The sequence below is a fragment of the Lepus europaeus genome, chromosome 1 (assembly GCF_033115175.1).
Source record: "Lepus europaeus isolate LE1 chromosome 1, mLepTim1.pri, whole genome shotgun sequence".
In the NCBI taxonomy this organism is placed as follows: domain Eukaryota; kingdom Metazoa; phylum Chordata; class Mammalia; order Lagomorpha; family Leporidae; genus Lepus; species Lepus europaeus.
In genome coordinates, this window is record NC_084827.1 from 10950195 (window position 1) to 11052500 (window position 102306).

Below are 102306 nucleotides of genomic sequence, written 5' to 3' on the forward strand. Positions count from 1 at the left end.
GTCCTGTTAACTGCTGAAGAACTAAGTCCTGATGGCAGTATTCAGATTTATGAGTTATTGTCTTTGTATGTTGCTTTTGAAATCTTTTTTAAAGCATGATGTTTTTTAGTCTGTGACTTAGAGGACATTGATCAATAAAATATTACCTGATAATATCCAAAGAATTATTTAATCTGATTTGAACATATTTTCTTCAATCTAGCTAAATCAAAGTCACTTATATCAGGGAAAAGTGTGATTCGATTAACACTTGGTCTGAGGATTATACAGCCCACCTCTGTGGGAACCACTCATCCCAGGGTCTGGGCACTAAGGGGAAAGAACAATCTGTGCAGACATTCCCTGAAGTCAGTATTCGTCATGGAATGGGTATTCCGGATGGTCACGCCACCTGCCAAAACAACCCCAGAAGGAAAAATTCATTCCAAAAGTCACACAGCTGTGCGGGTTACCCAAGTCACTGACAATTTCATGGATCATTCTCCAGTCCCACTCAGTCCCTCCGTTGCCCATACTCTTCTCCCCACATGTACATATCCCACCCAGGCGTGTTTAATATTCAGAACATGCAACCCACTATCCTTGAGCCAGTGTTTTCTGTGAACACCTGGGTCAGGGTGTGTAGCAGCCCACTGGGAAATTTCTGATTAACAGTCCCCCAAAACTTACATGAACAATTCCACATATCGAACATTTTTATTCAAAGCTTCAATGTCCTTCATTTCTTCTTCAGTGAGAGAAAAGTCAAAGATCTGAAACAATCAGAACAAAAGAACATTTTTGAAGGGGAAAGGTTAAGCTTGGGTGAGAGAGTATGGCCAGCAGAGGGCGCCCTCCTCAGGTATAGGAGCATCTCTGCAGGTGCCTGAGAAGGCTGGGGCTGCTGTTGGAGCCCCCAGGGGAAGTAGGGCTGGACATCCTGTTCATCCCTTCATCTCTGAGGTTATCCTGCTGAGAACATTTTGTAAGACATCCCAAATGCTCTGTCGAACAGCAGATGTTCAGGAACTCTCTTGAGATTCCAATGTGAAGAATTCTTATTTCTGTGTAAGATGCTGAGTTTTTGAATCTTGACCACTGCCTTCTTATACTTTAAAAGAAATATTTCCCAGTTTCTAAATTTGCTTAGTTTTAACTTTTAATTTTCTTTGCTTCATCTTGAAATCCTTTCTCTCATCATTTTCAGTGTCTTGGCTGCCTTTTTAACTCCATTTTCTTTTTAAAAAATATACTCAAATACTTTGTACATACTCTACTTTAAAAAAAAAAAAGATTTTATTTATTTGACAGGTAGAGTTACAGACAGTGAGAGAGAGAGACAGAGAGAAAGGTCTTCCTTCCATTGGTTCACCCCCCAAATGGCCGCCATGGCCGGCACTGCGCCAATCCGAAGCCAGGAGCCAGGTGCTTTTTCCTGGTCTCCCATGCGGGTACAGGCGCCCAAGCACTTGGGCCATCCTCCACTGCCTTCATGGGCCACAGCAGAGAGCTGGACTGGAAGAGGAGCAGCCAGGACTAGAACCCAGCACCCATATGGAATGCCAGCGCCGCATGCAGAGGATTAACCTAGTGAGCCACGGTGCTGGGCCCCATACTCTACTTTTATAATTGTCCTTTTTAAACATTTTAAGATTATATTTCCACTTATTTATATTTTTAGCATTTGCCTTATCTGCTGATAATTTGCCTTCTCTTACTGTATACTTTTATCTTTCTAACCTTTAACTTTTAATATATTTGATGATGTGTAAAGTTTAATTATCTGAGTAGTGCATAGCCATGTGGTCTGTGTAAAGAAACAGACCCAACAGAAGCACGCAGACACGCATGGAATGAATGGTGAGAACCCTGAGCTTCCAGCTGGGCGTGCATGAGGGTCCCATCCCAACTTCACAGGGACGAAACCTCCTGCAGCTCGGGACCCTTCGAGACCTCGCCCTGTGTATTGTTTCATCTGGGTCTTCCTCTGTATGTTTTAAAATATCCTGTGTACCAAAGGAGTACACTTTTTTTTAAAAAAGGAAGTTCCCAGGCTTACTTCCCTTCACAGGTATCCCCCCCCCCATATTAAACACATTAAGAGGAAGAGGTAGTACTTTTAACTCATCCTCATTAATCCATAGTGTTTACCTACTAACTCATGATGTTTTCCATGAAATACATGAGCTTACTTTATCCATTTGACCATGGTATTCACAATGAGGTGTAACATGATTTGTTCAATCACTTCTCCATGGATTGCTTTCAAGTGCTATTTTCAGGGAATCCTTTTATTTGTTTTATTGTCCAAGTACTTGCATTTATGATATTATGTATAGAACAAAAATTCATAACATAAGCATAGTCATGAATGAGCCAATCACTCACAAAATGAATCTTTAAACTTTCCTTTTGCTTAACATGCATGCTACCCTTTGAATCCAGCCAGATGGGCAGTGGAACCAAATGGCAACGTGAAGCTGCAAATCCTACGAGGATGCAGGACTTCATGGAGTCAGTGACAATGATGCTGGAAACTTGTTTTAATTACAGGCACAATAGTTTTCAAGTAAGAATCAAGCATAGTTAAAATCTACTTTGTTAGACACAGCTAAATGATATGATTTGAAAAAAAAAATCAGAGGATTAGAAATCTCTTTTAGATGACACTTTCCAACTTTAATGAGAATTATTCTGTTCATTATCCTTCTGCAAAACTCCTTGTGAGGGGCCTGTGCTGTGGAACAGTGGGTAAAGCTGCTGCCTGCAGTGCTGGCATCCTAAATGGGTGCCGATTCAGATCCTGGCTGCTCCACTTCCGATCCAGCTCTCTGCTATAGCCTGGGAAAGCAGGGGAAGATGGCCCTAGTGCTTGTCCTTGCACTCTTGTGGGAGATCCGGAAGAAGCTCCTGGCTCCTGGCTTCGGATAGGCGCAGCTCTGGCCATTGAGGCCAATTGGGGAGTGAGCTAGTGGATGGAAGACCCCCCCCCGCCTCTCCTTCTCTTTGTGTAGCTCTAACATTCAAATAAATAAATAAATCTTTTAAAAAATTAAAGAAAATCTAGAGGCAAAATATTTTTAAAAAAGCTGTGAAACGAAGGACATGTTGTATAATTTTTCAAATAATTTTAGAAAATCAACACTGATTCACTTTGTTTTTTCTGTTAATGCTCATATGCAAATGTAACAAGTTTTGTTGAGAATAAAGGAAATATAATTCTTTTCATAAGTTTTGGTTTCAATTTTCAGATAATTTACTAATTCCTCTCTCTACATTATTTCTATACATTGTTTTTCCTTGGGGTTTTTAAATGATTATTTATTTGAAAGGCAGAGGAACCAAGAAAGAGGCAGAGACAGAGACAAACAGCTCTTCAGTCTTCTGGTTGGGCTAAGGCAAGGCCAGGATCCTGGACTCTCACACTGGTTGCAGAGACTCAAGTACTTGGGTCATCTTCTACTGCCTTCCTGGGTGCATTGGCAAGAAACTGAGCCATAAGTGGAGGTGCTGGGATTTAACCTGGTGCTGCAATATTAACTGTAAGAATAGCAAGTGGTGTTTGTCCTTGTTTTATGTGGACCAGTTTTCAATGTTTTTATCTTATATTCATGGCACAAATTATCATGAGTGAATGAGAACCTCATATTACTAAGCTGAACTGCTGATCTTCCTCTCAAAGCCTAACTCTCTTACAGTTTCCCCTCCCAGTAAATATTTCAAGAAGAGGGGAACGTTGCTAGAACAGAAAGCAAAAATCCGATGTGGTTCAGGAGTTGCTCAAATGTTCATCAGACAGAGCTTATGGGAAAAAAGTTTTGACATGGGATGGGGAAGTGCCTGCGGTCAGCAGGGATGCTGCTGAAGACAGCAGGCTGGCCCTGACCCAGAGCACGGCTGATGCCTGGGATGAAGAATTTGATGGAGGGAAGGAAAAGAAGGTTAAAAAAAATTCAAGATGGAGAAGAGAAACTTCAACACCTTCCAGCGACCTCAGAGCAGATGGAACTTTTGGTCTGTGACTCATCCAGCCAAGGCTACCAGGCTCGGCTATCACTGACTACCCTGCTGCCAGAGTGGGAGGCGAGCTGGTGTGAGCTGTCAATGACCGGCCTGGGCCTGCAGGGATTCTTCCTCCCTGAAAGTGCCCGCCCAAAGCAGCTGTTCCCCCGATGTCGGACCCTTGCCAGCAAGGGTCCAACGTAGTCACGACACGGTCACTGTTCATTGGTTCTCAAGGAACTTTTACTTGTGGGGGCAGAAGGAAAGCGGGGAGAGGAGAAAAGAAGAGAAGGGGCCACGCCGGCCCGCCCAGATCCCAATGTCCCTTTATGCTGATATTGTCCAATCAGATGAAAGGGCGCGTATAGTCTCAGGTTGAAAGTTCATCTGTTTCTTGCTACTTAATGCTATAATTAGTAATCCAATGGTAGTTTTTTCACTTTATGTTGCTATATGGGCAAAATGTTGAAATCTTTACCTAATGTAATCTAAACAGATCTTCTGTATACAAAGAGAATTGAAAATGAATCTTTACATGAATGGAAGGGGAAAGGGAGCGGGAAAGGGGAGGGTTGCGGGCAGGAGGGAAGTTATGGGAGGGGGGAAGCCATTGTAACCCATAAGCTGTACTTTGGAAATTTATATTCATTAAATAAAAGTTTAATTAAAAAAAAAGAAAGTTCATCTGTTTCACCTGGTTCTTCCTAGTTGTTTATGCAGAGTCCATTCTGTTTCATCTGTTTCACCTGATTGTTTTCGTAGGCCTTGTAGTCGACCGATTGCTGCAAACTATGCAGGTGGCCAGCCTGCGGTTCCCCACAGCTCCCCCTTTTTTGTTATTTATGGCGCGTAGTTGTGCCTGTCTTAGGTTCCCAGAGACGCGCCACCTGCTTCTTAGGTTGCTAGGGGCACTTGCCAGTGATTACCCGTCTCTGGCTACCGCTTCATCATGCTAAGCCATATCTGTTGCTGAGGGTCAGAGCGATACATAGCAAGCATAGCCTGTCGGACCTCTACAGATGTTTATGATTTTTGTATGAAAAGTGTAAGGAAATTTGAAATTCAAGTCCTCAGGACAACAAGAGTGATTAAGCAAGACCTCAAGTAACAATGTTAATGCCATTTACAAAGGAAAAAACTGATACAAAAACATTCTTATTTACATTACACAAAGCTTAGGTGTTAGCCTTGAACATAACTTTCAAAATACCTTCAAATATATCCAACTCAGGTCACTTTGCTGATTTGCTGCAGTACAGATCACGTGCAACATCTTTTTTCCTTAAGACAAAACAATTCTTCAAACAATACTGCAAGTACATCACTAAACACCATGAACTCAGGAGTTTTGCCACACTTTTCCTATTCAAAAAACGTAGTATATAGTAGTATATAGAGCCAATGCATTGCAATTAGTTACCGCATATTCTCCTATTCCCCCTTTTGTTTATTAGTTTTTAAGTACAGGTGAGTCTGTTCAATTATTGCCTGCCCTTGGGGATTGTAGAGCACACCTGTAACGTGCTTTATGCCGAGTTCTTTTAAGAATGTAGCAAAACAGGCCGAAGTGTACGCTAGCCCGTTAGCTGTTTCGATAATTTTGGGCACCCCCAAGCGGCAAAGGACTGTAGACAGTGTTGAATAACCTGTTGAGTTCCTTCTTTGTTTTTAGAGCCGTGGTTGACACAATTCCAGAGAATGTGTCCACCTACACGTGCAAACTGCTCTGGCGTCTTTGCATCTGCGTGATTTTAAGGCGTTCTTCAACCTTCTGTAAGACTGCAGCTGTACGAGGCGAGGCGAGCTGTGAATCGCCTTCCAAAATGTTGAACAATGGTCGCATTTCATCAGTGGTTAGTTTACAACAAGGCCGTATCCAGTTTAAGTTACCACATAATTTTTGGAAGTCATTCACCATCCTAAGTCCTGCAGTGGCTATGACAAAATCTAAAGGAGCCACAGTAGTTGGTGTTAACCTTAGTCCTAGGTACTGGACCACGGTGCCCTTTTGAATCTTTTCTGGTGCAATTTGTAACCCCGCCGTCTGCAAGCATGAAGTTAGCATGGTAAACGCTCTTTCTAGGATGTCTTCTCTCACAGCTGCCAACAGGCCTGCAAATGAAGTTGTTCTAAGACATCCCCCTCCCATAAAGTTACAGGGATAGCACACACGTAAGGTTGTACTTTGCCTGTGGTACCTTCTTGATCTTTTCAGTCTAGCACTTGTGAGCTTCGGGATGGGGCAACATCGGTGCCTAATCCTACCAAGGTGTTATCTCCTTCCTGGAGGGGCCATGAAGGAGGCCAGTCTTGTTTGGAGAGAATACTAACATTTGCGCCTGTATCTAACAGCCCCTTGATTGCCTTTCCTTTGATAATAAGAGTCCATAGTGGGCACTCTCCAAGAGTCATAGTGAGCTGCAAAATGCTCCCTTTTCCACACTTGAAACATTTTCATCCTCGCCCGTTATTGCGTATAATTTTGGCCCTGGCAACTGTTGCATGCTCTCCCGAGGCTACTTCATCCATGACATCCCTACAGATTTTTAGAAAGGTGGGAATGTCCTTGTGCTGCCAGGGTCTTAGAGCCTCATGGCAGGTTTTGTTTGCTTGTTCATAGGCTAACCTTCGGACTAAAGGCATAGCCTCATCCATGGTCTCAAAGATATTGCCAGCAGCCTCCATTAATCTGTTCACAAAATCAGCATGGGGCTCTGTCGGGCCTTGTGTAATCTTGAATAAGCTGTGTCTGATTTCCCCGTTCCTTGGAATGACCTTCCATGCCCTCCGTGCTATTCTCTCACTTGCATCAAAACCTCATTAGGGCAACTAGCCTGGGCCTGTTCGTCATTAAAAGCTCCTTCCCCATTTAGCATATCCTCGTTCCAGGCTGGCTGACCGTTCCTAGCGTTAGCATGGGCCTGAGCCCTTGCGAGCTCTCTGTAAGCCGCGGACCAGAGGAGGAAGTCTCTCCCACCAAGCACTGCCTTAGCTAGGTTCCTCCAATCCTCTGAGACTAGTCATTGGTGCCTATGTTATCTAGGACTGCTTTAGTAAAGTTAGCATGCGGTCCATATAGTTGTACTGATTGTTATAACCATTTATGGTCCGGGGGGGGGGGTCCATCCCTGGTTGCCCTGCACGTCCACTATCACCGGGAAAGCCTGATTTATATGATGATATTCTTCCCACTTAGGGGGAGTGCCTCCTCCTGCCCGTTTTTCTCAAGGAGGTTCCGGGGAGAAGCCCCCGCCTTTTATCTCTCTCGTGGAGGAGTCCTCCTGAGGGGGGAGGAGTCTTGGTTCGAATAGGGGGGTGCAGAAAGAAGGGGTCTCTCATCCTCCCTATCTCTCTGTCCCGACCCATGCTGGTCCTCTCGGTCTCCGTCCTCTGTCTCCGTCCAGGCTCCCAGATTGAGATTCTCTCTGCGTTTCCTCTAGTAAGTCAGCCCCTTCATCTAAGAGGGTTGCTATTTCCAAGTCATTACAGAGAGCTTGGTTGATCAGTTGCCATAGCCTAAGGACTTCAGGCGATTTCTCTGCTGCCCTCAATTGTCTTCCGACCCTACGCCATTGTTCCTGTTCTAACTCATCACTTTACAGCGGCCGCTTTCAAGGGCGTCCCCACTTTTTTTTTTAAAAGACAACTTGGTTGTTGAGGAATTCCTTTTTTCCATGGTACCAACCCTAGACTTTACTGCCTAGATTCCCGTGTTTTCCACACGTTCTAATTTTTTTTCCCGGTACCAACCCTAGACTTTTTACCGCCTAGATTCCCATGCTTTCCCACACATTCTAATTTTTTCCTTCCTGCTTCCAGTGACCGGTCAGACTATCTGAGTCACGGCACCATTTGTCGGACCCTCGCCAGCAAGGGTCCAACGTAGTCACGACACGGTCACTGTTCATCGGTTCTCAAGGAACTTTCACCCTTTCTCGGTTCTCAAGGAACTTTTACTTGTGGGGGCAGAAGGAAAGCGGGGAGAGGAGAAAAGGAGAGGATGGGCCCCGGCGGCGGCTACCAGCAGTGGCGGCCACGCCAGCCCGCCCAGATCCCAATGTCCCTTTATGCTGATATCGTCCAATCAGATGAAAGGGCGCGTATAGTCTCAGGTTGAAAGTTCATCTGTTTCACCTGGTTCTTCCTAGTTGTTTACGCACAGTCCATTCTGTTTCATCTGTTTCACCTGGTTGTTTTCGTAGGCCTTGTGGTCGACCGATTGCTGCAAACTATGCAGATGAGGAGGTTCTCACAGGTGGCCAGCCTGCGGTTCCCCACACCCCGACAGGTGTAGAATTGGTCTTGCTTCCCTCCACCTCCGTCCCCTACTCCAGCCCTTCCTTCTCCACTAGGTTATCACTGTGAAACCTTCTCCTGAGCAACATGTATCCCTTGTTTCACTGGGGGTGAGGCACACCCCTTCCTTCCACAGAACTGCACCAGATCGCCAAGGGCAAGGCAAAGACCCAGAGAGCGAGTACAAATTCTAGGTGACACATAGAGGTCATGGAGGAATTATTAGGTGTTAGTGATTGCAATTTCCATGGGATAATCATGGGAATTAGTGGATGAAATATATAGTACTAGATCAATATGTGAGCAAGGAATTGTCAGGCAAAGAGAACTAACTATCTGTGTGGATACTGAGTTCACTAGGAATTATCAGAAGATCAATGGTGAAGAAAGGCAGAGTGAGCCAAGAGATAAACTCTTCCACAAACAGAGGTCTATGAGAGAACATAGATGGACAGGGGTGGTATAATTTGATGCTTTTGCTTTGTTGTTTTAACTTTTGAAATATTCTAGCTCTTTCTTAATAGTTTTCTTCATTTTTAGTTTCTATTTTTCTAAGCTTACAGTTTAGCTTAACTTTTTATTATATAATTTTTACTGTTTTTATAGTCAAAATATTTAATTTTATCCTTGCCCTTTATGTTTTGTTAATATTTACTATTGCTTTAACACATTTCCAAAAGCTCTAAGAGAGCATAATCTTCTATTGTGTTGCTGTTTGTTTTCATATTCAAGAAAACTGATGGTTACAGATAGCCTATAGCCTGATGAGTGAGAACTGGCTGTGATTTGCACTACCATTTTCCTTTTAAATCTGTATGTCTTTTTTTTTTTTTTTGATAGGCAGAGTGGACAGTGAGAGAGAGATAGACAGAGAGAAAGGTCTTCCTTTTTCCGTTGGTTCACCCCCCAATGGCTGCTGCGGCTGGCGCGCTGCGGCCAGCACACCACGCTGATCCGAAGGCAGGAGCCAGGTGCTTCCTCCTGGTCTCCCACATGGGTGCAGGGCCCAAGGACTTGGGCCATCCTCCACTGCACTCCCTGGCCACAGCAGAGAGCTGGCCTGGAAGAGGGGCAACCGGGACAGAATCCGGCGCCCCGACCAGGACTAGAACCCGGGGTGCCAGTGCTGCAGGCGGAGGATTAGCCAAGTGAGCCGTGGCGCCGCCCTACAGATAGACTTCTATCAGTGATAGATCAATGCTCTGTCTCTGGTAATCCCCAGTAGACCCCTTGTGGGTCACTCTGTCTAGTGAGTAGAATACCCTGATATGTTCCCTGTCCTTCTACCCCTATTCCTGTGCTGAGGAGGATCGGTATGTGACAAACAGATCCACTAGGTGCAGAAAAAAAAAAAAAAAGTCTATCTGTGATCATTTACAGAGTGTGAGCACCTGACCAGCATGGAGCTATTAGGGATGTTTTTGTCCAGAAGACAGAAAGAGACAGGGAGAGGGAAGGAGGGAGTGAATAAAGTCCCTTTATAAAGCATCTGAGTACCTATATCCAGCTATGTCCAATCTACCCATGGACTGTACGTTTCTGTGAGCCAAGGATTTATGTCACTTTTTCATTGCTTGAGTTTGATTTGCATTCTGTCATGGGATATCAGACAATCTCTGAAAATACAGTTACCTAAATTTCATGTATATCTTCCCATGTCATGTTTTTAATTATCTATACAGCATTTCCATGTACAAATATCTCAGATTTTCTATTACAAAATCCTATTGAAGTCTGCTTCCAGTTTGTAAAGAATTATGAAGCTGAAACAAACAAACCTGTATGTATGCATATGTGTGCAAATACATTTACAGATTAAAACTGCTGGGCCAATGGGTAAGTGCATTTGAATATTGAAGGGACTGGAAAAATGATCCCCTACTACTCTAAACTTATACCAATTAATGTGTCCAACAATAGTATAGGAAAGTGCCTGTTTTCTCAAATATTATCAAACATTTTCATTGTTTTTCTATATGAGGGAACAAACACAATTTCATATTTATTTCTCTTTAATTATGAGTGGGGTGAACAAATAACATACTTTGAAATTTAAATTTTTAACTAATGAATAACTGGCTAATTTTGCATGGTACTTTTTTTCTTTTCTGTGCCAGGGGTAGCTTTTTCTTAGGAGCCAGCCAAGTGACTTAGCTGTCTGTAGCTTTTTCTTATTTTTAATTCTTATTTGTTTATTGCCTTTGTGGCTCTTTTTCACCAGAAACACTTTATTTAAGGCATCTGAACTTCATGCATTTCATAAATACAACTTTAGGAACACAGTGGTAGTGATTCTTCCCACTGTTCCCACTCTCCCACCCCCTACTCCCAAACTACTTCTTCTATCCTCTCCTATTCCCAATTCTTTTTTTTTTTTAACTGAGAACTAAAGTCCCCCATTACTATTGTATGGGAGTCTATGTCTCCCTTTAGATCCATTATCATTTCTTTTAAATAGCCAGTTGTCCTGTAATTAGGTGTGCATACATTTATTATAGTCACACCTTCCTGTTGATTGATCCCTTAGTCATTGCATAGTGCCTTTCCTTGTCTCTCTCTCTCTCTCTCTCTTTTTTTTTTTTTGACAGGCAGAGTGGATAGTGAGGGAGAGAGATAGAAAGAAAGGTCTTCCTTTTTGCCCGTTGGTTCACCCTCCAATGGCCGCTGCAGCCGGTGCATCGTGCTGATCTGAAGCCAGGAGCCAGGTGCTTCTCCTGGTCTCCCATGCAGGTGCAGGGCCCAAGGACTTGAGCCATCCTCCACTGCCTTCCTGGGCCATAGCAGAGAGCTGGCCTGGAAGAGAGGCAACTGGGATAGAATCCGGCACCCTGACCGGGACTGGAACCCGGTGTGCAGGCGCTGCAAGGTGGAGGATTAGCCTGTTAAGCCATGGCGCAGGCCTCCTTGTCTCTTTTAACAGTTTATGTCTATTTTGTCTGATATTAAGATGGCTACACCAGCTCTTTTTTGGTTCCTGTTAGCATGGAATATCTTTTTCCATCCTTTCATTTTTAGTCTGCATGTATCTTTGTTGGTGAGATGTGTTTTTTGTGGGCAGCAAATAGATGGGTCTTGTTTTTTAATCCATCCAATCAGTCTGTATCTTTTAATTGGAGAATTGAGGCCATTTACATTCAAGATGACTATTGAAAAGTAACGACTTGGCCCAGCCATTTTTCCATAAATATTCCTATTGTATACTTTGGATTTCCTTTGGACTTTTATTGGGAGATTTTCTGCTGTCACCTTCTTTCACAGTGATAACCATGTTTCTGTGTGTAGCACCATCCTTAAGCATATTTTGTAAGGCTGGATGAGTGGTGACAACTTCTTTCAATTTCTGTTTCTTATGGAAGGTCTTTATTTCAGCTTCATTCATAAATGAGAGTTCTGCAGGATACAGTATTCTAGGCTGACAGTTTCTTTTCTCTTAAGCTTTGGAATATATCATGCCATTCTCTTCTAGCCTGTAGGGTTTCTGATGAGAAGTCATCTGTGAGTCTAATTGGAGATCCTCTGAGAGTAATCTGATGTTTCTCTCATGCATATTTTAGAATCTTTTCTTTATGTTTTACTGTAGAGAGTTTAACTACAATGTGTTGTGGTGAAGAGATTTTCTGGTCATGTCTATTAGGAATTCTATGTGTTTCTTTTCTTCTTCTTCTTCTTCTTTTTTTTTTTTTTTTTTGACAGGCAGAGTGGATAGTGAGAGAGAGAGACAGAGAGAAAGGTCTTCCTTCCGTTGGTTCACCCCTCAATGGCCGCTGCAGCCAGTGCACCACGCTGATCCGAAGCCAGGAGCCAGGTGCTTCTCCTGGTCTCCCATGCAAGTGCAGGGCCCAAGCACTTGGGCCATCCTCCACTGCCTTCCCGGGCCACAGCAGAGAGCTGGACTGGAAGAGGGGCAACCAGGACAGAATCTGGCACCCCAACCGGGACTAGAACCCAGGGTACCGGCGCCGCAGGCGGAGGATTAGCCTAGTGAGCTGTGGTGCTGGCCTCTATGTGTTTCTTGTACTTGGGCATCCCTTTGTTTTTCCAAATTAGGGAAGTTTACTGTAATTATTTCACCAAAAAAAAGCCTTCTAATCCATTCTCTCTTTCTATGCATTCAGGAACTGCGAAGACCTGTATGTTGAGTGTTTGATAGTATCGCATAGATTTCTGACACTGTTTTTTAGTTTTCTAATTTATTCTTTTTTTTTTTTTTTTTTTTTTGGTCTGACTGTAAAATTTCCAGAGATTCTTTCTTCTGCCTCACAAATTCTGTTGTTAAGGCTTTCTACCACATTTTTTAATTTGCTCTATTGAATTCTTCATTTCCAAAATGCCATTTTGATTTCTCTTTTAAATCTCAATTTCATGAGAAAAATTTTCTTTCATGTTGGTTGAATTTTTTTTGTTCATGGATTTGCTTATGATTACTTCTAAGAAATCTTAAAATCAATTTTTTGAATTCTGTTTCTGACATTTCTTTAATCTCTTCATCTTCACATTCTAGTATTGAAGTGCTGTTGTGTTCCTTTGGAGGTGTCATGTTGTCTTCCTTATTGTTTCTTGAGTTGTTGCATTTATTTTCAGGCATTTGTGGAGATACTTGCTAGTTTATTATTTTTCCATTGTGATGGCTTTTATCTTTGGACTATGCCTCTGTGGATTAGTGGATTGTCTGCTCTTTTAGTGAACACCCTGAGTCATGTGCTGGGTGTGGCCAGAGAGCTCTGTTCAGTACTCCGGAGTGAGGGGGTATCCAAGGTGTCTCCCAAATTGGGTGCAGTACATTTTCTTTTTTCAGAGTGGAGGTTTAGCTCTGTTGGCATGGTCTCACGCTTACCTCCACTCCTCCAAGGAGAACAATGCCTGTGTGCTGGTCCCAGTAAGTACAATATTCATCTGTGCTGCCACAAGAACCACACAAAAGCTCCGTGCAGTCCTTGGTGTGAGCATGGATCCTACAGCAATGACCTGCATCAGGAATCAAGGAGCCTCCGGTGTGTGGAGCCACCCACAGTGACTGTCCAAAGACCCAGCCACACCCTGTGCCTTCACAAGCAGCCACAGGGTTTTCACAGTCCCAGAACACAGGCTGCCACAGTCCCGAGCACCCAGCCCTCTCTCAAGTCTTCCAGCCTGACTCAGGTGTCTCCTTTCAGCTGCTTGCTGGGTGTGATAAGTCAGCTGTGAATCTAATTGGAGATCTCTGAAAGTAATCTGGTGTTTCTCTCATGCATATTTTAGGATTTTTCTTTAACTTTTACTGTGGAGAGTTTTACTACAACATTCATATGTATGTAACAGCTGGCACAGCTGTTACGTATGTCCAAAGTGGCGCCTGCCCTCTCTTGGCTAGTTACAGGAAACCAGTACCAGGCAGTCAGGGAGAGAGAGAAATGTGCCCCCCCTTTTTCCTCTAGATTGACAGGTATACTGTCCTCCACAGGGCTCCAAGCCAGACTCATGCCATTTTCTTCCTTTGGCTTTATCACCAGTGGTTTGGGCTGCTGCAGTCTGGTCTCACCTCATTCTCCAAAGCTGGTGCTAAGGTTCTTAGCTGCTGTGGTCCTGAGTTGTGTCCATCCATATCCTCCACATTAGGTACACAGCGTTCCTCTAACTTGCAAGGAGTTTCCTCTGCTGTTTTCTCTCCAACTCTTCCCTGAAATTGCACTCTCTCCACTAATTTTTATTTTATTTTATTATTTTAATTTTAATTTTTTTTTTTTACAGGCAGAGTGGACAGTGAGAGAGAGAGACAGAGAGAAAGGTCTTCCTTTTTGCCATTGGTTCACCCTCCAATGGCCGCCAAGGCCGGCGTGCTGTGGCCAGCGCACTGCGCTGATCCAAAGGCAGGAGCCAGGTGCTTCTCCTGGTCTCCCATGGGGTGCAGGGACCAAGCACTTGGGCCATCCTCCACTGCACTCCTGGGCCACAGCAGAGAGCTAGCCTGGAAGAGGTGCAACTGGGACAGAATCCGGCACCCCAACTGGGACTAGAACCCGGTGTGCAAGGCGGAGGATTAGCCTATTGAGCCACGGCACTGGCTTCCACTAATTTTTAACTATATTCCCCTAGACTAGAGCAGTAAGCTCCCTCTCTATTCCACCATCTTTGTGCCTCCCTCCACGAACCGTTACTTTTTTATTTGTAAAATATCTAGAATTTACTCTAGTGGTAACAGAATAAGCTAATTACTCTGTAGTCTATTTGCTTCTTTTCTCACCTGGAAGAAACAATGCTGGTCACAAATTACATGTAGTAGAAATAAAGACAATTAACATTCATAAAGTCTACGTGATCTTTTGTAATAATTTTCAAATTTGTTTCCAAATTTTACTAGAGTCATTGAGAAAGGATATAGTTTATAATGAATGTCAAACCTTACACATTTTTGTTGTGCAGAAATGAGTAGGGAGTGTCCAGAGTCAACAGAGAGGGGGGAAGAAGATTGAAGGGAGATGAATAACAAGCAGCAAAGCAATCCGCGGGGAGGAGCCAAGATGGCGGAATAGTGAGGGTGTGCACCGATAGTCTGGGAAAAGATAGTTTAATAACAGTGGAGTTACTGTAGCCTCAGGAAAAGGCTCAGGGAAAAATTGCAGAGGAAACTCTCCCGGATCTAGTGGATGTGACACGGAGGACCTACGGGGAGAGCGAGGTCGCCCACCGCGGGGAAGCCCAGCCCCACCGAGCCGCTGCTTGTCGGGAGCTGCCACTCCTCAGGCACCGCTGCACCAGCTGCTGCCACCCTACCCCGGCCCACCGTGGGACGGACACTGAGACACGCATGACCAAGTGGGGGAGGAAATAGAAAATGGAACAGAGTGAGTAGCACCTGCGGAAAGAGTGCGCGATTCAGGGGGACTAACTGAGGGACTAAACAATCCAGGATCCCCCCCCCACCCCAAATCGGAGCTGCAGCGGGCGGGAAGCAGCCATCCTGTTTGTTTACATTCGGGCTTAAAGGAGAGCTGTTTCCCCACCACACTAACCTTCGGGGGCGGAGCCCAAAGGTGGAGTGGAGCAACACGACACCTTGCACAGGGGCGAGCAGGCAGTAAGGGAGGGCAGCTCAAAGCCCTGACACCAGTCAACTCAAGTTACCAGAAAAAAAAAAATCGGAAACCCCCCGCGGGAAGAGAGCAGGACCCAAGGGGCAAACTGAGGGATCAAAAACGCCAAGATCCTTAGGAGCCGCCCAACCCACAATCAGAGCTGCAGCAGGCAGAGTGCAGCCATCCTGTTTGTTTACATTCAGGCTTAAAGGAGGCTGGCCTCTGCTCCAAAGGGGGAAGCAGCAGGGGCGGAGTCCAAAGGTGGTCTGGAGCTACTTGACACTCCTCCCGCCTGAGGTGCAGTGAGAGAGAGTGGCTGACCAACGAACCCCAGGCACAGACACGTAAGGGCGAACATAGGAACAAGGAAACCGGCCCCTAAGGGCTGGAGATTGGCATCTTAAGGCCCTGACACCAACCCACGCAAGCTACAAAATAAATAATAAATAATTAAATAAAACACAAAAAACAAATAAACAAACTCTAGAAGGCAGAGTAGCCTGCTTACACTGGATATTGGTACAGACTCACAGCAGTCTATAGCAGAGGGATATCAACCCGAAAAACCACCCAGACAGAATGCCAAAAAACAAAACAAAAACCCACAATAAGAATATAGAAGAACATATAAACTCGCCAATGGAGCAGACTAAACCAACCATAACAGAGGCTGAAGAAGAATTTGAAACCATGCCAGAAAAAGAATTCAGAAAATTAATAATCAGATTACTTAGAAATAATGAGAAACAGTGTCGATAGCTGAACGAAAAACAAGCCCAAGGATTAGAGATCCTAAAGAGAAGCCAGAATGAAATACTGGAAATGAAAAACTCAATTGACCACATAAAAAACACGTGGAATCCCTTGGAAATCGAACAGATGAAATAGAAGACCAAATATCAGAATTCAAAGACAAACTTCCAGAAATAATACAGTCAGTTCAAACGCAGGAAGAAGAAATTAAAAAATTAAAAAATACGGTTGGAGACCTACAAGATTCAATCAAACGGTGTAATGTTTGGATAATAGAGAGTCCCTGAAGGGGCGGAAAGAGAGAATGGATTGGAAGGTGTTTTCAATGAAATAATATCAGAAAACTTCAAACAGAGGCAGCTGGATAACAACACCCAAATACAGCAGATAACCAGGACTACGTATAGGGTAGACCAGAAGAGAAGTTCACCGCGACACATTGTGGCAACACTCAGCTCAGTGACACACAAAGAACAAATCCTAAAATGTGCCAGAGAAAAATGACAAATCACATTCAGGGGTAAGTTAATCCGACTCACCCCAGATTTCTCATCACAAACACTACAGGCAAGGAGACAATGGCATGATATATTTCAAGTTTTAAAAGACAAACAATGCCAACCTAGAATACTATACCCTGCAAAGCTATCATTTATGAATGAAGGGGAAATAAAGATCTTCCAAGACAAACAGAAACTGAAAGAATTTCTATCCACGCGTCCAACCCTACAACATTTGCTCAAGGACGTGCTGCACACAGAAATACAAAAACAAGAACTTCACTACAAAAAAAAAGCGAATATAGAGTAACCTACAAACAAAGTTCAAAATACACGAACAGCTCATTTCGGGAAACATGAAAGGGAAAAGACAGTACTTAACAGTAATCACACTGAATGTGAATGGTCTTAATTCTACCACCAAAAGACATAGACTAGCTGATTGGATCAAAAAAGAGAATCCATCTATATGCTGCCTTCAGGAGACACACCTTATCAACAAAGATGCACGGAAACTGAAAGTGAAAGGATGGAAAAAGATACTTCAAGCTAACGGAAATCAAAAAAGAGCTGGTGTGGCCATCCTGATATCAGACAAAATAGACTTTAACATAAAAACTATTAAAAGAGACAGAGAAGGGCACTATATAATGATTAAAGGATCTATCCAACAGGAAGACATTACTATTACAAATGTATACGCACCTAATTACAGGGCACCTGGCTACTTGAAAGAATTACTAAAGGACTTAGAGGGAGATATAGATTCAAATACAATAGTAACAGGGAACTTCAACACCCCACTCTCACCAATGGACAGATCAACTAGACAGAAATTCAACAAAGAAACAACAGAGTTAATTGACGCTATAGACCAAATAGACCTAATAGATATCTTCAGAAACTTCCACCCCACTGCCACAGAGTTCATGTATTTCTCCCCAGTACATGGAATGTTCTCTAGGATTGACCATATGCTAGGCCATAAAGGGAGCCTCAACAAATTCAAAAAAATTGAAACTATACCATGTAGCTTCTCAGACCATAGCGCAGTGAAACTCGAAATCAACAACCCAAGAATCTCTACACCATATGCAAACATATGGAGAATGGACAACATGATCCTAAACGAACAGTGGGTCATCGAAGAAATTAAAAGAGAAATCAAAAGATTTCTAGAAACAAATGAAAATGATAACACAACCTATCAAAACCTGTGGAACACAGCAAAAGCAGTACTAAGAGGAAAGTTTATAGCAATTGGTGCCTACATCAAGAATCTGGAAAGGAACCAAACAAATGAACTGTCCGTGCACCTCAAGGATTTAGAAAAACAGCAATAAGTCAATCCCAAATCCAGCAGGAGGAAAGAAATACTAAAGATTAGAGAAGAAATAAACAGAATTGAAACCAAAAAAAACAATACTAAAGATCAACAAAACCAGGAGCTGGTTCTTTGTAAAAATAAATGAAATCGACACACCATTGGCCCAACTAACCAAAAAAAAAAAAAAAAAGAGAGAAGACCCAAATCTGTAAAATCAAAGATAGTAATGGAAATGTAACAACAGACACAACAGAAATAAAAAGAATCATTAGAAACAACTACAAAGAGATGTATGCTAACAAATTGGGGAACCTGGAAGAAATGGATAGATTCCTGGACACATACAACCTTCCTAAACTGAGCCATGAAGATATAAAAAATCTAAACAGACCCATAACCATGGAAGAAATTGAATCAGTAATAAACGCACTACCAAAAAAGAAGAGCCCAGGACCGGATGGCTTCACTGCCGAATTCTACCAGACATTTAGAGAACAACTAACCCCAGTTCTTCTCAAATTATTCAAAACAATTGAAAGGGAGGGAACCCTCCCAAATTCTTTCCATGAAGCCAATATCACCTTAATTCCTAAGCCTGGAAAAGACACAACAGAGAAAGAAAACTACAGACCTATCTCCCTGATGAACATAGATGCAAAACTACTCAACAAAATTCTGGCAAACCGAATCCAACTGCACATCAGAAAGATCATTCACCCGGACCAAGTGGGATTTATCCCTGGTATGCAAGGATGGTTCAATATTCGAAAGTCAATCAATGTAATAGATCACATTAATAAATTGAGAAACAAAAATCATATGATTATCTCAATAGATGCAGAGAAAGCATTAGACAAAATACAACACTCTGTCATGATGAAAACCCTAAGCAAATTGGGGTTCGAAGGAACATTCCTCAACACAATTAAGGCAGTCTATGATAAACCAATGGCCAGCATCATATTGAATGGGGAAAAGTTGGAGGCGTTTCCATTGAAAACTGGCACCAGACAGGGATGCCCACTCTCACCATTGCTATTCAATATAGTCCTAGAAGTGTTAGCCAGGGCCATCAGGCAAGAAAAAGAAATTAAGGGATACAAATGGGAAAGGAGGAAGTTAAACTATCCCTATTTGCAGATGACATGATACTATACATAGGGGACCCGATAAACTCCTATAAGAGACTATTGGAACTCATAGAAGAGTTTGGAAAAGTAGCAGGATACAAAGTCAACACTCAGAAATCAACAGCCTTGTATACACAGATAATGCCAGGGCTGAGGAAGAACTTCTAAGATCAATCCCATTCACAATAGCCACAAAAACAATAAAATACGTTGGAATAAATTTAACCAAGGATGTCAAAGACATCTATGATGAAAATTACAAAACACTAAAGAAAGAAATAGAAGATGACACAAAAAAATGGAAAAACCTGCCATGCTCATGGATTGGAAGGATCAATATCATCATAATGTCCATTCTCCCAAAAGCAATTTACAAGTCAATGCAATACCAATCAAAATACCAAAGTCATTCTTCAAAGACCTAGAAAAAACGATGCTGAAATTCATATGGAGCAACAGGAGACCGAGAATAGCTAAAGCAATCCTTTACAATAAAAACAAAGCCAGAGGCATCACAATTCCAGATTTCAAGACATACTACAGGGCAGTTATAATCAAAACAGCCTGGTACTGGTACAAAAACAGATGGATAGACCAATGGAACAGAATAGAAACACCGGAGATCAATCCAAACATCTATAACCAACTCATATTCGACAAAGGACCTAAAACCAACCCCTGGAACAAGGACAGCCTCTTCAACAAATGGTGCTGGGAAAACTGGATGTGCACATGTCGAAGTATGAAGCAAGACCCCTATCTTACACCTTATACAAAAATCCACTCAACATGGATCAAAGAACTAGAGATGCACCGCAACACCATGAAACTAATCGAGAGCATAGGGGAAACCCTTCAATATATTGGAACAGGTGAAGAATTCCTGTAGAAGACCCAAGAGGCACGGGTAATCAGAGATAAAATAAACAAATGGGATTACCTCAAATTGAAGAGTTTCTTTACAGCAAAGAAAACAGTCAGGAAAGTAAAGAGACAACCAACAGAATGGGAGATGTTATTCGCAAACTACACAACAGATAAAGGATTAACAACTAGAATCGATAAAATGATCAAGAAACACCACAGAATCAAAACAAACAAAACCCAATAAAATGATGGGCCAAGGACCTTAACAGACATTTTTCAAAAGAGGAAATCCAAATGGCCAACAGACACATGAAAAAATGTTCAGGATCCCTAGCCATCAGGGAAATGCAAATCAAAACCACAATGAGGTTTCAGCTCATTCCAGTAAGATTGGCTTACATACAGAAATCAACCAACAACAGATGCTGGCGAGGATGCGGGAAAAAAGGGACACTAACCCACTGTTGGTGGGAATGCAAAATGGTAAAGCCACTATGGAAGAGAGTTTGGAGAGTCCTCAGAAACCTGAATATAGCACTACCACAGGACCCAGCCATCCCACTCCTTGGAATTTACCCAAATGGAATTAAAGGGGAGAAAAAAAGAGCCATTTGCACCTCAATATTTGTTTCAGCTCTATTCACAATAGCTAAGACATGGAATCAACCTAAATGTCCATCAATGGATGACTGGACAAAGAAACTATGGTATATGTACTCTATGGAACACTATACAGCAGTAAAAAACAATGAAATCTGGGCATTTACAACAAAATGGAGGAAGCTGGAAAACATCATGCTGAGTGAAATAAGCCAGTCCAAAAGCGACAAATATCATACGTTCTCCCTGATCGATGGCAACTAAAAGAGCATCTAAAAGGAAACCCACTGAAGTGAAATGGACACTATGAGAGACAATGACATGATCAGCCCTTGTCTGGACTGTTGAGGAACAACTTACTATTTTATTCCTTTTAGTATTCTTGTTGTTGTTGTTGTTGCTCTGTTTGTTCTACATAAGACCACTGGTTGAACTCTGTAATCAATGCACAATCATTCTTAGGCATTTAAAATTAACAGAAAAGTGATCTCTGTTAAACATAGGAGTGGGAATAAGAGAGGGAGGAGATATATAAGTCGGCACATGCTCACTCAGACTTACCTCCAATGCTACAGCTAGAAATGTGCCAGGAGATTTCAACTCAATCATACCAAGGAGGCAGGTACTAATGCCAGCGCACTTGGTAAAATGATAAGTATAAATACACAACTGATCAAAAAGATAGGGTATGTGTCGAAGAGATTTCAAATTAAGACCAGTGTAAGCAAATAATGAAGGATAGAATTAAAAGGGAGAGTATGATCCTGTATGGGAAGCAGGACACACAGCAGACTCGTAGAATGGCAAACGCCCAAAACAGCACTCCTGCCTCAGAATCAACCCTTGGGACATTCGGATCTGGCTAAAAGGTCCACGAGAGTCTCACAGGCATGGAAAGCCATGACATGGTGGCAAAAAACAATCTACATGAAAGATCCTGGTGAACAAGAACCCAGCAGAAGGAACAGGCCATCAAGGAGAGAGGCGCCTTTCTCTGAAGGGAGGAAGGAACCTCCACTGTGACACGGCCTTGGCTAAACAAGTTCAGAGCCAGTGAACTCAAGGGGCTTCCATAGCCTAGACAGCTCACAGCAAGAGTCTCGGGTGATTGCTGACGTCATAAATAAGAGTGCCAATTGTTAGATCAACAACGAGAGTCACTGGGTACATGCTCCCCACGTAGGATCTCTGTCCTTAATGTGTTTTACTATGAAACTTAAAAACACTACTAATTGAACAGTACCCTATACCTTGTGCGGTTGTGTGAGTGCAGCCTGCTGAAATCCTTGCTTAGTATATACTAAGTTGATCTTCAGTATATGAAGGTAATTGAAAATGAATATAAAGGGCGGGATGGGAGAGGGAGAGGGAGAGGGGAGGGCCACGGGAGGGAGGGAGGTTGGTGGGGGAAGCCACAACAATACAAAAGTTGCACTTTGTAAATTCACATTTATGAAATAAAAAAGGTATGGGTAGTGGTATGAAATAAAGCAACACAGCATTACAAATTGCTTAGTGAGCCAAACAGAACATGCTCTGAAAGCAAAGGCAACCAGTGTACCCATATTTTCACATTTCCAAAAGCAGTTCTCTTACCTGGAAGTTCTCTTTGATCCTTTCAGGATTAAAGCTTTTAGGAATGACAACCACCCCTCGCTGAACGTTGAAACGCAAAACAATTTGGGCTGCAGTCTTCTTGTACTTTTTCCCCAGTGAGTTCAGCAGTGTGTCCTTTAACAAAGGCGGGGAAGATATATTCACCCTTTCAAAAAATCAAGACATAAATCACATGTAGGCAGAGAGATGACAACCAAGTGTTAACCAAACCCCCTCCTCCTCTGTCTCCTGTCTCTGCTTTATCTGGTGACCCACCAGGACACTGCAGGTCACTTGTAATCAGTTTCTCTAAGTGTACAGAATCCCTTGAATGAAGAGTTACTCTTTGTATGCGAAGATCAAGGAATAAAGTTTATGAAGATGCCCCTTTCAGAGGGGAAGTAATAATAGTGTTCTGAGGAGTCTTAGAGAGACAGCTAAAGACACATAGGGAAAGGCAAAAAGACTGAAGTGTGAACAGTCACAATCAGAATTGTCTTGGAATGCATACATTTCTACTTAAGTTAGTGGAACACATCACAGTAGAAGTGTCAACATTGGGGAGCAACACTGTGGTGTAGTAGGCTAAGCCTCTGCCTGTGGCACTGGCATCCCAAGTGGACACCAGTTAGTGTCTTGGCTGCTCCTCTTCCCATACAGCTCATGCAGTATATGGCTTGGGAAAGCAGTGGAAGATGGCTCAAGTGCTTGGGCCACTGTACCCACTTGGGAGACCCAGAAGAAGCTCTTGGGTCCTGGTTCGGATCAGCACAGCTCCGGCTGTTTTGTCCATTTGGGAAGTGAACCAGCAGATGGAGACCTCTCTTTGTCTCTCCCTCTGTCTGTTACTTTATCTCTCAAATAAACAAATAAATCTTTAAAAAGTGTCAACATTCAATACAAAGAACAGAAAAATTCAAGTATTTCATAATGTGACTATAAAAACTCTGCCAAATAACAACTGAATGAATATTTATTGGGCCTTTTCAATATACCAGGCACTTATAATACCATAGATGTTAGATAATCAATTTTTTTTTTTTTTGACAGGCAGAGTTAGTGAGAGAGAGACAGAGAGAAAGGTCTTCCTTCTGTTCGTTCACCCCCCAAATGGCTATTACGGCCAGCGTGCTGCGTCGATCCGAAGCCAGGAGCCAGGGGCTTATCCTGGTCTCCCATAGGGTGCAGGGCCCAAGCACTTGGGCCATCCTCCACTGCACTCCCGGGCCACAGCAGAGAGCTGGCCTGGAAGAGGGGCAACCGGGATAGAATCTGGTGCCCCAACCAGGACTAGAACCCGGTGTGCCGGCGCCGCAAGGCAGAGGATTAGCCTGTTAAGCCACGGCGCCGGCCGCTCAATCAATAACTCTTTACAGGTAGACTGTTTAGGACAATGGGACATAATAGATTAAGATCACATGGCCAAATGGAATTATTCCAATAAAATAATTGACATTAGTTTCATTCTCTACACTTAAGGACATACTTCCTGAAGAGACATGCAGCATTACTTACCAGTCTGGATTCCTAGCGGTCCCCAAGGGGCTATATGCGACAATAACAATGTCATGTTGTTGGCAAAATTTCAGGAGTTTTGGCTGGGTGAAATACGGATGGCATTCAACCTACATGGTTGCAATGGAAAACAGAGGCAGCACAAAATTAGCTTCTTGTAATCAAATGCATTTTACATAATGTTTTTAAAAGTTCGTCAGTAAAATCTACTTTTTAAAAAAATCCATTATTTAAAAAATATTAATTTTATTATTTCTTTAAAAGGCAGAGTTACAGAGAGAGAGAGTGAGAAAAAAAAGAGAGGGCTGGTGCTGTAGCATAGCAGGTTAAGCTGCTGCCTGCAGCACTGGCATCCCATATGGGTGCAGGTTTGAGTGCTGGCTGCTCCACTTCCTATCCAGTTCCTGCTAATGCACCTGGGAAAGCAGCATAGGATGGCCCAAGTGCTGTGGTCCCTGCACCCACGTGGGAGTCCCAGAAGAATCTCCTGGCTTCTACCTTCAGCAGGATGGAAGACCTCTCTCTCTGTCCCTTTCTAACTCTGATTTTTAAAATAAATCTTTTTTTTTTTTTCTTTACAGGCAGAGTTAGACAGTGAGAGGGAGACAGAGAAAAAAGTCTTCCTTCCGTTGGTTCACCCCCCAAATGGCTACTATGGCCGGTGTGCTGCGCTGATCCGAAGCCAGGAGCCAGGTGCTTCCTCCTGGTCTCCCATGCGGGTGCAGGGTCCAAGCACTTGGGCCATCCTCCACTGCACTTCCGGGCCACAGCAGAGAGCTGGACTGGAAGAGGAGCAACTGGGACAGAATCCAGTGCCCCAACTGGGACTAGAACCCAAGGTGCAAGCGCCACAGGCGGAGGATTAGCCTAGTGAGCCGCGGCGCTGTCTGTAAAATAAATCTTAAAAAAAAAAAAGAGAAAGAAAAATAAAGAGAGAGATCTTTCATCTGCTGGTTCACTGCCCCAAATGGCCACAACAGCTAGTTCTGAACTGGGATGAAGTCAGGAGCCTGGAGCTTCATTTGGGTCTCCCACATGGGTGCAGGGGCCCAAGTACTTGGGCCATCTTTTGCTGCTTTCCCAGGTGTATTAGCAGGGAGCTGGATTGAAATGGCACCTATAGGGAATGCCAGCATCACAGGTGGTGGCTTAATCCACTTAACCACAACACCATCTTCCAAATCTACTTTAATAATAACATATTCACCCCATACTATATTTTACATTTTGGATCTAGGTCTTTCTCCTTAATAGCATGTTCGTTTTTCTTTTTTTCCAAAATGATTCAGGAATATCTGCTGTTTTTATATGTTTAACATTCCTGTAATTTTTCAAATATTTCTGTTTTTCCCCTTTATAAACAATGCTGTGATAAACACACACCTAAATCCATGTGGGTGACCTGAGATAATTTCATTACAATAGATTCCTAAAAACGAAAGCCTGTGAGCTTTGTTAAGACTGTTGATAGGTATCGCCACATTGCTTTCCAGTCAGACTGAGTCAATTTGCATTCACTGGCACAACATCACTTGCTTATAGGCAGCATTATAAGAAATATAAAACAAAAACTTTGCTAATTTAATATGTAATGCAGAATCACACTTAAATTTACATTTCTCTAATAAACAGTGGGCTGAGTATTTTTCATATATGAAGGCCCTTCAAAAATTAGGTGGAAAAATAGGATTAAAGATAGGTTTATTTTTCTGCAAAAAAAATCATGAAATCCATGCATGCTTTTTTCATAATGGGCGTTTTCCATGAACTTCTGAAGTACCCTCACATTGGACAGTTTTGTGAGTTCTGTCTTTCATGAATTTCTCTTCATTTCCTTTGTACATTGTTTTGTTGAGTATTAATGTTTTTTATTGATTATTTCCACTGATTTTAATTAGGCTTTTAATTCATAAGAATGTGAAACCCCTTTTCTATTAAATTTCTGAAAATGTTATTATTTACTTTTCTTTGCTCTTTAATTCTTTCTAGATGTTTATACTATTAAACTATACTATTGTTTTTGTGATTTTTCTATGGTTTTTATCACTCCAGAAGCTAACACTCGTTTTTTCTATTCTGAGTGATTTTCTCTGTCTTCTTTAACTACTGATCAGAAGGGACATAAACTTCCAAGTGTGATATGAGGCAACTATCTACATTTGTTTCTAAATATACTCATTTTTCTCATACTAGTTACTAAAAAAAATCTCTTTGCCATCAGTTTGTGTTACTTTATTTTATATTAAGTTTTTATTACATTGGAGTCTGTTTCTAAGGTGCTTGTTGATCTCCATTTACTTGTATATCATTTCCTAGACCAGCTTTGCACTATTTTAAACATTCTATGTTATATTGCAATATTTGGCAGGTCTCATTTCCTCTCATTAAGTTTTCTTCTCCAAAAAAATTTTTGTTTTGTTTTTTGTGTGTGTGTGTGATTTGAACTTTCAAAACTTTTTTGTTAGGTGACATAAATTGAGAGAAGTCAAAAGGTGTTCCCAGGGTCCTGTGATGAGGTTGCTATGGAGCCACAAGACCTCCCGACTCCTGGTCCAGGCCTCGCTCTCTTAGTAAACGCTGTCCTGGGTCCCCTCCACCGCGGTGGAAACTGAAGCTGTACCTGGTTGCAGACGGGCTTGTGCTTCAGTCCTGGTTTGTTCAGGAGGAGCTCCAGCTGCCTGCGGTTAAAGTTGGACACCCCGAGGGATTTCACCAGGCCAGCATCTTTGCAAGCTTCCAAAGCCTGAAAGAGACAACAGGTCAAGAAAGAGGCCTCACAGGAAGCCAAATTAAATATTTAGTGGTGGGCATTTGGCACAGCGATCAAGCTGCTCTTTGTGATGCACTTTCAAATAAAGTGAAAAACAGAAAAGAATAAACGTTTATAAGGGCAATTGAATTCAACAAAAAGGAAAGATCTCATGTCGCAATAGCATTCTGTTAAGAAAATGGGGGGCAGGTGGGAGAGGCAGCATTTCATGATGGAATGAATTTGTGAAATACTGCATCTCATATTGTCCCCTTATATTTTTGCAATATATTTCAGTACATCAATAAAATCCTATTTCTTGAAATTTGTTAAGCTTTATTTATAGCACAGTAATTGATCAGCTTTTATAAATGTTTCGGTGTGTGTGAAAAACATATACTGTTCTATTTGGATACAAAACTGTCTTTTTCTGTCTGTTCTCTCTTAACACAAGTATGTTTGTATATACAATATGCACAGATATACATAATATACAACATTAACTCTAGCTTTGCTTGACTTCTTTATAAGTGAGAAAATGTCAGATATCTATCTTTATAATGCTGGGTTTATCAATGTTTTCCTTTATTTCAAAGGGAAAATATATAGTCATATAGTTATATAAACATGAATAATAAAAATAAGTTGTCTTACTTGAATGGCAGAGAGACGGACAAATTATGAGTGAGTTCTGCCACTGGTTTACTCCCTAGATGCCTGAAAGAACCAGGGCTAGGCTGTGACCAGAGTCAGGACCCAGGAATGCTACCCAGGTTTCCTACTTGGGTGGTAAGAACCCAATTACCTGAGCCATTACCAGGGGCTCCTATGTTCAGCATTGGTGGAAACTGAAACTGGAAGCTAGAGCTGGCAGTTGAGCCCAGGTAATACGATGTGAGCCACGGGCATCTTAACCGCTCGGCTAAATACTTATAGCCCTGTTTCGATCATCTTCATTTCCATTTCAGTTTATTCCAATTTTTCTAAAAAGATTTATTTATTTGAAAGGCAGAGTTAGAGAGAGGCTGAGGCAGAGACAGAGAGAGAGATCTTCCATTCACTGATTCAATCCCCAAATGGCTGCAATGGCTAGAGCTGTATCCTAGTTTTTTAATGTTCTTTTTAAACTTTTTTGTTATTTTCAAAAGGTTTGTGTGTGAATATAGAATAATATATATATATATATACATTTACATACACTATATATACTTCAGTATATATTGATTAATATGGGTAGGAATTTAGCATGTTCACACAACCTTGATCTACCCCTAAAATCTGTGATGTTAATGCTACATAGAATCTAAGTATACTTTATTATGGGTAACTTTCCTCTTGTTATTTGACATTAAATATTTTTATAGATAATAAAGACTTTATTAGTTCAATTTGATCACTTTTACTTTACACATATTTTGGAGCAACTCTTAGAAATTTGCTCTTCTTTTCTTTCTTTCTTTCTTTCTTTTTTTTTTTTTTTTTGGACAGGCAGAGTTAGACAGTGAGAGAGACAGACAGAAAGGTCTTCCTTCCATTGGTTCACCCCCTAACGGCTGCTACGGCCAGCACGCTGTGCTGATCTGAAGCCAGAAGCCAGGGCGCTCCTTCCTGGTCTTCCATGCGGGTGCCGGGCCCAAGCATTTGGGCCATCTTCCACTGCCTTCCCGGGCCACAGCAGAGAGCTGGACTGGAAGAGGAGCAACCAGGACAGAATCCGGTGCTGCAACCAGGACTAGAACCCGGGGTGCTGGCACCGCAGGCGGAGGATTAGCCAAGTGAGCCACAGCGCAGGCCAGATTTTTGCTCTTCTAACTTAGCTTATCATTACTAGGGATTTCAGTGTGGGTCTTTCTGTGCCAAAATGTCTATAGTACAACCACTCACACTCAGCTAATAATATGATATCACTGAGTGTGAATTATAAAGAAAACTGTACAATCAGTTCTTACAACCTGGTGTGAGCTTGGAAAGATTCTCCCTCCCCTCTACATTACCTTGGCACTTCTGCTAAAATTCAACTGACCACAAATATTTATGACCACATATTTGACCTCTCTGTTCTATTCCATTGATCTAGATGTCCATCTATATACTGCCATGGCATATCATGATTGCTATAGTTGTGCAACAGTTCTCAAAACTAGTATAGGTGTTCCAAGCTTTCTCTTTTTCAAATTTGCTTTGACCATTATAAGCCATGTGCATTTCTGTATTTAGAATTAGATTTTCCATTTTCATTGGGATTTTGACTAGGATTACATTCATTCTATAGAGAAATTTATCAGGACTGAATTTGTTAACCAGATTAAGGGACATGGTATATCTATCCATTCATTTGGATCTTTGGCTTATCTCAGTAATATGCTTTTACTGTATAGCTCATACAGATTTTATCAACCTCTAAATATTTAATATTTTTCTGCTAAAATTGACCTTCAAAGTGTGTTGACAATATATAGATTACATATAAAATACATTTCTTTTTTATCTTATGAGTTACATGTATACTTCTTGGTATTTAAATATTTGGTGATTTTTAAAACATCTTTTTATTACTGATTTCAAATTATATTCCAATTGTATCAGACAGAATACTTTGCATAATTAGAAAAATTTAAAATTCCTTGAGATTTGCTCTATATGCCCTGATATCTTTGTTGATATTAAAATAGTCACCCTAGCTTTGTTTAGATCACTGTTAGGTTAATACATTTTTCCCTCCTTTTAGGAAAACATTTTCCTTTTATGTTGTTTGATTCTTTTTATTTAAGATGAGCTAATAATATATAATATGTAGTGAAATATGGTTTTTATCGATTCTGACAACCTCTGCCTTTTATTTGGGGTACTTAGACAAATTTACATTTTCTGTGATTGTTAGTAACACTGAGTTCAAATCTGCAGTCCTAAAGCTGCCCTGTCATGTTTGACTGTGGACTATCTTCTCCTGGGGATACTGCCACCTTATGAGGCAGTTCCTCCCAGGCAAACCTATCAGCAACGCTGAGGTCAGAAGTGAGCACTTGGTCTCCTGGGTGTAGAGCCCAGCACCTGAAAATCCACCCGAAGCTTCTTTACACAGATGGGTCAAGTTCCCAACCATTACCCACAGGGGGAGGTAGATGGATATGCTCATCACAGTGTGACTGCCCAGGCTCTGGAGTGTGGAATGGGAGTGACTGGGAAACAAATGACTAAGGCCAGTTAGTGACTTGTGTTTTTCTTAGCTTCCCGAGTTGCTGGGCCACTGCTGCTCTGATCTGATTTCTGAAGACTTCTCACCATGAGGCCTCAGTTTGTACCTGTGTTTGGAGCAGGCAGTACTTGCCCCTGGGCTATGGCAGGGGAGAAGAAAGTGGAGAAAGAGCTTCGGTAGCTCCTCTCCCATACTTATGACAAATGTCCTTTACTGCTCCTCGGGTTGCCTCCTATTCCAGGTCAAAGCTGTAAAACTACCTCACAAACTTCCAAAATTCCTTCCCCACTGTGAATCCATAAGTTTCTCCTGTTTTCCCACAGTTTCCACTCTGTGATCTTGGAGAGGAGTCAGCAGTTGGCTCAAAATTGGATCCAGAATTATCCCAAGTCATTCATACATCCTCTTGTTTTAAAGGTTTTCTTTTAGAAATCTGGTTATTGGCTCTTTAAAATTCAATTTAAAAATTGATCTTAAAACATATTTCTACATTTTCTTTTGCATTTCACACCCTCCTCCTCCTCTTCCTTGTAATTCTTGTCTTCCAGTAAAACAAAAGAATTATTCAGCTCCAAGAAGGAGAGATTTCATGCATCTGTACATATTGTTTGAAACACATGCTCTGTTAGTATAAATTTGACAACATCAACCAGATCACTGTTTAAAATAAATTGTTCTAAGCCAGCGCCGTGGCTCAACAGGCTAATCCTCCACCTAGCGGCGCCAGCACACCGGGTTCTAGTCCCGGTCGGGGCGACGGATTCTGTCCCGGTTGCCCCTCTTTCAGGCCAGCTCTCTGCTATGGCGCGGGAGTGCAGTGGAGGATGGCCCAAGTGCTTGGGCCCTGCACCCCATGGGAGACCAGGAGAAGCACCTGGCTCCTGCCTTCGGATCAGCGCGGTGCGCCGGCCACAGCGTGCCGGCCGCGGTGGCCATTAGAGGGTGAACCAATGGCAAAGGAAGACCTTTCTCTCTGTCTCTCTTTCTCTCTCACTGTCCACTCTGCCTGTCAAAAGTTAAAAAAAAAATTGTTCTAAAATAAAAGCCCACTTGAACTTACCTCCCATGTGGCACATAGATTTGTCTCGTGGTATAACCACTTGCCATTCTCATCTCTGGGATAGATTTCATCTCCAGGCTGCAAAACAGAACAGTGTAATTATTTTATTTATATCTTTGCCGGGGACCATGTGGGTGTCATCTTGGCAATCTCTTCAGAAGAGAGACAGGAACACCATGGCTGCATCCCTTGGAAGGCCGAGGATGATGGGAACTGTTCTCTTGTACCTTAGATTGTGGGAAGGCCCACATCATGAAGGCCTTGGAAGTCTTGTTCCAGGATAATGGACAAGGGTCTGTTTATCACACAAGATGTTCTCCTCTTCCTTGGGAGATGTAGCCTGGTGTATACTGCCAGTAAGCAAAATTGTGCTGATGTGAACAAATAGACTTTTGTTGATGCAGCAAGACTGAATGTTCTGGAGGGAATAAAAGCTGCCAGGAGAGAAAAGAGATGTTCCTCTCTGCTCAGGGAGAAGCTTCCTCTGGCCCCTCATTTTTCCATAATCTCTTGTCTTTTTTCTTTATTCACTGCATTCCATCCCCTCTTCACCCTGGAAGAGTTGTTGCAGCACATCTGGGAACTAAATAATGGAAATCGAGGGGGCTGCTGTTAAAGTTTGGAGGGCTGAGCCACTAATTGTGATGCTGGCATCCATATTGGAGTTGTGGCTACTCTGATTCCAACCCAGCAAACCTGCTAATACAAATGAGAAGGCATCAGAGGATGGCCAAGTACTTGGGTAGCTGCTACACTGTGGGAGACCAGAGCAGAGTTCTTGGCTCCTGGCTTTGGCCTGGCCCTGACCTGTATGTTCTCCCTTTCTGTGAATTCTCATTTGTACTAAGAATGTAAGCTTGGTGTGTTGACAGTCATTTTGCAATCCACAAACAAGAAGTTCTGAGAAGCCAACCAGAAGATTGAAACAGAGAAAGGGCCAGAAATACAGACATTGTTTGCACTTTGGGATCAAGCTGTACCTGAATTAGACACTCCTCAGATTTCTTCATGCCCCTGTTTAATTAAAGTCAATTTCAGTTTGACCTCTGTCATTTATGAGTTATGACTAATTCATATGTCTTCAAGTATTGCAAATAATGTACCTAAAAATGCAGAAGTAGCTAAGGATTGTGATCAGTGAGGATGCTCCTGTCTCGAGCCGAGATGTGGCTATTTCTGCTATGCAATAACATGACATAAATTATTTCCCTGTTGTGTCCTAAGACTCAGACAATGGGCTTGCTAAGGCTGTGGCTTTAGCATATTAGTAGAAAAACACTGGGTTAGTTGACCAATTTTGTAGCCTTTAGTCAGATATTGTAAGAAAGATAAATGTATTTATTGCTACTGGACTTAGATGAGAGATCAGATGATGCTTTGCTAAAATGGGTTCTGTCTGCTTTGGGATGCACTGTAAGAAAGTAAAAAGTGAGATCTGAGCTTTGTAGAGTTAGAAAAATCAGTGTCATCCAAGGCAGGATGGTAAACAGCCTGGAGGGAAATGAAAGATTGGTGCTGGACAAGTCCCTGGGTGGCTCTTCTTCCTTTCTTACCTAAAGTTTTCAAGAGTGATTGCAGAGTGTACTGGGGATGCAACATTTTAAGATAAACAGAAATATTTGGAATAGCCCCACGTCTTTTCTTGTCCCTCCCCAAAGAGGATGTTCTATCTATACCCTAGGGATATACCCTCTATACCCTGTATACCCTAGGGATAAACAAACCAACAAACTAAAATCCATAATGGGTTTCCTTGGAATCCTCATCTTCACCCAATGTATATGCACAGATGAGACTCCATTCACCTTGGGCAGCTTTCCTGAGCCTACGAAGTTGCTTGCATGAATCCTGGGCTTCTGTTGTCCCTTGCTGCCTGCCTGTACTTATTAAGTTGCTTCACTTAACTTAAGTGAGCATCTATCTCTCTGAATTCAAGCAAGTGGTAGAAATTACAGCCCAAGATGAAGTAGGATATTTAAATAACCATTGCACAGTGAACCTGCCTAAGTAGTCAGTACACACTGAAGTTGATTTGTGATTGCATATTAGGTGAATAATAGTTCTCAAGTTCCAGCTGAAGGCAAGATTATAGGCCACAGATGCTCTGCCTGACATAGGTACACCATCCAAGGGGATGCAACATAGGTGCAAGGAGAACATTACCTGTGCCTGCTTGTTTTGTATTATTTCAAATCAGAGACCAAAAGGGATGCCACTAAGCTGAGGCCTGTGTAGATGGGCAAACCCAGCAGGTACAAGAGACAAAAATCCATAGGCCAAGGAATAGATGTAAAAATGGGACCATGTAAGATTTTTAGTTTTTATCATTCATGAAGCAGACTGAATGTGAATTTACTGAAAGCATGTCAAGATTTTAAGGGATGTTGTCTTATCTGTGAAACCACTATCTAACAAAAGCCTGTGGTTATTAAGGCCATTGTGAAGTCTTCAAACCTATATTTCTATGAAATAGGATACAAAAGAAACATCTTCCCCAAAGTCTGTCTTGGATGTGGCTACAGAGGAGAGCCAGCCTTCTGTTGACTCCTAGAGGATAGAATTGAGCAGCCAGATTGGTTAATTGGAAGAATTTTGGCCTCTGCAATGACAGAGGGTTCTTGTTTGTCCTGACAAGAAAATTTGATTGAACTCATAGACAAGGGACCAATTTTGTTTATCAATCTCTCCTTCCCTCAATGAAATTTTAAAGCAGGTACTGCTCTTTAGCTGTGTATATTGGGTGTGTCTTTGGGTTCTAAATTAATGCTGTGTTATAGATTGAGAAAATTCAAGGAAGGATTGCATTTGAACTAGAACAGAGATCACTTAGACACACTAGCTTTGCAGCTGGATCCAAAAACTGGCAAATCTGTCTCCTTTGGGAGATGGTACAAGGTGGATATATTGTTAGTCATCTATATTACTTTCCCTTATGTTATGCAGGATGATTTTCATGACTGAGTGGGGAGAAAGTTGTGTCTGCCTATCAGACAACTATGATGTGGAGTACAGTTAGGGACAACTTGCTGGTTTGATAAAAGTAATTTCAGTTATAGTGGTAGAAACATGCTGTAATAGAAACTGCACTGAGGGAGGAGCTTCAAAGATTGTGGATTAGGGAATGACATGCTGCACTAAAGTAGGGATACCAGTTTAAAAAAATGTATGAAGTGCACTCTCAAGGGGAAATCAGAGAGAAAACTGCCGTGGAAATCCTACAAGAGGAACAGGAGTGCCGTGGACCTGTGTGGAGGATGCTGCCGTCGAGCAGGAACGTGAACAACTGCAGCAGCTAAGAGCCAGGGCAGGTGGCAGCTTGGAGATGGAGGTACGACCAGACTGCAGCAACCCAAGACAATACAGCCAGAGGGAGAGCGTGCCATGGGACCGGACTGCAGCCTGGGGACTAGCGGTTGCTTGCAGTTGCCCACGGACCCAGTGGAAGCAGAGGGAGCACATTTATCTCGTCCCAACTTCCCCACAACTGCACCCGTTGCCTGGCTGAGAAAGGCCGGGCACCATTCTGGGTTTGGGCAGGAGCTGCAGAAGACTCTGTGTGTGCAAAGCAACTGGCTGAGACAGGATGTCCTCTTCTCCACAGTACTGGCAGCAATGGTGGGGAGAGAGTGATGTTTGGCCAGTGGCTCTTGTGCACGTGTGTGTTCCAGAGATTCTAGTGGAGGGAACGATCTGCAGTCCCCGCTGACTTTGAGCCTGGCTGGGAGGTGGCTGGACAACCACATAGGATAATGATGCACCTGCAGCTTCCCAGGATCAAGCACGCCTAGGTGGAGTTGTCTCGGGGAGCATCTGCCTCTCTGTTGACTGGACAGGTTGGCAGGGCAGAGAGAAATCTCTGTACCCAGCAACTGTAGGAGCCTTATGTGCTGAAACTATGGGGAAGAGGTGCAGGGTGTAGTTGGGTCTCAGAGCAATCACTGGGTGCGGCTCCACATGCTTGGAGTTCCTGGTTGCTCAGAGCAGGTCATTGCAGCAGGAACTGCTCACAGTGAGTACCATGCTGGTAATCTGTGCGGTTCATATGGTGGCACGTAACACACTGGGGTTTAACACCCAGGCACTGCGATCTACCACACCCAACTTGGGTGTTACCCTGGATGCTCGCCCTACCCTGCAGCACTGACCAGAGCTCCCTGGCCACACCCTTCACACAACTCTTGGTATTCACTGAAAGTGTAGACATTCCAGTAAGCCACAGAGGTATAGCTGAAAGATAAAAGCCATCAGAGGAAAAAAACAGAAATCAACCCCACAAATGCCTAAAAACAAACACAGAAATTCAAGAAACAAGAATAAGGAAGACAACATGACTCCCACAAAGGATCACAACAACAATTCAATATTAGAATGTTAAGATGGAGAGAGGAAATGCTGGAAACAGAATTTAAAAAAATCAATCAGGATACTCAAATGCAATCAGAAGCAAATCCATGAACTAAAGAAAAACACACATGACATGATCAAAAATTTTTCCCATGAAATTGAGGTTTTAAAAAGAAACCAAAATGAAATATTAGAAATGATGAATTCAGTACATAAAAAAAAAATGTGGTGGAAAACCTTAATAGCAGACTTGGTTAGGCAGAATAAAGAATATCCGAACTAAAAGACAAATCTTTGAATATTTTACAGTCAGAACAAAAACAAAAACCCAAGAAAATAGAAAACTTGAATAGTGTTGGAGGGGCTGGCGCCATGGCTCACTTGGTTAATCTACCGCCTGTGGCACTGGCAACCCATATGAGTGCCGGATTCTGTCCTGGCTGCTCCTCTTCCAGTCCAGCTCTCTGCTGTGGCCCGGGAAGGCAGTGGAGGATGGCCCAAATGCTTGGGCCTCTGCAGCCGCATGGGAGACTGGGAGGAAGCACCTGATTCCTGGCTACGGATCGGTGCAGCACCAGCCGTGGTGGCCATTTTAGGGGTGAACCAACGGAAGGAAGACCTTTCTCTCTGTCTCTCTCTCACTGTCTATAACTCTACCTGTCAAATAAATAAATAAATAAATAATATTTAAAAGAAAATAGTGTTGGAGATATGTAGGATACTATCAAACGATTCAACATACAGGTCTTCGAAGTTCCTGAAGGCATAGAAAAAGAAAATGGACTGGAAGGCCTGTTGAGTGAAATAATTAAAGAAGACTTCCCCCAATATGGAGACAGAAAGGAAAGTCCAAGTGGAGGAAGCAGATAGAACTCCCAATTGATGTGATCAGAAAAGATCGTCGCCAAAGCACACTCTTGTCAAACTTTCGAAAGTAGAATATAAAGAAAAGACTCTAAAATGTACACTAGAGAAATGCCAGATTACTTCAGAGGGTATCCAATTTACTCACAGCTGACTTATCAGAAGCCCTACAGACTAGAAGGGAATGGCAAGGTATAGTACAAGTCTTAAAAAAATTTGTCAAACCAGAATACTGTTCCTTGCAAAATTCTCATGTATTTTTATTTATTTTTAATTTTTAAACATTTTATTTATTTACTTGAAAGTCAGAGTTACATAGAGGCAGAGGCAAAGAGAGAGAGGAGATGGAGAGAGAGAGAGAGAGAGAGAGAATCTTCCATCTGCTGGTTCACTTCTCAAATGGCTGCAATGGCCATTATTGGGTCAGACTGAGGCTAGGAGTCTGGAACTCCACCTGGGTCTTCCACGTGGGTGCTGGGGCCCAAACACTTGGGCCATCTTCCACTGCTGTCCCAGGCCATAGCAGAGAGCTGGATTGGAAGTGGAGCAGCCAGGACCTGAACTGGCGCCCATATGGGATGCTGGCACTGCAGGCAGTGGTCCCAAAGCTCTCAGTTATGAATAAAGGTGAAATAAAAAACTTCCATAACAAACAGAAATTGAAAGAATTCGTTGCCACTTATCCAGCCTTACAAAAGAAGTTTAAGGAGGTGGTATACACAGAAACACAGAAAGATAGCCATCATTATGAAACAATGTGAAGGCAGAAAATCCCCCAGTAAACTACAAAAGAAATCCAAAGTAAACAATAGGAATATTTATGGAAAAATGGTAGGGTCAAGTCGTTACTTATCAATAGTCACCTTGAATATAAATGGCCTCAACTCTCCAGTTAAAAAATACAGATTGGCTGAGTGGATTAAAAAACAAAACCCATCTATTTGCAGCCTACAAGAAACACATCTCACCAACAAAGAAATATGCAGACTGAAAGTGAAAGGATTGAAAAAGATATTCCATGCCACAGAAAGCAAAAAAGAGCTGGTCTTGCCATCCTAATATCAGACAAAATAGATTTTAACATAAAAACTGTTAAAAGAGATGAAGAAGGGCACTATGTAATGATTAAGGGATCATATCAGGAAGATGTGACTTTAATAAATGCCTATACATCCAATTAGAGGGTACCTGGCTATTTAAAAGAAATGTTAGGGGATCTAAAGGGAGACATAGACTTTAATACAACAGTAACAGGAGACTTTAATTCCCCACTTTTATCAGTGGACAGATCAACTAGACAGAAAATCAACAAAGAAGCCACAGATCTAATCAACACCAGGGACCAAATGGACCTAACTGATATCTATAGAACTTTTCAACCCACAGTGGCAGAATACACATTCTTCTCATCAGTGCATGGAACTTCCTCTAGTATAGACCACATGCTAAGCCATAAAGTAAGTCTCAGAAAATTTAAAAAAATAAAAATCATAGCACGCATCTTCTCAGGCCACAATGGAATGAAGCTGGAAATGAATAACTCAATAACCTCTAGATAACATGCAAACACATGGAGACTGAACGACAAGTTTCTTAACAAACAGTGGGTCACAGAATAAATCAAAAAGAGAAATCAAAAAATTTCTAGAAACAAATGAAGATGACAATATAACATATCAGAACATATGAGGTACAGCAAAAGCAGTCTTAAGAGGGAAGTTTGTAGAAATTGGTGACTACATGAAGAAATTGGAGATGTATCAAATAAATGAGTTAACAAGGCATCTAAAGGACATAGAAAAATAACAACAAAACCTAAAATCAGTAGGAAGCAATGAAGAATTAAAATTAGAAAAGAAATAAATAAAATTGCAACAAAAAAGTACAAAAGATTAGTGAGTTGAGCTTATTCTTGAAAAAATGAAGAAATTTGATGCACCATTGGTCCAATAATCAAAAAAAAAGGGAGAAGACCCAAATCAATAAAAGAAGAGATGAAAAAGGAAAGGTAACAACAGATACCACTGAAATAAAAAGAATCATCATGAATCACTACAAAGAGCTGTATGCCAAGAAATTGGGAAATGTAGAAGACATGGATAGATTCCTGGACACATACAACCTTCCAAAATTAACTCATGAAGACTTAGAAAACCTAAATAGACCAATAACTGGGGTGGAAATTGAATCACCCTCCCAACAAGGATAAACCTAGGACAGGATTGCTTCACAGCTGAACTCTACCAGACATTTAAAGAAGAAATAATCCCAATTCTCTCAAGATATTGAAAACAATTACAAGGGACGGAACCCTCCAAAAATCCTTTTATGAAGCCTGTATCACTGTAATTCCTAAGCCAGAAAAAGCTACAACACAGAAAGAGAACTATAGATGAATAAAGCTGATGAACATAGATGCAAAAATCCTCAACAAAATATTAGTTAATCAAATCCAACAACACATCAGAAAGATCATCCACCTGGACCAAATAGGATTTGTCTCTGTCATGCAGGGATGGTTTAACATTTGCAAATCAATCAATGTGATACATCAGATTAACAAATTGAAGAACAAAAACAAAAAACCATGTGGTTATCTCAATAGATGCAGGGAAAGCATTCAATAAAATACAAACCCTTTCATGATGAAAACTCTAGGCAAATTGGGTATAGAAGGAACATTCCTCAATACAATCAAGGAACATTGCTCAACACAATCAAGGCAACTTAAGAGAAACCCACCAGCAGCAACCTACTGGATGCAGAAAAGCTGGAAGAATTCCCCCTAAGATTCATAACCTGACAAGGATTTACACTGTCACCACTGCTATTTAATACAGTCCTGGGAATTTTAGCCAGAACCATTAGGCAAGAAAAAGAAATCAAAGGGATACAAACTGGAAAGGAGGAAATCAAAGGAGCTAAAATCAATGGCTGGATCAAGGCCAGTCTCTTCAACAAATGGTCCTGGGGAAACTGGATCTTCACATGCAGATGTAGAAACTAGACCCTATTTTACACCATACACAAAAATACACTCAAAATGGATCAAAGACCTAAATCTATGACCTGTTACCATCAAATTACCTTAAAACTTTGGGGAAACTGCAAGACATTGGCACAGGCAAAGACTTCTTGGAAAAGATCCCAAAACCACAGGCAATCAAAGCCAAAATTGACAAACAGTATTACATCAAGCTGAGAAGCTTCTGCACTGCAAAAGCAACATTCAACAAAGAGGCAGCTGATAGAATGGGAGAAAATATTTGCAAACTACACAATTGATAAAGGGTTAACATCCAGAATCTATAAAGAGCTCAAGAAAGTTAACAAAAGAAAACAGTCTAGGTAAGAAATGGGCAAAGAACTTCAAAAGACATTTTTCAAGAGGGGAAATTCAGATGGCCAACAGCCACTTGAGAAAATGGATGCTAAGGAGCACTAGCCATCAGGGGAAGGCAAATCAAAACAACAATGTGGTTTCACCTCACTCCAGTTAGAATGACTGTCATATAGAAATCAACAAATGACAAATGGTGGCAAGGATGTGGGGGAAAATGTACCCTGGTCCACTGTGGATGGGAATGTAAACTTTTCTAGCCACTGTAGAAGACAGTATGGATACATCTCAGAAATCTGAATGTAGACCTACCATATGATCCAGCAATCCCTCTCCTGGGAATTTACTAAAACCAAAAGAAATCATCATAGGAAAGTTATCTGTACCCCCATGCTCATTGCAGCAAAATTCACAATAGCTAAGATATGGAATCAACCCAGATTTCTAGCAATTGTTGATTGGATAAAGAAATTATGTTATGGATACACTACGGAGTACTACTCAGCTGTAAAAAAATTAAATACTATCTTTTGCAACAAGATGAACACAACTGGAAACCATTTTACTTAGTGAAATAAGCCAGTCCCAAAAAGACAGATATCACATATTTTCCTTGATCTAAGGTAATACAGCACCTGAAATGTAATATGTTGGAGTGAAATAGACATTTTGAGATTCAATGATTGTTTACAGTTCTTGTCTCTTCCTTTGAGGAACAGTACGTCTTTTTTTCATATATTTGTTGAACTCTTTTACTTAGTGTAGGGTTAACTGTACAATGATTAAGTAAACTGAAAATAGATCTTTGTAAAAATTAAGAGTGGGAATATGTGAGGATTGAGGAGGAAGGGTTGGAACATGAGCGGGAGTGATGGTTGGGTGGGGAGTGTCACTTTATTCCCAAATCTGTGTATATGAATTACATGAAACTTGCATAACTTAATTAAAATTTTTTAGAAAAGAAACAACACTGAATGTAGAATCAAGAAACTTGGGGTCCAGACCTAAGTCTGCTAACATAATCTTTTGTGGCATTTTTCAGGCTCTGAACTATACTAACAAAACTGAGTCACATTCAGGGATGCTAACAAGCCTCTTGCCTGCAGCTGTTGGCTCAGGGTCACTGGATTACAGAGACCTATTTGTAAGCATCTGAACTTACTTTGAAGGCCATGGGTATTTCAATGATGTAAAGGTCCACATAATCCAGCTTGAGGATATTCAGTGTCCTCTCCAGGGTTGGCTGCACCATCACTGGGTCTTGGTGTGTAGCCCACAGCTGAAAGAATCAAAGGGAGAGAATTAGCTTATTTATATACACTATTGCAGCTCTTTTTCTTTGTAAAGCATTCATCTACATCTTATTCACTCATTTCACAAAAGTATGCTTATGCTGCAGCATCACTTGAATATCAAAGGAGTTAATAAAGATTCTTGGTATCCTAGTAAAACTACCCGAATATAGTACAAGAGATCTCAAGATCTACTTGACCACAGAATGCACAACTCAAGGACAAAGTCTTCCCCTGACCCATGATAATTTCCTGGTTGGCCCTTAGCATGTTCATTTTTCCTCCTATGAAGCTAGGGAACATGAATCTAGCAGATATCCTGACCTAGCCTGTCACCTCATTTTCCTGCCACTATGACAAAATACATGTTACAAATTTGCAAAGAATATGGTTATGTGTAGTTTCGAGGAATCCTTCACCTTGGAACAGGGGTACAGAAGCATGGTGAAATGTTAAATTATTGCATACATTTAAGTTCCTTTTCCTGCTCTTTTGTTTTCATTCACTTCTTCTCAGACTCCAGGCAATTCTGTCAGTTTCTATATGGAATCTGCTTTATTACCATAGTGTGACATAATGAAGATTAAGGCTTGGTTTTCATCCTGAAATAGGTGAGCCTTAGATGTGTAAAATGTATGGTGCCACGGGATACCCAGACTAATCCTGTAAAAGCACAGTGAAGAGAAACTCAATGTGGAGAGAGCAGTGGAAAATAGTTTTTGTTATCAATGTGGCCCTTTTGATGTTGCTGTTACCATTCTAAGTGAAAACTGTTGTTTTCCATAAGATACATTTATTAGTTTTCTGACCAAAGTGCAATGATTTTCATTGTTTCTTAAACGAATAGCCAAGGAAAAAATACTCAAGAAAATAAACTAGAAGTAAGAACTTCAACCATTAGATTCGTTCTTCTAATTTACCCTAAACATGCACTTAGTCTAATAACGTAACAAAAACTTTGCAACGTTAAGCGAAATGTGAACAGAATAATTTTCATTGTTACACTGTTGGAACTTTGTTAATGTTAGTTTCATGATGAATAACACACAATGAAGAACACACAAAATTCCTGTCATGAGATCTGATCCTTGTCCCTTACATTCAGATGATGTCCAAATAAAGTTGAAAGTTCTGTCAGCCTTTGAACCTCCAATTCTCCCAACAGAAATCTTGGAAGTAAGGAATATACCCTGTCCTACTACTATGTACAAGTTGTAGTAAAAGAAACCTAAGCTTCTGGGGTCAGCATTGTGGCATAGCAGCTTAAGCCACTGCCTGCAGCGCCGGCATCCTATATGGATGCCTGTACAAGACCCAGCTGCTCCACTTTTGATCCAGCTCCCTGTTGATGTGCCTGAGAAAGCAATGAAAGATGACTCAAATGGTTGGGCACCTGCACTCAATTGGGAGACCAGGAGGAATCTCCTGGCTCCTGGTTTCTGGCTTTGGTCTGGCTCAGCCCTGGCTGTTTCAGCCATTTGGGGAGTGAACCAGTGGATGGATGTCTCTCTCTCTCTGTTTTTCTCTCTCTCTCTCCATGTATAACTCTGCCTTTCAAATAAAATAAATCTTAAAAAAAAAATGATGGATCCAAGATGGCTGCTCTGGGATATATAAGCTGCTCTGGGATATAAAAAGAATAAAGGAAGGACTATGTTTACAGGGATCTGACTGATGAAAATTTTGGTGAAGCAAAAAAAAAAAAAGAAGACTCCGGGACAAGAAGAGAGAAGACAGACACTGCTGCTGCCAGCCATGTGGTACAGCCGGCTGCCAGCTGTGAGCCACCACCTTCCCAAGCCAAGGTAGGAAGTCATTGCCACATGCCCTGCGGCTTGCAGTTTTAGGTAGGAAGAAATTCCCCAGCCACCCACTGACTTTCACTTCAGCCTGCAGAGCTGACTGGGGTCTGAGCAACTTCCGGGCTTGGAGCAAGGAAGCTGCACTGCTTTCCTTTTCTCCCCTCCCCCACCTGTGCAGAGCACCTTACTCAGCAGGCTGGCCCTGAGGAGCTCTATCAGACCTGCTGCCCCATGATGAGCAGCATAAATATTTACAATAGTTAAGAAAAGTGAATGACAGCTAAGTGCTACATCATCCAATTTAAAAAAAAAAAAACAAACAAAAAACAAAACAAACAAACAAAAAAACACCTGGCACCAGCCCTGTAACACAGCAGGTTAAGCTACCGTCTACAGTGCTGGCATCCCATATGGGCACCAGTTCAAGTCCCAGCAGTACTACTTCCGATCAGCTCCCTGCTACTGCACCTGAGAAAGCAACAGAAGATGGTCCAAGTCCTTGGACTCCTGCATCCACATGGGAGACCTGAAGGAAGCTCCTGGCTTTGTCTTGGCCTAGCCCCAGTTGTGGCCATTAGGGAGTGAACCAGATCTCTCTGTCTCTCTTTTTCTCTCTTCTCTGTCACTCTGCCTTTCAATTAAAGAAATAAAAATCTTCTTTAAAAAAGCCTAAGCTTTCTTAACTTTCTGTAGGAAATGATGTTATTTGATAAATACTAAAACATTGCTAGGAATCCATTTCATGAGTTTCTTTTACCAGGCATGTTGTACAAGAAGTGACTAGACAGAGTCCTCTTCACATCTGGTCACTGAACAGTTTGGAAATTTAAAACCTGTAAGCACAGAGGAAGTGGGTATCCCTAACCCCAACATGCTCTCATTGTTAGGACTTACTAGGTTGTTGGGGCTCCAATGGTTAACTCCACATCTCGTAAAATTGAGCACAAGCACAATGGCCCTGAGGATAACATTGTGCTATTTTATTGCCTAAGATTTCTCTAGCTTGACTCTGAGTTTCACAACTCCTTGTCAGGGACATCCTGAGCTGATAAAACCACACACTGGACACCTCTGACCCAAAGGGGACTTCTCTCCTTTCAGGCCCACCTTGGTCTCCACATGCATGTATGGCCCTACCAATAAGGAGCTTAAATTGGCTGCCACCGCTGCCTAGCAGGCTCAAGTCTCTCCTTCAGACCTCCTGCCCCTTGTCCTGGCAGGCTGAAACCTGACTTTTCCCCTGCCGTGCTGTTTAGTCTTCAATAAAAGTCTTTTCTGCTTACCTTGCCACCTCCTTGCGTTCTTCAAACTCTAACAAAATATCTGAAAATGTAACAGTAATCACTAAACATCTGTATTTTAAGTCTTACTCATAGAAGGCACAAAGTATACCAGGGATATCATTTTTGTGTAAGAAGGGCTACTTGATGTCCTTCTTTGTTTTGCAAGCATCATAACTAAGATGTGGTTAAATGTCAATTCAGTGTGCACTCCTGCGAGTGAAACACAAAAGAACATAAAAGGTTTAATTTTAACTATTGAGATCTACCTTTGAAAGATTAAAATTGCTTAAAAACAGTTGTGATGGCAGCTGTCAAAGCCACAGTCAAGCACGACTACAGGAACGTTTTCAGGTTTAGAGTTCGCCTTTTTCATCACGCACCTTCACAACTTCATCACAACAGACGCCACCCCCAGATTTCCAAGCTTCTGTCCCTGACGTTCCCCACATGTTCACGTGAGTGAGTAACTGGCTTCGCTGACTGCCCAGCAGTCCCATTCCCTCTGTGGTCATCAGTCCTGTCACTGCCCTCTCTGTATCAGTTCTGCATGGATCTCGTTACCAGTCAAAACAGAATGACAGATAACATCTGTCTGCCAACCCAGCGCTGCTCAGCCTTGAAGGCTGTCTTGATTTCTTGGAAATCCATGGACTGAGAATTTATTCCTTTGAGCACTGGCAGCCACTCTCTGTTGGGGCTCCCTCTGTTGGGAGCCACTGGTTATGTCCCCGGTTCCCCTTTTGTGCACTCTGGGAATCTGGGTTCTTCCTTCATCTGCAGAAAGGTGTGTGGAGCTATGTTTCTCACCACAGGGGTGCCCTAGGTCCCTAGCCAGCACCATGACCTCCTGGCTTCATGAGGCAGGGAGGTCCGGGGAGAGCAGCAGGTTTCATTTCCCCATTCCACTGTTGATGGGGCGTTGGTTTGTTTCTAGTTCCCAGCCATCATAAACAGCGGTACTCTGGATATTGTTACAAGTGACAGTAGTTAAATAAGACAAAAGTGCTCTCTGGTGTAGATGTAAAGGTGTAATTAGAGAATTACTAGGTCTTAAGTTATGCAGGAGAAGCAGGCTTAACCCTCTGGGCCACCAGACTCCCACAGCTCAAATAAGAGTGCCTCTTTTAGTCCCGTTTGCTCCGCTTCCAATCCCACATTCTCTCTTTGCCTTTTAAGCACATAAATGCTTTTAAAAAGATGTACACGTTTTCGCCTTAACATGGGTATATCTTAAAAACATTATACTACTACATAAAAGAAGCTACATGTGAAAGTTCATGTATTATAGATACTACTTGTATGAAATGTCCAGAACAGAAAGACTATAAAGACATAACAAGGCAGATTCCTGGCTTCCAAGTGACAAGGACAGAGAAATGAATGGAAAATATCTGCTTATCGAGTTGGAGTATCTTTCTGGAGTAATGCAAATGCTGTAAAATTAGGTAAAGGTGAAGCTTGCACAGGTTTGTCAATGTACGAAAAACCCCTGATAAGAACGGTGAACTTTATGGTAGATGAATTAGATCTCAATTGAAAAATGGTGATCTATAGAAAAGCAAGTACACACAAACTTAAAGGAGGTTGCTGTTTTAAAGACAGCACTGCAAAGGCTTACGGGATATGAACAATCAACACTCTTCCTGTCACTGCCAAAGTTTTCTGCTTTACAGATTTGGCTTTTCTCACACTAAGTTCCCTCAAGTCAATATCATGGATGCATGGATGAAAAAAGAGCTCTGCCCTGCTCTCTTGGCCTCTCTTGGCTTCTCTTCCTCTCGTCTCTCTCCTCCCTCCTCTCTCCTCTCTGTCTCTCTTTCTTACAGTCTCCTTCTCTTTTTCCTTCGTCGCCCCTTCACTCTGGTCTGTAGGGTATTCTCCAATAAACCCTTTCCCTTACTCAAGTGTCCGGTGTGCTTTGCGATGGCTAACATTAAGATATAACATTGGTGCCATGACTCGGATAGCCTTATATTGGTAATCCAGCATCCTCCAGTGCTCTGGGGTCCTGGATTTTTGCCGGTCCCGAAGCACACCTCCGGAACTCTTTCCAAGCCACTGAACGCTCTGGGATCTCCATCCACACACCGGCCTTCCAAATTTTGAGGTAAGACGCGGAACGAAAATTCCTCACGGCGACTGCTATTTGAGCGGTGGTCTACTGTCGGATACTCGCCTGACTACTCTCGTAAAGGTCGTAGCACTGGACTCTAGCCACCACTCCTACTTCTACTTAAGGCCTTTAGCCTCTTACAGACACTGTGTCCAGGCAACAGTGGGTGTGAGTGACGACTCCATCTCTGTTCGCCTCTTTACAGGCGAGGCCCTGGGCTTTAGCGGGCGCTTGGGTGACGACCCCGCCTTCTGCTCCCATTCCTCTCCTAGTCAGGTGGCCAGGACTTCAAGGACGCTTGCTGTCCACTGATCTGACCTACTGAGTCGCCGTGGGACATTCTTCCTCCCGCGTTCCATCTGATTCTCCTCTTGGTTGCCTTTTAAGTAATATGGTCCCTCTCACATTGGCCCCAGCCCTCAAAAAGCGGCCCCTCCATGGTGGCGCATTTGGCCCTGAGGGATCGGAAGTCGGAGTAGTTTGACCCTGTTAACATCTTTATCACTTCCGTGAGCATTCGGGAAAATGGAAGGAGATTCCATACGTTCAAGCCTATTTTCGAACTAAACCTTCCCTGTGTACTTCTTGCTGTCCCACTCAAGTCCTTCTGGTCTCCAAGATTCGCACTAGGGGGCAGAAGCCTGAGTAAAAAATCCTTTCTTCTGCCCCGATCCTGTTCCCGCCACTTCCACAACTCCTTTAATCCTGCAGATGAACCTCCCCCTTACCGCTCCAATCTACAGGCACCGGCTCAGCCGCCTCCTGACGCCTCCGCGGCTGAAGTTCCGCGCCATTATCTCCCATGCAGCAGCTCCGGCCCTGGCTTCGTCCTCACCTCCCCCTCCCATCGAATTCCAGGGGGCGGGGTCAACCTCTACTCCCACCTCCACTGCAATCTCTTCCATCGTATCTCAAGCCTCTTGCCTATCTATTCCTCAAAGCCATTCTCTGTCCACCTGTACTTCCTCCCTAGCTCCTACCCCCACTCTCACTGTATCTCCCCCTCCCACCTAGAAATTCTGACTTTATCTTTTTTTTTTTTAATTTTTTTTTTTTTATTTTTGACAGGCAGAGTGGACAGTAGAGAGAGAGACAGAGAGAAAGGTCTTCCTTTTTGCGCTGCGGCCAGTACACCGCGCTGATCTGATGGCAGGAGCCAGGGGCTTATCCTGGTCTCCCATGGGGTGCAGGGCCCAAGAACTTGGGCCATCCTCCACTGCACTCCCTGGCCACAGCAGAGAGCTGGCCTGGAAGAGGGGCAACCGGGACAGGATTGGTGCCCTGACCGGGACTAGAACCCGGTGTGCCGGCGCCGCAAGGCGGAGGATTAGCCTATTGAGCCGCGGCGCCGGCTATCTGACTTTATCTTAAAACCAGTCCTGGCCAAAGTCTCTGGCGGTCTCCATGGTCTCCAACTGGTCTTTTGTCCCTCTCTTGTCCCAGTCTTACTGTTAGGTAGGTAGTCAGTTATGAGCTTATGTGTGTGTAACAGGCCTAAAGAGAAGACATCTATGTCCAGCATATGCATCTGCATCTCAAAGTCATCCCCATATAATGTTTCAGGGGCAGCCTGGCCCTCGCATCCTGCCCTGCCCCCTTCTGCCTTCCACAATCTCCCAGGTGCAGCCTAGTATCTGCATCTCAAACACCCTGCTCCCTTCCTCGTTCTGATAACATTTGCATCCATAAAGTCTTTTGTTTCAGACCTTCAAGAGAAGTTTTTCTATTTACATCCAAAAAGCCCTTTGTTCCAAGAGGAGCAGAGGTGGGGAAGCAAGACCCATCTCCTTAAAAACCCCCAGCCTCAACTGGACTGCGCGCTCAGCTCTCTGCATCTTTGCTGAGCCGCCCGCCTGGCCTGGTCAGGTGTAATCTCTCCACTCCTTCCTCCTCCCCAGTCTCTCAGGCTCTGTCTGGAGAGGTGCCCATCCGTCCTTACAGATGTTCCTTCCTAATAAACCTTGCTGTTTTACCTCCCCCTACTCTCTGTCTCACGCCTGAATTCTTTCTTGCGCAAAGACAAGAACCCTGCAATTTCTCCGGTAACAAAGCCAATAATATATTAAAGGTACCAACTGTAAAAAAGTATGGTTAGCTGAGGTTACTAAAACAAAAGGTAATTCAAATCAATTGGTAATTTACAAACAGGAGTTAGATTCTCTTAAAAAAAGCTATTAAAACTGCTCTATTGGTCTATTATGTTATATGTGTATATATATTGTATGTCTACATGGAAAAATTTATTAAGAGTTTTATTTTTAATTGGCCTATAGATAAAAGGTTGTCCATAAATTTAAACAGCTAAAATTATTCAAAGATATATTTTAATTCATGTGACCTAAATCTCTGTATCATATGTTTAAAACTTGTTGGTAAAAAGAAACTAAAAACATTTTATATGTTTGTGCTTAAATTTGCTGGTTAAATAAGCTACATCATGTTAGATATTTAAGAGATATTTCCAAATATGTATTTTTAATATTTATGGAAGGCATTGGACCTTCTGGTAAATGTTTTCTTAAGCTGTTACCTAATGGGTAAAACTGCTTTCTAAGTTTTCATGTGATATTGCTATTGTCAGCAAGCGATCTGGGACTTGCTCCCTTATTTCTCTATTCTGAGCCCAACTTGTTCTTTCTCTATTCTCTTCAAGGTAGGAAACTAATTCTATTATGAAGGAATCTCCAAGATTCAAAATTTAATTTTAGATCCTATAAAAAAGAGATGGCTAACATTTTTCTGTAATAGCATAGCCAAATAAGAGCTTAAATTATAATTTCTTAGCTAAATTTACTTCGTCATCAGCGAGGTAAACAGTAAACAGAAAAGACCTCCCTTTCAAAACAAAGGGAAAGAAAGTTTTAAAGTGAAAATATAGTTTTCCTCATGGGCATTGTCTGCCTCAACATAAACTACTACAGAACATGCCTGTGACTACAGACTTCTAGTTTAGGCCACTGAAGATTAGAGATGGGACTTGAGCACTCCCTTGACTTGTATCCTCTGGTCTGCTTTAATAAAAATCAGGAGAAAAAGAAAGCTAGGCATCAGAAAAGTAGAGATAGGTGGCAGGCCTATTAAATGTAGCTCTGCACAGTGATCTGCTCTCAAGGAGACCCAACAGGCCAGTCCACTGCAGTGGCTTTCAATGTGGCAAGCCTGGGCTTTAGCAGAAGTCAGCTATGAAGAGCCCTGGCAGAATTGGATCACTGGAAATGGACCTGCCCTGGAATCGAAGGATGCCCAGGTCAGAGCCACAGATCTTATTGGCTCTAAGCTGAAAAGCCCTTCACTCAGCCCAGCTTCCAAGGTGACCACTGCTGCTGAGGAGATGGCCAAATAGGGTCAGTAACACTGCAGGCAGAACTGTATATTTCCTGTTGGAGTTGCCACTTGCCTTTACCTGGCCAGCTCTCCTCCCAGGCCAGCTAGGTAATGGAAGTCAACAGGGTGCCTTCCCAAGGAGGTTCACACCTCCCTTAGGATGTAGGCTATATGAAGAGATAGATGAGTCTGAGCCTCATAATTTACAACGCTTTAAAGCCCACCTGATTATTATCAAGCCCCTTCTGTCAGGTTCTATTTGCCTCTCAATCAGAAAACTTATTTGTAGCTTAGCACCTTTCTTAGGTTCTCTAATAACAACTCTGTCCTCTGTATCTAGCCCACTTGGGCCTCATTCCTTTGTAACCATAGCCTCTACTCCACCACCAATGGCTCTACTCCCAACCTGTGTGTACTGATGGTCCTCTTCCCCACTTAATGTTGTATGATTGTTCAGAATTTCTCTACAGACAAGCCCAGCTACCTGCAAAAGCTAAGTGGCCTTTTCTCCCAGTCTTGGCTGGGACCAGCTTTAAGCCATATCCATCAAACTGTCCCCACAAGGGTCCAGAGACCCCCCATTTCCTCTCCTCTATGAAATGGTTAATGCTACTCTTAGGATCATTGGTTACTATTCTCACCCTGTCTTTTATACTACAGTGTCTAAGCGTTTACAGCAAGTTATAATGGAACAAATGAAGGCCTTCAACAACCAGGCGGTCAACCAAATGCTGCTACAGGAATATACTCGGCTCCCCACCGAGGAGACAATGCCCTGAGACATCGCCCCATGCCAGCAGAGTACCTCGTCACCCCATGTCAGCAGGAAGTAGCTCTAAAGACAGATCATCATCCCTCTACCCACCTGGACTTTTGGGACTAATGTAACCCCATACAAATCCTGCTTTATAAAAAACAAAAGGGGGGAATGTTAGGAAACTGGTGCAGTTTTAGCCAGGTGGCTGCACAGCCCAGCTACCTGAGCCAGGCTCCACCCCCATCCTAATGGGATTCGCTGCTCCTGCTTCCCTGCCCGCCCTCAGGCAAAGTTTTAAAAGGGCCTGTTCCTGAACACGTGCTCTCTTGGCCGCTCTTGGCTTCTCTTCCTCTCGTCTCTCTCCTCCCTCCTCTCTCCTCTCTCCTCTCTGTCTCTCTCTCTTACAGTCTCCTTCTCTTTTTCCTTCGCCGCCCCTTCACTCCGGTCTGTAGGGTATTCTCCAATAAACCCTTTCCCTTAAAAAAAAAAGAAAAAAAAGAAAGAGCTCTGCCCTCCCCTTCAGGGCTAAGAGTGAGGAAGAGCACAGTGGTGAGGGACAGGGAGCACACCCTCATCCCCTCGGCAAGTTCAAGTCTCTTTAGCAGAGAAAGGAGGTATTGGACCCACCATTAACATAAGAAGACAGGGTCGGGGTGGGGGTGGAGGCGAGAACTCACCTTTCCACAGTAGAAAATATCCTCTCTCCGCACCTTCCCTTCTGCTATCTTCTCCCTGATGGCTTCGCCCACTTCGTGCTCATTTTGGTAGATGTAGGCCCCGTCAATGTGTCGGTACCCTGTGTCAATGGCAATCTTGACTGATGTCGCACAGCTCCCCTTAGGGGTCTGAAATGACAAGGAGGTTGGGGTTGGAGAGAAGAAAAATGAGTGTTTCCTGTAGTTTAGTCATCATTAGTCAGAACAGTTCTGTGCCCATTGTTTGACAGTTCCCAGTTCCTCACTGGTGACTAGAAGAAGATGGTGTTTGGACCGGTGCCGCGTCTCATTAGGCTAATTCTCCGCCTTGCGGTGCCGGCACACCGGGTTCTAGTCCTGGTTGGGGCGCTGGATTCTGTCCCGGTTGCTCCTCTTCCAGTCCAGCTCTCTGCTATGGCCCGGGAAGACAGTGGAGGATGGCCCAAGTGCTTGGGCCCTGCACCCCATGGGAGACCAGGAGAAGCACCTGGCTCCTGCCTTTGGATCAGCGCAGTGCGCCGGCTGTAGCGGCCATTGGAGGGTGAACCAACGGCAAAAAGGAAGACCTTTCTCTCTGTCTCTCTCTCTCCACTCTGCCTGTCAATAAATAAATAAATAAATAAAAAAGATGGTGTCTGGTGATAGGAGGGAATGACTTCCAGGGGCCTTCCCTCCTCAGTAGGAGACTCCGTCATCCCAAGCCTGCCTCAGCTATGGGCTGCAGAATTGGTTGGTCAGCCTTGTCAGGGCAGGAGGATTCAGGAAAGCATTATTATGGGTGAGTGGGGCTAAGTTCTTGGGAGAAGGCTGAATTATAAAGGTGTAGGTAAACAAAACAGAATAGAACATGACTCAGTAATAAAGGAGAATGAACTGTGGATACACACAACAGCAACAAATCTCAAAAACCAGACCCACAAGAATGAATACTCTATTGATTCCATGTATACAAAATGCTGGAAAATGGGAACTGCTCTGTAGGGACGAACACAGGGCAGTGAATGCCAGGGGAAGGGTAGCAGTAGGAAGAAGGCATCGCACTGTGGCCGAGCAGACTTTTGGGCCTGATGGCTATGTTTATTACCGTTACTGTGGTGCCAGCGTCACAGGTGCACAGATCTGATCAACTCCTCAAAATGCATTCTTCAACCTATTGTCTGTCCCTCCTACCTCAGTAAAGCCAAAGGTGGAGATTGGTAGGCGATACTTTAGCAATTTCAAGATATATTTTTTAATCAAATTTAGTAAATAAATCATTTTCATTTTATTTACCTGCATTAAGCGTAAGAGTGGGAGAACAGAGCCAGCTTGAGCAGGTGACACCACTGTGAGCAGGGCCTGCGGGAGGGGGTTCATCCTCTGCTGTGTGAGAAATAGTGCTCCTCCCTCTAAAGAGTTCAGTATTAATGGTGCCATCTTGGAAGCAGAGAGACACAGGATCCTAACCTGCTAGGAACTTGATCCTGGACTCCCCCATTTCCAGAACTATAATAAAATAAATTTCTGTTATTTATAAATCACTCAGTTTCAAGTACAGCTGCCCTTGGCATCTGTGAGCAACTGATTCCAGAACTGCCTGAAGATGCAAAATTTCATGAAGCTCAAGTGCATAACACAAAATGGTGTAGTTTTTGCATATAACTGATTGTGTCTTGAACATTTTAAATTATGTCTAGATTACTTATAATTCCTGATACAATGCAAATGCTGTGTAAAAGATTATTATACTGAACTGTTTGGGGAAAAATGACAAGAAAAAGCCTGTACATATGCAGGTACAAATTTAATTTTTTTTTTTTTTTTGACAGGCAGAGTTAGACAGTGAGAGAGAGACAGAGAGAGAGGTTTTCCTTCTGTTGGTTCAACCCCCATATCGCTGCTACAGCCGGCAAGCTGCGCCAATTCGAAGCCAGGAGCCAGCCCCTCCCCACACCCCAGTCTCCCATATGGGTGCAGGGCCCAAGGACTTGGGCCATCCTCCACAGCCTTCCCGGGCCACAGCAGAGAGCTGGACTGGAAGAGGAGCAACCGGGACAGAATCTAGCGCCCCAACTGGAACTAGAACCCGGGGTGCCAGCGCCGCAGGCGGATGATTAGCCTAGTGAGCCGCGGCGCCGGCCAAGATTTAATTTTTAAGATGTATTATTATTGATTTTTATTTAAAAGGAAGAGGGAAAAAGAGTTCTTCTCCCCTGGTTCACTGAGATGCAGAGAGCTACAAGAGACAAAAGGATAAGCCCCAATCAATGGTATTTAAGTATATGCTTGTATTTTCAAAGATTAATCTAGGAAAGGAAGCACAGGGCAGAGAATGGGGGCAGGGGGAGAGAGGGGAGAGAGAGAAGGGAAGGAGAAGCTGAGGTAGCAGTTGGTGCTCACATAGTCTGACATAGTCTATGGGTGATGCTGTGTTATTGAAGAGTGTGGCACAGGAGCAAGTGAGTCTTATTCAGGCATCATCGAGGAGCCTGTTCTTAAGCCTGGGTGCCTGGTGTTTTTCATAGACATAGTTTCTCTCAATAGGCAAAAGCAGTAGTGAGACAAATGACTATTTGGGGCATTATTCTAAACAATCTGGAGGAACTAGTTGGAAAAGTGAATATGAGAAAAGCCCTTCTTTCTAATTCATAGCAGTAACAAAAATACATTTTTCATAAACTCTAAAATAAATTTAGAAAAATCCATTTTAATATAAATCAGAAATATCAAACAGGACACCATATTTGGATACTTAAGTAGGTGATATCTAAAATACAAAAATTTGATTACAAGGATGGTCAGGTGGCACAGCATTTAAGATGCTACTTGGGACGTTTGAATTGCGTATCAGAATGCCTAGGCTTAAGTTCCAGTTCAGCTTCAAAATCCAGCTTTCCTAATGTGTACCCAGGGGAAGCAGCGGGTGCTGGCTCAAGTACTTGGATCCCTGCCATCCACACGGGAGACCACAATTGAGGTATAGGCTCTAGGATTTGGGAGACCCAGATTCCATGATAGGATCTTAGATTTGGTCGGGCCAAGCCGCCTTGGTTGTTGCAGGCACTTGTGAATTGAATCAGCAGGTGCATGATCTCTGTCTACCAGTCTGTCTTTCAAATAAATAAAAATAAACAAAAAAAGCTTTTTAAATTCTGACTCCAAAATTAAGGGTCATCTCATTGAGCAATAAGACAAAGACTTCTGTCGAAAGTGACAGCACCACCTTGCACTTAAGAAAATTAAAAAATGTTAGATTAAAACTTTTTAAAAACTGGTCTTAATACTGAAATGTTGAAAAGACAGGAAGCATCTATCAGAGATGTTTTTTTTTGTGGAAAATCTGAATGCAAAAATGAGTTTATGAGATAAAAAATGAAAGTAAAGACAAAGGCTATGTTCTAGTTCCCAGGAGAATTTTATCCCTCACTTCCAGAATCTGTGACCAGTTTATTATTGTCACTGGGTAGTACTGGAAAGTGCTAGGGCACCTGGGTAAAGCAAGCACAAATAACAGTTGGTTTTAAAAAGGCAGGCTAAAAATTACTTTTTTTCTAGGAGCATTTACCTGCACTCTTGATGAATCAAGATACCCAAGAAAATAAGATTCCATAGTGAAAACTGGCAGGAACAACTGAAAACCCAACCAGAGCCACAGATACTTAAAATTGGCATCACCCTGAAGATGATGTTGGACTTGTACACCACACAGAAGAATCAATTCAAAGTGCATTAAAGATTTCTGAGACAGAAAATTGAAAATCTTAGAAGAAAGGGAAAAGATTCATGACATTGGACTACATAATGATTTCTTGGCTATGACACCAAAAGCACAAGGGACCACTTCAGGCTAAAAAGACTGCACAACGAGGGAAACAGGCTGAAAAGACAGCCTATGGAGTGGGAGAAAATAGTCACAAGCCATATATCCAATAAGGGGTTACTATCCAAAATACATACGGATTTAACTTAAACTCAGTAGTGGAAAATATGGAGCACTGGGCACATGCCATATCAACTAAGTATCTGGGCTTGAGTTCCAGCTCTGCTCACTGAACTTCCTGCTAATGAAATCTCTGGAAATCAGAAGCTAATGACTCAAGCAGCTGGGTCCCCGTCACCCACACTGGAGAGCCACTGAGTTCCTAGCTTTTATATGGCCCCGCTCCAACTCTTGGGGATATTTGACAAGTAAAATACCCAACTGTTGGAGAGCATTTGGGGAGTGAAATAGCCATGGGAAGTCTCTCTCCCCTCTCCTTGCTTTCTCTCTCAACTTCTCAAATTAAAAAAAAAAAAAAAAAGCATGTATGCTTGCTTTGATTAAAAAATAAACAAACTTGAAAGCAACTTCAGGGAACCAGAAATTGTGAAAAGTGCCATAAAAGATTTAGGAAAGATCTAAACAACGAAACAATTCTGAAAACAAAAATATAGTACAAAATCTAAAAATAAAAGGTAACATTGGAAGCAGACTGGAGATGAAAAGAATTAGGGAAAGGAAGACAGACAGATCAGAAGAAATGATGCAGCGCTTCTTAAGGGATCTGCTCCGTCCTCTTAATGGCTAGCATTCCCTGTTTCCTTTGAAAATGATGTGGCAGGCTCTACTTGTACATCTTCTCCTAGCTACCAGATCAACAAGCACAATGAAGTCACAAGACATCTTGGCAATCTATTATGGAAGAAACGTGAGTTTGCTAAGGGAAGAAGATGGTATACTGAGGGAATGGCAGACCTAGACAACAGGTACAAGAGAAGTAGGGGAGTACACATAGGGGTGGCTCTTGGGGTACTGCATCAAGAGAGAGCTGAGCATCAGGCTGGACAAAGGAGAGCTTATTGATACAGGAATCTTATCCTCTGATGTATGACTTAACACCTTAAAAAAGAATATCATACCACCAAAAAGACATACCGCCAGCAAAGTTCTTGAAACCTTGGAAAAAGTAATGATCCACACTAAATGAAGTAGGCTTTCCACAAATGCCATGGCAGATGGTTAGGAGAGGGATCAAAACCCTCAGAGAAGAGAACAAATATACTGTGAGAATGAATATACTGTACAGGCCAGAAAACCCAACAATGGTCTATGTTCTGCAGCAGGGCCCAGAAGACATTCCTTTTGTCAAAATATAGGAATATTTCAGCCAAAAAAAACCCCAAAAAACAAAAAAAAACACCAAAATCATTGAGGTCAGTTACAGCTGTCCTCGGTGGACCAAGGCAGACTGTGGGAGATGCCACTGCAGATCTGGGCTGATTGATCAATTAGAAATGACGGAATTGTCAACAATAGGGCCGCGTGGTAGTAGTTAAGCTCCAAAGTACGGTGGAGTGAGTGTTAGCCAGAGAACAGGACCTACAGAGAGCTATGGACATGGTTATGGACATGAAATTTTAGGGTAGTTTCCAAGAGAAACAATGCCAAGATAAATTTGCATTTCAGATGAGCAAGAATTATTTTTGGTATAATTACATCCAAAATATTAAATTGGATATGGTATGCTTCTATTAAAATTATCCATTTCTTAACTGAAATTTAAATTTACCTGGACATATTACACATTTATTTGCTAAGTCTGGCAACCCTAACTTAAGGGAAAGTTAGATAGGCTGCTGATAGGGTATCGCCAAAGTTGCATAAGACAAAGCAATCAAGTGTGAATTTTTGAGAGACTGCTGCCAAGTTCTTTTAAGAAAAAAATCATAGCTATAGTTGCAGACTGCAAAAGTATTAAGAAGGAAGTACAAAGCCCAGAGTTTGGCTCCTGAGGATTTAGAAGCAGTGTAACTCACACTCACAGGGCTCTCTCTACCAGTGTACTTAGTGACAAGAACCGTGTCAGGATCAAGGAAGGCGCAGTGTAGGAAAGGGCTCAGCAGAAGGTCCAGGCTTTACCACAGACGTCCCTGCCACTCAGGTCAGTTGATGCAGCATGCTCTATAGTACCAGAGATCATATAAGGGCATTTCAAAATGCTCGTGGGAAATGAAATTAAAGATAAATTTATTCTTTCTGCAAAAACATTTAAATCTATGCATACATTTTTTGCCTATGCCACTGTCTTGCAGTACTTCCTCTAGGTTTTTCTCTAGTAATTTGATAGTTTACAGTTTTGGGTTTAAATTACTGATCCACTGTGAGTTGATTTTATACATGGTATAAGGTGGGGGTCTTGACTTCTGCTTGCAGAAATCCAATTTTCCAGACACCATTTGTTGAAGAGACTATCCTTTTTCCAGGGGAGTGATTTTAGCTTTTTTCACAAATGATGAAATAAAAATGGCCAGAAGATGTATGAAAAACACTCAGGAATCACTAAGCATCAGGAAAATGAAAATAAAAACCACAATGAGGTTTCACCTCATTCCAGTTAGAGTGGCTATCATTCAAAAAAAAAAAAAAAAAACACACACACACACACACAAATACTGGTGAGGAAAAAGGTAGCCTAATATACGGTTGGTAGGAATGTAGACTAGTGAAACCATTATAGAAGACCATATGGAAATGGAAATTCCTCACATGTCTGAAAATAGATGTACCATATGACCCAGTCATTTCACTCCTGGGAACTTACCCAAAGGAAATTAAGCAGGCATTTGAAACAGTTACCTGTATTCTCATGTTTTTAGCAACTCAACTCACAATAGCTAAGATATGGAATCAACCCAAATGTCCATCAACTGATAACTGGATAAAGAAATAATAGTATATATACATGATGGAATACCACTCAGCTGTAATAAAGAAAGAAATCCTCTCTTCCAAAAAAAAAAAAAAAAAAAATTGAAGCAATTGGAGACCATTATGCTGGGTAGAATAAGCCAGTCCCAAAAGATAAATATCATGTTTTCCCAGATTTGTGGTAACTAATATACAGAGTACAAAAATATAATATATGTGAATGAAACTGACATTTTAAGATTTGATTATTTGTTTACAGTCCTTGTCTATACTCCTAAGAGTATAGATTATTTTTATAGGGATTTTTTATAGGGATTTTTCTATTTACTACTTGTTGAATTCTTTATTTACTGAGAGGTTAAGCTTGTGATTATGAAGTAAATTGAAAGTATCTCATTGTAAAAATTAAAAGAAAAATAAGAAAGGAAAAGGGTGAGTAGGAATGAAGGAGGTGTCATTTTGTTTTTAAAAGTGTATATATGAAATATATGACATTTGTTCTCTTTATAAAATAAAAAACTAAGAAAAAAAGAAAACCAAAAGAAACCTTAGGTCCAAGAAATGTAAGAACCTGAGTTTGAAATAACATTTATGGTCTTAAACCTACTACCCTCTGTCCTTTGCCTGGATCCAATCGGTAGTCAAGCTTTGTATAGTTTACCTCAGTGATTTGTCAGCTGGAGAAGTTATTTCTCTTCTAGGCAACACACAGTCATCAACTTAGTTCTGCAATTGAACCCCCATTATATAAAAGCAGGACCTAGACTCTTGTCTGTCTCCCTTAGCCTAAGATGTCCTTGCCTTCCCTTTATCAAAAGAAATTAACTGTCCTAAGGGAGTGATCCAATTGGTCTTACAAAGTTCTAATTACTGAATTCAAGGAGTCATTTACTTCTCCATCAGATAAGAACCTTAATGGCCATTGTTGTCCTGGGATGATTTGTGTAGGTGAATTGCAGGTCTGGGCAGAATGTAACTGCTGCCTTCATGTAAACCCCGGGCCACTGGTGCCCATGTGACCACCATAAATTCCCTAAAGAGCACAGCAACACTGACCAATAAAAGGAAGGTCACAAGTTCCACTGACCAACCAGGAAGTTAGATACAGGTTGATCATTCACCTCTCAGTCCCAATTTCAATCTATGAAAATCTTTACTCCAAACTCCTCAGGGAGCCTGGAAATTAAGCAATAACTGCCTGGCTCCTTGATCTGCACTTTGCAATAGGTATCTACTTTATTCCACCATCTCAAAGTCAGTGACTGGCTTTCTCCACGTTGGGTTAGCAGACACAGCTTGGATGTTCTACACCAATGCCTACAACCAGTTTGGGGTGTTGTTTGGAAACAGTTCTAGTGCTCATTTTTTTCTCATTTATTACAGATGCTCTTTCACTTATTCTATCTGCCATCTGTTCTCATTTTAGTTCTTTTTAAGTTTGGCAGGTTAAGAATTGTGTAACAAGAACTTATACTTTCCTCCTGGTAATTTTTTTGTTATCTTCTACCCCCAGCACCAAAGCATCCTTGCAGCTTGATATACAACATGTATTTCCTCTGGAGGGGATTTGCCCAGCACACCCCAGCAGTCAGTCCTTGGTATTTGATTTCCAAAAGCCAAGGCTTCCATGGCAGGGGTGTGACTATGAAGGGGTCACAGGTACTAACAAGAATCCAGGACACATTCTATTCTAGAAGTGAAAACATACAAACACCAATTGAATTTGTTCTTTTGTTCTTTAGCTCTTAAAATAACAGGCCATTTCAACTTTTACAAAAACCTGAATGAGCTGCCACTGCTTTCGTGTTTATAATTGCAGCCTTCCCTGAAAAATGTTAGTAGAGGGAGATTCCAAGATAGCAGATTAGGGAACAACATACTGTGCAAAGCTAGGGATAAATACTGGAGAAAAGGGTATGTATGGGAAGTGCACTCTAAGGAGAGAATACCACACTGGAAAGCCTACAAGAGGAATAGGAATGGAGGGTGTGGACATGTAGCATGAACATGAACACAGTGGACAGCTGCAGCGGCCAAGGGCCGGAGCAGGTGCCAGCATGGAGATGGAGGTGAGATGAGTCTGCAGCAACCCAGGGTGAAATAGTCAGAGGGAGAGCATGGCATGAGTCCAGACTGGAGCCCTGGGGGCTAGTGGTTGCTAGCAGTTGCCCATGGACCCAGTGGAAGTAGAGGGGACATGATTATTTTACCCCAACTTCCACACAGTGCCCACTGCCTGGATGAGAAAGAGTGGGAGCAATTTTGGGCTTGGGTGGGTGCTGCAAAAGATTTCGTGTATGTACACAACAACTAGCTGAGACAGGATGACATCTTCTCAGCAGTACTGATGGCAGTGGCAGGGAGAGAGAGCAGCATTTGGCCAGAGGCTCTTGTGTATGCATGTGATCCAGAGTGGAGGAAACAATCTGCAGTCCCCATTGACTTTGAATCCGGCTGGGAGGAGGCTAGTAACATTCCTCAACATTCCACAAACACAATCAAGGCAATTTATGACAAACCTACACCCAGCATCCTATTGAACAGGGAAAAGCTGGAAGCGTTTCCCTTAAGATCCGCAACCAGAAAGGATGCTCACTCTCCCCACTGCTATTTTTTTTAAAGATTTATTTATGTTATTTGAAAGGCAGAGTTACAGAAGCAGAGGCAGAGAGAGAGAGAGAGAGAGGGAGGGAGAGGGGGATGGAGGGATGGAGGGAAGGAGGAAGGGAGAGAGAGAGCCTTCCATTTGCTGGTTCACTCCCCAGGAGCTAGGAGCTTCTTCTGGGTCTCCCATGCAGGGAGACTCAGGGTGCAGGGGCCCAAGCACTTGGGCCATCTTCCACTGCTTTCCCAGGCCACAGAAGAGAGCTGGATTGGAAGTGGAGCAGCCGAGACTCGAACTGGAGGTCATATGGTTTGCTGGTGCTGCAGGCAGTGGCTTTACCTGCTACTCCACAGCACCAGCACCCTCCCATTGATATTTAATATAGTCCTGAAAGTTTTAGCCAGGGCTATTAGGCAAGAAAATGAAATCAAAGGTATAAAAATTGGAAAGGAGGAAATCAAACTATCCCTATTTGCAGTTGACATGATTCTATATATAGAAAAGACTCCATTGAGAGACTATTGGAATGCATGAAAGAGTTTGGTAAAGTGGCAGGATATAAAATCATCACGGAAAAATCAATAGCCTTTGTATATATAGACAATGCCATGGCTGACAAAGAACTTTTAAGATCAGTCCCATTCACAATAGTTCCAAAAAGACTTAAATACCCTGGAATAGATTTAACCAAGAATGTCAAAGATCTCTATGATGAAAATGACAAAACACTAAAGAAAAAATAGGAGACTTTTTTATTTTTATTTTTTAAAGATTTATTTATTTGAGAGGCAGTGTTACAGACAGAGAGAGGTAGAGTCAGAGAAAGAAGTATTCCATCTGCTGGTTCACTCCCCAGATGGCCACAATGGCCACAGCTGCACCGATCTTAAGCCAGGAGCCAGGACCTTTTCCAGGTCTCCTTCATGGGTACAGGGGCCCAAGGACTTGGGTCATCTTCTACTGCTTTCCCAGGCCATTGCAGAGAGTTGGATTGGAAGCAGAGAAGCCAGGACTCAAACTGGCACCCATATGGGATGCCAGCACTGCAGGCAGCGGCTTTACCCACTATGCCACAGCACCCGATTCAAGAAGACATTTAAAAATGAAAAAAATCTTCCATGTTCATGTTTTGGAAGAATCAACATCATCAAAATGTCCACACCACCAAAAGCAATTTATAGATTCAACGTGATCCCTACCAAAATACCAATGACATTCTTCACAGATCTAGAAAAATGATGCTAAAATTCACATGTAAACACAAGAGACCCTGAATAGCTAAAGCAATCTTACACAACAAAAACAAAGCCAGAGGCATCATCACAATACCTGATTTCAAGACATACTTCCTGACAGTTATAATCAACACAGCCTTGTACTGGCACAAAAACAGGCTTGTAGACCAATGGAAAGGAATAGAAACTCTATTCTAATCAACCCATGCATATACAAGCAACTGTGTTTGATGAAGGAGCTAAAATCAATCCTAGAGCAAAGACACTCTTCAACAAACGGTGCTAGGAAAACTGGATCTCCACATGCAGAAGTATGAAACTAGACCCATACTTATACCTTACACAAAAATCCACTCAAAATGGATCAAAGACCTAAATCTACAACCTGATACCCTCTAATTACTAGAGAACATTGAGGAAACTGCAAGACAGTGGCATAGACAAAGACTTCTTAGAAAAGATCCCAGAACCACAGGCAATCAAAGCCAAAATTGACAAATGGGATTACATCAAGCTGAGAAGTTTCTGCACTGCAAAAGAAACATTCAGCAAAGTGAAGAGGCAATGAACAGAATAATAGAAAATACTTGTGAACTACACAACTGATAAAGGGTTGACATCCAGAATCTATAAAGATCTCAAGAAATTCAACAACAAAAGAAACAATCCAGTTAAGAAATGGGCAAAGGACTTGAACAGACATTTTTTCAGAGGGGAAATTCAAATGGCCAACAGACACTTGAAAAAATGCTCAAGATCACTAGCCATAAGGGAAATGCAAATTGAAACCACAATGAGGTCACACCAGTTATAATGGCTCTCACACATAAATCAACTAACAACAAATGCTGGTGAAGATGTGGGGAAAAGGGTACCCTAATCCACTGCTGGTGGGAATGTAAACTGGTGCAGCCACTGTGGAAGACAGTATGGATACACCTCAGAAATCTGAATATAGACCTACCATATGATCCAGCAATCTCACTCCTGGGAAGTTACCCAAACCAAAAGAAATCAGCATAGGAAAGTTATCTGTACCCCCCATGTTTACTAAAGTACAATTCACAATAGCTAAAATATGGAACCAATGCAGATTTCCATCAACTGTTGACTGGATAAAGAAAGTGTGTTATGAATATACTACAGAGTACTACTCAGCTGTTAAGAAAAAAAAGGAATGCTGTCTTTTGCAACAAGATGGATGCAACAAGAAACCATTATTCTTAGTGAAATAAGCCAGTCCCCAAAAGACAGACATCATATATTTTTCCTGATCCCAGGTAACTGATAGAGTACCTGAAATGTAATATATTGGAGTGAAATAGACATTTTGAGATTCAATGATTTCTTACAGCCCTTATCTTATTGAGGTATAGTGTTTGTTTTTTGTTTTCTTCATACTATTTGTTGAAGTCTTTTATTAGTGTAGGGTTAACTATATAATAATTAAGTAAACTGAAAATAGATCTTTGTAAAAATTAAGATTGGGAATGTGAGAGCAAGTAGAAAGAAGTTTTGTAGTGTGGCCAGGAGGGAGGTAAGAGGGGAAGTATCACTATGTTTCTAAATCCATATATATGCAATACATGAAACTTGTATAGCTTAAATAAAATTTTAAAAAATTTAGCAACCAGGGAACAACTGGAGCACTATTTGTGCCTGACAACTGGCTGCAGCAGAACGGAGTACATGATCTCTGGAGATCTACTTATTGTGTCCTCAACAAGTCTACTGAGGGTGTGCTGGTGCTTTGCTTGTAGTAAAGAAAAAATAGGGGCTGGTTTTAGGGCATAGTAGGTACAGCCACTGCCTGTGATGCCAACATTCCATATGGGTATCATTTTGAGCCCTAGCTGCTCCACTTCCAATCCAGCTACCTGATAATGGCCTGGGAAAAACAGCAGAAAGATAGCCCAAGTTCTTGGGTCCCTGCCACCCATGTGGGAGACATAGATGAAGTTCTAGGCACCTGGCTGCAGCCTGGCCCAGCACTGGCTGTTGTGGCTATCTGGGGAGTGAACCAGCAGATGGAAGATCGCGCTCTCTCTGTTTCTCCCTCTCTCTGCAACTCTGACTTTCAACATCAATAAATGAATCTTTAAAAAATTCAAAAATGAAAAACAAAAACATTTCTTGCTCTCATGCCTACTCTCAAAATGGGAAAGCAGGGGCCAACACTGGTGTAGTGGGTGAAACCACCTCCAGCAACACCAGCATCCCATATGGGTGCTCGTTGGAGTCCTGAGTGCTCTACTTCTGATCCAGCTCCCTGCTAATGCTCCTGGGGAAAGCAGCAGAGCCTGAGTCCTTGGGCCCCTGTACCCTTTTGGGAGACAGATGAAGCTCCTGGCTTTGGTCTTGCCCAGCCCCTGCTGATGTGGCCATTTTGGGAGTAAACCAGCAGATGGAAGAGTCTCTCTCTCTCTCTCCCCCTCATTCTCTGTCCCCTCCTTGTCTCCCCCCCCCCATGTAACTCTGCCTTTCAAATAAAATATTTGAATAAAACATTTCAAATAAAAATTTTTTGAAAGGGAAAGCAGAAGAAAATCTGAGAAATAGACCTGGGTCACCAGAACACTTATTTATGCTCCCTGTCCAGCCCCGGGTCCCCTCAGGAAGAGTTTGTGGGATGCCTTCAACACATTGCTAGTTTAAGTACAGGTCTGACAAAGATACTGGATGTGAGCACAAGGCTCTACCTTTCCCGGATGAAATAGGGTCCCTTGGGTTGATAGGAAGAGAGGAAATTAGATAGGCACTGGGAATAAAGGAAGGAAGGCTGAAGCAGGGATGAAGAATATCTGGCCTGTGGGCCATATAAGGTCGATGAATCATTTGGTATGGCCCTGTCAAGCAACCACAGACAGGAGTTCAAATTCAATTAATCTATACCAGGCAAATCTTTAAGTTCATAATTCTTTTTTTTTTTTTTTTTTGACAGGCAGAATTAGACAGTGAGAGAGAGAGAGAGGAGAGAGAGAGACAGAGAGAAAGGTCTTCCTTTTTCCATTGGTTAATCCCCCAAATGGCCACTACAGCTGGTGTGTTGTGCCGATCCGAAGCCAGGAGCCAGGTGCCTCCTCCTGGTCTCCCATGCAGGTGCAGGGCCCAAGGACCTGGACCATCCTCCACTGCCTTCCCGGGCCACAGCAGAGAGCTGGACTGGAAAAGGAGCAACTGGGACAGAATCCGGTGCCCCAACTGGGACTGGAACCCAGGGTGCCGGCGCCGCAGGTGGAGGATTAGCCTAGTGAGCCGTGGCGCCGGCCCTAAGTTCATAATTCAGTATGGCCTACAATTGGTATTATAAATAAATATCGAAGTGGCTCTTGGTAGTAAAGAGGCTTCCCACCCCTGCTCTAAAGGATGACACATTCTGAAGAAAGGACCTGAGCGTACCGCCCCAGCTCAGGGGCAAAACGCCTGAGAATTTTTGGCTCCTTCTCGATACTTATAAAGTGCTTGTCTTTCTCTTCTCTAGGAATAAGGGCTCTGACTTCCCCTCCAGATGCTAGCTGGCTGCACTCTCCAGAGTCCCTCAGGAATAGTGTTGGATCAGTGATGACCCCAGTCCACCCTGGTAGACGCCACTGCTTCCCACGGCTTGCTGTCTCATCACGTACCCCATCACCAGATTTGGTCTTTGTGTCTTTAACACTTGACCAACTATTTTCTCCTCAAAACACTTTAGCGCTCCCTTGTATTTCAGTGACACATGCATTTGTTTTTTCTGCCTTCACTCCTTCCAGATTTTAAGTCCTTATGGTTTGCTCTCTGGTTTGGTCTCTGTGTTACCTTAAAGAATGCCCTGTGGACAGCAGCCACAAAACAAATATCTATTGAATTAAACTGCTGACAGTTATCCAAAATGGTTACTATTGATATTGGATTTTTGTCATTTGCATGCTTGACAACATTCCTGAGTTTCACTTGAAGTTTGTTTGTTTTTTTTTTTTTTTTACAAATATTGAACAGAACAGGGCCATAAACTGATTTTTATAACCGAATTAATTTCTATCAAAGCAGACAAAAAGAAAGGGATTCAAACCTCCTGCACATCAGATGTATCTGATAAAGCAATTATTTGGAGAAAGAGAGAAATAGGGAGATGTGTTTGGAAGCTCCTGTGTGGAAGCTTTCTGGGGAGCTGTCATGGGACAAATTTGTGTAATTAGGTTATAGATGTTATTAATGAGGTTAGGTCATGCACAGAGTGTTTTGTGCTGCTAAATGTTGGTTACATAAAAAATTTTGAGTTCAGGCATGAAGCTAGACATAGCTAGAGGAAAAGAAATTGGTGCTAAGACAGGGGAAGCTTGGCTGCTCAGTTTCTCCCAGTGCCACATGATGGTCTTCCAATCTGCTTTCTCGGTTTCCACCCAACATGCTCTAATATAGGCAGACTTCCCCTATCCCTGCCTTCCCCTACACACCTTCTTGTATCTTACCCAAGCACCCTCTAACTTCCTTATTAAAACTGATCAGGCTGGGCTGGTGCTGTGGCTCACTAGGTTAGTCCTCCGCCTGAGGCGCCGGCATCCCATATGGGCACCGAGTTCTGGTCCCGGTTGTTCCTCTTCCAGGCCAGCTCTCTGCTGTGGCCCGGGAAGGCAGTGGAGGATGGGCCAGGCACCTGTGTGGGAGACCAGGAAGAAGCACCTGGTTCCTGGCTTTGGACTGGTGTAGTTCTGGCCGTGGCGGCCATTTGGGGGGTGAACCAACGGAAGGGAGACCTTTCTCTCTGTCTCTCTCTCTCACTGTCTAACTCTATCTGTCAAAAACAAACAAACAAAAAAACTGAACAGGCTCCCAGGACAAACACTGACAGATTTGACTCTGCACACAGAATGTGAATAAGTCCCAGTTAATGGCATTCACCATCTGTTGCTTATGGAATTAATGGATTTGAAAAGACTGTCAGTCACCTATGGAGAGCATCAACTTTTGGCATCTGAGTGCTACTCTAAGACTAAGACGGATTCTGAAATTATAGCTAATTTAGAGATTTTATTTTGGGGTGATCAAGCTGGGCAGAGAGTGTAAGTTTCTGTCTCACCTCACTGGAGTGGTGACTCAAGGGTTGATCAGTTGTATGACTCAGAGCAGAAAAATGTGAGTTTGTTCTTTCTGAGATACTCTGTTCTCCCCACTCCTCATCTCCCTCCATAACCCCAGCTCTACAACTTTCTTTACCTCAGATCTTCCAAAAAATTGCTATATGTTCTTAACATCGGAGTTTTTGAGCTTGTGGAACACACTGGTTAATCAAATAGATCACACAACAATTGGTAATATTTCTGATTACAAATGTGGTTGGCATATGTGTGATCTTCATTTCTAATAGATTCTTCTTATGCCAAATTCTCTAAGCAGTGTGTCTTCTCTTCTGAAGGCAGTTACAACTTTTTGTGGGAATGGCATGTGATCACTATGAATATTTCCAGTCCAAAGATTTAATATTACTAGGCACACAGTACGCACTTAATATTTTTGGTAGAGACAGCACCTTGAACCCTACAGAATTTTATGTGTGTGTGTGTGTGTGTCAATGGCAATAGAGTATGAAATTCAGAGCATAGTGTCTAGACTCAAACCATGTGGATTTGAATCTCAGATCTGTCCTTTAGCAATATAATCTTGGGGCAACTTAAATCTCTCTGTTTATCAGTTTCCTTATCTATCAACTGGTTATGTAGTTTATGTTAGGATGATTATATTAAAAGTGAATGTCATATAAAACATTGAAGGGGCTGGCGTTGTGACCCAGCAAGTTAAGCCACCACCTGAGATGCCAGCATCACACATGGGCACCAGTTCATGTCCCAGCTGCTCTACTTCCAATCCAACTTCCTGCTAATGGCCTGGGAAAGCAGTGGAAGATGGCCCAAGTGCTTGGGTACCTGGAAACCATGTGGGCGACCCGGATGAAGCTCCTGGCTCCTGGCTTTGCCTGGCCCAGCTCTGGCCATTGCGACCATTTAGAGAGTGAACCAGCAGATGGATGATCTCCCTTTCTGTTTCTCCTCTTTCTGTAACTCTGACTTTCAAATTGATAAATAATCAAAAAAAAAAAAAACAAAACAAAACAAAAAACAAAACACCACAGACTCTTAAAAGAGTTTCTGGCTCATGTTAAGGATTCATAAGTTTTAGCTATTATATCATATCCATTTACATTTCAATACTCTGATATACACACACACTTACCCTCTTACAAACTCATTCATTAGTTTGACAAGAATTAGTTGAATAGCCATTTCATACTAGACCTATCCTGGGAATATAAAGCTGAACAAAACATGGTCCCTTTCCTGGTGAATTTTGCAGGCTGGTGAGGAAGACTACAGAGAATTAATGATTCCAATGCAATGTGATCAGTGCTACACAGAATCTTGCCCAAAGTCCTATGTGACCATGTAGGACAGTGAAGGTGTGGCAGCTGGGAGATGGTTGCTCAGAGAATGTATTCCTTGAACTGAATCTTGAAGGTTTAGTAGAAGTTACAAAATGAGCACATGAGGAGAAGGAGTGTTATAGGTAGAAGGCAGAAAGTTCAAAGAAATGGAAATTATTCAAGGGATTTAAGAAATGTTTTTATAAACAGGAAAAGGTGGGAGAGTTGATGTAGCTGGACTGACAAGTCTTGGCTAAACCATAAAAGCTTTGTGTACAGCCAAGGAGAGTGGACATCACTCCATAAATAATAGGGGGATATTGAAATGCATTAAGTGTGGCCAAGACACAATTATCTTCAGGTCTGAGAATGATTCTGATAAGTCCCAGCCTGGATAAGAAAACTAACTGAAAAGAAACAAAACTGGAAGAATAACCCAAGATAAGAATGTACACGTGACAATGTGTATACACAGTAGGGTGTGAATTGGAAGTGTTTGCGAAAAAAAATCAACAAAGATTTAGAAATCATTTGAAAGCTGTGTGAAAAGGAAGGAGAGATATGAGGAAGCAAGCAGGGTGAAGGCATAATCAGATTTTTGGTTTCTGTCATTGCTAGTGGCAGTGTTACTTGCTAGGAGGTTTGCGAAGGGAGGATGGTCAGTGTAGTTTTGTTGTGCTGAGTTAGAATCGCCTGAAGAAAGCAGAGTGAAAAACTGCCTGTACATACGATGTACCTGAGGAACTTTATTTTTTAAACTAATTAATTTTATTTTGAAAGATGGGGGAGTACAGAGTGAGCGAGCACGCGCGCTAGGTTGATCTCCCATCTGCTGGTTCACTCTAGAAATGCCTGAAATAACTGGTGGTGCTAGACCGGACCAAAGCCAGGAGTCAAAGCTCAGTCTAGGTCTTCCATGTAGGTGGTAGGGCCCCAACTCCTTGAGCCATTACTTGCTAACTCCCAGGGTACACATGACCAAGAAGCTCCGTTCGAGAACCAGGAGTTGAATCCCATCACTCCAATAGGGGATAAGGGCATGCCAAGCAGCCTCTTAACTGTTGAACCAAATGCCTGCTCCCCATGTTCCCCTCCCCTGCAAGGAACTTGTTAAAATGCAGATTCTTAGACTATACCCTACAGAACCAGATTTACTAGTTTGGAGGGGAGTTCCAAGAAACTGTATATTAAATAAGTCCCAGGTGGTTCTATTGTGGCTGCATGAGGGAGATGAAACAAACATAACAGGAAATACACATTGAGGAGTACACGTCCGTAGTAAAAACCAAGATTATGAATAGATCATACAAAGACAATGAGCAAAGAAAGGAGAGGAAGCAGTCAAGGGCACAGACAAGTAATTGTTGGGAAAGTGATTTTCTTTGCTGTGCCCCAAAGGAAGTGGGTAATTATGGTGGAATGTGGGATTGTGATACAATGTATCATCATGTCTCTGGTTTAGTTTTGCTCCTGACTTCCATTTCTCAGGTGGTCACCACAGTTACCTTTTAGAAACATAGATCCAGTGATGCTGTTTCTCCACTCCTCAATTTTTAAAAAATGTTCATTTTTAGAGAGAGAGAGAGGGAGCTCCCCTCTACTGTTTAACTGTCCAACTGTCCACAATACTCAAGACTAGGCTAAGACTGGAATCAAGAGCCAGGAACTCAATCTAGATCTTTCTTGTGGGTGGTAGGAACTCAATTATGTGGGCCAGCATGGTTACCTCCTAGGAACTGCTTTAGCAGGAAGGTGGAGACAGCAACCAGAAATGGGTATTAAACTAAGGTATTTTGATATGGGACATGAGCATCTTAACTAGTGTCTTAACTGCTAGGTCAAATACCTGCCACACAGATGGTTTCTCCATTCTATAAAACAAAGTTCTAACACCTAAGCATGATATTCAAGGTCAATGATAATCCAGGCTTGACTTGCATTTTCAGATCCAGCTGTCATGACCTCCACTATTAATTCCACATGCCAACCACCATGTACTCGGCCTTCCCTGGACCTATCATACATCTTTGTTGTGTCTATACCTACCTTTCCTCCCAAGATGTCGCGCCTCAGCTCTGTTTCTCTGCCTGGTTAAATCATACTCAGCTTTACAAAATTCATTCATACATGATTGCTGAAATTTCAGTAGCATTTCGACATATGCCACTTTTTATTCTGAGAATTAGCCTGTAGAGCTGCACTGAGGAAAGACATTATTCTTATGAGCATCAACAACCATAAAATCACAAGTCCCATGCGCCTTAAGTCATTCTAGTCATCAGTATTCAGCTGAAGTTCAGTGAAGGGAAAGGTTCCATTCTCCTATATATCCAAACCAGTGGCACCCTTGAACTGATTAGTTTAAACTTTGGCTCAATGTTCAGGCACAGTACTCCTTGGAGGCTGCTTCCACTATTACAAAAAGTCAATCAAAAAGATTCAAGCAGAAACAGATTGCATTTTGCTCTAGACAACTGCTAAACACATGCACACAAAGGGAAGAGAGCAAGCTTACCGATATAGGTTCTGAATAGGTACCAAGTCCGATGATGGGGATGCTGTTTCCATCACTGAGAGCAACGCGGTGATTTGTAGCACTGAGGTCCATCTTGAAGACAGAGCCTGAGCTTTCAACTTGCTACGAGTGGCTCTGATCAGAGGGAGAGTCTTTCTGAAACGGTGTTCTAGGGCATATTTAGTCAAAAGAGGAGGCTCAGAGGGAGGGGCAGAGGGAGGAAAGAGAGATCGACAGATCTATATCTCAATCTTGTTTTTCCAGATTGTCCAGGAAATCCTGAGTGTGATTGTCTTTTGAATGTCATCAGAGCATTTAAATAGCATAATCCCTTGAGAAATGTATGCTTATTTCTTTACAAAAAGATATTTTTTAAAAAAAAAAAAAAGAGGAAACAAATCTATCTAACCTCTAGCGGTCAAGATGCTTTGTGGGAAATGAAGGCTTTTATGTTAAATTCTCTTTAACTACAAAGGAAGTTTATTGGTTCATAATTCTTGGAAATTTTAGCAATAGGGCTAAATTCAGGGAGACTGGAACAGTTTTCCAGGATTTCCCTGGAGATCCAAAGGCAGCGTGACCAGGAGAAAATTTCTAATTTTTATCTCCAGTAAAGTTTGGTAACCACTACACTAGAGGAACAATTACGGCCAGGACCAGTTTACCACACTGCAGGTTGTCTCTCTGCCTCCCCTATCTGTCAGCAGACTCTCCCATTATCACTGAAAAGTATTTATGCCTGTTCTTGGAGTGACATGGTGGCAGCATCAACCCAAGGAGAAGGAAGTTTCACTTATTCTCTAAGTTACACAATAATGCAGAAATTCAGTCATGTTGTCCTCAACTGCCTTTCTTAGATCATGGATCTATCCCCAAATCAATCACAGTGTTGTGAAAGGAAATAAAAGACTGGTGGCCTTAAGATAATTAGAAGCAATTTTTAAATTTGGAATGAGGGTCAGCTGGGAAACAGGTAAACGTTAGGGAAACAATGAACAAATATTTATTACAGTGTTCCTCAAAAAGATGGTGCTGTGTGTAAAATGAGAGCTTTGATCCTGATGGCTTCAAGGCTGGTTAAAGATTGTGATCCTGCTGCTGTCTACATAATTAGCCAGCAGATACAGTAATTAAACTAGGCTGGGGCAGTGTGGAGCTCAAGTAGAAGAGAATTCAACATCATTTGTAAATGGATCTAAAAAATGCATATTGTGTAAGCTTTGCATGCTTAAATGTTGGTTAATGTATGCTGCTCTGTTTTTTATTATGATTGACTTTTTGCTGTTTATGAATTTTAGCACATGTATGTATTTGTGTAACCTATACCCTAACGGGGATACCAGAAAGCTCCATGACCCAGAGAACTTCATTCTATCTGATTATAGTCACACTCTCCCTTCATTGCCCTGGAAATCACTACCTGGTCTCCATCACTAGCTGTATCGTTTGACATGAATATATCAATAGAATTATAAGCATGGAATCTTTCGAGAGTGGCTTTTCACTCAGCATGCCTTTGTGACTCATCTATGCAACTGTGTATGAGAAGTTTCCTCTTTTATTTCGGAGTAATGTTCCATAATATATATTTATATCAGAGATTGTTTCTATATTGCCCCATAGAAGGTATTTGGTTTGTTTCAAGTTTGGTGTGACTGTGAATAAAACTTCTGTAAACATTTGTGTAGGAGATTTTATATGAACATTAAGTTCCATTGCTCTAGGGTAAATATGTAAGAGTGGGATTATTTGTTCATTTGGTAAGTTTGTGTTTACTTGCTAAGAAACTGCCAAAACTTTATCAGAAGGATTGTCTCATTTTGAATCACCATTAAAATGTCTACAAGTTGTAGCTGCTTCATAACATTGACAGGACTTACTATTATCATTATTTTTAATTTTAACTAATTTAATAGGTTTTCTGTGGTATAGCATTGATATTTTAATTTGTATTCCCCAAGTACCAAATGATGATTCAAGTATTTATTTCTCATCAGTGTATGCTCTTAGTGAAGTGCCTGTTCAAGTCTTTCACTTATTTTAAAAACTGAATTGTTTGGCATAACAAACAGAAAATGAAAGAATTTGTCACCACTCATTGAGCCTTACAAAAGATGCTTAAGGAAACACAGAAACAAGGTCATCATTATGAAAGAAGGTGAAGGCAGAAAATCTCCCAGTAAAGGTACAAATGAAATCCAAAGTAAACAATAGGAATATTTATGGAAAAATGTGAGGGCCAAGTCATTACTTATCAATAGTACCTTGAATGTAAATGGTCTCAACTCTCCAGTTAAAAGATACAAACTGGCTGAATGAATTAAAAAACAAAACCCAACTATTTGCTGCCTACAAGAAACACATTTCACCAACAAAGATACATGCAGACAGAAAGTGAAAAGATGGAGGAAGATATTCCATGCTAACAGAAACAAACAAAAAAAAAGATCTAGTGTAGCCATCCTAATATCAGAAAAACCAACACAAAAACTGTTAAAAGAGACAAAGAAGGGCACTGTGTAGTGATTAAGGGATCAATTCAACAGGAAGATGTGAGTATTAAAAAAATATGTGAACCTAATTACAAGACACCTGCTATTTGAAAGAAATGTTAGTGGATTTTAAGGAGACACACTCCAATACAATATTAATGGGGAACACCAAAACTCCACTTTCAGCAATGGACAGATAAACCAGACAGAAAATCATCAAGGAAACAACAGAGTTAATTGACACTATAGACCAAATGGACATAACGAATATCTACAGAACTTTTCACCCAACAGTGACAGAATACACATTCTTCTCACCAGTGCATAGAACTTTCTCTAAGATAGACCACATGCTAGGCTATAAAGCAAGCCTCAACAAATTCAAAAAAATCAAAATCATTCCATCCATCTTCCTCTGAAAACAATGGAATGAAGCTGAAAATCAACAACTCAAGAAACTGTAGAACATAAACATACATATGGAGACTGAATAACATGCACTGGAATGAACAGTGGGTCATAGAAGAACTCAAAATAGAAAGCAAAACATTTCTGGAAATGAATGAAAATGACAATGCAACATATCAAAACAGTGAGAGAGAGACAGAGAGAAAGGTTTTTCTTCCATTGGTTCACTCCCCAAATGGCCGCTATGGCCGGTGCTATGCCAATCCGAAGCCAGGAACCAGGTGCTTCTCTTCTTGGTCTCCCATGTGGGTGCAGGGGCTCAAGCACCTGAGTCATCCTCCACTGCCTTCCTGGGCCACAGCAGAGAGCTGGACTGGAAGAGGAACAGCTGGGATTAGAACCTGGCACCCATATGGGATGCCAGCACCACAGGTGGAGGATTAACCAAGTGAGCCATAGCGCCGGCCCAATCCTTGGGTTCTTTAAAAACAATTAAGTTTCTAAAAGGAAAGAAGGGGGAGGAAGTAAGGGAAAAGAGGAAGGGGGAAAAAAGTAAAAACACTTTTGAGAAGTAGTAACCGAACAGCCCCTATCTAGACTGTTGAGGAACATTTCTCTTAGTTTTTTTTTTTAATTTCATTCTTTCTTTTTTCTTACTTTCTTGGACTAAACAGGAGAGGTAGGAGGAAGAGGGGAGAAGAGTGGGTGGGAGGGTGGGTAAGGTGTAATGAATTATATGTTCTTAATGTTGTATTTATGAGATACAAAAAAATAAAAAAAGGACTCTCCCAATGAAGAAAAGCCCAGGTCCAAATGGCTTCACTGCTGAATTCTACCAGACATTTAAATAAGAACAAAGTCCGATTCTTCTCAAGCTTTTAAAAACAATTGAAAGAGAAAGAATCCTCCCTAATTCTTTCTATGAAGCCATTATCACCTCAATTCCTAAACGTGAAAAAGATGCAACAGAGAAAGAGAATCACAGACCAATTTCCCTGATGAACACAGACACAAAAATCCTCAACAAAATACTACCCAATCAAATCCAACAACACATCAGAAAGGTCATTCACTCGAATGAAGTGGGATTTATCCCTGGTATGTAGGGATGGTTCAACCTTCACAAATCAATCAATGTGATATAGCAAATTAACAAATAGAGAACAAAAATCATATTACTATCTCAATAGATGCAGAGAAAGGATTTGATAAAATACAACACCCTTTCATGATGAAAACTCTAATACAGAAGGAATATCCCTTCAAGGCAATTTATGACAAACCCATGGCCAGCATCATATTGAATGGGGAAAAGTTGGAAGCATTCCCACTGAGATCCAGAACCAGACAGGGATGCCCACTCTCACCACTGCTATACAATATAGTCCTGGAAGTTTTAGCCAGAGCCATTAGGCAAGAAAAGGAAATCAAAGGGATACAGACTGGGAAGGATGAAGTCAAGCAATCCTTATTTGCAGGTGACATGATCCTATATATAGGTGATCCAAAAGACTCCACCAAGAGACTATTGGAACTCATAGAAGAGTATCGTAAAGTAGCAGGATATGAAATTAACACACAAAAATCAGCAGCCTTTTTATATACACACAATGCCATGGCTAAGAAAGGACTTCTAAAATCAATCTCATTCACAAGAGTTACCAATAAAAATCAAATACGTTGGAATAAATTAAACCAAGGATGTCAAAGATCTCTATGAGGAGAATTACAAGATATTTAAAAAATAGAAGACACATAAAAAAGTCTTCTATGTTCATGGATTAGAAGAATCAATATCATCAAAATGTCTATACTACCAGAAGCAATCTACAGATTCAATGTGATATCAATCAAAATACCAAGGACATTCTTCTCATATATAGAAAAATGATGCTGACATTCATGTGGAAACACAGGAGACCCTGAATAGCTAGAGCAATTTAAACAACAAAAACAAAGCTGGAGGTGTATCAATTCCATATTTTAAGACAAACTACAGGGCAGTTAAAATCAAAATAACCTGGTACTGGTATAAAAAGAGATGGACAGACCAATGTAACAGAATAGAAACACTAGAAATCAACCCACACTTCTATAATCAACTTATATTTGACCAAGGAGCTAAAATCAACTCCTGCAGCAAGGACAGTCTCTTCAACAAATGGTGGAAATTGGATCTCTGGATGCAGAATTATGAAGCAAGACACCTACCTTACACCCTACAGAAAAAGTCACTCAAAATGGATTAAAGACCAAAATCTATGGCCTAATATCATCAAATTATTTAGAGAACACTGGGAAAACCCTGTAAGACATTGGCACAGGAAAAGATTTCTTGGAAAAGTCCCCAGAGGCACAGGCCATCAAAGCCAAAATGAGCAAATGAGGTTACATCAAATTGAGAAGTTTCTGTACTGCAAAAAAACACTCAGCAGGGGCCGGTGCTATGGCATAGCAGGTAAAGCTGCCACCTTCAGTGCCAGCATCCCATATGGGTGCTGGTTGGAGTCCCAGCTACTCCACTTCTGATCCAGCTCTCTGCTGTGGCCTGGGAAAGCAGCAGAAGATGGCCCAAGTCCTTAGGCTTCTGCACCCTCATGGGGGAAGGATCCAGAAGAAGCTCCTGGATCCTGGTTTCTGGCTTCAGATCAGTGCAGCTCCGACTGTCGCAGTCAACTGGGGCGTGAACCAGCAGATGGAAGACCTCTCTCTTTCTCTCTTGCTCTGCCTCTCCTTCCCTCAGTATAACTATGACTTTCAAAAAATGCAAATCAAAACCACAATGAGGTTTCACCTCACCCGGGTGAGAATGGCTCATTCAGAAATCTACCAACAACAGATACTGGCGAGGTTGTGGGGAAAAAGGGACACTAACCCACTGTTGGTGGGAATGCAAACTGGTAAAGCCACTATGGAAGTCAGTCTGGAGATTCCTCAGAAACCTTAATATAGCCCTATCATTCAACCCAGCCATCCCACTCCTTGGAATTTACCCAAAGGAAATTAAATTGGCAAACAAAAGAGCGGTCTGCACCTTAATGTTTATTACAGCTCAATTCACAATAGCTAAGACATGGAATCAACCCAAATGCCCATCAACAGTAGACTGGATAAAGAAATTATGGGATATTTACTCTATAGAATACTATACAGCAGTAAAAAACAGTGAAATCCGGTCATTTGCAACAAGATGGAGGAATCTGGAAAACATTATGCTGAGTGAAATAAGCCAGTCCCAAAGGGACAAACATCATGTGTTCTCCCTGATTGGTGACATCTAACTGAGCACCAAAAAGGAAACCTGTTAAAGTGAAATGGACACTATGAGAAACAATATCTTGATCAGCCCTTGTCCTGACTTTTGAGGAACAACTTACTACTTTATTCCTTTTAGTATTTTTTTGTTCTACTTAATACCATCAGTTGAACTCTGTAATTAACACACAATAATTCTTAGGTGTTTAAATTTAACTGAAAATGATCCCTGTTAAATATAAGAGTGGCAATAAGAGAGGGGGAAGCTGTACAGTTCAGCACATGCTCACTTGGACTTAGCCCTAACGGTGGAGTTAGAAATGTGCCAGGGGATTACAATTCAATCCCATCAAGGTGGCATGTACCAATGCCATCTCACTAGTCCAAGTGATCAATTTCTGTTCACAATCGATCATAATGATAGGACTAAGAGTCAAAGGGATCACACAAACAAGACTAGTGTCTGAATAATACTAACTGATAGAGTAAAAAAGGGAGAGAATGATCCAACATGGGAAGCGGGATGCACAGCAGACTCATAGAATGGTGGATGTCCTAAACTGCACTCTGGCCTCAGAATCAGCCCTTAAGGCATTCGGATCCGGCTAAAAAGCCCATGATAGTATTTCAGGCATGGGAAGCCAAGACACTCTGGCAAAAAAAACAAAACAAAACAAACAAAAAAAAAACCTAAATGAAGGATCTCTGCGCGTGAGATCCCAGTGGAAGGAACGGGTCATCAAAGAAGGAGGTGCCTTTCTCTGAAGGGAGGAGAGAACTTCCACTTTGACTATGACCTTGTCTAAATATGATCGGAGTCGGTGAACTCAAAAGGCTTCCATAGCCTTGGCAACTCATGACAAGAGCCTAGGGTGATTACTGAAGCCATAAACAAGAATGTCAATTTGTTAAATCAACAACAGGAGTCACTGTGCACTTACTCCTCATGTAGGATCTCTGTCCTTAATGTGCTGTACATTGTGATTTAATGCTATAACTATTACTCAAACAGTATTTTTCACTTTGTTTCTATGTGGGTGCAAACTATTGAGATCTTTACTTAATATATACTAAACTGATCTTCTGTATATAAAGAAAATTGAAAATGAATCTTGATGTGAATGGAAGGGGAGAGGGAGCAGGAAAGGGGAGGGTTGCAGGTGGGAGGGAAGTTATGGTGGGGGAAGCCATTGTAATCCATATGCTGTACTTTGGAAATTTATGTTCATTAAATAAAAGTTAATAAATAAATAAATAAATCTTTAAAAAAATACTCAGCAAGGTGAAGAGGCAACTGACAGATGGGAGAAATTATTTACAAACTATACAACTGATTAAGGATTTATAACCAGAATATACAAAGAGATCAAGAAACTAAACAACAACAAAACAAACAACCTAGTTAAGAAATGGGCAAAAACTTAAACAGACATTTTTCAAAATACAAAATCCAAACAGACACATGAAAAAATGGTCAGGATCACTATAAGTCGGGAAAATACAAAACAAAAACCACAATGAGAATTCATCTCACTTATGTTAGAATGGCTTTCATGCAGAAATCAACAAACAACAAATGCTTATGAGGATGTGTGGAAAAGGTACCCTAATCCACTGTTGGAGCCAAATGTAAACTGGTACAGCCACTATGAAAGTTTAAACTCATAAGGCACATTTTTCAAAGGCAACAAATATAAGATTACCTTAGGTGCCAGTGCTGCGGTGTAATGGGTAAAGCCACTGCCTTCAGTACCGGAATCCCATATGGGTGACAGTTCAAGTCCTGGCTGCTCCACTTTCAATCCAGCTCTCTGCTATGGCTTGGGAAAGCTCCTGGCTCCTGGCTTTGGATTGGTGCTGCTTCTGCTGTTATGGCCAATTAGAGAGTGAACCAGTGGATGGAAGATCTCTCTCTCTGCCTCTTCTTCTCTCTCTATGTAACTCTGACTTTCAAATAAAATAAATAAATCTTTTTTAAAAAAAAGATTACCTTAAAAAGTTTGTGGACAAACGGAATTAAAATTTATGTCTCTCTGAGTGCAAGTTTTTTGAAATGCATGCATACTTTTTTATTTTTTAAATTTTCATTTATTTATTTATTTTGACGGGCAGAGTTAGTGAGAGAGACAGAGAGAAAGGTCTTCCTTTTCTGTTGGTTCACTCCCCTAATGGCCGCTACAGCCGGCGCTGCGCCTATCCGAAGCCAAGAGCCAGGTGCTTCCTCCCAGTCTCCCCTGCGAGTGCAGGGGCCCAAGCACTTGGGCCATCCTCCACTGCATTCCCAGGCCACAGCAGAGAGCTGGACTGGAAGAGGAGCAACCAGGACAGAACTGGTGCCCCAACCAGGACTATAACCCAGGGTGCCGGCGCTGCAGGCGGAAGATTAGCTTAGTGAGCCACGGAGCTGGCCATGCATACTTTTTTCATACATGCATTTTTCATAAACACCTTGTGGATTTCAAAAATGTTTACAGTCAAATAGTTACCTTTGAAAAATATTGATTGCTTTGCTTTCATTTTATCTGAAAGGCAGAGAGAAACAGAGACAGAGAGATCTTTCATCAGCTGGTTCACTCCCACATACAGCTGGAGCTGAGCCAGAACAAAGCCAGGAGCCAAGAACTCAAGCCGGGTTTACCAAGTAAGTAGCAAGGACCCAAGTACTTCAACTATCACCTTCCACCTCACAGGCTGTGCATTCACAGGATGTTGGAATCACAAGTGGAGCCAGGACTTGAACCCAGGCACTCTATTATGGGATGTGGGCATGCTTTGCTGTCAGGTATCGAACCACTATTTTGTCTATGAACCCCTCACTACTGGGAAGCCTGCAGCCTGTTCTAGGAGAGAGTGTCTTAGCATGAGTTTGTCTCATTGACATATTTCATCATATGACCAACCTTAGCCCCAACAAGCTGCACCAAAGCCAGGGGCAAATTATAAATCTAATTATTAATATTAAACACAGGCTGATGTATGCTGTTCTTAAGCAACTCAGAGACACAAGGTTATATAACATCATTTACTTTTAGTTAATACCCTCACTAGTATTGTTAAGGATCAATATCATACTCTAGGCAGGTCTAGAGACAGGTATTTGGTCAATTCAGACCAGGTGACATGAATGCATGCTTTAGAAAGGGAATACCCAGGGGCTGGCACTGTGGGATAGAAGGTTAAGCCTTTGCCTACAGTGCCAGCATCCCATATGGATGCCGATTTTAATCCTGGCTGCTCCACTTCCAGTCTAACTCCTTGCTAATGGCCTGGGAAAGCAGCATAAGATGGCCCAAGCATTTGGGCCCCTTCACCCATGTGAGAAACCTGGGAGAAGCTCCTGGCTCCTGGCTTCCAGCCTGGCCCAGTCCTGGTCAGTGCAGCCATTTGTGGAATGAATCAACAGATAGAAGATCTCACTCTCTCTCCTCCTCTCTCTGCCTGTATTTCAGGTTTTCAAATAAATAAATAAAACTTTTTTTAAAAAAGAAAAGAAATATTGAAAGATCTGTACAAAATGCAGATAGTTCCCTAAAATAAGTTAAATAATCAAGGGATTTTTCTTGTTCAAGCAGGAAAGGAGAATTTTTGTGTTCAAGGTAAGGACAGTGGTATCTGAAGAGACAATGATAGCAATAATGCATTTCCAGGGCCTTTCACTTATTCCATAAAGTTTAGTTTGATTATTTTCAATTGATAAAAATGCTTAAGTCACAGAAAAAGATATTTTAGTAGATAATTATTTTATGATCATTTATGCAGACATGGTATATTTCTTTTAACCTGAGAAATACATATATGCATACATATATGTTGATGTGCATTTATATTAATATATTTATGTATACATGATTAAAGTGGGAATAATTTTCACTATGATTTGCCAGTTTCCTTCCTCCATCCCTTCCTTATTATTTTGGTAAACAGAAGAGTTTGTACAACAGCTCCAAATTAATTAAAATGTGGAGAATGTGAAACAAATATCAATGTTTTTACTTATTTTTAAAATAAATCTCTGTGATTTCTAGTGATCCCTCTTTAAAAATATCCAAAGACAAGTTAATCATAGAAGATATTACTAAACTAAGTGAAGAGACTGAGCAAGTTGGGCTATTTAAAGGACTCACTGAACTCCAGAATGTAGTCAGGTACACTTTGAAGTAGAGGCAAGGCAGAGGAGAAGTACAGCCAGAGTTTAGAAGGGCATTAGAGGTCACAGAGGTAACCGCCCCCACAACGCTCCAAGCATTCACACACAGACACACAGGGCCATCAGGGTCTCTGTGAGGATTCTCTGCTCAGGCCAGAACTCAATCCTGGACTTCCCAGCAAGGATTCTTAGATCTCTTTAGCCAGGTAACCAAGCCCAGCTAACTTATCTGGTAAGGCCAGTTGAGCAGTACCAGTAAAGAAACTGATTCTGGGGCTGGAGAAATTGCCAGGAGAAGTTTACCTTTAACCAACAGATCATAAAACTTCCCCTTTCTTGGCTGAGAATCGAAGATGCCATCCAAGAGATGTAGAGATAAGACAGAATATTTGCAGTTCGGCTGAAAATCAATGCTGTCATCCACTTTTATTTTGCTGAATTTGAGAAAGTCAAGATCAAGAGTTTTCAGATGAGAGGGCCAGTGTTGTGGTACAGTGATTAAGCTACTGCCTGCAATGCTGGCATCCAATATGGGTGCCAACTCAAGTCCAGGCTGCTCTACTTCTGATCCAGCTCTTCACCAACACACTTAGGAAAGCTGCAGAGGATGGCCCAAGTCCTTGGGCTCCTCTACCCACATAGGAGATCCAGATGGAGTTCCAGTCTCCTGGCTTTGGCCTGGCCCAGTCCCAGCCATTGCAGCCATTTAAGGAGTGAATCAGCTGAAGAAAGATCCTCTCCCCCTCTCCTCTCTCCCTTTCTCTCTCCCTCACTCTGTAACTCTGCAATTCAAATAAATCAATAATTGTTTTTAAAGTTTTCAAATGAGAAAAGATGTAAACATAAGACATAGTCTTAAAAGGCAAGCAGCAGTTACCAATGTTTTGTTCTGTCCAGGCAATATTTAAAAAGTACAACACAAGAAATAATAATCGGGATGTGACACAGAGGACCTACGGGGAGAGCAAGGTCGCCCACCACGTGGAAGCCCAGCCCCGTGGACCGTCGCGGGAGCCCAGCCGACGCGGGAGAACCCAGCCGCCGTGGGGAGCCCAGCCACAGAGTCGGGAGCCCAGCCGCAGAGTCCACGTGCCAGCACTGAAAGGGGAGCTCTGGAAACCGAGGTGAGACAGGGCGCTCGTAGGGCACCACTGCACCAGCCGCCACCGCCCTTCCCCCAACCCACCCTGGGATGGACATTGAGACACACACAACCGAGTGAGGGAGGAAATAGAAAATGGAACAGAGTGAGTAGCACCTGTGGAAAGAGTGCGCAATTCAGGGGGACTAATTGAAGGACTAAACAATCCAGGATCCTCCCCCCCAAATCAGAGCTGCAGCGGGTGGGAAGCAGCCATCTTGTTTGTTTACATTGAGTCTTAAAGGAGAGCTGCTTCCCCGCCACACTAACCTTCGGGGGCAGAGCCCAAAGGTGGAGTGGAGCAACACGACACCTTGCGCAGGGGCAAGCAGGCAGTAAGGGAGGGCAGCTCAAAGCCCTGACGCCAACCCACACAAGCTACAAAATAAATAAATAAATAAATAAAATAAACAAAAAAACACATAAGTAAAAAATAAATAAACAAACTCTAGAAGGCAGAGCAGCCTGCTTAAAACTGGATATTGGTACAGACTCACAACAGTCTATAGCAGAGGGAAATCAACCTGACAAACCACCCAGGCAGAATGCCAAAAAACAAAACAAAAACCCACAATAAGAATACAGAAGAACATATAAACTCACCAATGGAGCAGACTAAACCAACCATAACAGAGGCTGAAGAAGAAGAATTTGAAACCATGCCAGAAAAAGAATTCAGAAAATTAATAATCAGATTACTTGGAAATAATGAGAAACAGTGTCGAGAGCTGAATGAAAAACAAGCCCAAGGATTAGAGATCCTAAAGAGAAGCCAGATTGAAATACTGGAAATGAAAAACTCAATTGACAATATAAAAAACACCGTGGAATCCCTCGGAAATCGAACAGATGAAATAGAAGACCGAATATCAGAATTTGAAGACAAACTTCCAGAAATAATACAGTCAGTTCAAATGCAGGAAGAAGAAATTAAAAAATTAAAAAATATGGTCGGAGACCTACAAGATTCAATCAAACAGTGTAATGTTTGGATAATAGGAGTCCCTGAGGGGGCGGAAAGAGAGAATGGATTGGAAGGTGTTTTCAATGAAATAATATCAGAAAACTTCAAACAAAGGCAGCTGGATAACAGCAGCCAAATTCAACAGATAGCCAGGACCCCGTATAGGGTATATCAGAAGAGAAATTCACCGCGACACATTGTGGCAACCCTCAGTTCAGTGACACACAAAGAACAAATCCTAAAATGTGCCAGAGAAAAACGACAAATCACATTCAGGGGTAAGTTAATCCGACTCACCCCAGACTTCTCATCGCAAACACTACAGGCAAGGAGACAATGGCATGATATATTTCAAGTTTTAAAAGACAAACAATGCCAACCTAGAATACTATACCCTGCAAAGCTATCATTTATGAATGAAGGGGAAATAAAGACCTTCCAAGACAAACAGAAACTGAAAGAATTTCTATCCACGCGTCCAACCCTACAACATTTGCTCAAAGACGTGCTGCACACAGAAATACAAAAACAAGAACTTCACTACAAAAAAAAGCGAATGTAGAGTAACCTACAAACAAAGTTCAAAATACATAAACAGCTCGTTTCAGGAAACATGAATGGGAAAAGACAGTACTTAACAGTAATCACACTGAATGTGAATGGTCTTAATTCTACTACCAAAAGACATAGACTAGCTGATTGGATCAAAAAAGAGAATCCATCTATATGCTGCCTTCAGGAGACACACCTTATCAGCAAAGACACACGCAATCTGAAAGTGAAAGGATGGAAAAAGATACTCCAAGCTAACAGAAATCAAAAAAGAGCTAGTGTGGCCATCCTGATATCAGACAAAATAGACTTTAACATAAAAACTATTAAAAGAGACAGAGAAGGGCACTATATAATGATTAAAGGATCTATCCAACAGGAAGACATTGCTATTATAAATGTATATGCACCTAATTACAGGGTGCCTGGCTACCTGAAAGAATTACTAAAGGATTTAAAGGGAGATATAGATTCAAATACAATAGTAACAGGGGTCTTCAACACCCTACTCTCACCAATAGACAAATCAACTAGACAGAAATTCAACAAGGAGTGATGTACACTGTTATTTAATGCTATAACTAGTACTACAACAGTATTTTTTCACTTTGTGTTGTTGCTATGTGAGGGCAAACTGTTGAAATCTTTATATATACTAAACTGATTTTCTGTATATAAAAAAAAAGAAATACAATATTGGTTGCAAAGAAAAAAAAAAAAAGAAATTCAACAAGGAAACAACAGAGTTAATTGACGCTATAGACCAAATAGACCTAATAGATATCTTCAGAACCTTCCACCCCCCCGCCACAGAGTTCACGTATTTCTCCCCAGTACATGGAACGTTCTCTAGGATTGACCATATGCTAGGCCATAAAGGGAGCCTCAACAAATTGAAAAAAATTGAAACTATACCATGCAGCTTCTCAGACCATAGTGCAGTGAAACTCGAAATCAACAACCCAAGAATCTCTACACCATATGCAAATATATGGAGAATGGACAACATGATCCTAAATGAACAGTGGGTCATCGAAGAAATTAAAAGAGAAATCAAAAGATTTCTAGAAACAAATGAAAATGATAACACAACCTATCAAAACCTGTGGGACACAGCAAAAGCAGTACTAAGAGGAAAGTTTATAGCAATTGGTGCCTACATCAAGAATCTGGAAAGGAACCAAACAAATGAACTGTCCATGCACCTCAAGGATTTAGAAAAACAGCAATAAGTCAAGCCCAAATCCAGCAGGAGGAAAGAAATACTAAAGATTAGAGAAGAAATAAACAGAATTGAAACCAAAAAAACAATACTAAAGATCAACAAAACCAGGAGCTGGTTCTTTGTAAAAATAAATGAAATCGACACACCATTGGCCCAACTAACCAAAAAAAAAAAAGAGAGAGAAGACCCAAATCTGTAAAATCAAAGATAGTAATGGAAATGTAACAACAGACACAACAGAAATAAAAAGAATCATTAGAAATCACTACAAAGAGATGTATGCTAACAAATTGGGGAACCTGGAAGAAATGGATAGATTCCTGGACACATACAACCTTCCTAAACTGAGCCATGAAGATATAAAAAATCTAAACAGACCCATAACCATGGAAGAAATTGAATCAGTAATAAACGCACTACCAAAAAAGAAGAGCCCAGGACCGGATGGCTTCACTGCCGAATTTTACCAGACATTTAGAGAACAACTAACCCCAGTTCTTCTCAAATTATTCCAAATGATTGAAAGGGAGGGAACCCTCCCAAATTCTTTGTAAGAAGCCAATATCACCTTAATTCCTAAGCCTGGAAAAGACACAACAGAGAAAGAAAACTACAGACCTATCTCCCTGATGAACATAGATGCAAAAATACTCAACAAAATTCTGGCAAACCGAATCCAACTGCACATCAGAAAGATCATTCACCCGGACCAAGTGGGATTTATCCCTGGTATGCAAGGATGGCTCAATATTCGAAAGTCAATCAATGTAATAGATCACATTAATAAATTGAGAAACAAAAATCATATGATTATTTCAATAGATGCAGAGAAAGCATTCGACAAAATACAACACCCTGTCATGATGAAAACCCTAAGCAAATTGGGGTTAGAAGGAACATTCCTCAACACAATTAAGGCAGTCTATGATAAACCAATGGCCAGCATCATATTGAATGGGGAAAAGTTGGATGCGTTTCAATTGAAAACTGGCACCAGACAGGGATGCCCACTCTCACCATTGCTATTCAATATAGTCCTAGAAGTGTTAGCCAGAGCCATCAGGCAAGAAAAAGAAATTAAAGGGATACAAATGGGAAAGGAGGAAGTTAAACTATCCCTATTTGCAGATGACATGATACTATATATAGGGGACCCGATAAACTCCTACAAGAGACTATTGGAACTCATAGAAGAGTTTGGAAAAGTAGCAGGATACAAAGTCAACATGAAAAAATGCTCAGGATTCCTAGCCATCAGGGAAATGCAGATCAAAACCACAATGAGGTTTCACCTCACCCCGGTTAGATTGGCTTACATACAGAAATCAACCAACAACAGATGCTGGCAAGGATGTGGGGAAAAAAGGGACACTAATCCACTGTTGGTGGGAATGCAAAATGGTAAAGCTACTATGGAAGAGAGTTTGGAGAGTCCTCAGAAACCTGAACATAGCACTACCACTGGCCCGGCCATCCCACTCCTTGGAATTTACCCAAATGGAATTAAAGGGGAGAAAAAAAGAGCCATTTGCACCTCAATATTTGTTTCAGCTCAATTCACAATAGCTAAGACATGGAATCAACCTAAATGTCCATCAACGGATGACTGGATAAAGAAATTATGGGATATGTACTCTATGGAACACTATACAGCAGTTAAAAACAATGAACTCTGGGCATTTACAACAAAATGGAGGAAGCTGGAAAACATCATGCTGAGTGAAATAAGCCAGTCCAAAAGGGACAAATATCATATGTTCTGCCTGATCGATGGCAACTAAAAGAACATCTAAAAGGAAACCCATTGAAGTGAAATGGACACTATGAGAGACAATGACATGGTCAGCCCTTGTCTGGACTGTTGAGGAACAACTTACTATTTTATTCCTTTTAGTATTTTTGTTATTGTTGTTGTTGCTAAGTGAAATGGACACTATGAGACACAATGACAGGATCAGCCCTTGTCTAGACTGTTGAGGAACAACTTACTATTTTATTCCTTTTAGTATTCTTGTTGTTGGTGGTGGTGTTGTTGCTCTGTTTGTTCTACATAAGACCACTGGTTGAACTCTGTAATCAATGCACAATCATTCTTAGGCATTTAAAATTAACAGAAAAGTGATCTCTGTTAAACATAGGAGTGGGAATATGAGAGGGAGGAGATATATAGGTTGGCACATGCTCACTCAGACTTACCTCCAATGCTACAGCTAGAAATGTGCCAGGGGATTTCAACTCAATCATACCAAGGAGGCAGGTACCAATGCCAGCGCACTTGGTAAAATGATAAGTATAAATACACAACCGATCAAAAAGATAGGGTAAGTGTCAAAGAGATTTCACAAATAAGACCAGTGTAAGCAAATAATGAAGGATAGAATTAAAAGGGAGAGAATGATCCTGTGGGGGAAGCAGGACACACAGCAGACTCATAGAATGGCAAACACCCAAAACGGCACTCCTGCCTCAGAATCAACCCTTGGGACATTCGGATCTGGCTAAAAGGTCCACGAGAGTCTCACAGGCATGGAAAGCCATGACACAGTGGCAAAAAAACAATCTAAATGAAAGACCCTGGTGAACAAGAACCCAGCAGAAGGAACAGACCATCAAGGAGAGAGGCGCCTTTCTCTGAAGGGAGGAAGGAACCTCCACTGTGACACGGCCTTGACTAAACAAGTTCAGAGCCGGTGAACTCAAGGGACTGCCATAACCTAGACAGCTCATAGCAAGAGTCTCGGGTGATTGCTGACGTCATAAATAAGAGTGCCAATTGTTAAATCAACAACGGGAGTCACTGGGTACATGCTCCCCACGTAGGATCTCTGTCCTTAATGTGTTTTACTATGAAACTTAAAAACACTACTAATTAAACAGTACCCTATACCTTGTGCGGTTGTGTGAGTGCAGCCTGTTGAAATCCTTGCTTAGTATATACTAAGTTGATCTTCTGTATATGAAGGTAATTGAAAATGAAACTCAAAACAGGGCGGGATGGGAGAGGGAGAGCGGAGGGCCACGGGAGGGAGGGAGGTTGGTGGGGGAAGCCACAACAATACAAAAGTTGCACTTTGTAAATTCACATTTATGAAATAAAAAATTAAAAAAAGAAAAAAAGAAATAATAATCAACTGAAACTTTACCCTTTCAGTAATTTTGGGTTAAAATTATTTGGGAGCATGCTCAAATTATTGAGGGCCTAGCAGACCACTGTAATGATAAAAATGAAGTACCACTGTGACACAAAATACCTGACACATTTTACAGAAAAACAACCCAAGTTCTAATTCACTTCTTTTGGTTCCAAACTGATGAAATATTTTGGATCACAACTGAAGATTTTTAGCAGAGACTTTAATATTGTTGTGTTATATTTAAACTTACAGAGATATATAAATATACACACAGATGATAAATGTAAATTTTTAACTTTAGTCTTTTTTTTTAAAGATTTATTTATTTATTTGAAAGTCAGAGTTACACAGAGAGAGGAGAGGCAGAGAGAGAGAGAGAGAGAGAGAGAGAGAGAGAGAGAGTTCCTCTGGTTCACTCCCCAGATGGCTGCAATGGCTGGAGCTGCACTGATCCGAAGGCAGGAGCCAGGAGCTTCTTCCAGGTCTCCTATGCGGGTGCAGAGACCCAAGGACTTGGACCATCTTCTACTGCTTTCCCAGGCCATAGCAGAAGCCGGATTGGAAGTGGAGCAGCCAGGTCTCAAACCGGCGCCCATATGGGATGTCAGCGCTTCAAGCCAGGGCATTAACCCTCTGTGCCGCAATGCCAGCCTCTTAACTTTAGTCTTAATATATAATTTTATAAGTGTATTAAATAAAACTACATTAATTATATTGGATTTATGATCTTAATCTTCTGCAATAATTTCCTTGATTAATAGCCAATGGATTTCTGTCTATAAATTTAAGTATTAATTAATTACCAAATTTGACAAAAGTAAACAATACTGCTTCCTTCAGATAAGAAACAAAACTAATGGAAAGAAAAACTAGAATTGTTTTGCTACCTTTCTTTTTTTGGCTTCTCAGTAGACATACATTTTATATTCTTGGTTTCAAATGTAATATGACAAAAACAAACCTATAAAGCCAAGTCACTTCAAAAGCACTGCCCATGATCATAATTCCTAATCATGAATTCGCACAAGTTAAACTATTGTGATAAGAGAATTTTTATATGGAAAAATTTGAGAAATGATCCATGGTGTTGTCTCTAAATCAGTATTATTGACTCACTCAAATGTGTCCTAATATTTACTTGTTTATGAGGAGTATTTCAGGTCATTTCAAAAACCTCTTCAGCTCATTTATAAACCTCTGCATTAATAATCAAATTGAAATGCAGCCAAATCTCTGTGTATTCATTTTGGAATTCTTTAAAAATTTAAATTAATTTATTTCAGAGACAAAATGACAGAAAGAGCACAAGTAAGCTCCAATTGGTTCACTGCCCCAAAGCACACAAGGGCTAGTATTGATTGAGGCAGAGACAGAAAGCAGTAATTAAATAAAAATCTCCCAGGCAGGTGGCAGGAACCCAATTTCTTCAGCCATCATAATTACCCATCTGACCCACCCCACCTACCCTAGCATGTGCATGAGGAGTAAATTGCTGGAGCCAGGACCCAGAACCAGTAAACAGGCCTAGGACCTTGGGCTAGGTCAAATGCCCATCCCTATGTACTCAGTTTCTAAATCCTGCAAATTTAACCAATGATATTAGCTTAACTCACAATTAAACCTCTCTCTTATTTTTTTCCTTGGAATGCTAAGCTTTGAGCATGATACAGTTTAGAAGACAACATATATTATAAATTTAATATTTTCCTTTTTCTTTTAGCTTGGATGGTAGTGTTAGTTCTCCTATACACACTTGTTTAAAATTTGACAGATATGATCATAGAAAATTAAAAAAAAAATCTTAAAATGCATTACTTTGTAAATCATAGCAGGATTATGCCAATTCTTTAATTCCAATCAAAGTATTGGTTTTCTGGCCTTATCAAAACATGGTGATCAGGGAAGTCTGGAGGGAGTGTGCCCAGGATAAGTCTAAATTCTTTATCACACCTTTTTCTCTGCATCTGAGAGTTTGGGAAATCTTTAAAATGTCATAGGGAGGGGCTGGCACTGTGGCATAGTAGGGAAAGCTGCCATCTACAGTGCTGGTATCCCATATGGGCACCGATTCAAGTACCAGCTGCTCCATTTCTGATCTGGCTCTCTGCTATGGCCTAGGAAAGCAGTGGACGACAACCCAAGTCCTTGGGCCCTGCACCCTTGTTGGGTACTTGGAAGAACCTCCTGACTCCTGGCTTTGGATTGGCCCAGCTCTGGCCATTGCAGCCATTTGGGAAGTGAACTAGACAGTGGAAAATTTCTCTCTCTCTGTCTCTGCCTCTCTGTTAACTCTGCCTTTCAAATAAATAAATAAATCTTTTAAGAATGTCATAGAGATCTGAACAGAATCAAATTTAAGAGGTGTGTACTGGACACAGTCTGGAAAACTAAAGGGAAGAGACAAACAAGAACAGGGGAGCAGCGCTCTCAGGGAGCCACAAGGACAACTGTTTGATGTTCTGAAACTCCTCAATGGCCTTGGTTAAAGGAGTTTTTAGAGACACAGCTGTAAAGGAAAAGCTGTGATTGCAAACCCCTCCTACTCACCCAAGAAACCTGAGCACTTGGCAGGTAGAGTTTTCTTCTGCTGTCCTTGAATTCCAAACAGCAGCTGAAAGGAGCAGTCTTACTCCTATCAGTGGTTTTTAAAGTGGTCATTGTAGTCACAGACGTCCTGTGAAACCGCCAGCTAGAAACACAGGTGCATGAACATCATGCTGTTCTCTCAAGCACACTTTTCATTTGTCACCTAAAGCAAATAAATAAAACAACCCATGTTATCCCTGACTTAGAAGAAAATAGGCAAGCATGGGATCTGTAGAAAAAAGCAAAAAAAAAAAAAAGTAGCTATTTGGCCCAGATGATGCAGTTTATAGTAATGAGGCCTCTGAGACTGGTTGACTAGGATGGTGCCAGTGAAACCACAGTCTCCAAAACATGCCCCAAGAGAAGTCACCCCAGTGAGCCCTCTCACCTTTGGGAGCTAAAACTGAACAAGGAAATCTCAGGGACACAGAGATAAGACCTGGGGAAAAGTTCCTGAAGGGTTTAGAAACAGTGACCAAAGGCAATAACCCTTAGAGAAAGGACTCTTGAGGTTGTGCCTGTCCTCTCCCTGGGAGACATTTCCTGTGACAGAACAATGAGACTCAAGGAACTGGGTAATCACTTGGGAAACAGCAGTGAGTTTTACAAGGCCATATGCTTTTCACCGAATAATGACCAAAAGATATCCTGAGGAACTGGTCTTAGGAACACAAATAAAACCTAACACTGAAGGGCTGCACTCAGAGTACATACCAGGCTCAGAGTATGCATTGCAGCTTTCCACAGAGTGACTATTAGAAAATAGAGACACAAAGGATTTCATGTACTTTGTACATTCTTACTGAGTGGAAGATCTGTTTTTAGCAAAGAAAGTATTGGTTGCATCTGGGCAGGACCTCCACACCTGTGAACTCTCCCAGAATAACATTAGATACACCTTATATCAAAACTGGGTCCGTTTGGAGCTTGCTGCAGCAAGGTAGGTAACACAACCTAGGAATCTTAGAGGAAGTGTGTAAGGAGAGGGTATGAAGATGCTCACGGTAAGGTTATTTTAGAGAGGATTGAAGACCTGGTGGTTTTGCCAGGATTGTCTACAATAATAAAGTAGGAAGAAATTCAGTGATCTATTATTTTCTAGAATGAAGGAATCTGGGAAAATCATGGTAGACCTGGCTGGAAGACATAGTGCAGATGATAGAATCCAAGGAAGCATCCTCTCTCTGGTGAATGGCAATGTCTTCAGTGGACACTTGAGCTTTAAGGGCTCTTATCCCCATCTCCTGCCATACCATAGGTTAAATGGATTCTTTATCACATGACAGTACAAATGTGTCATTCATTCTTGTGAATATCCTAACAAAAATATATTCGTATTTTCAATTAAAAAAAAATTGTGGCACAATTAATTAGGAGGGCACTTGCTGCTCCTTCTGAGTGACTCCAAAACTGAGTTTTGTGAGCAAAGGACTTAGGATGTGCTTCTTTTTGTTTTTTTGTTTTTTGAGAGGCAGAGTGGAAAGTGAGAGAGAGAGAGAGAAAGGTCTTCCTTTTGCCGTTGGTTCACCCTCCAATGGCCGCCGCAGTAGGCGTGCTGCGGCCGGCGCACTGTGCTGATCCGATGGCAGGAGCCAGGTGCTTCTCCTGGTCTCCCATGGGGTGCAGGGCCGAAGCACTTGGGCCATCCTCCACTGCACTCCCTGGCCACAGCAGAGAGCTGGCCTGGAAGAGGGGCAACCAGGACAGGATCGGTGCCCCGACTGGGACTAGAACCTGGTGTGCCGGCGCCGCAAGGCGGAGGATTAGCCTAGTGAGCCGCGGTGCCGGCTAGGATGTGCTTCTTAAGCACTTCCCTTCCAGAGCAGGACCTGACACCTGACAGTGCCTAGTAAATCCTCAGTGGAAGAAAATATTTGCTACAAGGGCCTGAGGTACCAGTAAACTTTTAGTTCTAAAGGATCTCAGAATGGGAGGATGTGAAAGACATTCAAAAGTGAATATTCTTTGAACCTTCATGCTGGCATTGAAGCAAGTTTCCCATCACGGGAAGATGAAGGGCATCATCTGAACTCATGCAGAGTACTCCATCTAGTACAATGCTGCTGACTTAGCCAGGGGGATGCAACAGGTGGAAAGAGGGTACAATGTGTCAGTCAAGGAGGAGAAAATGGCAAAAATATAGCAGTAGGGAGAGAATAGAGAAAATTAAAGAGAGAGGAGGGAAAGATTGGAAGGGGGGCAGGGAACAGAAAGACAGAGAGGCAGGTATGAAGGAAAAGGTCCAGGAGGGATTACTATCACCAACTTGAGTCAGACAACTTACTTCTGACCACAGCTTTGCAGATCTTTGATTGCACATCATGGCCACGGTGGGATAAGTAGTGATCACAGTCCCTTGGTTAAATTTGAATTTTTAACACTGAGAGAACCCTCTATCCCTAACTGCTAACGGCAGTGACACTGTGTGGTTTTGCCCTTTGGATCAGACAGCTCTTCATGTCCTTCCCCAATTAGGCAAGGTGGCTCTTGGTGCACTGAAAGAGGACAGCGATTGCACAGGATGTCCCCCCAGTGCAAGAGTTGTCAGTAGGCCAGGGTCAAGGCCAAAGACACACTGCTGAGGTTCCAGAGACCACCATGAGGACAGGAAGCCATCATCTCCTAGTGAGTGTCCAGATCCCTGAGAACTTTCACTTGTGTCTAAATGGGGCATGTGGTTAGTTTTTCTCTGGACATGCCTTAGCCAAACTATTCCAAACATTTAAAGGGGGTATGAGGCTTCCAAACTAATTTTATGAGGCCATACTACCTTGATCCACAAAGCACACAAGAATGTAACAAAAAAGAAAGCTTCAGACCAACATCCCTGACATAGATATAAAAATTCTCAACAAAAGTCTAGGAAATGTAATCCAATATCACATCAAAAACGATTCTTATTAGTTTTATTTTTAAAAAAGATTTATTTATTTACTAGAAAGGCAGTTAGAGAGAAGGAGACACACACACACACACACACACACAGAGAGAGAGAGAGAGAGAGAGATCTTTAATCTCCTGGTTCACTCACCAAAAGCTGCAATGGCATGGATTGGGCCAGGCCAAACCCAGGAGATTTGCCTATGTCTCCCAAGTGGGCAGAGGGACTCAAGTACTTGGACCATCCTCCACTGCCTTCCCAGGCACCTCAGAGGGAGCTGGATTGGAAGTAGAATACCTGGGACTTGAAGTGGTTCATACTTGGCATGCTGGCATCACAGGCAGCAACTTTACCCAAATGCCACAATGCTGGCCACTCCAAAAAAATTAAAGAGAAAAACAAAAATTATACATCATGATCCAGTGGGATTTATCCCAGAAATTTAGGAACCATTTGAAACCCACGAATCAATGAATATAATATATCACATCAACAGAACCAATGAGAAAAACATTGCAATAATCTCAGTTAAAGCATAAATAGCATTAAATAAATTAAACCTCCATTTATAATAAAACTGAACCAACGTAGTGATGGAAGTTGCATAAGATTGTATAGGAAAACCCACAGCCAACAACAGATTGAATGGGGAAAAGCTGAAAACATTTCCTTTAAGAACTAGAACCAGACAAGGATGCACACTCTCATGGCTCTCATTCAAGATTAGTACTGGAAAATTTAGAGCAATTAGGGAAGAGAAAGAAATAAAAGGCACCCAATAAGAAAAAGGGATGTCAAATAGTCTGTGTATGCAAATGACATGATTCTACATAGACAGAAACCTAAAAACTCTGCAAAGAGACTAACAACCAACACTAAACAACTTCAATAAAGGTGCATACACAAAATCAAATCAACATGCAAAAAAATGTTTATTCACCAATGATGAATTTTTTGTGGAAGAGGTTACGCAAGCAACCCCATTTGCAAATGTTACAAAATGAACTCTGTAATAAATTTAAGCAAGGATGTAAAATATCTCTACAAAGAAAATCACAAGACTAATGAAGAGAAGATATACATCCAAAAGAATTATTATGAAAATATGTGTGCTACCCAAGCCATTACAGACTCAAGGCAAATGCCATCAAACTACCAACAGCATTCTTCACAGGACTAGAAAACACAACACTAAAATTCATATGGAAGCACAGAAGACCCAAATTGTTTTGACCCTTGTGGGAGGGCAGATTCATTTTCAAAACCCTGTTTAGTATTGTATTGATTGAAACCTCTGGAGTTAAGGCCAGATTTTTCAACATATAATTTAAAGCAGGGTGGAGGGGGCTGGCGCTGTGGCGTAGCAGGTAAAGCCACTGCCTGCCGTGTTGGCATCCCATATGGATGCTGGTTTGAGTCCTGGCTGCTCCACTTCCAATCCAGCTCTCTGCTATGGCCTGGGAAAGCAGTGGAAGATGGCCCAAGTGCTTGGGCCCCTGCACCCACGTGGGAGACCTGGAAGAAGCTCCTGGCTCCTGGCTCCAGATCAGCACAGCTGCTGCTGTTGCAGCCATTTGGGGAGTGAACCAGCGGATGGAAGATCTTTCTCTCTCTCTCTCCACCTCTCTATATAACTCTGACTTTCAGATAAATGAATAAATCTTCAAAAAGAATTAAAATAAAGCAGACGGAAAGAGGATAAGGGAGAGGCTGTTTAAGAGAGGATGTAAACCACAAACTCTTTTTTTTTTTTTTAAGGATTTATTTATTTTACTTGAAAGTCAGAGTTACACACAGAGAGAGAGATCTTCCATCCGATGGTTCACTCCCCGGTTGGCTGCAACCACCGGAGCTGCACCAATCTGAAGCCAGGAACCAGGAGCTTCTTCCAGGTCTCCCTCATGGGTGCAGGGGCAAGCACTTGGGCCATCTTCTACTGCTGTCCCAGGCCATAGCAGTGAGCTGGATGGGAAGTAGAGCAGCCCGGTCTTGAACCGGCGTCCATATGGGATGCTGGCGCTTCAGGCCAGGACTTTAACCCGCCGCGCCACAGCGCCAGCCTCACAAACTCATTTTTAAAGTATTGTGCTGCAGCATGTGGGGGCAGCTGCATCTGGAGAGGCCTAGAAGAAACTTTCTGAGCTGCCTCGAATTTGAAAACCTGTCTTTAAGTTTCAAATCTCTGGTAGCAAACACCCCAGCCCCAGGGCGATTTTGCCTAACGATCATTAAGGTGGTACAATAGGAGAGTGGCTAAGACCCTTTTGCATCACATCCCCCCACCCCTTGCCCACATCCGCTCATCCGCTCTGTACCATCCGCTCTGTACCTCAGCTATATATACACCTCCCTTTTACAATAAAGTGAGACCCTGCTTTGACAGGGCTCCACACCGCACCTGATTGCCCCCCCGGGTTTGGAGAAGGCTGCGTGGCGGTTGGCGCACTTCCCCTCCTCGGTCAAGGCAAGCTGCGGGCAGTCTGCCTGATTCTCCGGCGGTGGCGAGGAACAGTCACTGCAGCTGGCGCCCAACGTGGGGCACATGGGCCACGACCAGAACGTCCAGCCGAGGCCAAGCGGTTTGTCAGGGTAAGTGAAACCCTAAAAATATGGGTAATGCAACTTCAGCAAGAAATGACCCAGCCCTGAAGGCCTTGCGCCTCATGCTCAGGTCCAGAGGCTTGGAACGCTCGGATAGCTCAGCGCTGCTGACTCGGGAGACCATCGTCTCCATTGCCCCTTGGGTGCCCAGCGCTAACCTCTTTTCCTGGGCCACATGGGCAAGTGTTGAGAAAATAGCCATAGACAGAGAAACAGATTTGGGGATCGCCCCTCCACTGGGGTTCTTCTCTACCATCTCAGCTCTCAAGGCCTCATTTCACCCGGAGGGCCTGCTCCCCCCTGTAAGGGAACCAGGTGCTGAAGCCTCCTCCCCAGCCTGCAGCGACGCTGATAAGGCATTCTCCCATCAACAGGGGCCTTGAGTCCCGAGTAGGTCCTGTTTGGCCTTTGGGGTTGGAGAAGGGCTCACGCCTTTGTTGCCGGGAGGGTGGGCTGGATCAGGTGTTGGCCACAGAGGAAGTGCGCAGGGAGGAAGAAGCCTGGGCTGACTTTAGCAAACAGCGAGCAGCTGAGCAGCTCGGAGCCTGTGGAAGGCAGGGGCAGGGGGCATAGATGTGCCCACAGCCACAGCTCCCCCTCCCCCTGAAAGGGCTCAGGGACGAACAGAACGTCCTGCCTCCTATGTTCCGCATGTGGTGGCTGAGGTGGGGATGGGCGCCACCAGCTGCAAGGGAGGACCTCAAGTCGTGGTGCAATCCTGGAGGGCATTGGGCGTGTGCATTGGATCACCCCCCTCCTTCTCGGGCAGGAGGGGGCGATTCACGACCAGCACCAACTAAAATCCAGGCCTTCCCGGTCAACTTAGAGCCTGGGGGAGCCAGGCCGCAAGCATGGTACCCCTGGGAGGCCAAAGACCTCAAGGAGCTCCGCAAGGCGGCTGCTGAGGAAAGAAAGCTTTCAACTCAGTATAATGAAAGACAGTTCTAAAAATAAATAAAAAATCTTATCCAACACAAATGAAAATATAGGTTCAAAGAAAAACCATTTTGAGATGTTTGTGACTACATTACCATATGAGCAAAAGCTGGAAACATTAGTGTCCATTGCCAATAGATGGACAAATAAAATGGAGTATATTTGTAGAACATCAATAAGAAGCTAGATATGTGCTACATGCCACAGCATGGAGGAAACTTAGAATGATTATGCCAAATGAATGAAGCCAATCGAATTCTCCATGTTGTGTGATGCTATTTATATACCTCTCTGGAAAAGACACACTTATACAGACAGTGAATAGATTAAGGTGGCTTGAGGCTAGAGTAGGGAGAAGGACTTGCAAGGGTCAAGGAAGTATCCCCACAGTTGGATGATGGAACTGGTTGAACAACTCTATAATTTGGAATTATTATACATTTACAATGGGTGAATTTTATTGCATAAAATTTACATATTTGCATATATTTTCATATTACATATCTTTTACTTAACAGTCTCTTTCTTATACTGATATTCTGCCACGTCCCATATGCAGAAATATATCTAATAAGGTAATCCAACTGTATTACCCTTCATTACTGTTATTCTATTGTTATATGAACTCTTTTTTGCAAGTACTGCAAGGTGTAAGATTCTGTATGGAGAATTTTCATCCTGGAGTATTAGAAGAGGTGCTCCCCTGTGTTCTCACTTGTGTTGTTTCTGGTGAGAAATCTGATGCCCTATTTGTCTTTGTCCCTGGATAGTTTACATGGGTTTCTCCTCTGGCTACTTGTCACTGTTTCTCTTTACTGCTGTTAGGAAGTTTCTGCTGGGTCCTTATATCATGACTTTCTGTTTCTTTGCTTGGATATGTGGCTTTCCATGGAACCATGGACTCATAAATCAGGTTAGGATTGCTCAATGTCTGGTCACTGCTTCTTCATAGTTTTTCTACCTGTGCTCTCTTCCCCTTGGTGGACTCTGATTTTCAGCTGCTGTTGTCCCACAGCTTAAGGCTGCTCCTACCTGCTTTTATAAAAAAATTGATAAATTTTTCTCTCCATGTTTTCCTTTGGATAATTTCTTTGCTGTGCTTTCACATTACCTGCTCTTTTCTTTGCAGTTTCTAATCTGTTGTTTCTATCAAACAGTACATTTCCATTTACTCATGGTAGTTCTCATTTCTTAAAGTTACGTTGCTGGGACTGTGGAAATACTATGGCTGCATGGGAGGGCACAGGGTTTGGCTGGGTCACTGGGCAGTTGCTGTGGGTTGATCCACATGCTCAGGGATCCCTGATTTTCCCCCATGAAATTGAGATTTTATAGAGAAATCAAAATGAAATATTAGAAATGAAGAATTCAATAGATTAAATAAAAAATGTGGTGGAAAGCTTTAACAACAGACTTGGTAAGACAGAAGAAAGAATATCTGAGTTTGAAGACAAATCTCTGGAAATTTTACAGTCAGACCAAAAAGAGGAGAAGAAATTAGAGAAATTAAAAACGATGTTAGAGCTTTATGAGACACTCTCAAACAACACAACTTATGGGCCTTAGTAGTTCCTGAATGCATAGAAAGAGAAAATGTATAAGAAGGCCTTTTTCATGAAATAATAACAGAAAACTTCCCCAAAGTGGGGAATGTTCAAGTCCAGGAAGCACATAGAACTCCTAATAAAAATGACCAGAAAAGATCTTCACCACAACACATTGGAGTCAACTTTCTACAGTGAAACATAAAGAAAAGATTCTAAAATGTGCATGAGAGAAACACCAGATTAATTTCAGAGGATCTCTAGTTAGAATCACAGCTGACTCTCCTACAGGATAGGAGAGAATGGTGAGATTTATGCCAACTCTTAGGAAAAAACTATCAACCCCGAATACTGTACCCTGCAAAGCTCTCATTTATGAATGAAGGTGAAATAAACAACTTCCATAACAAAGAGAAATTGAAAGAATTTGTCACCACTCATCCAGCCTTACAAAAGTTGCTTAAGGATGTGCTACACATGGAAACACAAAAACATGGTCGTGGCTATGAAAGAGGGTGAAGGCAGAAAAATCTCCCAGTAAAAATACAAAGGAAATCCAAAGTAAACAATAGGAATATTTATGGAAAAATGTCCAGAGCATGTCATCACTTATCAATAGTCACCTTGAAAGTAAATGGTCTTGACTCTCCAGTTAAACACCTTCCAGACTGGCTGAAAGGACTAAAAAAAAAAAAAAAAAAGACCCATTAATTTGCTGCCTACAGGAAACACATCTCATCAACAAAGATACACTCAGAAAGAAAGTGAAGGGTTGAAAAAGATATTACATGCTAACAAAACAGCTGGTGTAGCCATCATAGTATAAGACAAAAAAAAAAAAAGACAGACAAAACTGTTAAAAGAGATAAAGAAGGGCACTATGTAATGATGAATTGATCAATTCAACAGGAAGATGTGACTATAATAGACGTATATGCACCCAATCACAGGGCACCTGACTATTTAAAAGAAATGTTAATGGCTCTAAAGGGAGACATAGACTCCAATACAGTAGTAATGGGGGAGTTCAGTACTCCACTTTCAGCAATGGACAGATCAACTAGACAAAAAATCATCAAAGAAACAACAGTTAATTGACACTAAAGACCAAATGGATATAGCAGATATCTACAGAATTTTTCACCCAACAGTGGCAGAATACACATTCTTCTCACCAGTGTATGAAACTTTCACTAAGTAGACCATATACTATGCCATAAAGCCAGTCTCAGCAAATTCAAAAAATCAAAATCACATCATGCATCTTCTCTGACCCCAGTGGAATGATGCTGGAAATCAACAACTCAAGAATCTCTAGGACATTTGCAAACACAGGTTTCTGAATGAACAGTGGGTCATAGAAGAATTAAAAAGAGAAATCAAAAGATTTCTGGAAACAAGTGAAGATGACATTACAGTGTATCAAAACTTATGGGCCAAAGCAAAAGCAGTGCTAAGAGGGAAGTTTATAGCAATTGGTGCCTATGTGAAGAGATTTGAAAGACACCAAATAAAAGAGCTATCAATGCATCTCAAGAACCTAGATGAACAACATTAGACATTATGTTGAGCTCCATAGAGACAGTGCAGTGGCAAGTGTGAGCCATACAGGCACAGGTGACTCTGTGCCTTGCTGAGGAAAAATAACTAAACATGGGCAAAGGAGATCCTGAGAAGCTGAGAGGCAAAATGTCATCTTATACATGCTTTGTGCAAACTTGCCTGGAGGAGCACATGAAGCACCGAGGTGCTTCCGTCAGCTTCTCAGGGTTTTCTAAGAAGTACTGAGAGGTGGAAGACCACGTCTACTAAAGAGACAGAAAAATTTAAAGACATGGCAAAGGTGAGTAAGGCTCATTATGAAACAGAAATGAAAACTTATATCTCTCCTAAAGGGGAAACAAAAAGAAGTCCAAGGATCCCAATTCACCCTTTTTTCTTTTCCTGTTTTGAGTTTCGCCCAAAAATCAAAGGAGAACATCCTGGCCTATCCATTGGTGATGTTGCAAAGAAACTGGGAGAGATGTGGAATAATACTGCTTCAGGTAACAAGCAGTGTTATGAAAATAAGGCTGCTAAATTGAAGGAAAAACACAGAAAGGATATTGCTGCATTCTGAGGTAAAGGAAACCTGACACAGCAAAAAAAGGGGGTCTCAAAGCTGGAAAGAGCAAAAAAATGAAGAAGGAAGAAGAGGAAGATGAAGAGGATGAGGAGGAGAAAGGTGAAGAAGATGATGATGAATAAATTGGTTCTAGTGCAGGTTTTTTTTCCCATTGTCTATAAAGCATTTACCCGCTGTACACAACTCCCTTTAAAGAAAAAAAAAATTAAAATGTAAGGCTATGTAAGATTTGTTTTTAAGTTGTATAGTTTCTTTTTTTCTTTTCTTTTCTTTTCTTTTCTTTCTTTTTTTTTTTTTTGCAATGGTTAACATACTACCGAATGTGTCTTTAGATAGCCCTGTCCTGGTGGTATTTTCAATAGCCACTAACCTTGCCTGGTACTGTATGAGGGTTGTAAATTGGCATGGAAATTTAAATCAGGTTATTGTTGGTGCATAGCACAAATTAGTTATATAGGGGACAGTAGTTTTTCATTTTCAGTTGTCTCTAATGCAGCTTATACAAAATAATTTTTGTTCTGTTAACTGAATTCCATTCTGTAATTGCAAAAATAAAAGTTGCAGCTGTTTTGTTGACATTCTGAATGCTTCTAAGTAAATACAGTTTTTAAATTGGTATTGTTGGGGCCAGTGCTGTGGTGCATTGGGTTAACACCCTGGCCTGATGCGCCGGCATCCCATGTGGGTGCCAGTTCAAGACCCGGCTGCTCCACTTCCATTCCAGCTCTCTGCTGTGGCCTGGGAAAGCAGCAGAAGATGGCCCAAGTGCTTGGGTCCCTGCACCCACGTGGGAGACCCGGAAGAAGCTCCTGGCTCCTGGCTCCTTTCTTTGGATCTGCGCAGCTCCGGTGGTTGCAGCCAATTGGGGAGTGAACCATCAGATGGAAGACCTCTCTCTCTTCTCTCTCTATGCCTCTCCTCTCTCTGTGTAACTCTGACTCTCAAATAAATAAATAAATAAATCTTTTTTAAAAATTGGTATTGTTGTTTTCATAGGTCTTAAATTTTTCTTAAGAATGAGCTAGTATTGCTTTTGCCAACTTTGGATCACATCAATTATTACTGTGTTATTTATCTTTTCAAGTAGTTAGCAGATAGAAAGCTTTTGTCTACACACCCTGCATATCATGATGGGTTAGTAGAAGTTAAATTCAGATTGCTTGCATCTATAACTGAAACTACAGAATTTTGATCAGCTGATAACAGATTTCACATAACCCACTTACATTTACAAGTGAAGGGTAACCAGTCTACTCATAGCGTGGAATTATTAGAATCAAGCATTTTGAAAGTCTGTCCTTAAAGGACTAACAGAAAAGTATGTTCTAATCTTTACCTGAGGATTCTAAATTTAACTCCAATTACCACGTAATAGCAGTTATATTTTGCAGTTCCCACATTAAAGAAGACTTGAGAATGTGTCCCCAAAATTTGAGCTTAAAACACAAGACTGTTTAGGAAATAGTTTTCTTGTCCATTAGTCCCAGAGGAGGCTACAAAAGTGCTGCTTTCCATGTCTCCCCCATTTATCTAACTATAGATTGCTCAGGAATCTTGAGACTCTCCATTAAAAATAGCTTTAATTAACTGGACCAGCTATTGAAATTAGGAAGCCACATTCAAAATAGGATGTATTTTCCTATATTGTGGCTTGCCTCTTTAAAAATCAAGTGGCATTTAAGGAAGAAGACGCTTAAAACTTAGTGTCTTATACGATTTATCCAATTTATTGGATTATTCTTTACAAAGTTTAAGTTAATTCATTACAATCATGTTTATCTACCTAGCAGTTTAGAGAACAATTTAGCAATTTTGTGGTTTTTGAGATTATCATTCTCTGAAAGTGTCAGTGTTTTAAAATAGCGTTCTTGTAATTTTACAATTGCTTTTGTTGGAGTGCTGTTTTGTTATATAATTTTTACTTAGATTCTTTTCATTTGCATTTGCTTGCATAATCTCAGGAGGAATACTGAACATCTGAGTCCTGGATGATACTGATAAGCTAATAGTTGCAGAGATTTCAAAAACAACAAGAACAAAACAAACCCAAAATTAGTAGGAGGAAAGATAAAATTAAAATTAAAGAAGACAGGGCCAGCGCCATGGCTCACTTGGTTAATCCTCAGCCTGTGGCGCTAGCATCCCATATGGGCACCTGGTTCTAGTCCTGGTTGCTCCTCTTCCAGTCCGGCTCTCTGCTGTGGGCTGGGAGGGCAGTGAAGGATGGCCCAAGTGCTTGGGCCCCTGCACCCGCATGGGAGACCAGGAAGAAGCACCTGACTCCTGGCTTTGGATTGGTGCAGCACCGGCCATTGTGGTCAATTGGGAAGTGAACCAACGGAAGGAAGACCTTTCTCTCTGTCTGTCTCTCACTGTCTAACTCCATCTGTCAAATAAAAAAATTAAGAAATAAACACAATTGAAACAAAAAATACAAAAAAATCAGTGAAATGAAAAGCTGAT

The 102306-nt window shown here is 41.8% G+C and overlaps 1 protein-coding gene and 1 pseudogene across 2 annotated transcripts; one reads left to right on the forward strand and one right to left on the reverse strand.

Moving 5' to 3' along the window:
• Window positions 1–348: 348 nt before the first annotated feature.
• Window positions 349–70008, reverse strand: LOC133764379 (aldo-keto reductase family 1 member D1-like). Of its 2 annotated transcripts, XM_062198055.1 has the most exons (9): window positions 69853–70008; window positions 50419–50586; window positions 40333–40449; window positions 30623–30700; window positions 26238–26360; window positions 23618–23727; window positions 22103–22268; window positions 670–752; window positions 349–391 (listed from the first exon to the last, which is right to left on the reverse strand). In XM_062198055.1, exons 1-9 carry the CDS (start codon window positions 69943–69945, stop codon window positions 349–351), a joined length of 981 nt encoding a protein of 326 aa, XP_062054039.1. In that variant the 5' UTR covers window positions 69946–70008. The 2 variants fall into 2 exon arrangements, with proteins under 2 accessions (XP_062054039.1, XP_062054046.1); XM_062198062.1 differs by lacking the exon at window positions 26238–26360.
• A 29363-nt stretch (window positions 70009–99371) lies between these two features.
• On the forward strand, window positions 99372–99965 carry LOC133764396 (high mobility group protein B1-like; annotated as a pseudogene).
• The last annotated feature ends 2341 nt before the right edge of the window (window positions 99966–102306 follow it).

Coding starts and splice junctions, on each gene's coding strand:
- LOC133764379 (XM_062198055.1), bottom strand. CDS start 69,945: ATGGACCTCAGTGCTACAAATCACCGCGTTGCTCTCAGTGATGGAAAC. Junction 40,450..50,418: donor ATATTTTCTACTGTGGAAAG/GTGAGTTCTCGC, acceptor TGATTCTTTCAG/CTGTGGGCTACACACCAAGA. Junction 30,701..40,332: donor AAATACCCATGGCCTTCAAA/GTAAGTTCAGAT, acceptor TCTGTTTTGCAG/CCTGGAGATGAAATCTATCC.